Here is a 144,179-nt window from a genome sequence, read left to right as displayed (position 1 = left end):
ATCTACCCATTAATTCACCCATACACCTTGACATACACCTACTTACTCACCAATACAGCCACTCACACATCCAGTGTTACAGACATACAGACACTAACAAACCCATTCATATACCCATACAGCCACGCATGCACCCATACAGTTACTCACAAATCCACTCACCTACTCATATACATGCTAGAATGTGGACAGCCTCATCTATACAGTTAGTAAATTAAGCACATACACACATACAACTTACATTCTCATATTCATCCAAAGTCACTGACACATGTACTCACTCACCCAGACACCACATATATACTCACTCACCCATATACCACAGACATACCCACTAACTCACCCACACAGCCACACACAGTCACTCACTTACCCATACAGCCACTCATGCATCCACTAACACCCATATGCCATGCACCCACATACTAACCCACTCTTACAGTGACTCACACACTCCATCACTCACCCATATAGCCTGCTGTCACTTACTCATTCACTTACCCATACACCTTTGACACACCCATTCACACACCAATACAGAAACCCGCACAGACACTCACTCACCCATACAAAGTCTCACACACTATTGAGCCACACATATACCTACTCACACTTGAATCCACACAGTCATACATAAATTCACATAATATGAATTACTAATAGTATCACTCATCAGTAGAACACAAAGTATACTCAGGCACCTTTTGTACTGTCTTAGTATATATATTTAACACTCAGAGGATTTTAGACAACTCTCACAAACACTGAATTATGTTATCAGTGATGTCATTTGAAATGTCATCAGTGATTTTACTGACCATGTCATGAGCAACATTTGAGGTCATAAGAAGCTGCATTGCAGGGGGAGTAAGATATATTTAACTCAGGTAACTATAACTGCTGAATATTATATGGTTTATATTGAATGAAATCTGAGCCTAACAATAATGTCCCTGTAACCTTTGGTTTTTTCTGTGAATATATTAATATCTATGCTTATTTATTTCACTGAAAAAACAAATGTTATAGGGATGTTATAGTTAGGTGAAAAGTTCAGTGTCAACGTAACATTTTTTAGCTAATAAACAACTCTGAAATTCACCAGTTATAGGTATCTCTAGTAACTTTAACTCGTGCCCTAAGGCATCTGTAAGTAGCGCCCCCACCATGCACTGTCTTGGTATCAATAATGTAATCTCAAATGTTGCAGTGATGTTATCAATGATGTTATACAACATGCCATAAGAAATGTAATATGTGGGGTAAATAGTTGTGGATAGCATATCTAGCGTCATTCATGTCAAGCTGAAAAACGCAAAAGTCTTTTTACCACTCCAGGCAGAGTGTTTCAGCTTTGGATTGGTAAATACCAGCAGACTTTGCTGTAAAAATGGCATAATGCATTGTCACTTCCTGTCATGCCACTCACCTTGACAGAGACAATGCTGGGCCTCCTATCTCTCCTAGGGTGGCATCTGATCAGGGAACAGTAACTGTGAATCAACTACTGACTCAGAATGAAAGGGGGATGGGACAAAATATCAAACAGAGAGACTTGTGTACCTTCAAGTTTAGCCATCATCTTCTTGGAGTCATTTAAACGTCTCTTCTCTATCATGGAGAGCATCCTCATGATATGTGCATAATGGAGTGCACGGTGTGCTATACTGCAATTACAAGTAGACACATTACTGAACAAATAAGTAGTTATGAAATATTCCCTCCTGCCTTTCACATGTGTACTAATAGTGGCTTACATGTCAATAAATCTATTGCTGCATAGACTTCCAATAATCAACTGTTACCCTTGGAGTTGCGGCAATCCCGGCAGAAGCTACATTGTGTTTTCACATCACATGTAAGGCACATCTTGTTGGTCCAACATTAGACACAAGGCATGCAAGAGTGTGCTTTTGGATCCACAAACTACATCACAATAAAGGATGGCATATAAGCATGTCACTAGACACTAATACCAAGGCCTCGGTATGCGTGTTAAATAATACTCATAATGTCTCAATATTTAAGAGCTGTCCTGTTTTCTGATTTTAAGGATCATAAAAACAAATCCTTGGCTGCTACCCATTCTGTCAGTGCACTAACCTTGCGAATGGTGCTTAACCATGCTTTCCCCTTTCATTTTGTAGGTGCGGCGTTTCAGGGAAGGTGTTCACTTCATCACTGGTTTTGCAGGGGAGAAGATGTCTGCAGCATTACAGGTTCACAGGAGAGCCCTGTGGCATTGCAGAGATGGTGTTCACTGCATCTCTGGATTTGCAGGGGAGAAGATGTCCACAACGTTGGAGATTCACAGGAGAGCCGCAATACAGAAGATGCTTGGCCAGGTCGTGGAGACGTTCTGGTGAGGTGGATCGGTGAAGAGGATCTGTCCTCTTCAACCAGAGAGTAAACCAAGCACGGCCTTATGGTTTGGGTGCGGTATAAATTCTGTTCTCAAAGCAGGGATGGCAAGGCAATCTGAACATGAGCTCCCCTGGGGGACTATGCATCAGCCCAAATATCACCATAGTTCTGATGAGTCAGCCCAAATATCACAATTGTCATGTGCCTAAGAGTTAGCCCTATGAGTCAGCCCAAATATCACCATAGTCATGATGAGTGGGCCCAAAGGCCCTGGAGGATGTTACTGTTTGTGCTTTGGTGTTTCATGACTCGTTGGCCTAGGGCCCGGGTGATAATTACCATGCCTAGAACGATGTCAAGCCTATGGAGCAATGAGTCCCATGAACAGCTAGGGAAACATTGAGACATGTGTTCGATCCAGAATGCCCCTCACACACAAGGTACAGGAGGAATGAGAACACATGGAGGTCAGGGTCATGACAGTTCCTACCGGCAAGTCATCGGGTAATAGGAGGCATACGGGTTCAGTACTAATTATACTGTCCACAGGGAACAGACCCACATTTAAAGGTTATAACTTACATGGTCTTTGGAGCCATAGATGCTTTGTGGAGAGCCAAACCTCATCCCCTTTATTATAATTATGGGCTTGTATATGATGTTTATTGACCTGCTTTGTCATGTAGTTTTTTTCTTCCTGGAGATGGTTGAGTACTTCCTTTTGCTGTAAGGGTTAATGCGTTATTAATTCCTCTACAGTGGGTTGAAATGGCCTTAGATAACAGTAAAAGGTTGATAACCCCGGTAGCGGTGTGACTGGAATTATTGTAGGCAATTTCTGCCAATAATAGTAAGGTCTCCCAAACAGTGAGATTGGTTGCTAATAAACACCTAATAGATTTACTCATCTGCCCTGCCCATCAGTTTGTGGATGGTAGGCAGATGAGAGTCAAGTGCCAATGTCCAAATAAGTGCAAAGATTACACCAAAACCAGGAAACAAATTGTGGGCCTCCGTCTGCTACAATGAATGAGAGTCCATGTAAACACATTATGAGTTGAACGAACAAAAGGGAGAGGGTCTTGGCAGTCTGAATCTTTTTTAAGGCAACAAAATGCACAATTTTTTAAAACAGATCTATGATTGCCCATATGTTAGTGTAACCATTAAAAGCAAGTAAATCAGTTATGAAGTTCATGCTGATGGTATGCCATGGTTGTGGGGGAACTGGCAATGCATGCAATAAACCTGCAGTACCGGAGTGAAAAACTTTATTCTGGGTACATATGGGGCATGTTTGGACATGATTGTTCATGCCTTTGACAACATTACCCTCCAAAATCACCATTTTCGCTTTAATATATATTCCAGGGTGCCCTGCTAATGTAGTGCTGTGGCACCAGGTCAAGGCTTCCTTTTCTCTGATCATCAGTAGGGACATACAATATAGCGCCGTGATAAGCAACCCATCATGCATATAATTGCTCTCTTTCTCCACCTACTTGTCTATGGCTGATTGTGTAGTGCATTGGCAGACTTTGTCTTGAAACAGGTCTTGGTCCCACAGCCCAATGATGTGTTCCGGAGCTAGGATGTCTGGTGGACGTGCCTGACTCATGTCTTGGTAATCATGTCCCCATCTTGATAATGAATCAGCTTTAGTCTGTTGGGCTCCAGGTCTGTATGTGATCACAAAACTGAACTCACTAAAGAATAGGAGCCACCTGATTTGTTGTGGGTTAGAGGCCATCAAGGATCTGAAAAACTGAAGGTTTTTATGATCCTTGTGTATGATAACGGTGTGTTGTGCTCTGAGTAAGTACTGCCGCCATTCCTCAAAGCCGAGTTTAATGGCAAACAACTCACATTCAGCCACTGTGTAATATTATGGGCTGCAACTTAGTAGTCAATGGGGTGCATGTGTTCTTTAGAAATGTCACATTGTGATAAGATTCTCCTGACTGCCACCTGCAAGGCATCTGCCTCCATGAAGTACGGTTGTGTGGGATCAGGGTGTTTCAGTATCAGGGCTGACATGAATTTCTTTTTCAATGAACAGAAGGCTTGTTTCACCTCCTGAGACCAAATGAAGGGTACTTTCTTCTTCAATAAGTTTGTAATAGGGCTTATAATGTTGGAGAAGTGAGTGACAAACCTCCTATAAAAATGGGCAAAGCCCCTTTTTAGTGGAGGTTGGGGCTGGCTAAAGCAGAATTGCCTGGACCTTTTTTGTGTCCATGGTTATGCCTTCAGGTGACAGGATGTCATGATGAGCAGTCCAAATATCACTAAAGTAATGAGTCGACCTGAAAGCAATGGAGGATGTTACTGTTTTTGCTTTGGTGTTTTTATGACTCTGTGGCCTAGGGCCCAGGAGATAATTACCATAGCAAGAGCTTTGTCAAGCCTATGGGGTGATTCCCATGAACAGCCAGGGAGGCATTAAGATATGTGCTTGGTCCCACAAGCCCCCCCCACACATAAGATACAGGAGGAGTGATAGCACAAGGAGGTCAGGGTCATGACACTTTCTAGCTTGACATAGATGGCACTGTGTTAACCGTATTATTAAAAACTTTGCTAGAAAAACAAACATTTGAGTTGAGCAGATTCAAAGTGTCAGTGGTGTTGTAGGGGGTTCTATATCAGAGATGCCATTCACCAAAATTGGGGATCTACCCAGAGTTCCCTGCTTCCTTTTTACATATAAATACGGTTGGGTGCCACTCACATAAGTACATGCACTTTGTGCATCAGAGCAACTGTGTCCACCATCTTTGTTGCAAAATATATTTCATATTTATTTGCCTGCTCCTATACAACAAAAACAGTGGACACACAGGATCACTCTGATGCATGTTTTTATGTATCACATTTCCACTGCTGTTTCTGCCTAAGTGTCTGTCTTTCTCTCATGGATTCCAATACACTTCTCCATTGTTTATCCTCCAATAACCACATGACTACGCCTACTACATGTGTGAGCCAACCTGTTCACAGTCAAAAGTAAACCTGGCAGAAGCACTGACATTTTAGTCTACACATTACCCAACATTCACTTGCTCCATAGCACAGAAAAATATATTTGTTGTATATTTAACACATTTGTGGTGGAGGCCTGGTATAGTGTGCCTACACTCAGGGAAAAACTTTGAAGGGAGTAGGGTAAGAGCAGGGCCATTGGAATTAATTTATGCCATTAGTTGTCTAAAGAAACTCCACACAGCTCTGCCAGTTAAGGTTGAATGATATAGCCAAATGAATTGTGTAGCATAACTTTCATGCACCATACTTTTCAATGGCAATATGCAAGGTTTTGCAGCTTAGTAATTTATTTTAACTCTTTAAGTGTGTGGTGAAAGATGCATTGCCCCAGAAATTCAAATAAACTTTTCCATTTTAGCAACAAAAAAATATCATGGCAGTGGTCCTAGATTAATTCATACCACATACAGCATGATGTCAATTCTGTGTGGGGAAAGGCCTTGTGACAAAGAATCACAAAAAAAACACAGTGGCCCAAGGGGACCTTCAATATTGAGTGATTACATAAACAAGCATTTGTGGTGAGCACTACAATTAATTTCTTTTCTTCTTTCCTTAAATCATCCAGCTGCTCCTGCTGGAGGTTCTGACCCAGAGATCTGTCAGGAAACAGCAGCTCAGCTGCACCTCTAGAGGAGAAGGCCATTGCAGTGGAATATCTCCGCCTGGTGATCTTCGTGGAAGAGAAAGTTGCTGCTGGTGCCTTGGAGGCTTCCCCAGGTCAACAGCGGGTGGCGCCATGGCAAAAACATAATCACCGCACGCGGTTAAGGCCACAGCCAGCAGCCACTCCCCCACACTACAGAAGCCCTTCTCTAGTCCATGATGCAAGGCATGGAGAAAGTTATATACTAAGGTAAGCATAATGAAGGCCTAAGTCTTAGCACTCATGAGTTGTGGAACTAAGTGCCCATGCCAGAGAGTTGCACATGACCAATAGTTGTCCAGCCATGTAATTTATTATCTGCACTATGATGTCTCTTTCTTTACAGGCTAACATGGGAGGGGTGGCCAAATGTGCTATTTTTAATAACCTCTACCTGTAACAGTTGCAGTAGCTTTAACCACAAGTGTGAGATCTATTGATGGGGTAATTAACAACACAACAGATCTTACAACTTGGAGGAAGGGGATTGGCAATTTTGTGAGTAAATGGGTAGGATAAATTAGGGAAAATGAGAGATAGACAAACATAATATTTATCAAGGAAGATGAGAGTACAATTAACATATTCAAATAGTCCTTCTATTTAGCAGCCCAAGTTAGCTAATCTTTACCTAAGATGGAAAAAAGGCAAAATAGTGAGAGCCCACCCAGTTAAAAAATATTTATAATAAAAGAAAAATTATGCTGATACTCTATACAAATGGATAGCCCAACTGGATTCTTCTGGCATTGTCCTTCTTGGGTGCAGGGCTAAACCACAGAACAGATGTACCATGGAGATTCCTTGCAGTGGAGAAACCAGTGGTATGCAAAAATAATGTGACAATGTTGGAAAGTCAAGGTAGCCATGTTGCAATGAGGAGTCAGATGGCAAAACATATGCTGGGGCAGTGGTGTGCCCTTAAGTAAGTGCCAATCTCATACCAATCCCAGATAGCTTGCTTCACATACCTGGTTCATCACCCAATCATGAAAAAAATATTTAAATGTCCCCTTCATATATCATGTCCTGACCACAACTACCTAATTAGAGTTTGCAAATTGAGCCAATAGTCACCATTATCCTAATAGATACAACTCTTTCCACTCGACCAGTCAATATTGTAAAAGCCATCTGATGTGGTTTACAAAAAGATCTAAATTCTTGACTCTAGTTTAATCCACATAGTAGGACCATATTCAGAGATGGTATACAGTAAAGCTGTCATCTATGGTGTGGTCTACCTCCAAACATTTTGCCTTCTGGTTTTCTTAAGTTTGTTTTTGTTGGCATTAGGACTCTAGCACTGGTTAGCAGTGGTAAAGTGCACAAAGGGCTTGTGCTTCCTCCCTAAAAGATGGTACATTTGGCTAACATCTGATTGGTATATTTAATTTATGTATAAGCCCCTAATATATGGCACTACATGTATCCAGGACCTGTAATTTATATGCTAATAGTGGACCAGCAGCACTCATTGTGCCATCCACTCAAGTTGCCCATTGAATCCTTCCTCAGAACTGCCATTGAAGCCTGTAGTGTAGTTTGAAACTGACAATTTGACCTGGCAAAATAAATATTTTGCCTGGCCTTGACCTTTTGTCTTAATACATGCAGGTGCCACTTATGGTAGGCCCTAAAAAGACCATGGAGCAGAATTGCAGCGCATGTAAAAAGTAAGACATGTGTTTTTATGTTTTATATGTCCTAGTAGTGAAAATCTCATGAACTCATTTTTCACTGCTTTAAGGCCTATTTCCTGAAGTGGATAAGATTGGGTTAGCTTATTACATTTAATATGTGCTACCCTCTGATTGGGAACACATATGACAACCAAGTTTGGACTCAAATGAATTATAATGTAGAATCCTCTTTAATGATAAAGTCGGATATTGAAAATGGCACTTTTAGAAAGTTGGAATCTTCTTGTCATACCCATTTGGGGCCTACTGCCTGTGTCCTGGGTCCTGGGTCATATGATTGTAAATAGTGTGGCAGTTGGCCTTTGTGTATTCCTCCCAGACAATGATACAAAGGGGCACTGTATATTAGCAGGATTGTCAATCCTGTCATAATGGGTGGGACAGAATGGTTTCCTGACCAACTTACATTTCAAAGTGATGTCTCCAGCATACACACAAAGTGGCCAGCCCCAGTCTTTTGTTACCCCAGTCAACCTGGAGGCTTTGTGGGGAAGGGAAGAACCTTCTAGAACCAGATGTGGGGTAGCCAGGATGTCACCCTCACTTCAAAGGCTGGAACCACGTATCAATATTAGACTCCATGAACTACTTCTTCAGTACACTCCTGGACCTGTGACATTACAGAAGAAGGACTGCCTTGTTCCGCAGAGGACTGCTCTGCTGCTAGAGGCTTGCCTCATTCTCCAGAGTGCTGTCCTGCTACTTCAGGCCTGCCCTGATCTATGAGAAGGAAGACTGGGCTTGCTCCCTTCATCCCAAGCTACCTACATGACTCCAAAGCTCAGTCGGCTGACCTCTTGTTCTGAGCAACTGGGACACAAGCTCCAGATGCCTCTGCTCAGCTGGTCTGCTGACCTGGATTTGCCTGGACTTGTAACTGACCTACCTGAACCCTGCTGGTTTCTGCTGCAGTGAGTCCCTTATCCTCTAGAGGTGTGTTTCTAGGCCCTGTATCCTGGTCTGGTATCAGAGAGAACTCTTCTTTGACTAAGTGAAGGTCCCATCAAATTTAGCGCAAAGCGACTTGAAGCCCCACAAAACCTTGCTGCACAGCGGAAAGCTTCATTGTAACCAACATCAACCGACGCAAAGCCTCACTGCACAGCTGAATGTTTTATTGAAACTGAAGCTGTGCAGAGCAAAGCACCTGGAAGCCTCACCACACAGCTGCAAGCCTCATTAGAAGTGACACTAAGTGACCTAAAGCCTTGCAAAGCCTTTCCACACAGCGGAAAGCTTCATTGCAACCGACATTGAGCGACGCAAAGCTTTGCAAATCAACCAAGGATGTAAGGTATAACTCCAAGCAGACTAATCTTGGTTCTACACCCAGCCTGCTCTCCATTGTGGTTGGCCTGAACTTGTGACTTTGTTTCAGTCCAGTGTGTCCCAATACCCTCAGTGGATGATTTGTGGATTTCTCCAGTTCTACTGACAGAATTTTCTATTTATTAAAGTTTACTCTATTCTTGTTTAGTGGTATGAGATTTTGCTTGTAGTTTGTTTTTATTACTTTACTAGCAGCCCGTCCCGTCGTTGTCCGGATATGAAATAGAATGTGTGTAATGTGTGTATTTGGCAAGGGCAATTTATTTTAAAATCTCCTGTTAGACAACATTTTTTGTTTCATTGGAATAGGGACAGAGAAGGCCCAGCTGCAGCCCTGGTTGATGTTAGCAGGCTCGTGTAATTGGTGTAGTGATCCTCAGCCTGAGCCCGGCTACAGCCCTGGTTGATGTTAGCAGGCACGTGTAATGTCATTGAATGAGAGAGTTATCAGCCACGGGTAAATCCGTTTAATGAGAGAGTTGAGTGACAGCGAGTAGGACAGGCTGCAGTAATTGTCCCTGCAGACACGCTCATTTGCGTGTTCTCCCGTTTGAGGCCCAGATACAAGCCTGTTTGATGTTAGCAGGCTCGTGTTCCCCCACTTGAGGCCCAGCTGCAGCCCTGGTTGATGTTATCAGGCACGTGGAATTAGTGTACTGATCCGCCGCCTGAGCCCGGCTAGAGCCCTGGTTGATGGTAGCAGGCGTGTGTAATTTCGTTGAATGAGAGAGTTCAGTAACAGCGCGCAGGAGAGGCTGCAGTAACATTACTTACCAGGCCTCCAGGTGAACGCATTTGTCATGGCCACAGCACACGGCCACAGCAGACGATCTTCTGATTAATGTATGACCCACGTGGCATAAAAGGCGGAATGTAGCACACGCCCCCAGCGTTTCTCACGCCCCCAGTGTGCCCCTTGTTGCGGCGCAATTGCGTTCACATGGCATGAAGGCTGGACACATGCCCCAGCGTTTCTCACGCCCCCAGCGTGTCACGCCCCCAGCGTGCCCCTTGATGCTGCGCAGCAACGTAATTGGCGCTTGTATGTACGACTCACATGGCATGAAGGGCGGACACATGCCCCCAGCGCTTGTCACGCCCCCAGCACATGCCCACAGCCCATGATGTGATGGCCGTACCACACGCCCCCAGTGTTAGTCACGCCCCCTGTCCACGTCCACAGCACAATGCAGACACGCCCAAAAGGGACTACTTTGCTGGCACGGTTCTTTTACCTTTTGAATGTATAGAGGATTTGGCCTAACTGCTAAGGCCCTCGACCTCGGACCTGGGAATCTGAGTTTGAGTCTTGGTAACGACGCCAATTCTGGGCAAATCACTTAATCTCCCCGTGCCTAACAAATATGAATGTGTGTTCTCATGTAACGTAATTGGTGCTATGTAAGGCACTCTGATACCTGATTCAGTTCGGGTCAAGTTGGCGCTATATAAAACTCTGCAAAACAAATATATATATATGGTGGCCGTCTGCATAGCCTATGTCCTTCTGCTGCAACTGCCCTTTCCAACGCTGTATCGGGTGTTGTGATTGGAGCTGTGGTTACTGAGATTACCCGCCTCAAAGGTTTGGGCTCTCTCTTTATAATATTAGTATGGATTACTGTTTGTATGCTGCACAAATACATTACACAGTGTCTCTAAGTTAAGCCTGACTGCTTATGTGCCAAGCTACCAGAGGGTTAAGCACAGTTTAATTGGAGTGTTTAGATTGCACCCCCTCAACCAATAACCCCATTTCTTTCAGTATCCATCAAAATGCTTGGTTTAGTCATGTTCATCCTAGTCATACCCTTTTAGTGCAAATGTTGCTGCTTCTACTACATGGCGCCAGATCTTATTCAGTATATCATCATACAGGAAGAAATGTTTCACCAGGCTTGATTAGAAATTATATGTTTTAATATGAATATCCTTATCATGCTTTCTTGAATCATTATGGGTCTAACTACGTGTAATGGGTCACTAATTGTCTCTAATCGTGCCCTGAGATATCCTAAATTATTTGGATTATTGATCATGTATAAAAGTGGGTTATGAGTCAGGGTTGAGGAGAGTCATCAATATGTAAAATGTCCACAGACTCATCAGGTTAAACACACAGTTTTGATTTTCAAACCTAGGCTTGAGTTTTGGTACCTATCGTCCCGATCTGTAGGCTTCACTTAGTAAAATGTGTTCAGTAATTAGCACTACCAAAACAGATTAAAAGTCATAACAAAACTCAATAAAAATCCTACAACCATTTACTAAAAATTAGGAAAATGTTATAAGAAAAATTAAACAAAATCATTCAAATTCAATCAGGGTTTCTGGTAGTGTGATTTTTTCAAATGTTTTTAAGATAAAAAACATCAAGAAACAGCAATGTGTCTATGGGTGTGGTAGGGAGCTAGGTAGAGGCTGAGGTCATCCACAAAGCTGACTAAGCCTAGAACGAGGACTTGGTCAATAAAGTTATTATTCTGATTTTGTTTACTTTTTGTAAGTCAAAATCATCCAGCAGGACATATCTAAAGACTGTATCTGACAAAGTCCACTTGAAATCAGATTCACATTGGCCAAGATCCTGCAGAAGCCACTGTTTTTTTACAGGAAAAGCTCCAGCTGAAAATTCACATTTCATGCCCAGTGAAGTCTTCTTGTTAGTCAGATACTTATTGCACCTTCCCCTTGTCAAGATTTCTATGGTCAGACTGAGGGCCTGATAATGAGTTTGTGGGACAGGGTCACTTCATCACAAACTTGACGGATATCCCATCCACCAAATTACAATCCCATTATATCCTATGGAACTTGTAATTTGGCGGATGTACCCGTCACATTTGTGATGGATTATCCCTTCCACCAAACTCATAAGCAGGACCTTAGTCTCCTTTTTCGAGCTTAGAAACCTTCAGTTAGACACGCCTTGATGCTTTAGCCAATAACATTGCATAGAGCCCACAAATCCTAGCTACAATAGCCCAGTAAATTCTCAGTTCAAATGGCAAAAAGCTCCAAGCAGGACCAACCCGATTTTCTAGACTGCTGAGGTCACTCCTTGGTAGGATAGCCTTGGATGATTAGTCATGGTCCTCCGGAGGTCAAAAAACTTTACTGTCCCAACTTTTCCTTTTGGCTAATTCTAAAGCTTCCAGGACCTCAGGGATGGCACTTAGAAACCAGGACTTGATCCAGCAGCGGATACCAGAATAGTCCAATCAGGGTCCACGGGTCAATAGTCAGTCCAAGAAAATGACCTCTTGCAGCTTTTTGTGTCCCTACAGCTACACAGGGGGTCTCCCAACTGGCAGTGAAGTTCATTTATCAGTCCTGGGTACACAGGGGACCAGGTCTAGAGCTTTAAGTCTGCCTAGAGGTCACAGACACCAGGCTTCTTCTTTTTCTGTTCTTCCACAGGTCTAGATGTGATCTGTAGAGCTGGAGGTGTGGTGCTACTTTTATTTAATTTACTACCCATTGGTTAGCGCTGACTCCTGGACACTCCCTAAACAATGGATAAACATTCTCAAAGGTAACTCTTCTCTCTTTTCCACCTTTTTGCCTCACTGCAAAATAACACTTAGCACCCAATTCCCAGTGAAAGTCATCATGGTGGAACCCCTCTGTCCCTGAAGAAGATAATAACTCAATAGTTACAAACAGCCTAGTGGGTCACAATTTAATAACAACATGGGGAATATTTTATAATTGGCTCAAATAACTACAGCACACACAGGGATGCTTAACTGCATTTCAAAGGGAGGATCTCATTTAGCCCGGATATGCTTGCTGAGCTCTCATACAGAGCAGCTATTTGACAAACGAGTCCAAACACCATACAATGTTTTGAGAAAAACATGTAATACACCATCAAAATTCAGATGCAATCCATACTGGTGAAATGTATTCTGGTACAGAAGCTCCAAATGGCCAGCGAGACCATTTACTTCTCCAAGGCTTTTACATCTAGCAGCCTGCTCACAACTCAATGCGGAAGAGGGTTCATTTCACACCCGGCCATGGTAATTCTCTTGAAAGTCCTAGCTATTTAGAGAACCTCACCAAATAGAGTTCCTGAAAACCTGACTCCCAGATTGGGTTTCTTGTCATACTCATTTAGATTTTCTTTTCTTTTCTTATTTCTTTCTTTCTTTCTTTCTTTCTTTCTTTCTTTCTTTCTTTCTTTCTTTCTTTCTTTCTTTCTTTCTTTCTTTCTTTCCCAAAGCCACCCTGACAGTTATGTTGGCCTGAGCCATCATGGCAGTAGGACAAGAAAACTCAGAAAAGAAACACAAGAAGGAGACACAAAAGAAGATGATGAAATACTTTGGCAGAACAGAATAATATTAAGCATTCTAGAGGTCTGTTGCAGGTTTATCTGGAGGGCATTCCAGACGTTGTGGCCAAAGCCCCTACAAGAGCTTCCTTTGCAATGATTCTTGTGGTATTGTGGAGTTTTCAGCAAACACAGAGAACATTGTTTAAACGCTCTAACTGTAGCATTTAATACCAGAAAATGAGAAAACAACTTGGGGCCTATCAGACAGTAGTCTTGATGAACAAGACAAAGGAATTTAAAATGAACATTTTGTTTCAGTGAAAGCCAATTCAACAAGCAACGGGTGCCGGATACATGGTCACGTTACTGAATGTGCCTGGTCAATAAACACAGCAGCTAGGAAGAAACAGCTGCCCACATTCAAAGGTACACATTCCAGTCCTACATTCCACATTCCATCCAACATTTTATTTTCCACCCACAAGCAACAGCCAAACCCAACACATATTCCTCTCATACAATAACAACCTAAAATACTTTTTTATAGATCATTTTTTGTAGAAAAACGAAAATAATTTTCTTATACTCTAATATATGGAAACTTTAAAAGCTATTTTTGCTTCATAGAAACTGAAAATCATTTTCTTATACTCTAGTATATGGAAACTGAAAACAAAATGTATTCCTTCGATGTTATGTGGAAAATAATGAATCATCTTATCCTTTTGAACCATTAAAACAAGTAAGCACAATAAAATCTTCACCTTACATTGTCATGTAAACACACAGCTGTTTTCCTTTCCCTCTCTGTTCTTGTGCACACCCAGTTCCTGTTCTTAGAACCTTCCCTGGGTTGCTTCAATCATACATCAGGCTTTTTATGCCATGTGTGACCACTGGTCTTCTTTGTATGGTCAACTTCTCTTTATTCCACCATTAATCATCCTTTAGTCTGACCACACACTCCTTCCCACACACCAATTTCTTGGGATCTGTACATTTTGAATTCCCTTTGGTAATTATACCTGGTACACTGTTTCTTCTACATATGCCTATTTTCCACAGACACTTCCAAACTAGTCATCCATGGACACACCAATGTATTAGTTGCCTCCCTTCCCATGAGTAATGCAAAAGGTGAAATTCCTGTGACCACACATACGTAATGTACGTAATGCTCATATTAAATCTTACTATTCCGTGTTCCACTCTTGTCATGTTCCTTCTGATCTGCCCCAAAAAACAGTATATTGCCCTGGAAGTATTTCACTTTGTCAGCACCCTTGAACATAGCCACGATAACAGGTTGAAACACGGACGAGGCTGAAGCTAACCCAAAGGGCTTGTGCTTGAACCTAAACGCTCCATTGGGTGTGACAAAGGATATCAAATAACATGAGTCCTTGTGTAACACAATCTGATGGTATGCAGAGGACATATTGAGTGTGGTGAAAACTTTAGCCCCTTTGAGCATGGTCAGCATTTCGGTAATATTGGGTAGAGGATGTCTATTGAACCATATCCTTTTTTTAAGGTCTCTCAGGTTGATACATATCCTCAAGGTACCATTGTGCTTCCTGGCTAAAACTACTGGAGAACGTCACTCCAAGCTCTCTATGGGTTCTATTACATCATGTTTACAAAACTTCTCCAGTTCTTCACTCAACTACCCCCTCATGGCAATGGGGACATGCCTAGCCTTGTGAACCATGAGTTTCATCTGAATCAGTTTAACAGTCCTGACCAGGACAATTTCCCACATTGGTCACCTTTTACCTTCTTTGTCCCTGCACTTTCATAAAATGATACCTTTTTGCACTTGCCACACCATTTATTGATAGCCAAAGACATAGGGGAATTCCCAAAATGGTTTTTACTCCCACAGTGATAACATTCAGGTGGTTTTCTCCTTTCCTCAAAAGCGGATACGTTTTTCTTTTCTTTTTTCTTTGTTTTGAGACCACAACACTTGCACCAGCGCAATCATATTCATCTGCTACATAAATTTAGCAGTTGCTTCAATGCCTCTCACAATTGCTATAGCTTTGTCCAAAGTGAGGCTATTGACAATTAACAATTTTTCTTTTACTTTTTTGTTGCTGGATATTTCTACTACCTGGTCCTGAATCACCTCATCCTCAAACTCTTAGAAATCGCACGTTGAGGACATTCTAGGATCACTTACAACATTTTCTATAGATTCTTCTGTCAACTGCTGTCTTCGATCAAATTTGTCTTGTTCCATTATAAAATGTATTTACTTCTTGAAATGTAAATCCAATGCTTTCATAGCTAACGCTTACTCATCCACGTCATCATCCTCCCCCAAAACAGGTGATGGTGGTAAATGTTTCATACTTTCCTACCCCCTGTACCTAAAGCGTGCCGTAATACGGCACATTTCTTCCTCTGAATAAACTTATTACATTCAATGGCTTGTATGTATGCCTTAGAGCCTTCTTTCCAAAGTTCCCAATCCACAGGAGGAAAACCATATGATGCCAAAAATGGTACAGGGGACATACCTGACTGTTGCATGTTTGGCAAACTACTACACAATATATGTGCAAAACAAGATGTACTTATGCCTATCCCACAATAAGTACCAATGGGCAGTCACAATTTTCAGTATGAGAGTTAATGATCATTGCTCAAATCTTTATCTACATTTGTGATTCATGTTGCAAGGTGTGTGAATCACCTCAGTTTGAATTAAAACATGTTTTGTTATGTTATGTTATGTTAGAGGGTTTATAAAGTGCAACAGCTGCCTTGGCAAAGAGGTGTCCCGGCGCTGAGCAGCAGGTGACCAAGATCGAAGAGGGCTCAGGAGGACCTATGGTGAGGAGAAGAGGAAGGTTTTTATGGCTTTCCTGAATTTGAGGTAATTATTGTGGGCCAGCAACGAGTTTCAAAGGATGGCTGCTCTGTTCCGAAAAGAATGACCCCCTCCTGGCTCGGGGGACCACCACCAGGTGTAGTCCCATGGAGCAAAGCTGACGGGAGGGAACATAGGTTAGAAACAAATCGGTCAAGATGTTTGGAGATGCAAGTTTCAGGACTTTAAAGGATATACAGAGGGCCTTAAACTCGATTTGCCTAGCCACAGGCAGCCAGTGGAGATGGCGAATGGCACTAGACACTGAGCAGGCTCTACGCAGATTGAGGAGGGTTCTTGCGCCGCATTCTGTACTCTCTGTAGCCTCTGTATTTCTGACTTGTTCGCACCCAGTTACAGTGAGCTGGCATAGTCAAGTCTTGACATGATCAGGGCCTGAACACAGGATAGTGGTAAGAATTTTCCAAAATTGGTCGGTCTTCAGTGGATCGACTGGAGAGCCCGACTTGATTTTAGAACAAAGGGTGAGTAATAGATCAGGAGGAATAGGGGGAAAGGCCTCTAGTGTACCATTGGTGTGATTGCGAGATGCCTCAGGGGGGGCGAGTTGGACCATAGGGAAGCATTTATAAATGTCTTCTACCTTCCTGACCAAGTAGGCGGCAAGCTCTGTACACTGCTGATCAGAAGTGATCACAGGACCTATGGCGTCTTTCTGAGTTTTAAGGCCTGAGACTATCGAGAAGATACTCTTTGCCAGGTTGGTACTCTTGCTGATTTTCTCTGCATAGTTGTACTGAATATGAATGATCCTCCAGATAGGTTGTGCAGTGACACACACGGTTAGGTTGTGCACATCACTGGTTTAAATTAAGTACTGAAGCACTGGCATCAATAAGTCTACATTGCCATGATTACCACTGCTACGGTGTGCGAATCACCATTAAATGAACGGCACACTAATGCGCTGGCACAACAAGAATAAAGAGAGTTACCTTATGGTAGCTTGATAGTGTGGTTGTGTGTCTGCAGCTGTGAGGCATGGGACTCACAAAGTAGCCGCCGGCAACAGACACCATTGTAAAAGGAGCTTCTGATTCAAGACCAGTGCGCTCCCCTCGGCAAATGCACCGCTGAGGAATGCTCGACTTCCACATTGGCTCTTGGACTCTTCGCTCGTCCCGTGCCAGGCTACAGCGTGGAGGTCTGGTTCCTCTCATGCAGCCCCCACCCCTACAATCGCTACTCAGCGACTTTGCCACTGGATTGACTCCACTCTTTGCACTATCCTTCAAAGCAATCTTCATTGGCAGGGGCACGAACATCCCCCGATTTGCTTTCTAATTAGTGTAACCATGGTTGCCTGACGCCGTGCCTCCCTTGGTAACCCCTGATTCTTCAGACCTGGATGCTTGACCTACCCCGCGCCCCACTGACCACTACTTTAAAACTAATGACCATTGTCCTGAAAATGACCTGAAATCAATCAGGTTGAAATGCCGTCAACTACCCAGCTAAAAACATTGGGGCTGTTGTGGTCAATTTATTTATCTCGAATCCTAAATATCAACCCTGCATATAATCCTTATCTGTATCTCTGACCACAGTTTATTATTATTTTTTGTCACTGTTCGCGCTGTTATTCTCACCCCTGTATCACTGCACCGTTCACTAACACTAGCACGTTCAGTGCTCACTTCCGGTGGTATGGTCATTGTATTTTACATTGTACTGTAGTGCTGCTATAACTACTTACAAATAATAACCCTTACACTTTACCATCTTGGTTGTGGTCTCCCTTCCTTTGTCCCTTCCCGCTGTGATTTATATCACTGTTTTCTCTGTCCTGTTTTATGATTTCCAGTTCAGACATTGTCGTTGTTGCAAACTTTACCAGGTCTCACCTGGGTTAACAGGTTATACTCCTGTAATTATTTCTTCGACTTCCACGAGCGCTCCATCACTCGTCTTTCTGCATGTGCTTCAATTGCTATGGAAACAGGATCCAAGCTTCTTGCGCTCCACAGACGTCCCGACACGTAGACGCACCTACGCTGTGACAGTGAGTGCACTGATGACTGCACTGAAAAGCACATTGCCAAAACTGAAGCACACCAGTATTTCAGAGGCCCATCTCAAAGCGTAGATCATAGAAGCCGAAAATAATACACATTCCGTTACTTGACTTTACCTTCTAAAGTACCACTACCTTCGATGAAAACAAAACCAGTGCAGTGCTCCCACCTTGAAGATGGCACAAATGTTCACCGCAGTGCCGCAAAAATGTGATGCCTCTGGTTGTGAATGTGTGGCAGGTTCACCGAATCTTTGCCAATGAAAGGATGTGCCTTGTCAATAAACACATGATGCAGGGATCCAAGAAGTTAAGCTTTAATTGGAACTTAGTACAATACAACCAGCAGGGCAGTCAGGAAGAAACAACTGCCCGCATTCAAAGGTACACATTCCACCCCTAAATTCCAAGGTCCCTCCAACCTTCCATGTTCCAGCCACGAGCCACCAGCCAAACTTAACAGTTACGCAAACCTGTAACCAGAAGCTCTTCCATGTTCCGGATCCTTTGCAATTTCTTTTCATGGTCCTCTGGAAATTAAAGGTAGATTGCATTACTGTAGTCCAGTAGGGAGAGAATCGTGGACCCCACAATTGTGGCACAGATCACCATCGGAAGAAAAGGTAGAATCTTTTTCAAAGTATAAAGAAGCTGAAAGCAGGTGGACCACAGCTTTTAAACTTTGAAGAGATAGGTTTTCCATTCAGGCAATAACAGACTGTTATACCAAAATGAGTTATCACCACAGGTGAACAAATCTCATTTGTATTGCCACTCAGTTTTAGAAAATTGAAAGGCCTCCATCCTTAAATAGTGGAGATGCATTCCTTGATGGGAAATACAACTCTCAGGAGACTGTTTAAAGATCAGGAGCAAATACGTATCTTTTGCATAGCACAGAGCATGACAACTGGATTTGTTAATCAGCCCCCCAATGGTTGAATACAGATATAAAAAAAAAAAACAGGTGAAAGCAGAGCTTTGAGATACCCCAAATCCTACTAACATTTTTTGGAGCAAAAAGGTGGTAGCGAACCCACTTGACTGCATCCAGTCAGAAAGACCTGAAACAATTGAGGGCTTGGCCTAATAAATGTGGAACTTGCAGAATATTTGATAAAAATGGTGTGATGGAGTGTAAGATTATGACATTCTCCAACCTGCGCGAGGTTTACTACTGCAGATCTATCTACACACGCTGCAGAGAAATCTACAGTAGTAAAGATATTTACACCTTCCAGGAATCCTCATGTGAATTCTTGAGAGGTGTTATTCAGGCCCAAAGAGTGTATCCCATGTTGTGAGCAGTGACGCTTAGGGCATTTTAGCCTAAAATATACACAAAGGCAACTGGGTTATCCACAAGGGTTAGGAATAGGGCCAGGGCCCTGGTGGCGTGGACAAAGGATCGTTCCTTTATGCAGAAGGGGCGTCCCACACTTGCAACGACTAGATCAGACCGACTTTACAAGCCTTGCCCCATGTGTGTGCAGAGCTTGGCGGGTTTATTGCAAGGGCAGAAATTATCTGTAATTGCAGCAGACATCGGCCTCGGCTCACTGAAATAAACTCAAAGATATGTATATACATAAAAAACTGCCTCACCCTAGTTAATAAAAACATAATGATTTCATATCGGGTCAAGATTAGGGCACCATTGACATTCTGAAGCATTTCATATTATCAATTGTTTAAAAAATAGCTATTGATTAGATATATTTTGAAATCCAAAAAAGACAATAAACACAGTAAAACTTATTGAAATTCAGCAAACAACTCAGATGCTAAATTGGTATAAAAAAACGTAAGAGATGGAGTCAAGTGTTCGATACGACTGTCGGTCAAGTAGATTTTATTACTACACATTTTTTACACCATTGCAAAAATTGAGATGAAGTCCCCCTCGTATTTAGGCGTGGATTACATTCGAACGATGAATTGGGAGCCACAAGTTAACACAATATCTGCCAATATCCCCGTTCAGCTAATAACATCTGCATTGTGCTACTTTCCCGATGTACACGGAGCAGTGCTACAGACACCGAGAGTTGGCGCGCCTGCTTCCATGCAGCGCTATAGATGCAATATGTGTGAGGCTAGTCGGAAGGCTAATGCTTCCAGCTCTGATGCCGGGGAAAACAAAGCTATTGCTGCTGCCTCTGCTGTGAGGAAATGAGAGAACTGATTTACAAATAGGGTGCACTGCTGCGCGTACAGGCCTCACGCAGAGCAGGGTCTTGTCTGGGAAAGAGTTCCGCCATGATACCGAGTCTTTTAGATCACTGCGCAGGAGCGCTGAGTGATCGTGGCGAAGGCTGCTGAGAAACAAATGAAACAGAGAGAAGCTGTAAGTGCGCCATGAGAAATATCCAGGAAGTTTTCAAGAGCAGGGTGCCTAGGTATTACCATGATGCTCCTCGGAGTGAAAGCTGCGCTATATACATGACATCATTAATTCATTCATCATGTTGCTATCCACTAGGAATTAGTGTTTAATTTGTAAAAATAAAAAATAAAAAATAATAATAATTGATAATACATTCAGCCAGTATATCGAATGCCATAGTTGTCAAATATCAAGCAGCCCTGCTTCCGACTTATGCATCTTTCTTTAACAGATACTTCCCATTTGTATCTCTTTCTGGTAGGTTCTCTAATTCATCCTTCCTTTCTCTCAATGACACGATTTTGTCAACCGTTCTTACCCTCCTTTCTCAGTCCCTTTCTTCCTTTCTTGATTAGCTCAAAATCTCATAGTAGGAAATATGTGTCTTTGTCTACTGTTTGCAACCACTTGCACTAATTAAGCTCTGCAGTAGATTAATTATTCTTTTAGATAGCGCTCAGTTTAAATATAGCATCATGTTGATCGATGTTGTGTCTTAGTTCATCTTTAGAAACATAGGTGCTATAGATGAAGCTGGCAGAACAGCCACTCAACCAGCCAAGCAAGGGCCCAAGATCCGACCCTCAAAACCTACTGACTACTTTCAACTGAAGATCATGCTTACTGAGCTTAAATACCAATGGCATTGTAGCATCACCATCAGTGCTTAATTTATAAAACAAGCATTGGCATAGCTAATAGGTCTCACCTTTGGGACCTTTGAAGTGTTTAGCCATGCAGCACATTTTCCTGGGTGCTGGCTCACCACGGATTGGAGACCTATACAATTACTACACACTGGGTCCTGCAGTGTGATTCAGGAATACGTGTTTGCCTCAGGAAACATTTATGGACACATTCCAAGGCTTTTGTTATGCACAGACAGAAAGACAAGTGCCTTGATGCAAGTCAACAGTACTATATCATTCTGTGTGCGACTCCATCCCCAGAGTATTCAACAGCATATGACAAAAACAGTGAAGTACTTTCCAATGGCGGAAACGTCACATTCCTCCTCCCACAGGCCTCTATTCATAAGACACCCTTCTCCAGAGTTTTCCATTCAAAGTACTGCCCGTACCATTCGCTTACCAGCAAGCCCCCAGCCCTGCCCTCTGTTACAGCCCCCTGGGTATAGGAGCACTGGACATAGCAACAACAGCAAAAATGCTCCCATTTGTCAGGGATGGTGTTGGCATCACTTAATGTCTGCGCATCTAACAACAAGAAAATTAACCCGACCTTGTGTTATGTGTCTGGACCTTTGGTGAAGCACCCCAATACCTTCGGGTCAGTTGAGTTTGTGCTCTATAAAAATCCCCCCAAAAATGTATCCGACCATATGTAATGTAACTAGTGCTCATGTAAAGTGCCCCAAAACCTTTCAATCGCTTCAGTTCACATTATATAATAAAACATGTCTCACAGTCACAATCTGACCTTGTGTAATCTAACCAGCACTCATGTAAAGTGCTCCAACACCTTCGGTCGCTTGTGTTCACATTTTATAATAAAATATATCTCACAGTCACAGCTTTGAAATTAGAGCTCTGAGAGGAGGAGGATGACAGAAAGAGGCCGCGGGGCGGGTAAGCAGCAGCATGGGAGTAGTGGGGAGAGACAAATGCTGTTTGCATTTGTCAGGTAGAGGGGAAATAATGAATAAACAAGGGTGGTCTTGGCATCACTTAATCTCCAAACACTTAAAACCCAAAAAATGAATCTAACCTTGTGTAATGTAACATGTGCTTTTGCAAAGTGCGTCAATACTTTTGGGTTGGTCGACTTCGCACTCTATGAAGATGCCCTAAAAAAGTTAACTGACATTGTGTAATTTAACTAGTGATCATGTAAAGTGCTCCAACACCATTTGGTTGCTTCAGTTCACATTATCTAATAAAAAAATGTCTCACAGTACCTGGGGGCTGCTGTGAATGTGCTTTGAAATTAGATCTCTGAGAGGAGGAGGAAGACAGGAAGAGGCAGCGGAACAGGCATGCAGTGACATGGGAGGAGATGGGAGGGACAAATGCTGCTCCCATATACAGGGGAAATAATGAATAAATAGAGGTGGTGTCGACATCATTTAATCTTCGCGTACCTAAAAACAAAAAGCTAACCGGACCTTGTGTAATGTAACTGGCACTTTTGTAAAGAGCTTCAATACCTTTGGGTCAGTCGAGTTTGTACTCTATAAAAATGCCTTAAAACATGTATTTGATATTGTGCCATGTAACTAGCGCTCATCTCAAGCTCTCCAACATCTTCGGGTCGCTCGAGTTCACATTATATAACCAAGCATCAGAGAAAATGAGACAGGAGTTGCTCAAGCTTTGCCCTTTACTGTGCTGCAAGGATGGGCTGCTGAAGGTCCAATGACCACAGTTTGCTAAAGCAATAAGCAGGGAAGCGGGAGGGGCTTGGAGGAAATCCTCTCACTTGTAAGTCGGAGAAAAATAAAGAGGCAATTTCAAAAACAGCATATGAAGCGTCTGGCATTTCATCTTGGTATTTGAATGGGAGGGGGAGATTAAGTGATGGGTGCTGAAGCTGAACTGCCAAAGATGGGCACAAAGTGACTAAAGCAGGAATGAAAGAAACAATAGACCCCTAAATGAACACATAAACACAGAAGCATAACGTTACCAGTTATTGGGAGGTGCTCTGTAGGAGTAGACCTAACACGAAAAGGAGGGACAAAGAGGAAGGATTAACAATTAGCAACAAGCATTTTTAAACGACAATCAAGAGATGAATAAAAGTGTAGTGTGTTTATCTAGGGACCTGTATCGATACTCCAATTTCTGACCCTTGTCCGGTTATAAATCACTAATATCCATACAACGGCACAGAAACCAGTTTCACAAATTAGTCATAGCGCATGCTGTCACGTTAAGCAAGCACTATTCCTCCAGCCCCCTAGAAAGCACACCGAGTTCTCTAAACAAACCAAGCCTCCAGCAAACCTGGGAAATCCCCGCTGCTATTGTTTTGATTTAGTTCGAGAACTCCTGTAAAGAATGTAAGAACGACCAGTTCTTAATTGACGTCTTATGTCCATCCTTATGTCAAACCCGGCACCTCTCAGGTATAAATATACCGACACTGCCCTAAGTAAACATACAGTGGTGATGAGCTTGGAGCACCAACTACTTGCCGGAGAGCCCAGCTGATGCGAGAGCCCACGGACGCTGCCCCTCCCTTTTTGACGCTCTGAGGAAAAACGCTGCCTTTCCTCTTGCAGAGGAATCCAGCCTCCAGCGTTTCCAGCTTGCCCTCGTGGGTAACTGGGATACTGAGTCCTGAGAAAGAGATACCAGCCCTCCTGCCTTCTAAATCCCAGGTACTGAACTGACTAACCCCTTACAGAGAATTCTTGAGTCAGACTCTTGGCAAAACAAACTTAACTTAAACTGCTACTTACTTACTCCCTCCAATGTATTAGGCTTAGGTCAGGTACACCGGGGTAGGCGTAGTTAGAAGCACCAGTTGAGTACGATTAGTCAATGTATATATGTATGTATATCTTTTATCCATTTTAAAGTAACATATGGCTAAGAAACCATATCAATGCTTTTACAGTAATATTTTATAATCCTGCTTTTACTGTATGCATATTACTTAACCATCAGTATTACAATTGTAGCGATTCATTTCTCTTGTATGAGAAAAGAGACTGATCAATAAATAACACCCTTTATTGAAAACGCCGTCTCTTCTTTTCTCTACAATCTGGTGAAACTAAGTATGCACGTATTGACTGAGTAAAATAGCTGTCTTTTGTTTTCACACGACTCTAGAGATATACTCTTGATCAGGGAGAGCAAAGTTGTCATGTTCTATGGTTGTCAGAAACTAAATCCCTTCTTGTCTATCCAGGGAGGTTAAACTCCTCCTCGCCTATTCAAGAAAGTTTCTAGTGAACTCTGAGCTAGCTGGCACACACACAACTTAAGTCTAATATCATCAGTGGAGACCTAGTTAACCTCAGTCCTACGTCTACACTACTGAAGATATTATTCCAATGCGCAGAGCCTATTGGGAATATAGGAACTACACTACATGGCGCCCAACGTTTGGTAAGGCGATAAATCTAACGCAAGGCATTAGAGTAACTCAGTCGTGCTTTTTCACACAGACCCTTTCTCCCGTAAATACTCCAAAGACGTCTGGAGTGGGTCAAAGGTTAAAATCCGCCAGAACTTAGTAGAAAGAGATTTCTATGTATAGTTTTTGGTTTATTCAACGTTGAAGGAAACAGTGTTCCAAAATATTGTGCACCTAATCTTTGTTTCCTTGGAAACCTGATCTGCAACAAAAAACCTTTCTGTCAGTAAAAATGTCAGAAACTGAAGAAGAGAGGGAGACAGCTAGAATAGCAGCTCAACTCCTAGCGGAAGACACAAGTCTCCTACAGCAAGACCCGGATGCAATACTCATCCCGGTCAGCATAAGAAAAACTATAACACTTAAACTTATAGAAAATGGACTAACACCAAGAGGTGGTACAGTCATATTCGTAATTGAGGCACACGAATATCGGCAGACAGAGGTATTCTATTCATGGATAAACTTTCCAGCAGCAAACGCTGTCACAAAAGAGTTCCACTATTATAAAATAGAGGAACCTCCGATGACTACACTCCTTTCGAGGAGGTGGAAATCCCATTAAAATACCAAGAGCACCTGCTCTGGTTTAAAGGCGCCCTAAAACATAATAATCACATCACCAGACTCGGTCCACTAGGTAGACCAGGAGCAACGTGGCCGGTTCTAGCCAGCTACACACCACATGCAGACATTGAAAAAATGTCAATAGCAGAACTTTTAGCACAGCTAAAACAACTGATTAAAATACATAGACAATTAGTCCAATATGTAATGCGGACTTCAACAGTCCAACCAACTATTAACATTCCACAGCTGACCCCTCATCAGGGGAACACAAATAAAATTACACCACAGAACATACAATCATGTCTGGGTAAAGTACCCATAAAACGGGAACAAATTCCATTCTGGTTAGCACAGAAAATCACTCAAATAGAGGCAGTATTTCCGGATACTACCCCTACTGAGAAACACAGAATTCTGACTATCTGCCTTCCAATGGGGATCACACCACATGTGGAGGACTGTGACACTTGGGGCACAGTCTTTGCTTCCATTTACACAAAAACACATGGTGTTCCGTCCATGGCGGTAATACCTGATGTGCTAAAACAGATTCAAAATGAATACGGTCCAGAGCCTGCTTTAACTCTGGGTATGAAATTACTGAAAGACTTCAAGCAGGTCTCAGCTTTATTGTTATCCAACATAAAAGGAGAAGCAGCATCTGTGGCGATCTGCCAGAAGTTGAAAGAAACAGATATAGCAGAACAACCATTTGAACTTGCCAGAATCATAGAAAAATCCTATGAAGAACTAGGAAGAGATAGTTTGGGTGGGAAACCAGTGAAACCCCAACTAGCTGAAAATCCTGAAAAGGTATTTATTAAAAATAATCTAACAGCTCCAAAAAAGAACTGGGATGGAAATAAACAATCCACTCCCAAAGAAAAAAGATTCCAGTCCAGAGGAAGGTCTCCTCGGTGGAGAGAGAGATCTCCGGACCAAGGACACAAGTCTCCCCAGAGGGAGCCCTCTGAGAAAAAATATAACCTTAGAAATAGGGATAATTTGAAGAAACCTGATAGATATCAAGATATTGATACACGTCCCTCTCGATCTTTTCAGACTTCCTCGCAGAAATCGGAAAGAAGAGGACGGTCAGAACAAAGGGAAGAGCACTTCAAGTCCAAAGACAAGGAACCTGCTCATCAAAGTAAAAAATTACAATTTCCAAAAAAGAAGGTAGCCAGTATTAAAGTAATCAAACATGCCGAGGATCCTGAGGACACAGCTGAAAAACGGAGAGTGGGCTCAGACAATGCTAGACAGCGCAGCAGAAGTGGGCATAGCTCGCAAGATCCTGATGAATCATCTGGAGACAGTGGACACGAATGAATACATTCAGGTGGAAACTGCAGATACCAGAGTTAGCAAACCTCATAAAATATACGAAATAACAATACGTATAGAGGGAGATAAGACTAGGAAAATAAGGGGTCTATTTTGGGATAATCTCTCCAAAGGCTATGACATCCTTTTAGCTGAAAAAGACTGGCCACCGGAGTTTGTCAGGGAGTGCCCTCATGGCGAATAAATGATTATGCCTGCCTTCTCAAATCACATTCCAATTCATAAAAAATATACACTTGCAAGAAAGTGGGCAGTAGCCCAAGCTCCTGCATTATATAAAAACCATGTGGGATGGGATGAGGACTCTTTTCCTCACAAAATCCAGTTAAAATCACAACCAACTGCACAGAGGCAGTACCCAATTAAGCAAGAAGCTAAAAAACAGGTCAGGGAGATCTTAGATCAACTTGAATACCAGGGGGTGATTGAAACATGCACCTCACAAATGAACAATCCTTTGTTTCCTGTCTCCAAACCAGATTATTCATATCGTCTAGTTTTGGACTACAGACACCTAAACTCATGTTGCAAAACTTTTGCAGTACAAAACTCACATGGTGCAGCACTAATGAATGGCATAGTGAGCAAAAAATACAAAACAACATTAGACATCTCTAATGGATTCTTTTGTCAAAATATAGCACCTGAAAGCAGATATTTGACCGCTTTCTCAATAAATGGCTCGCAGAAAAAATTTCTGTCGTTTGCCACAGGGGTTCAAGAACAGCCCAGGATTATTCTCAGCGAGAGTAACGGAGTTACTACAAATGTATGATGATGAGGCATTATCTTATGTCGATGACATCTATCTAACAGATGATGACTTGGATACTCACTTGAAAAGAGTGAACACCATAATACTTGGGTTCGCAGCAGAGGGTTACAAATTCAACTTCAAGAAGTCAAGAATTGCCCATCTGACTGTCCTGTTTTTAGGATATGAATTATCAAGTGAAGGCAAAAGCCTGGCAGACAATTTCCTAGAGAAATGTGCCGTAATCCAAGCACCAAGAACGCTGAAAAACTTACAATCAATTCTAGGTTTCCTGAATTTCGGTAGAACGTACATTATAAATTATGCAGAGAGGGTTAAACCTCTCTATGACCTAATAAAACCAGATTTTAAAACAATCAATTGGACTCAAAAACACACAGAAATTTTGAGATCATTGCAAACAGATATGTTAGCTAAAACAAAATTGCAAACACGCGATAACACACGCAACCTTGTGATTCGGGTCATCCCAGGAAGATGCGGATTCACATACCTAACCTCTAATGAGGGAGAAACGGTACCAATAGCTTACAAATCACATTTGTACACAGAAGCTGAAAAAACATTCAGCATTAAGGAAAACATTGTTCATGCGGTTCAAACGGCTGTAGCAAGAGAAAGAGACCAAGCTGACGGCAGACGGATTACAGTCAGAACAGCAGAATCAGCTTTTGAGGCATTAACAAGCCCATGTAATTTACCTACTGTGGCACTAAATCCAAAATGGATACAATGGGAAAATTCTCTTGCTACAGACAAAGTGAAATACTATTTTGACCCGGAAATGAAAAAATTTAAAAATATAGAATATGAAAGAGAATATCCTCTGCCAATCGACATTCTGCCCATACGACAGTACGCCTGTGTAATATATACAGACGGACATGCACAACCTTCGGTTTGGGGAAAACAAGCCTATAACGCCACATGAGAGATTGTTAAATACGTGTGGCACGGAGGTAAATTAGGACCTCTGGTAACAAAATCACACTCTGTAGAAAATAATTCAGAACAACAAACTGAAATAATAGCGTTAATAATGGCGCTAGATAATGCCGATCGCGAATTTCCGACACTAATAGTGTGCGATTCGTATTACTGCGTAACATCATACAATAACAATTTACAGAAATGGATTCAAAACGGTTACAAAGATGACACAGGTGCCACAATCAAGCAAAAATCGCTTTGGGAACAAGTAGTTCTTTTACGGAAAGAACTACCAAAGACTCATGTGATACACTCACTGAGTCATCAACGTGATGGCGTTCACGCTGCAGGGAATTCATTGGCTGAGACAGCCAAAGCGGAAGCAACTAAATAGGCTCCCGTAGCTACAAAAAAGCGTTCAGGAAAATACGTTGATTGGGAAACCATGCTGGCGGTGAAAACGTCATCAAAAGGCGACTGCTCAGCGCTACCCATCACCTATCCACTCAATTATACATACATAATCGATGCAAACTCTGTTCCTTTTGCTCAAATCCCTGGAGTGGGGGATAGAGTGATTCCAAACACGAACAGGAGAATATTGTTAATAGCAGACGCACATATGGGTGAGGGTCTTAGACACCTTAAACTAAAGGATTCTCTGGAAGAATTGCAATCCACATACTGGTGGCCAGGAATGAGCCTGCAACATCACATATTTGCGAAAAACTGTCCAAACTGCAACAGAGATCGCAGTGGCGACCGAGACGGTGTTTTGCCATGGCGTTTCACTCAAGATGGGATTAAACAATAAATATATAAAACCCAGTATGATCAATGCGTCAAATTAACATATAGAGACTATCATCACTTAAAATGTAGACCCCAGCTCTCGGCTGACGTCTGAACTGTTATAAAAAGATTTGCGAGTCTATAATGGCATATACGCAATTGGCATGCAACATTCTGACCATTGCCCTGCTTTTAGCTCTCGAGCTTATGGGGGGGGGGGCATGGCCAGCATGGGCATTGCATTGACTCTTATCACTTCCTTCCTGAGGGAAACGGGATGGTGTAAAGAAAAAACCAAGGCATAGAGCAATCTATAACGGCAAAGGTATTAGGTTCGGTAGCTGGGTGGGTCAAACATTTAATAAGTGTCCAACGTAGTCTTAACAATCTGCCAAGAAATTCTCTGAGAGGTCTCAGTCCGTACGAACTATTGTTTGGGACTAGAATGTTAATCCAGGACCTCGATAGTCAAACTTCAGTGGTTAAAGAAAAATGCTTTGATATCAAAGATCGTTTGGCTATTTTACAGGACTTAAACGAAAAAAGAAAAGACCTGAGCAACATAAAATTGAAACAACAGCCAACAACCACTGAAGAGAAACCACCTGTCCCAGCAAGGCCTGTCTGGATTCCAAAAATCCGGGATCTGGTCAGAGAGAATATAATGGTGAAGAAGGAATTTGGGCCTTCTTACAGAAAGGCAGTACCTGTCTTAGCTATCAACGGACCAAGATCAGTTGTACTACCGCCCCTTGCTGGTAAAAAGGAGAACCGAGTTGTATCCATCGACCTGGTTAAACCACAATCATGTGGCCGATAATAAGTAGTAGGCCAAGTGGACTCCCAAGAAATAGCAGAACACCAAAATTTGCTACAAACGCAGAGGTTCAAACTGAGAGACTAATCACATTTGATAAACCTACAGTGAATCAACAAGGACTATGCAACAAAGCCATGGAACTTAAACCTCTTGAAACCCAAATCACAATAATGCATCAAGAAACACCAGGCTACAATGATGTAACCACAGACTATGCTAATGAAACAAAGCAAATTCCAAAAACAAAAAGGAATCCAGAAGCAATTGAAACAATTGACAGAACTGCATCAGGCTATTTCATCAACTTCGATGATTTTTCTGAGGATCCGAGCGAACCTGAGTAACTGCCGACACCATCAAAGACTTTTAAAGACAAAGCAAAAAAACTCTTTCATCAACTACAAGAAACCTATCTGATTTCTCCATGGATTGAATTTTGGGTGGCACAAGGGGTATTTGATCTCATACTTTGGCTCATCCTGGTACTATACTTGGGTCATTTCATTGAGGGAAAATATGTTACAATGGACACAGCAAGTCAGAATATCAACTTGGTCCTAAAACCACACAAGTATTCACACATCGAGAAAAGAGAACTTTCTTCAGTAAACTTCACAGCCAATCCTATACCCGGTGGGGTAGCATGGGACAAAACTGATACGAAATCTATGGCCCTGTCGAGCTCCTGAAGTATCCTCATCAATTCAAGATTTCATTAAGTGACTTTGTAAAATCAAGCACATTCGGTGATGATTGAGACTTTGAAAGTATTAATGATATGATGTCAGATCTAGTGATGTCAGCTAAATTTACAGAACATGATTATTTACAGGGTTCATCTAATTATGACCAGATGTACTGTTACCTTTTTAACAACAAGGGACCCCAATTCAGTCAAGCAGGGACCTCGGGGAACAACTTTATGGAAACAACAGTGGTCCCATGCATATGTAATAAAACACAACCAATAAATATAGACGAAATCGCTTCTATATTTTCAGAAGGACATGTCCAGCCGGACAGAGGTCTTTCAGGTTTACTTAATAAACAAAATTCTTCAGACAATAGAAGTGAGGAATACCCTCCACAGTGCCCCTATGTGGTACACAAGCCTGTGCCCAACACTCACGGGGTGATTACAGTTGAAGAAAATAGGAAAGGTTCAAGGCAAAACAAACGTTTTTCTGTTTACATACAAATTGCACAGAAAATATCAAGCTGCACCATTACATAAAATCAATCAATCAGATTTGTATCGGGTGCATAAGCAAGTCGACGGCGTTTCGGTTCCATTAAGGAATCATAGGAACCATCATCAGGACAATTAAATACTTTGCCTTTACACTAAACCTCAATTTTGCCTATAAGAAGAGATAAAAAGTATACTTTAGGTACAAAATACATAAGAGAATACGTAAAGTGACTCTTTGTGCACAGTGCACATGCTCATTCGTCAGGAAGTGAGATACTAGTCATAACAATGTTGTCGCGGCAGTGACCTTAATCTCAGCTATAAAGCATGCGTCCAGAGTTGCTATAATGTGCCTAAGGGACATTAGTGGTTGCGTAAGAATTTTGAGCGCAGTGTCCGTGAACTAAAATTGTGGTAATGTGTACTTAACACTCGCCGATAAGTGGGACTATTTCAGAATAAGTGGGAGGCCCGCACTGCTTACCGAGGCAGAGCGCGTTAGGGCACAGATAGAAAAATACTTCTTGATGCCCGGACCAGTCGCCCTGAAAAATGAATAACGCATGTTAAAACAGGGGTCTAAGACAAACCGGCGGTCGGTAGGGAAGACCAAGCAAACAATCTTACCACAATGTGGCGTCAGGTTAGCCAGTTTACGCGATCGTAACCGGACGACGCCAGGGCAAGCCTAGGTGAAAATAAGGTCCATTTTAGAAACGGAACAGTGGGCTAAAAACAGAGTTACTCCTCAGTCGCGATGATAAACTTACCGAATGCTTCGGTCATGGAGTGTATCCCTGGCGTGCTCGTGTACTGAGACCAGGAAGTGAAAAGGGGTTGGGTGCGCTGTGATTGGGCAGTGCACGGGAATTGGGGGCATAAGAATAAAGGAAGGACTAAGCTCCAGGGGCCATCTTGAGGTGAAACCTTACGTGAATAACATGCAGAGTGACTTTAAAATAAAGATTCATTTCAAAGAAACATTAACAGTTAATCGCTCGTTTTTGAACAGCGTCAAGAAAAGATTAGGTCAATTCAGATTAATGATGTCCAGTCCTCTTGCAGGTTCAAGCCGGAATTCAGGCTATCCGTCTTCAGTATCCACTTTAATTCCTCTTTGTTGAGCAACCAACTCAGGTCACCACCTCTAGGTGGTACAATGATCTGTGTGATGACAGTCCAGCGGATCTCATTCTCAGTGTGTCCCTTGTCCAAAAAATGTTCAACCAAGGGAGCGTTGGGGGTTTTGCACCTAATGCGACTGCGGTGCTGGGATATCCGTAATTTAATTTTTTGTTTTGTCTGTCCAACATAGATGCAATCGCAAGGGCATAAAATCGCATACACAAGATTACAACTGTTACAGTTAGTAAAGGTGCATAAATCATTTTTTACATCCCTGTACAAAAATTCTTTTCCCTCTATTGTAAAATCACAAACTACACATGAGCCACATTTAAAATGACCCCTTACGGGTGGTAATGACCAATGGTCATGCAGTGTAACATTCTTCCCCGGTGTAGCTGGTAATGCTGCCCTCACTAGTTGATCCTTCAAACTTTTGTTTTTCTTGAAGGCAAAGAGAGGAACTTCCCAGTTAAGGGGGCCTGAATTCAGAATATGCCAGTTTTTCCTTATGCACTGTGTTACCCGATGAGAAATGGCAGAGAAAGTGGTTACACATACCGTTTTCACATCAATAATTTTTGGTTTAGGTTCTAGCAAAGTGTCACGAGGACAGTACCAGGCCCTTTTCATAGAGTTCTTGACCAGGCGTTTGGGGTAACCTCTGAACCTGAGTTTCTCTGACAGGGTGTTCGCCTCTAGGAAATAGTCCTCTTTCTTATAACAGTTCCTTCTAAGCCTTAGGAACTGTGAGTAGGGAAGGCTATCCCTTAGAGCTCTTGGATGACAGCTCCTATAACTAAGCAGGGTATTCCTCTCTGTGGGTTTACGAAATAGGGATGTGTATAAAGCCCCCTCCTGATGTTGAATATTCAAATCCAGGAAAGGGATACAATTTTTATCAGAGGTTAAGGTAAATGTCAGCCCATTGCAATTGTTGTTAAGCCAGTGCGTCAGTCCTGAAAGATCTTCAATAGACCCACCCCAAATTAAAAAGATGTCGTCTATATAACGTTTCCAGAGTAGTAACCCTTGATGGAATGGGTTACTGCTAGGAAGAATAATGTGAGTTTCCAACCAATCCATATAAAGAATTGCCAGAGTCGGTGCAAAAATGGCTCCCATGGAGCAGCCCCGTACCTGCTGGTAAAATTCTGAGTCATAGAGAAAGAAGTTTTGAGTCAAACAAATTTCCAGAAGCTGTATAATGAATAGGGTGGGGACCCTGTGGGGACGTGCCCTGGTATCCAGAATGCTTTTCATTACAAATAATGAGTCTTTTTGGGGGATATTCGTATACAGAGACTCCACGTCTAATGTACATAGAGTCTCGTGTATAGGATCAAAGGGGTAGTTCTCAATCAAGCCGATCACATGCATGCTGTCCCTAACATAGCAAACAGTGGTCGGCACAAAATCCCTCAAAAAATAGTTTACATAGTGGCCCAGTGGTTCCAGAACCGACCCGCATCCAGAAAGTATTGGCCTCCCTGGAGGGTTATCAACCCTCTTGTGGATTTTGGGTAGTGTGTACAGGACAGGGGTTCTGGGATTAGAGATGTTGAGGAAATTGTACTCATGCTTGCTTATAATACCATTCTCCAACCCCTCCATGGTAATGGTTTTAATAAGCTTTTAAATATCCTTAGTGGGGTTGCAAGGCAGTCTAGTGTAATGATCAGTGTTGGATATCTGCCTGTGAAGTTCATTCCTATAGTTACCAATATCCTGGAGGACTATTCCACCCCCTTTATCTGCCGATTTGATAATCAGTTTGTCATTATTCCTGAGGGAATTGATCGCACATCTCTCCTCAAGGGAAATATTGTATGGTATAAAGACATGGGATTTCTCTATCTTAGATATTTCCTTCAAAATGACCTTTTCAAAAGTTACAATCTCTTTCGGGATCATGTTTGCAGTAGGGGAGAAAGTAGAAGGAGGTCGAAATGGTGTAGTGACACTCTTAGTTTCAGATGGGTTAAGCTCAAAATATGAGCGTAGTCTCAACTTTCTGAAAAAGCCAAATAATTCAGACTGAAGGTTCAAGAAGTTTGGATAGGTAGTAGGAACAAAGGAAAGCCCCTTACTAAGAATAGATAGTTCAGGGGTGGTTAGAGTATGGTTGGAAATGTTGAAGATGGGAACAGTATTAAAATTGGCATTATCTGTTACCACTGGTAAAACTTTTGTCTGGTCTGGCGTTCTCCTGGTGGATTGTGCCATCGTTTCTGCTGTTTGACTCTCCCTCTCTTCTGGGGTTCTGGATTGCCCCGGGATAAAAAAGGAATCTGATTGCGTGTTGGTCCACTGCCCCCCTCACCTGGATCCGAGCTATCGGATGAGTCAGCTGAGGAGTCAGGTAAGCCAACTACAGTATTTCTGTTATTGAAACGTCCCCAGGGTCTGGGTGTTGGTTGATGGTGCTGAAAATGACCCTGGGGACGTTTCAATAACAGAAATACTGTAGTTGGCTTTACTGACTCCTCAGCTGACTCATCCGATAGCTCGGATCCAGGTGAGGGGGGCAGTGGACCAACACGCAATCAGATTCCTTTTTTATCCCGGGGCAATCCAGAACCCCAGAAGAGAGGGAGAGTCAAACAGCAGAAACGATGGCACAATCCACCAGGAGAACGCCAGACCAGACAAAAGTTTTACCAGTGGTAACAGATAATGCCAATTTTAATACTGTTCCCATCTTCAACATTTCCAACCATACTCTAACCACCCCTGAACTATGTATTCTTAGTAAGGGGCTTTCCTTTGTTCCTACTACCTATCCAAACTTCTTGAACCTTCAGTCTGAATTATTTGGCTTTTTCAGAAAGTTGAGACTACGCTCATATTTTGAGCTTAACCCATCTGAAACTAAGAGTGTCACTACACCATTTCGACCTCCTTCTACTTTCTCCCCTACTGCAAACATGATCCCGAAAGAGATTGTAACTTTTGAAAAGGTCATTTTGAAGGAAATATCTAAGATAGAGAAATCCCATGTCTTTATACCATACAATATTTCCCTTGAGGAGAGATGTGCGATCAATTCCCTCAGGAATAATGACAAACTGATTATCAAATCGGCAGATAAAGGGGGTGGAATAGTCCTCCAGGATATTGGTAACTATAGGAATGAACTTCACAGGCAGATATCCAACACTGATCATTACACTAGACTGCCTTGCAACCCCACTAAGGATATTCAAAAGCTTATTAAAACCATTACCATGGAGGGGTTGGAGAATGGTATTATAAGCAAGCATGAGTACAATTTCCTCAACATCTCTAATCCCAGAACCCCTGTCCTGTACACACTACCCAAAATCCACAAGAGGGTTGATAACCCTCCAGGGAGGCCAATACTTTCTGGATGCGGGTCGGTTCTGGAACCACTGGGCCACTATGTAAACTACTTTTTGAGGGATTTTGTGCCGACCACTGTTTGCTATGTTAGGGACAGCATGCATGTGATCGGCTTGATTGAGAACTACCCCTTTGATCCTATACACGAGACTCTATGTACATTAGACGTGGAGTCTCTGTATACGAATATCCCCCAAAAAGACTCATTATTTGTAATGAAAAGCATTCTGGATACCAGGGCACGTCCCCACAGGGTCCCCACCCTATTCATTATACAGCTTCTGGAAATTTGTTTGACTCAAAACTTCTTTCTCTATGACTCAGAATTTTACCAGCAGGTACGGGGCTGCTCCATGGGAGCCATTTTTGCACCGACTCTGGCAATTCTTTATATGGATTGGTTGGAAACTCACATTATTCTTCCTAGCAGTAACCCATTCCATCAAGGGTTACTACTCTGGAAACGTTATATAGACGACATCTTTTTAATTTGGGGTGGGTCTATTGAAGATCTTTCAGGACTGACGCACTGGCTTAACAACAATTGCAATGGGCTGACATTTACCTTAACCTCTGATAAAAATTGTATCCCTTTCCTGGATTTGAATATTCAACATCAGGAGGGGGCTTTATACACATCCCTATTTCGTAAACCCACAGAGAGGAATACCCTGCTTAGTTATAGGAGCTGTCATCCAAGAGCTCTAAGGGATAGCCTTCCCTACTCACAGTTCCTAAGGCTTAGAAGGAACTGTTATAAGAAAGAGGACTATTTCCTAGAGGCGAACACCCTGTCAGAGAAACTCAGGTTCAGAGGTTACCCCAAACGCCTGGTCAAGAACTCTATGAAAAGGGCCTGGTACTGTCCTCGTGACACTTTGCTAGAACCTAAACCAAAAATTATTGATGTGAAAACGGTATGTGTAACCACTTTCTCTGCCATTTCTCATCGGGTAACACAGTGCATAAGGAAAAACTGGCATATTCTGAATTCAGGCCCCCTTAACTGGGAAGTTCCTCTCTTTGCCTTCAAGAAAAACAAAAGTTTGAAGGATCAACTAGTGAGGGCAGCATTACCAGCTACACCGGGGAAGAATGTTACACTGCATGACCATTGGTCATTACCACCCGTAAGGGGTCATTTTAAATGTGGCTCATGTGTAGTTTGTGATTTTACAATAGAGGGAAAAGAATTTTTGTACAGGGATGTAAAAAATGATTTATGCACCTTTACTAACTGTAACAGTTGTAATCTTGTGTATGCGATTTTATGCCCTTGCGATTGCATCTATGTTGGACAGACAAAACAAAAAATTAAATTACGGATATCCCAGCACCGCAGTCGCATTAGGTGCAAAACCCCCAACGCTCCCTTGGTTGAACATTTTTTGGACAAGGGACACACTGAGAATGAGATCCGCTGGACTGTCATCACACAGATCATTGTACCACCTAGAGGTGGTGACCTGAGTCGGTTGCTCAACAAAGAGGAATTAAAGTGGATACTGAAGACGGATAGCCTGAATTCCGGCTTGAACCTGCAAGAGGACTGGACATCATTAATCTGAATTGACCTAATCTTTTCTTGACGCTGTTCAAAAACGAGCGATTAACTGTTAATGTTTCTTTGAAATGAATCTTTATTTTAAAGTCACTCTGCATGTTATTCACGTAAGGTTTCACCTCAAGATGGCCCCTGGAGCTTAGTCCTTCCTTTATTCTTATGCCCCCAATTCCCGTGCACTGCCCAATCACAGCGCACCCAACCCCTTTTCACTTCCTGGTCTCAGTACACGAGCACGCCAGGGATACACTCCATGACCGAAGCATTCGGTAAGTTTATCATCGCGACTGAGGAGTAACTCTGTTTTTAGCTCACTGTTCCGTTTCTAAAATGGACCTTATTTTCACCTAGGCTTGCCCTGGCGTCGTCCGGTTACGATCGCGTAAACTGGCTAACCTGACGCCACATTGTGGTAAGATTGTTTGCTTGGTCTTCCCTACCGACCGCCGGTTTGTCTTAGACCCCTGTTTTAACATGCGTTATTCATTTTTCAGGGCGACTGGTCCGGGCATCAAGAAGTATTTTTCTATCTGTGCCCTAACGCGCTCTGCCTCGGTAAGCAGTGCGGGCCTCCCACTTATTCTGAAATAGTCCCACTTATCGGCGAGTGTTAAGTACACATTACCACAATTTTAGTTCACGGACACTGCGCTCAAAATTCTTACGCAACCACTAATGTCCCTTAGGCACATTATAGCAACTCTGGACGCATGCTTTATAGCTGAGATTAAGGTCACTGCCGCGACAACATTGTTATGACTAGTATCTCACTTCCTGACGAATGAGCATGTGCACTGTGCACAAAGAGTCACTTTACGTATTCTCTTATGTATTTTGTACCTAAAGTATACTTTTTATCTCTTCTTATAGGCAAAATTGAGGTTTAGTGTAAAGGCAAAGTATTTAATTGTCCTGATGATGGTTCCTATGATTCCTTAATGGAACCGAAACGCCGTCGACTTGCTTATGCACCCGATACAAATCTGATTGATTGATTTTATGTAATGGTGCAGCTTGATATTTTCTGTGCAATTTGTATGTAAACAGAAAAACGTTTGTTTTGCCTTGAACCTTTCCTATTTTCTTCAACTGTAATCACCCCGTGAGTGTTGGGCACAGGCTTGTGTACCACATAGGGGCACTGTGGAAGGTATTCCTCACTTCTATTGTCTGAAGAATTTTGTTTATTAAGTAAACCTGAAAGACCTCTGTCCGGCTGGACATGTCCTTCTGAAAATATAGAAGCGATTTCGTCTATATTTATTGGTTGTGTTTTATTACATATGCATGGGACCACTGTTGTTTCCATACAGATGTACTGTTACAACCACTATGGTAACCATTATCTGCATAAATCTGCTCAACCTAGAAATGTTTTTAATTATAACCAATGGGAACATTGTGCAACTCCACCAAAAGGCAGTTCGAAAACATTTTATGAAAAATTTCCATATTTCTCAGGGTTTAACACAAGTAATGCAGAAACATTTTATTTCAAACAGTTAAATAAGACAGGAATGAAAACCATGCTTACAAATACAAAATTAATCTATTCAGAGACATTTTTTGACAAAATGAATACATTCGGTTTTGATTTCTGGAACAATAACATTGAAACGAAAACAATCTGGGGTACAAGAGATTGGCAGGTCAAAGGTATAGAATCATTGTTTAGAGCCTGCATGATCCCGGAACAAATTAAATTTTTTAATGACACAATTCAACAGACAACCTGTTTTGGCCTAGCCAAAATTAAAGACTTAAACAAACCGTCTATTCCAAAACCAACACCTGACAGTAATAACACTACAGATGATGAGATAGACGTATCCCATATTTTAAACCAAAACAGAACACATCCTGATTGGAAAAAATGGTTGATCTGGCCCACAGACACAAATAACTGTCAAGATAGATTCCTGAACAAAAAACAGGGGTTCACATTGACCAGGCCAGACCCTAGATACTCCCAGCGACAACATCCAGGGATTGTAACTACATACAGTGTAGGAAAACTCTGCCTCGAATGGCTACGAACATCCACACTGGCAGAAATTAAGCAACACTTGACTTTACTTAAAGAAGGTGCTGACTTGCGTGATTTAATTATGGGACCACGCAAACAGCGTCAAAAAGTTTCATAGCGGCCTCTATATATGCAGCTTACAACGAAGCTTGGAAAGTAACTCAAATTGAAACAGCAGAGAAAATACGGGAAATTGACCGTGTTAATTTGGAAAAATCACTTTCTGTTGTGGACAATGGGTTAATGACTCTGTCTTCCAGAATATATTCACTGGACAGTATTGTATCATCTGCAATCGATATAATAGAGCAAGACTTACTGATGTTACAACACGGTCAGTCCCAATTGCGTTCTATTGTACAGCTTGGCTGGACGTTACAAAATCTGCGTTCAGGCTACGTGCCTTGGCGTTTAATCAACACAACGTCATTATTCGGTATCTTTAACCTTACTGATACACAAATCAGCTTGGCACAAAAGGGTGCAGAGTATACAATTCTGAGCATTGAAAAACTTGAGAGATTACCATTGACAATGTCAGAACGACCTGTCATTGAATGGATAATACATGGAATCATAACTATTCTGATAACGACTTTCCAATTACGATACTGCCAGAAATATATACAGGCAGGCCAGTATGAAAGGTTGGGTAAAGGATACATTAAGTCAACATGGAACCTACCTTATACACACACATGTTATAGTGAAAAAGGACAGAGTGTATTTCTTAGTGGTAACAATTGTGAAAAATCACTAAGTGGTATACTTCTGTGTCAGGGTATAAGTTTACATGGGGCCTGTGAGGGGACTTCAAATAACCTTTCATGTCACCAGCTCGGCACACCTGCAACAAAAATAGAACCATTCTTTAGACGGCTTTCTAACGGGAGTTACATTCTAATTGTAGATCACAGATGTTGTGGCTTGCTGCCAGGAAAACCTTATCTGGTAAGCGTGAGTTCCATGGTCACTTGCTGTGAGCGAGTATTGTTTCCGAATGACACTCCAGACAGGGAGGGAAAAATTTGGCCCAGTTTGAAAATCTCTTCTATTCGAATTGATACTTTAAGCAGAATGAAGACTGTGCTCCTACAGACGCCAGTTCACTTGACGTCATCAAAAGAAACGTATGATCTCCAAGTTGCAAGGACAACGGAAGAGTTACATGCATTGTTATCGACAAATTGCCCCCTACACTTCGCAGAAATGCTAAACGAAATATTAAACATTTCTGATACAAATGGTATCGCGAGTGTATTTAAGACCGTTTTTTCGGGACTGTTAACCTCATTCAAAGCAGTCCTGGGTATATTTCCCAATTTTGTCCATTCTGTCTTTGGCAGACTTCCACTCCTGTTGGAACTTGTAGCAGGCATCTTATTTTTGCTACTCCTGCTTCGTTATGGCAAGCCATGTCACAGACAAGACTCCAGCAACAATGGAAGAAACGATCCTAGCTATACGCTATCGGGACCGCGTAACTAAAGTCCTTGGATTAGCCCGGCTAAGAGATCTGAATATGACCTGGTTTCTTTCGTTCAGACCCATATGGCAGAATTGTGTCTTATCTGTATTGAGATGCATGCTATGCGGCGAGGAATGCGTGTTGGACACATGTCTTACACTACAATCAGAAGTACCATTGGATGCAGATACTTTGTTGGGTCCAGTAAAGGCTCATGCATTGTGCTGTCCCCAGCGGTTACCTATCCTGATGACGGCATTCGTGGAGACTTCACCACTACGATTGAAGGGTAGTGAAGTACAGGATATAAGCAGCATCAACCAGGTACGGCCTTCTGTAAGCAATGCTGATCAAAACATCACTGAAAGCGAACATGCACACGACTGCATGATAGCGACATTTTCCAACTTGGTCGAACTTTCACCTGAGGCAGTAAACTGTTTTTTTGAAAATCTGTCTGAAATGATGTTTTCACCAGAACAGAGAGAGTGACTATAAGCAAATGTGCACACAGCTTTCCCTGAACTCTGAATTTGGCCTTCGGTTTTAAAAACAAAGCTACTGACAATTTTTTCCATCTTCCCCTGAAAACGAAAACTTTTTTCCCAAATCCAAAATATTTACTTTTTGGCACTTATCTTCTGCTTAAGGTAGAACTATTCTTTGAGAACAGAGCTTCTATTTTTAGGAACTCTAGAGACAATACATTACCTCAGCCTCTAGCGTATTTACAAGTAATTGTGTTTATATGTGATGGAGTGGTCTCACACTTTTTTCTTCTGTATTAAGAGCCATTTCATGTGTTATTTTCGCAAATCATTCATGCTGAGATAAATTGTGCATCCTTTTTTTGAATGATTATACTGCTTGAATGCATACAGTACCTATACTCATTTTCGTGTATTTTGAATATGCCTATTTTCAAATGCAAAAAATGTATTTTGGGGTGGTTCGGTATACACATGCACTATTAGTTATGTTTACTATTGATTAGGTTAGTAAATATGGACATGAATTCGTGGAGTGGGTGTAGTGTGTTTATCTAGGGACCTGTATCGATACTCCAATTTCTGACCCATGTCCGGTTATAAATCACTAATATCCATACAACGGCACAGAAACCAGTTTCACAAATTAGTCATAGCGCATGCTGTCACATTAAGCAAGCACTATTCCTCCAGCCCCCTAGAAAGCACACCGAGTTCTCTAAACAAACCAAGCCTCCAGCAAACCTGGGAAATCCCCGCTGCTATTGTTTTGATTTCGTTCGAGAACTCCTGTAAAGAATGTAAGAACGACCAGTTCCTAATTGACGTCTTATGTCCATCCTTACGTCAAACCCGGCACCTCTCAGGTATAAATATACCGACACTGCCCTAAGTAAACACACGGTGGTGATGAGCTTGGAGCAGCGACTACTTGCCGGAGAGCCCAGCTGATGCGAGAGCCCACGGACGCTGCCCCTCCCTTTTTGACGCGCTGAGGAAAAACGCTGCCTTTCCTCTTGCAGAGGAATACAGCCTCCAGTGTTTCCAGCTTGCCCTCGCGGGTAACTGGGATACCGAGTCCTGAGAAAGAGATACCAGCCCTCCTGCCTTCTAAATCCCAGGTACTGAACTGACTAACCCCTTACAGAGAATTCTTGAGTCAGACTCTTGGCAAAACAAACTTAACTTAAACTGCTACTTACTTACTCCCTCCCATGTATTAGGCTTAGGTCAGGTACACCGGGGTAGGCGTAGTTAGAAGCACCAGTTGAGTACGATTAGTCAATGTATATATGTATGTATATCTTTTATCCATTTTAAAGTAACATATGGCTAAGAAACCATATCAATGCTTTTACAGTATTATTTTATAATCCTGCTTTTACTGTATGCATATTACTTAACCATCAGTATTACAATTGTAGCGATTCATTTCTCTTGTATGAGAAAAGAGACTGATCAATAAATAACACCCTTTATTGAAAACGCCTGTCTCTTCTTTTCTCTACAATCTGGTGAAACTAAGTATGCACGTATTGACTGAGTAAAATAGCTGTCTTTTGTTTTCACACGACTCTAGAGATATACTCTTGATCAGGGAGAGCAAAGTAGTCATGTTCTATGGTTGTCAGAAACTAAATCCCTTCTTGTCTATCCAGGGAGGTTAAACTCCTCCTCGCCTATTCGAGAAAGTTTCTAGTGAACTCTGAGCTAGCTGGCACACACAAAACTTAAGTCTAATATCGTCAGTGGAGACCTAGTTAACCTCAGTCCTACGTCTACACTACTGAAGATATTATTCCAATGCGCAGAGCCTATTGGGAATATAGGAACTACACTACAAAAGGGCAATGGGCGTGCTGTAAAGCCACAGAGTGAATACAGCATAACTCTAAGAGACGGTGCATGTGCTGCCCAGGTTCGGCCTAAAAAATAATGGCCAGGGACCTTGTCAGTAGTCCAGTGCAGCTTGCACCACCCATTACCCCTGCCTTCACTGCTAATGACAGTACCAACACAAGTACTAACCAGCACACTCCAATAAGTGTGACAATTGAGACTTCTACAGGCCACCCAGTGCTAGAAGAATGGATTGGCGGCAGATACTAGTAATTTATAATGCATATTAAATAAATGAACAGCTGTCGCTGTGCCAGTGTCACCATGTGGCAGATTATCATATGTGCTGGTGCTGACAATTAGGTGTGGGTGTCAAGCACTGGAAACGACCACCTACAGAAGTGGCTCCCAAACTTTTTCAACCCATAGCTCCTTTGGCTTATTGGCTGTTGGCCGTGGCTCCCTATTATGCTATTTTTATTTGCGGGTGGATGGCCTCGGGAGTACTACAGTAAAGCCCTGATCACCACATTGATAAATGCTGGGATACCAGGTCCAAGTTGTGCAACACTCATGTAAAAGAATGCTCACTAAAATGCAACCTGTCTTGTACATTGTACAACACACTGAAATACTCAATTGTAGATTGGCTTGTAATCCCATTTTTGGCTGAAAATTTAAGATTTTGCATAAAAAAAAATATATATATATATATATATTATTTGTTTCAAACTAGAAAAAATATGAATAATTTGAGTCCAGCTTTTGTGACCAGCTTGCCTGAAATATATGAAGGCTGACAGCCCATCACCACTGTACCGATAGCAAGGACTCATTTGTGTTGGATAAATTGCATGTTTTGTTGTACAATTCAAGGCACAGCAAAGCGTTGAGAAAATGATGCCAACACCAGTAATTTTCTTGACAGGTGAAATCATATTATTTTCCTTTCATTCATTTTCTAGATCTCATTAAGAAAAATAAATATATCCGTGAGCAACATTGTTTGACAGCAACAGCAAGTTCAGAAATCCACTCAGCAGTTTATAACAAAAACCCCATGGTTGCGCAGTAAACAGAAGACATATAAACATTTCGAAAAACAAATCTATAGAAGAATATGCTTGCCTTTAGAGATTAGGCAAAAGAAATGTAAACTCTCTCCAACTTCCTTATCCAAATTCGTTATCAGAGCTATGGTAGTGATGCTGGTGGTTTTGAAGTAGCCCATCAGTATGCATAACGTTTGTTTGGAAAGAGAATTGCGATTCTCCTATTACCATGACCAGAGAATCTGGATTTCATTAAAGACACGGAGGCTAACATTATGCATTAATCCTTTTAATGCAGCTCTCACACAGCCGCTTACGTCACAAAGAAAGAACAAGAACTAGGTGACATCACAGTGTCCATAAAGGCCAGGTGCCAAGGGAGATCAGCCTCTTATAAATGCCTCGAGAGACAGGAGAAGTTGAAACGGAGGAACGAAGCTTGAACTTGGAAGGGGAACTGGAGACCATCTTGAATTCCAAGTAGATTCATCAGTTAGAATTGTCTGAAATGGAAAGACGAGGTAAATCAAGGAGAAGGAAGGAAGGTGACTTCATGAGAAGCATGAGCAAAACATCACAATAAGAAAGCATTGCAAGACTTAAATGACTGTAAACCAGATTAAATAACATTCCCAATTGCCCTCAGGGAGGGACGGGAGGGATAATGTTAGCCTCCGTGTCTTTAATGAAATCCAGATTCTCTGGTCATGGTAATAGGAGAATCGCAATTTCATTACAAGACAGGAGGCTACATTATGCATGTTGGTAGCCTTGAATAACTGCATCAGAAACGTGTTCAATTGGTTTGCAGTAGTGATGTGCGAAGGTATAGGCGTTAGACCAATCAGCGGATTTAAGGATAGCATCCAACTTACCACCAGACCAGAAAGATTTGCTGGCCATAGCGCTCCTAAGAGAGTGAGCCTGGAACGTAGACAGGTCAATACCAGCAAGGTTCATAGCAATTTTAACCCACCTAGCGATAGAGCAGGATGAGATGGGTTTAAAGGGGCTAACGTAAGAGACTAAAAGTTGATTTGCACCAGGAGGACGAAGGTCGGACATTCTGGAATCGTATTCCTTCATGCAATCAACAACACATAGTTTTGGGTGAGAATCAAAACGAGGGTAGAAGATAAAGTCAGACATGGTTTTAGTCCTTCTAGATATTTCGAATTTAACACCAAACATGTCGTAACATCTATTAGAGATGTCGAGAGCCTTTACATCAGAAACTCTGCGACAAGAGACTAGGCATAAGAGGGAGGCAAGCTTAATAGAGAGACATTTCCTGTTAAGGAGAGAATTATTAGGCCATGAACAAAAAAGATCAAGCAGTAATTTAACATCCCAAACTGATTGATATCTAGGACGGGGGGGTCTCTTGAGACGAATGCTTTTAAGGACTCTGCAGATAATAACGTTTTTACCTACCGTTTTACCATTGACAAGGGCATGGCCGGCTGAAATTGCAGATCTAAAGCAATTAATTGATCTATAGGAGAGGCCGTTATCATAGGCTTCAACGAGGAAATTAACAACAGAGACTATAGGAGCCTCCACGGGATCCAGGTTCCTTTCCAGGCACCAACTAGACCATTTCTTCCAGATGTTATTGTATCTGTAATGGGTTCCTGGTGCCCATGACTCTCCGAGGAGAGTGAGAGCAGACGACGAAAGTCCAGACAGTTGGTGAGATTGCCTGACACTTTCCAGGCAAGAAGGTTCAAACTCCCCGCAGCGACCAGGTGATGGTCCTCTCCGTCTGCGTTTAGGAGGAGGCCCCGAGTCGCGGGAATCAAGAAGGGAACGTCGCAAGAAAGTTCCAGAGCAGTGGGGAACCAGGCTTGAGACGGCCAGAAGGGGGTTATCAGGACAAGGGAGCATTGTTCTTGTCTCACCTTCTGAAGAACCCTCTGAATCATCGCAAAGGGGGGAAAGGCGTAAGGGCAAAGGGGAGCCCAAGGCTGGAGGAAGGCGTTCACGGCTAGAGCACCCGGGTCTGGCATCCAGCTGAAGTACTGGGGAAGTTGGAAGGTCAACCTGCTCGCGAAGAGATCCACGTCGAAGGGACCCCAGAGAGTGTTCAGGGAATTGAAGATTGCCACATCGAGTTTCCAGTCGCTGAAATCTAGGAGGAACCTCGAGTTCCAATCCGCCGAGACATTGGATTTCCCCGGGAGGTATTCTGCTCTCAGAGAAATCTTGTGTTCTAGGCAGAACATCCATAGTTTCTTGGCCAGGTCCGATAGGTCTGCGGACCTCGTGCCACCGAGACGGTTGATGTAAGAGACCGCAGACACGTTGTCCATTTTCAGAAGGACAGACCTGCCCTGAAGTGAGTGTCTGAAACTCATCAAGGCATAAAGTCCAGCGGTCAGTTCTAAAAAATTTATGTGGTGGGAGGACTCGGAAGGGGTCCAAACTCCGCCGGTGTCCTGGTCGAGGAGGCGAGCGCCCCAGCCGTGGAGACTGGCATCTGATTCCAAGACAAAGTCTGGGGTGGAGCCAAAGATAGCCCTTCCATTCCACGCATCCAAATTGTCCAGCCACCAGGCGAGTTCCAGTCTCGCTGGCTGATCAAGAGAGACCTTGTCTCCATACCAGAGACCAGACCGGAGGGCTTGGGCTTTCACCCTCTGGAGGGCACGGTAGTTTAGAGGGCCCGGGAAGATGGCTTGGATCGAAGAGGAAAGAAGACCCAAGAGTCTGGCTAACTCTCGTAGGGAGAGGGATTGGTGTTTTAGGACAAACCTGATTTCCTTTCTGATTTTCGCGATCTTCTTCTTCGGGAGTGAGAGAAGACAGCTTGAGGTGTTCACGGTGAAGCCTAGGAACTCCAGACATTTTGAGGGAGTCAGGATCGACTTCTCTCTGTTTATAATGAAGCCGAGATCCTCTATCAACTCCATGGAGACCCTGAGGTCTTCTAGGATTTGTTCCTGGGTTTGAGACATGATAAGGATGTCGTCCAGGTAGATAATTAGGCGAACCCCTCTTGCTCTGAGGATCGAGACGATGGCCCTCATGACCTTGGTGAAGCACCAAGGGGCGGAGGAGAGGCCGAAGGGGAGGGCTCGAAATTGGTAGAGGTGTCCGTCCCAAATAAATTGGAGGAAGGATTGGTGTTCCTTGGCCATAGGGATGGTAAAGTAGGCGTCCTTGAGATCTAGCTTGACTAGCCAATCTCCTTGGAGAAGAAGGTCCCTGAGGAGGTGGATGCCCTCCATCTTGAAGTGGCGATAGACCAGGTATTTGTTCACTTCTCGTAGGTTTATGACAGGCCTCCAGCCTTTGTCCTTTTTCTCTACCAAGAAGAGGGTACTTACAAAGTTCTTTTGTGACCAAGGAACCTCGATAATGGCTCCCTTTTTGAGCATAGAGGAGACCTCCTCCCTGGCGATAGCTAGGTGATCCGGGGGGAGGTCCAGGGGTCTCGGAGTCGTGGATTGGTAAGGAATGTCCACGAAATCTATCATGAACCCGCGGACAGTTTGTAGGACCCACGGGTCCTGGGTATAGCTTTCCCAGACATGGTAAAACAATTTGAGCCTTCCCCCGACCTTTGGAGGGGAGGGGGAAGGGAGGGCACTTACTTGAGGTGTTGGTATTAGGTGCTCCACGGGAAGGGAAGCCTCTGCCTCGGGAACCACGAGCTCCTCGTTGGGGGTAGAACTGCTTGTTCGAGGGGTAGTATCCTCTTCCTGCACCACCTCTTCCTCTGCCGGGGTTATAGGGCCGGAAGTTGGCACGGCCGGAAGAACGGCCCCTTCTTCCGGCCTGGTCAAAAACATTAGATGGGAATACTTTCTTCAGGTTGCTCTGGGCCCTGTCGAGCGCCGTAAAGGTCGCGACGTATCTGCCAATTGACTTGATCATATCTTGCCCAAAGAGTAGGCCGTGGGGTTCGGAAGAGGGTTCTTTATCGGCCATATCCCCGAGTTTGGGGTTAATTCTGTTTAAGACAGTTTTCCTCCTTTCCATGTTGAGGCTTGAATTGGCGTTCCCTAGGAGAACGATGGCCCTCTGGCTCCATCCCCTGATGAGCGCAGTATCGAGGGGAGTATCTGAGATGTAGGACTCCTCAGCGAGATCAAGGATTTTGGTGAGGGGGCCTAGGATGTCTAGTAGACGGTCCTGGCAGGACTTGAATGCTCTTTCGAGCCCTTTCCTAGGGTCCTTACCCAGTTTGAAGAGAAATTTGATGAGGTCGGGGTCAAGGTTGGGGGTCTGGCAGACCTTATCCCCAATCCATGGTCTCGGGCATTCAGCGCGCATAATGTTCCTAGTATCAAACTCCAAGGAGTTTCTCAGCCATTTGGTTATAAATTTGCCAACATGATCCTGGGGGGACCACTTAGAGCTATTGGGGCGTGAGATGTTGACTGGGGAAAACATTTCTCCCCCTAGGGGGTCGAGGATGGCATCCTTGGAGGAGGGAGGAGGGTCTAAATCTGGGAAGGAGTTGGGGTCCGAGTCAGAGAGGTGATCACTAGGGTCGAAAATGAACTCATCGTAGGGTTCCTCAAAGGCCTCCTCCAGGTTAGAATAGGTATCGGAAGGAGCACTAGCACCGTGACCAGACGTGCCGCTTAGGGCACCTTCCAGAGTTGTACCGCCAGGGGTACCCAACCTAGATGTGCCGCGAGGGGCACCAATGCCTCTTGGAGCGCTAAGGCTTCCCAAATCCAGAGAGGTGCTTGGACCTCCAAAGTTCCCCGCACGACTATCTATAGTGTGCTTTGTTTTCCTAGGTGCTTTGAGGCTTGGAGGGTCATTGGGGTGTTGTCCGAGGTCGCTGAGGGTCCTTTTACGCGACAATACCTCACTGAAGGTATCGAGCATGCATGCTCTCATTTCCTTCTTCAGAAAGTTTTTAAAGGAGTCGCTATTGTGAGAGGGGGAGGAGGTAGTGGCATCCTCGCTCTCCATATCGGACATCTGAATGGTAAGGGGCAACAGAGGGCTTAACCTGCCTGTTACCTTGCTCCTTTTATCTTTTTTTTTTTTTTTTTTTTATAATGGGTAAATGTCACGTTTATTTTTTATAATGGGTAAATGGCACGTTTATCTGCCTGCGCGAGTTTGTTTATCTGCCTGAGGGTCGTTGTGGGATATTGCCGGAGCAGCAGCGGCAGCAGTTGGTCAGACGCGGGAGCCCCAGAGCAACTGACGTGCTCGAGGTAGAGGAGAGGAGAGGAATGGCCCTTGAGAGGCAGGGGGCGTCACGCCGCCGCTGCCGAGGGTCATTCCTCTAACGCGGAAGGCGCGAGGCAGTGGGAGACACCGGGATGGTGTCGGGAGGCAGCGCGAGAAAGAAACGGCAGCTAGGGCGGTTCTGAAAGGTAACCCATGTTAGGGTTGAGGCATGCCTGAGGGCCGACTCCGTCGTGAGTAGAGGACGGGGGCCGAGTTTGAGCGAGGCGGGTGTGAGCGTATGTACTGGGGAAGGTACAGGGAGGACACACAGCGCGGGGGAGACGACCGAAAATTGGAAGTCTCGTCTAGGGTACACAATGAAAGGGGGGTAGCAACAAGAGATGGGAACAGGCGGGTCCCTATGGGGTCAGCGCGAGCATGTAGGCAGAAGCGCAAGCAATATACAGTGTACAGTAAGCATATGGTACATAAGCATACATGTGTATGGGTAATAAACCGCTATAAAAGTTAACAAACAGCATCAAGAATTATCAATAAAAGTATAAAGTGCTAGCATTAAGAAAGCAAGGAGTGGTAAAGGCAACTTATCTGTCTGAGAGCCGCATTTAAAAGAGGCTGATCTCCCTTGGCACCTGGCCTTTATGGACACTGTGATGTCACCTAGTTCTTGTTCTTTCTTTGTGACGTAAGCGGCTGTGTGAGAGCTGCATTAAAAGGATTAATGCATAATGTAGCCTCCTGTCTTGTAATGAAATTGAAACAAAAAACAATCTATTTTACATCAATTGCAGTGCATCAAGGGACTCTGGTGACACCACTGGTTACCCACTGTGGATTTAACAGTTTTGGACTTCTTTTGGTGTCATGAATTATGTTGTGCTGATTTATGATGATGCAAATAGAACAACGCTCATGTGGAGAAAGCCATCCCCCCAGAAACACAAAACCAACATACATATCTCGGGATTACTTACTGCCTACATGTCAACATTTCAAACAGGAAAAAAGGAGACAGTGAAAAAAAATAGGTAGGATTTATTTTTCTGTTGACTGACTTTGAAACAAACATCATTTTTGGCCTTACAAATCGGGAGTCTTCAGCCTGAATCTGCTCTGTTGTCATGTATGTTACGGGCAATCCTCATTAATCCGAATTCTGGGGCACATTATCAACAACTAGCGATATTATAAATAAGCTTAGCGACATTTTTCTATCGCCGTACATCGCCGGATTTTATCGCAGAGATAACGTGCTATTAGCAAAGTTTATCTCAAATGCGATAACATTTCTGGCGATAGCGGCGAAATGCGTGAATATTGCTGGAAATCCAGCGATATTCAGGCATTATCGCCAATGGGGACTTAGCCAGAATATCCACCTCCCATTGGATATAATGGCTAAGTACTGGTCTGAGCAGGCGTTTGTTTTCAGCGATATTCACGCTTAGCGTGAATTTTATAATCGCTACGCCTGCGTTGATAATAGGTGATAGCGATGTTAGCGACTGCTTTCATTCGCTAACAGGTTAGGTACGCCCACTTTGCATGTCATTAGCGATAAATATCGCTGACATGCAAAGTGTGCCCCAAACCACTCGCTATCGCCTACAAACGGTCGCTAACTGCTGTTAGCGACAGCTTGCTAAAAGGGCAATGAAATTATTGCCGGTTTGTGACCGAAAACGGCCGCTAAAGCGGTGATAACTTCATATTGCCCGCCTTGATAATATGCCCTTCTATTCTTTATCATCAAGGTCCTTATACATGAGATTAAACCCTTGCCTACAGGCTTTAGAAAGTTTGATTTTTACCTTCTGACTCCTCCCCTTCAGGGATTAACCTATAAAAGACTCCCATTCAATTCACACTTACTGTAAATATCAAGCAAACTGTAGCTTGACACCCCAAGGGCGTGACCTAATAAAACCTAAGGACACCTGTCCACCCAAGGGAAGGCAGAAGAGGAGGAATCTGTGATTTGGACTGGTAGGACTTGCAGTAATGAAAGTTATTGGTTATTAATTTGATCATTACTTCCTTGTGGTATCCTTAGACATGAGGATATAAGGAAAACAGCGGGTGACCTCGAGAAAATTACACAGAGTTAATGAGAGCAGTGTACACCAGCTACTAGTTGCATGCGGGACAAACAACAACTGAAAAGTATTCCTCTAAAAGGTAGCAATTAAGGAGGAACCAATGCCAGAGAAGACGAAGCTGAGGAGTCAGAAAAAGTGCAGCAACAGCTACAGAGGAGGCAGTGGAAACAGTCAGTCAATAGTAGTGTTGGAAAATTAACGTGGAACACTAGGTGGCAGTTATATAAATGCCAGGGATAACACATTCTGCCCATCATTTAGCCCTTTCCCTCGTGTTCTCTAAAAGAAAGGGGCACCCCAGAGGACTCATAAACTAAGGAAAAGCATGATGCATCCACCTGTTTGTAGTGGAAACAGAAGGGCTGTCACCGAGATGCCCATAGCGGTCCCCCTCAAACCAAGCAATGGTTTTTCCACGTGTTGCAGGGAAATCTTAAATGTCTATCCCACATCGAGGGAGTTACAATCAATCAATCAATTAATCAATCAATCAATCAATCATTACATTTGTAAAGCGCGCTACATACCAGTGAGGGTCTCAAGGCGCTGATGGGGGGGGGGGGCTGCTACTGATCGAAAAGCCAAGTCTTGAGAAGTCTTCTGAAGGCCAGCAGGTCCTGGGTCTGTCGTAGGCCAGTAGGGAGAGTGTTCCAGGTCTTGGCGGCGAGGTAGGAGAAGGATCTGCCACCGGCGGTGGTTTTCCGGAAGCATGGACCTGTGGCGAAGGTGAGGTTGGCAGAGCGGAGGCTGCAGGTGGGGGTGTAGAAGCTGAGTCGGTCATTGAGGTATGCTGGTCCGGCGTTGTGTAGGGCTTTGTGTGCATGGATGAGAAGTTTGAAGGTGATCCTGTTGTTGACGGGGAGCCAATGCAGGCCTCTCAGGTGGGGTGTGATGTGGCTGCGTCGGGGGACGTCGAGGATCAGTCATGCCGATGCGTTCTGGATGCATTGCAGCCGTCTCAGGAGCTTGGTTGTTGTTCCTGCGTAGTGGGCGTTCCTGTAGTCCAGTCTGCTGGTGACGAGGGACTGGGTGACGGTTTTTCTCATGTCGGAGGGGATCCATTTGAAGATCCTGCGGAGCATGCGGATGGTGTGGAAGCAGGAAGTGAAGACGGCATTGACCTGCTTGGTCATGGAGAGGGTGGAGTCGAGGATGACCCCCCAAGTTGCGTGCATGGTCAGTGGGTTCAGAGGCTGTCCCTAGTGATGATGGCCACCAGGAGTCGTCCCAGGCTGAGGTGGTGGGGCAGAGAATGAGGACCTCCGTCTTGTCTGAGTTCAGCTTCAACCTGCTGTCTTTCATCCATTCGGCGACGGCCTTCATTCCTCTGTTTCCTCTGTGGAGGTTAGCTTTGGCTGTGTGGGGGTCTTCGGTGAGGGATGTGATCAGCTGGGTGTCGTCGGCGTAGGAGATGATGTTGAGGTTGTGTTGTCGTGCGATGTGGGTGAGTGGTGCCATGTAGATATTGAACAGCGTCGGGCCGCAGATGATCTTGGTGGTCTTGGAGCGGAAGGGTGGGAGGCGGACGCTCTGGGTTCTGTCGGAGAGGAAGGATGTGGTACAGGCCAGGGCCTTCTCTTGGATTCCGGCGTCATGGAGGCGTGCTGTTAGGGTGCGGTGGCAGACCGCGTCGAAGGCTGCCAATAGGTCCAGGAGGATGAGGTCAGCTGTTTCTCCTTTGTCCATGAGGATCCTGATGTCGTCGGTGGCGGCGATGAGGGTGGTCTCGTTGCTGTCGTTGCTGCGAAAGCCGGACTAGGATGGGGCCAGGATGTTGTTGTCTACGAGGTAGCGGGTCAGCTGTCTGTTGATGATCTTCTCCTTTACTTTCGCCAGGAAAGGGAGCAGGGAAATGGGGCCGGAAGTTCTTGAGGTTGTTGGGGTCCACACTTGGGTTTCTTCAGTAGGGCGTGGATCTCGGCGTGCTTCCAGCTCTCTGGGAAGGTTGCTGTCTCGAAGGAGATGTTGATTTTTTTCCGGAAATGGGGTTGCGATGGCGGTGCTGGCTTTGTTGAAAATGTGGTGAGGGCATGGGTCGGATGGGGACCCGGAGTGGATGGAGTTCATGGGCTTGATGGTGTCTTCATCGCTGATGTTGGACCAGGTGGTCAGGCGACTGGTGCGGGTGGTGGTCGCAGGGGTGGTGGTCTCGGCAGTGGATGTGGGGGTGGCGGTGTTGAAGCTGTCGTGGATGTCGGTGATCTTGCGGTGAAAGGAGGTGGCCAATGAGTTGCACAGGTCTTATGATGGTGGGATGTCGTTGGTCTTGGTGCTGGGGTTGGAGAGTTCTTTCACGATGTTGAAGAGTTCTTTTCTGTTGTGTGCGTTGCTGTCTAGGCGGTCCTTGAAGGCGGTCCTCTTGGCGGTCCTGATGAGTTGGTGGTGTCTGCACATGGCGTTCTTGTGGGCTGTGTAGCTGTCTGGTATTCGGTCACGGAGCCAGCTCTTTTCCAGCTTCCGACAGGTGCGCTTAGAGGTCGGAGGTCTTCGGTGGACCATGAGGCTTTCTTGTTGGTCTGATTGGTGGCGGAGGTCTTGAGTGGGGCAAGGGTGTTGGCGCAGTCGTTGATGAACTTTTTGAGGTTGATGGCGGCGGTGTCGGGGTCGGTGGGGTCGGCGGGTTGTCTCAGGGAGAGGGTGGTGGTCAGTTGGTCCTCGGTGACCTTTCCCCAGCAGCGGCATGGCATCTGTTGGGTGCGGTGGTGTGTGGTGTGTTTCCTGAAGGTGAAGTGGACGCATCTGTGGTCTGTCCAGTGGGGTTCGGTGGTGTGGTTGAAGGAGCCGTGGGGACTTGCGTAGAAGATAGGGTCCATCAGACTGAGATAGCTCTAATACAGCAGGAACAAAGGTAGGGAGCATCACATTCTGAGACATGAAACCTAAGAAGGGGCTTTGGCTGAAAGAATGGCTAGAGATGAAAAATGCCTCCTCAGGTAAAAAAAAACCAGAAAAACCCCCGAAGTCAAGGCTTGATACAAAAGAGAGCGCTCAACTCTCCCAAAATGTGACCATGCAATGGAACTGCAAGCCAGGAATCTACTTTACATGTCTGAACATTCAGAGCCACATGTTACAAGAGTTCAAACTTACCGGCTATCAGAGTCCTAAGTGAATATGCCACCTTCCTACGCATTCTTCTCCCCGCAGACAATTACAACGCAGTCGTTACAACGACCGCTTTGTAACAACGCATACTATTACTCTGCAAGTCGTAGCAATGACTTGTTCTGGGAGGGCGCTGGATGTTGGAATAGTATAATTTACTATTCCAACTCTAGTCTCTGCAACAGAAGGGTAGGTGTTGGATTTCAAATCCAACAAAACAACTTGCAGAATAATGATATGTGTTGTTACAACGCGGTTGTTGTAACGACCGCATTGTCTGCGGGGAAAAAGATTCATGCTAAACAATGTTTACTGGAAGGGACAAAAGCCAGTGAGAGAGGAACTGTCACCAAAACTGGTTTAAAGTAACCACTGGAGAGGGGTTACTCATTTCTCTGGCCACACTTCTGGGTGGGCACAGAGGCTCTGTGCGAGGGGAGAAGGGGTTCACCATCTTTTATTTAGGCAGAGAGGGTCAGTGTGGAATTTATGCAGTAGGGTACACAGGAAGCACTGCACAAGTGGGCTGGGCAGACCCTTGGAACTTATACCTTAGAGGTTATGGACGGGCCAGGAGTGACCCCTGCTTACAGGCTTGTGTCAAACACAAATGTGGAACCCACAGTGACTCCTTCAGAACAGTTTGTGGACCTGTGGAAGACAGAAGAAGACTGGACCTGTTGTTTGTGACGAGAGAGAAGTCATGAAGACTGGATCTGCTCACTCTCTTGTACTCAGAACAAAGAAGTGGACTCCAAGGGCCAGAATGCTGCCCTCCTATTCAAGCAACAAAGTCAAAACAATCTAAGAGATGTCTTTCTTTGGTACAGTGAAGCACACTAATTGCATCTGGACCTGACCTGGAGCCTGCTGCTTGCCTTTGCTTGAGTAAGTCCTTACTCCCAGGTATTGTCTTGGACACTTAGTTGGTGTCAAAGAGTGCTTCTAACTTGTCCTGAAGACACTTTGAAACTTTTTGGCTGCAAATATGTCCGGAGGACTGGGACCAACCTGCCAAGCCAATCCGACAAAAGTGCATTGCAATTCAAATCTAGCCAGGCCTTGTGGAGAAGGCATCTGGCCTTGGGATGCACTCTTTGGTTACAGCCTGCTGCATTGCTTCACTGGAATAATCAGAGATCAAATAAAAGTGACCACGTCCGAAGGTAGAAAGCTTCCATAGGTGAAGATGCCAAAAGTATCAAGCCAGCGAGGCACATTCTCTGGGTGAGAAAATCAGATTTCTCCTGCTTGAAGCTTTCCCGTCAGAAGTCAATGACTTCCCCAGGACGATGTCCAGGGGCTCTCCTTCATTGTGAAGCCCTTTTCACCACTGCCTGCTTCCTTGCCCCACTAAGGACTTTTGATTTTACATTTCATTGACTAAGTTTGAAGGTGAAACTTCCAAGTAATTTGAATCTGGTCTGCATCTGACCCGTATTCCAATGCAGTTTGCCTTAACTTTTGCTCAGGTACCAGTCAAGCAAAACCAGATGAACACAGTTAGCATCTAATACTTTTTAGTGGTATTTTTATATTTAAACTTTAAAACATCACAGCTACAGTTTGCCTTATTGTTTTTATTAAAATGCACTCTATTTTTCTAATTTGGTTTGGGATTTTTCTTGTGTGGTGTTCTGACTTTATTACTATTTTAGTACTGCATAAATACTTTACACTATGCCTTTAAGTTAAATCTGTCTGCTCCTGACCTTAGCTACCAGGAGGTTGAGCTCAGGTTAATACTGTGGCTTTGAGGGTTCACCCTGAAAAGGGTTGTGGTTATTACTTGATATGGGTCCTCACCCCGGTCAACGAATATCCCAATTTCTTACAATATCCAAGCACAAATTCTGTAACAAATAAATGCCCTATGGCTTTAATAAGGCCATTTGATAAATAGGCAGACTTGTATGGATGCACTTACCAGTATTTTAAAAGTAATATATATAGTCATAAGTATTGTAAGATGCTTTTAAACTACTGACCAATATTTAGCCTTCACAACCTTAGAAGATCATGGAAAGTGAGGTATGGCAACAACTCCAAGAGCTTGTTGACATAAACCAACTTCTCCAAGACCTTCATTCTGGATCCAGACCAGGAATCAACCTAAGCCAAAGTAAAACTCCTAACCACTTAAGAAGGCCTGTTGTTTAGTACAGTTATTTTCCCCAGCAGTTACCTGCATAGTACCAAGTGAACCTCCAAACACATTCTGATGGCCAAAAGATTCAATTCTAATTAGACAACAGATTACATAGGCCCACATGTTTGTACGTTAGAAATTGCGAGTTCCTAATTGCGATTCCATGTGAATCTCAATAAGGAAATCGGATTTTCAAATGTCGGAAACTCTATTGAGTTTCATTTGCGATTCCCAGTGTGTCGCAAATAGATCTACCTCAATAATATTCGTGAGGCAGTTTGCAATTTGCAACTCATTGGGAATTGCTAAAAACACAGGGATGTCTGTGTTTGTTTTTAAATAAAGCAATGTTTTTTTTTAAAATTCAGTTTCTTTTCCTTAAACGAAAACGCAATGCATTTCAAAACGAAATATGAAATGTTTCAGTTTCATTTTACAAGAGCAGACAGTGGTCCGTGGGACCACTGCCTGGTCGCAATTTTTTTTTGTTGTTGCTTGCATTCACAAAATGGGAAGAGTCTCCCGGGTACCCCATCTCATTTGCAAATGGGTTACCACCAAATTGAATTTGAAAGTAAAAGGTAACAGTTTTGTGACTGCATTTCATTCTCAAAACATTTGTACATGGCACAGTGAGTCGCTATTAGGATGGGACACCCCTTCCTAATACCGTATCACAAAAACTAAATTGCGATTCGATAACAAGTTATCAAATCGCTATTTGGGATATGTACATGCCAAAAAACTATTTTGTGTTAGCAAACTGGCCAATTCTGTGAGCTGGCCCATGTGCGACCAGCAAAAAAGTTTGTGCATGTGGCCCATAGCCCCCAAACATTACCTTGTGATTGGATTATGTGCTTCAGTAAATGGAGAGAGCAACTTAAGCATAAATAAAACCAAATGGATATGTAGGTAGTGGATAAAGCTCTCTACTGGCTTCCAGTAGAATAAAGGGTCATATTCAAAGTCCTCCTCACTAACCATAAAGCTTACTGGAGTAAAGAACTAGATTAACCAAATAATTTAACTCTTTTCAACAATCCAGTAAGAAATCACCAACCATTGTCCACTTACCTGATCTAGCAACAATATTCAAGTGGCTAAAACATGGTGGCAGGCCCAAGGGAACACAAAACCCTCTATTGGAATGCCCTCAAACCCTTCTTGAGGTCTGAACCTGGTCACTTATGATATCGGAAACTCTTAAAAACTGAATTTAGGGCCCACATGCATCATTGTGTCTTTTTGCATTTCTTAATTTGCGAAAAATAAGGAATCGCAAATTAAGAAATGCAAAATGATATGCATCAATATTTTCGGTATTCTTGTGGGATTCGGTAAAAATCGCATTTTTTACCGAATCCCAAAGAAATACCGATTTCTTAACTTAATTTTCGCAATTCCCATTGATTCCTATGGGCCAAAAGGCCCATAGGAGTCAATGGAAATTGCGAGTGGCACTTAGAAAATTTCATGGGTGCAGGGGGGGGTCCAAAGGACCCCCCCATGCACCCCTGAAATGTACTTTTCAGCATAAGTTACATACACACATGTCCTAAGGACATGTGTGTGTGTAACTTTACAGTTTAAAAAATGCATTTTGGTGCATTTTGAATCAATTTCGCAATTTACCACGAAGTTGAACTTCGTGGTAAATTGCACTTCCAATTTAAAAAAACGCATATTTTTCTATAATGATGCATAGCATTTAAGACATCGCACAATTGCGATTTCTTAAATGCTAACGCAATTTTAGAAATCGTAAAAAGGATGCGACTTCTAAAATGGCATGATGCATCCCAAGAAGCACTTTTGCATTCGCAAACGGCCGATTTTAAGGAATCGCACCGTCTGCGACTGCAAAAATGCTTGATGCATGTGGGCCTATGTGACTTGGGGCCATATGTAGGTAAATTGCATTTACCGAATCGTAAATACCGAATTTTACCGATTCGGTATTTAAATTCGGTAAATGCAATGTAGGTAATTATTCCTTAACAATTACCGAATCGGTAAGAATCGGTAATTACCGAATCGGTAATTACCGATTCGGTATTTGCCATTGATTCCTATGGGCCTTGAAGCCCATAGGATTCAATAGCAAATACCGAATCGGTAATTACCGATTCGGTAAAATTTCCGATTTTACAAGGGGGACAGGGTGTCACTTTGACACCCTGTTGCACCCCTGTTTCTGGCTTTTATGCCATGTGACACACATACATGCCCTTAAGGCATGTCTGTGTGCCACATGGCACAGGTGTACATGCACAGATGTGCATGTACACAGGAATTCGTTATTTACCATGCCATAATATTTCATGGTAAATAACGAATTCCTAAGGGCCTGTGGCACTGTTTCCAGTGCCACCTACATCCCATATTACCGATTCTGTACATTTACCGATTCGGTAATTTACAGATTCGGTAAATTTACCGATTCGGTAAATATACAGAATCGGTAATATTTTGGCCACCTACATCAGAAAATCAAAATACCGGTCGGTAACGGCCGAAATCGGCCGTTACCGACCCGTATTTGGCCACCTACATATGGCCCTAGGTTTCTAATTGATCTCTTTCCAGACCCTGACTTGTGATTGATGAATAGAAGACAAAGACGCTAAACCCCACTGGAACTTCACCTCCGCTTTCTCTTCATCAAATTTTATATTAGTTGCTTTTGCAATGTTCTGAAGTAACTGAAATATAACATACAACACTTAACAAAATGCATGAACAAATACATTAATACATACAATCTACAGTTGTTGAGATGGACTCTTAGACTTTCAGAAACTGTTGATCCTACCTAGCATGATAATCTCAATAATCCAGACTTTCTTCCGGACACACTGACTTTTGAGTTAACTACAAGAAACTGGGTGTTGTTATTAACCAGTATTTGCTTTTGGAATGTTTAATCACCAAAACAGCATTGGCAGCAAGTTATCAAATTCTAAGTAAACACAAATGTAACCTGGTATCCCTTCAAGGTATCCAGAGCACAGAATAACTCACTGGTTATCAGCAAACAAGACCATTGCAAGAATCTTTTGTGAGCCTTCATCATCATGCTTCTGCTTCCATTGATAAAAGTCTTACATTTTTTCCATTGGATGGTATAGATTCTCCTCAGAAAAAAATACAAATTTTGCATTCTCACTTTTAAGCTACCTGGCTTTCCACAAAGGTCATGGCCTTTCACAAATTTCTGTTGCTAATATTCAAATCTGTTCACAGGGTACCCCCAAGCTTCCTTTCAGATATTGTATCCAGGTACATCCTCTATTCCCTTCATGCAATGCATTCAAAGATTAGCCAATCAATAGTTCCTATCTTACTCCCCTGCACTTTCTCTGACCAGGGAATGCTCCCCTGCTGATGTTTAGACCCATCCTAGTAATACAGGGATTTCCATCATTATGAAAACCCACCTCTTGAAACCCAAAGGCAGTGGAAGCTCACTATTTTCACAGACTGACCAATCATTGTAAATATACACATTTGAATAGAGACATCATGCTAGTAGGATTTGGTCTTCATGGTAAGCCATTGTATATAATTTGACTTGTACTATGTTCAGATGTCTCTTTGTTTTTGCTGTCATACAGTTTCTAACTCATACTATTTAGAACCACTCTGTTTTTTGTAAATTCACTCCATAAATCATATCTATCTATCTATCTATCTATCTATCTATCTATCTATCTATCTATCTATCTATCTATCTATCTATCTATCTATCTATCTATCTATCTATCTATCTATCTATCTATCTATCTATCTATCTATCTATCTCCATGTATCTATATATATATCTATATATCTCTAACATATATCGATATATTAACACTCTCACTCTGTTTCTTTCTCTCTCTCTCTCTCTCTCTCTCTCTCTCTCTCTCTCTCCCTCTCTCTCTCTATATATATATATATTAACTGAAAAACCATAGGTTTCAAGCCCGTTATAGTTAGGAATTAGCATTTAAAAATCATTTATAATTCACTGAAAAAACCATAGGTTTCATACATGTTATAGTTAGGAATTAGCATTTAAAAAAACTTAGAAATTCACTGAAAAAACCATAGTGTTATACTTAGCTGGACATTTCACTCGTACAAGACCATTGAAATTCCTCTGTTATAGTTATGTTATGTTACGATGTTATGTTACGATAAACTTATCAAGCGCACTTACACCATAGGTTTCTTGGCGCTAAACATACACCAGTGACTGCAGAGAACCATTTTAGCGGGATTGCACAAAAAGCCAGTGTTGGAACTGGCCCTTCTTGCAGGGTCATCCTCAAACTTTTTGCTTCTTCCTCCCTTATTTTTCCTGACCCGTGGCTGTTGGCAATAGGACTCTGCGCACTTTACCACTGCTGATCAGTGCTAAAGTGCATATGCTCTCTGTGTAAATTGTTATTCTGATTGAATATACATGTTTGGCATATTTGTATCACCATGAAGTCCCTAGTAAAGTGCACTGGGTGTGCCAGGGCTGGTGATGACAAATGCTACTGGTGGGCCTGCAGCACTGATTGTGCCACCCACAGGAGTAGCTCTAAAATGGTGTCTCAGGCCTGCCACTGCAGTGCCTATGGGCAGTTTAGAACTGCCATGTCCTCCTGGTCAGTGTCCCCACTGACCAGGCCTAACCCTTCCCTTTTTGTGCACATCCGTCACCCCTTTGGAAGGCCCAAGGTACCCCCCTGGGCAGGGTGCAGTGTATGTGAAAGGTAGAGCATGTACTGGTGCAGGTAACATGTTCTGGTACTGAATTACAGCCATTTTCGTTTTTCACTACTGTAAGGCTATCTTGCTCCATAGGTTAACATGGGGGATGCTGGCTACAGTGGTTAACAGCATTTCTTCCCATAGGAACCAGATAGGACATAAGTATCTAGTATCCCTGAACTCAGAATTTAATAACACATCTTTTAGGAAAGGTTGTTTTTAAATCCTGTGTTTGAGAACAGCACTTTTAGAAAGCTGCTGTTCTCTTGTCTGACCCTTCTGTGTGCATGGGCCTGTTTGTGTATTGACTGTCTGGTTTGTGAGTGACAGGGGCTGGGGAATTCCCCAGCAGGATGGATGAGTCAGCACTAGGCTGAATGACTGCAGTTGCAACTGGAGTGGTGGGAGGAGTTAGCACCTGGGCTGAATAGGGCTGTGCCTGCCTTCCACAATGCTGGCTCCACCCCCCTGCGGGGCGGCTGAGGACCCTGCCCCTCACTCTGAAAGGAAAGATGCAGCCAGCAAAACAAAGTGCTCAGGATCCACCTAGAACTGGTTCAGACCGGGCTCAGGGCCCACATGCACCAAGAGAACAAAGACTTTAGGGGTATAAGTACAGGACCCCTGACAACAGAAAATTAGATCATCCTGGAAATCAAGAAGGAACCTCTGCCAAGGAGAAAGCTGAAACTGAAGAAGGAAGATTGTCCTGCTGTTGCTCTGCTGGACTGACCTGTTGCTTTGCTGCCAAGGAGAGGGGAAGGACTTTGCTGCTGAGCTGTGTCCCCTGTCTTGAAGGAATCTCCAAGGGCCTGAGAAGAGCTGGCTCCCTGTTTTGAAGTCCCAGGAACAAAAGGACTTCACCCCCAGCTTCCCTGAACTCTGCTGAGAGAGTTCTGTCCTTCCTAGAGTGCTTGATCCAGTTGTGGGGCCTCTGGAAGTTGTACCTGAGCTGGGAAGCTTGAAACTGAGCTTGAGTGACTTTTGAACTTGAAAAGTGTCGCATCGCTAGCTTGCGGAGCGCATCCCCGACAGTGCGAGAAGTTTCCCGCCGCTACGGAGGTCGAGATCGTCGCAGCGCCTGACGCCGCTGCCAGAGCCGTCGCATCCTTCGTTTGCGGGACGCACCAGACCGGTGCGGGAGAATTGAACATCGCTGCGAGTATCGTCGCAGAGCCTGTCGTCGCTGGGTGAGATCGCCGCACCGCTTGCTTGCGGGTCGCATCACGTCGCTGCGAGTGTCGTTGCAGAATCAACGCATCGAGGAGCTGCGAGAGAGAGGATCCCCGCTGGACCGCGCATCGTCGCCCCGGAGATCGTCGCAGCCCCTACGAGATCGTCGCATCGTGCCTTTGCGAGAACAGACTTCCTACGGAACCTACGCACCGGAATCCATACAAGTGGCCTTCCTCCCCATACAGACCGGATTCGTCGCAACACGCCCGCTGCTGCAGCGGGGCTGTCGCATCGCCTCCCCAGGGTCTCAGGAGCAACGCATCGCTTGTTTTCCACCACACCAGCTTCTGCTTTTGGAACTTTGTTGCAACTAAAGGTACTGTGAGTAAACGTGACGCAACTGTGAACTTTTCACGCATCTGTGGTTTATTTTACCGCAACTTGAAGAACTTTAACGCAACCTTAAGAACTCTTTTTGAAACCATAATCTTGAACTGTGTATGTTGGATTTTTGTCGTTTTGGTCTTGTGTAGTTTAGATTAAAAATACCTTTATTTTTCTAAACTGTTGAGGAGTCAGTTTGTGGTGTTTTCACTGTGTTACTGTGAGTGTTGGTACAAATACTTTACGCATTGCCTCTGGTTAGCCTAGACTGCTCGTGCCAAGCTACCTAGAGGGTGAGCAGGGGTTATCTCAGAGGGTTATCTCCTTGCCCTGACTAGAAGCAAGGGTCCCTATTTGGACAGTGGTACCTACCTCTGCCAACTAGAGACCCCCAGATCTAACATTGGTGGTCAGGCGGTGGGATTTGAACTTGTATTTGTACTAGACCCACAGTAATTGGTGTACATCACTAGTGAGTGCAGACCACTACGCCACCGCATACCACGGTTAAGTTTTTTATTTTTGGTTCTATTTTTGATCATAACCCTGAAAGAATCCAAGCATCATGTCTCAGAATGGTAAACCAGCAAGTGATGTTGCAGAACTGGAGTTTGATATTGAAATGTTAAGTGATTACAAAGTAGGTCAACTCAGGCAGTTCTGCAGGAACTTTGGATGCCCCATGAAGCGCTGCTCCAAGAAGGAGGAGCTACAGGAGGCCTTAAGGGCCTGGTGGGAGACCAAAGAGGCTTGGGAGACAGATGATGCAGAAGTGGATGAGGATGCACAAAGGAATGGTTTCAGGCCACAGGATCTGCCTGTGTCCAGAGCAGCCTCAAGGGCTGGCAGCAACCATTCAGCTGAAAGTTTTTCCCTAGAGGAGTTGGAAGAAAACCAAAGGGCTAGAGATCATAAGTTAGAAATGTTGAGGCTTGAAATGGAGCTGAAGCAATTGGAAATGGATAAAGAGAGAGAAAGGGCGGCGGAGGAGAGCAAAAATGCCCGTGCCCTGGAAGAATTGAAATTGACCTTGGCCCATGAATTAAGAATGAGGAAGCTTGAGTTGGAGCTCAAGAAGCGTGAGGCCATGAGGGTCTCAGCTGAAGAAGTAACATGGGTAGCTCAAGAGGTGAGCTTTGCTGAGTTGGAGGTGGAGTCCAGCTCAGATGGTGGCAGCATGATTATGATATCTAGTGTGGAAAGAAAGGTACAAACACCCAGAGATGAGGCGCCTGACTTGAGGGAGGGGGTCGACATACACCGGGGGGTTCAGGTTTATGATGTAGTTCCAGTGGAGTGCAGTGTCCCTGAAGTAGATTTGGGGACTGGCACAGGGGACCATATTCCTAGTGGTGGGAGGGATACTCTACTGGCTCTAGATGAGAGGTACAGGGAGAGGGGTTCCTCCATGGTAGAAACCTTGGTGTGTGTGTGTGAAGACCAGCCAGAAGAGTGTGGGCTGTGTGACAGAGACAGTCAGATACTGTCTTGCCAGTCTCAGGAGAGTGGTGTGGGGTACTTGTGTGAGGCACTGGAGGGTGAGGCAAAGGGTAGCTTGGTTAACAACTGTGGGGGGCTGTGTGATTCATTTGTTGGAGAGCATATTTTAAGTCCCTGTTTTCCAGAGCTATGCCAACACCCGGTGGAGTGTGAGTTCTCTGATCCCAGAGAGCTTGCGTTGGAGGCAGACCTCTTGGTGGATTCCAGGGAGTCTGAGGAGGCATTGGGGAGTGATCCCAAAAGGAGTGGCTTAGATATCTTCCAGACCTGTGAGGTGGAAGAGGTTCAGTGTAGCCCAGTTAGGTCCCAGTGTAGTGGGAGGGGTGTAGGGGCTCATGTCCGGTCTCAGTGGAGAAGGAATGAGTGTGGGACGGTGTGTCTCATGGTGCCCGAAACCCAGTCTCAGGGCCTGGAGGGTTCCTTAGGGGAACACCAGGTTGGGGACCTAGACTGTACTTGTAGGCCATTTGAGGAGGATCTCCTAGTGTCTGGGGAACGGGGAGTGCCTGTAACCAGGCCTCCATCAGTTCTGGTGTCTGGCAGTGCCGCTCCACTTGGGAGGGTACAGAAGTCCAGACTGAGGGGTGAGAGGGGGAAGGAGTCCCCAGTGGGAGAACCAGTGGGTCAGGGACCAGTCGGGAGGGCTGAGTCCCCAGTGAGTGACCATGGTGACCTCACTTCTGTCCTGGGGGATCTTCCCGCACTGTCAGGTGGACAGGGGTCGGGAGATCTGCGCCAGGCAGACTGTCACAGGACACATGAGTTGTGCGACACCCTCAAGGGGGTACTATGTGAGTCTCCAGAAGTCCTGACATGCCAGGCAAATGCACAACTGCAGGTTTTGGTCCCTGGGTTGGGAGACCAGGTTCAGGATTTGCCTGACCTGGAAGGAAGGACATCTGTAACCAGTGTCCTGACCAATATGGTTACCAGGGGTACCCCTCCAGTAGGGAGAGTGCAGCGCTCTGGAAGGGGGTGCAGAGGGAGGGAGTCCTCGCCCCTGACCCCGGTACAACCTGAGGGGTTAAACCCTAGGTTGGGAGACCAGTTGCTGGAGGGAGGTCCTGAACTGGTAGGAAAGTTGTGTTCTTGGTTGTCTTGGTGGACAGGGTTGCCCCTGGAAGGAAGGCAGGAGTCTCACCCTGGGGGTGGACTGGGCCACACCGTTGTGTTGGCCAGGTGGGTACTGTCTACCAGTAGAGGCACCTCAGTGAGTGAAGTCCTGGTGCGCCAGGCAAGTATTCCACTGCAGGGGTTAGTCCCTGGGTGGGAAAGCCAGGTTCAGGTGCTGTCTGACCTGGAGGCTTTGGAGCCTAGGTTTGAGGGCCAGGTCTGGGGTGTCCCCCCTGACCTGGAATACCAGTTGCAGGATAGCACCCCTGACCTGGTGGGTGAATGGTGCAGGATACCTGCCACAGGTGTCCTGACTATTCTAGAAGGGGGTACCGCTCCAGGTTGGAGGGTACAGAGCCCCAAGGAAGAGGAGGGCCGGGTGCAGGGAAGCCCACCCCAGCCTCCTGTCCAGCCACCAGATACTGGTCCGGGACTGGTGGGTCAGTGCCACGATGTCAGACCTGACCTGACAAGAGAGGGAGTGGACAAAGGGTGCCAAGCACCTGGGGTTACTGCCCCTCACCGTCTGATGCCACAGGGGTTTGAGAGCCATGAGAGGCATGAGGCCTGGGTCTCATCCCTGATCACTGTTGGTGGTCACTGTGGCTTGCTGTCGGTCTGTTGGGACACACCTGTGAGTAAATTAAGGTTAGGTGCTGCGCAGGTGGTGTCCACAGGTGAAGAGAAGGTTTCCACATGGATTGGCATGGTGGACTCTGAGAGTATGGATAGAGTGATCCAACTGGGTTTAGGACGGCGTAGAACAGGACTGCCCTGCTGTGTGGGCCAGTTTCCGTGTTCTATCGCCTTAAGCAGGGAATCCCATCGAGGAATCGTTTGGTCTACCCTGGCTTTAGGCTGGAAGGGGGTTGTGTTGGAACTGTCCCTTCTTGCAGGGTCATCCTCAAACTTTTTGCTTCTTCCTCCCTTATTTTTCCTGACCCGTGGCTGTTGGCAATAGGACTCTGCGCACTTTACCACTGCTGATCAGTGCTAAAGTGCATATGCTCTCTGTGTAAATTGTTATTCTGATTGAATATACATGTTTGGCATATTTGTATCACCATGAAGTCCCTAGTAAAGTGCACTGGGTGTGCCAGGGCTGGTGATGACAAATGCTACTGGTGGGCCTGCAGCACTGATTGTGCCACCCACAGGAGTAGCTCTAAAATGGTGTCTCAGGCCTGCCACTGCAGTGCCTATGGGCAGTTTAGAACTGCCATGTCCTCCTGGTCAGTGTCCCCACTGACCAGGCCTAACCCTTCCCTTTTTGTGCACATCAGTCACCCCTATGGAAGGCCCAAGGTACCCCCCTGGGCAGGGTGCAGTGTATGTGAAAGGTAGAGCATGTACTGGTGCAGGTAACATGTTCTGGTAGTGAATTACAGCCATTTTCGTTTTTCACTACTGTAAGGCTATCTTGCTCCATAAGTTAACATGGGGGATGCTGGCTAGAGTGGTTAACAGCATTTCTTCCCATAGGAACAAGATAGGACATAAGTATCTAGTATCCCTGAACTCAGAATTTAATAACACATCTTTTAGGAAAGGTTGTTTTTAAATCCTGTGTTTGAGAACACCACTTTTAGAAAGCTGCTGTTCTCTTGTCTGACCCTTCTGTGTGCATGGGCCTGTTTGTGTATTGACTGTCTGGTTTGTGAGTGACAGGGGCTGGGGAATTCCCCAGCAGGATGGATGAGTCAGCACTAGGCTGAATGACTGCAGTTGCAACTGGAGTGGTGGGAGGAGTTAGCACCTGGGCTGAATAGGGCTGTGCCTGCCTTCCACAATGCTGGCTCCACCCCCCTGCTGGGCAGCTGAGGACCCTGCCCCTCACTCTGAAAGGAAAGATGCAGCCAGCAAAACAAAGTGCTCAGGATCCACCCAGAACTGGTTCAGACCGGGCTCAGGGCCCACATGCACCAAGAGAACAAAGACTTTAGGGGTATAAGTACAGGACCCCTGACAACAGAAAATTAGATCATCCTGGAAATCAAGAAGGAACCTCTGCCAAGGAGAAAGCTGAAACTGAAGAAGGAAGATTGTCCTGCTGTTTCTCTGCTGGACTGACCTGTTGCTTTGCTGCCAAGGAGAGGGGAAGGACTTTGCTGCTGAGCTGTGTCCCCTGTCTTGAAGGAATCTCCAAGGGCCTGAGAAGAGCTGGCACCCTGTTTTGAAGTCCCAGGAACAAAAGGACTTCACCCCCAGCTTCCCTGAACTCTGCTGAGAGAGTTCTGTCCTTCCTAGAGTGCTTGATCCAGTTGTGGGGCCTCTGGAAGTTGTACCTGAGCTGGGAAGCTTGAAACTGAGCTTGAGTGACTTTTGAACTTGAAAAGTGTCGCATCGCTAGCTTGCGGAGCGCATCCCCGACAGTGCGAGAAGTTTCCCGCCGCTACGGAGGTCGAGATCGTCGCAGCGCCTGACGCCGCTGCCAGAGCCGTCGCATCCTTCGTTTGCGGGACGCACCAGACCGGTGCGGGAGAATTGAACATCGCTGCGAGTATCGTCGCAGAGCCTGTCGTCGCTGGGTGAGATCGCCGCACCGCTTGCTTGCGGGTCGCATCACGTCGCTGCGAGTGTCGTCGCAGAATCAACGCATCGAGGAGCTGCGAGAGAGAGGATCCCCGCTGGACCGCGCATCGTCGCCCCGGAGATCGTCGCAGCCCCTACGAGATCGTCGCATCGTGCCTTTGCGAGAACAGACTTCCTACGGAACCTACGCACCGGAATCCATACAAGTGGCCTTCCTCCCCATACAGACCGGATTCGTCGCAACACGCCCGCTGCTGCAGCGGGGCTGTCGCATCGCCTCCCCAGGGTCTCAGGAGCAACGCATCGCTTGTTTTCCACCGCACCAGCTTCTGCTTTTGGAACTTTGTTGCAACTAAAGGTACTGTGAGTAAACGTGACGCAACTGTGAACTTTTCACGCATCTGTGGTTTATTTTACCGCAACTTGAAGAACTTTAACGCAACCTTAAGAACTCTTTTTGAAACCATAATCTTGAACTGTGTATGTTGGATTTTTGTCGTTTTGGTCTTGTGTAGTTTAGATTAAAAATACCTTTATTTTTCTAAACTGTTGAGGAGTCAGTTTGTGGTGTTTTCACTGTGTTACTGTGAGTGTTGGTACAAATACTTTACGCATTGCCTCTGGTTAGCCTAGACTGCTCGTGCCAAGCTACCTAGAGGGTGAGCAGGGGTTATCTCAGAGGTTTATCTCCTTGCCCTGACTAGAAGCAAGGGTCCCTATTTGGACAGTGGTACCTACCTCTGCCAACTAGAGACCCCCAGATCTAACATTGGTGGTCAGGCGGTGGGATTTGAACTTGTATTTGTACTAGACCCACAGTAATTGGTGTACATCACTAGTGAGTGCAGACCACTACGCCACCGCATACCACGGTTACGTTTTTTATTTTTGGTTCTATTTTTGATCATAACCCTGAAAGAATCCAAGCATCATGTCTCAGAATGGTAAACCAGCAAGTGATGTTGCAGAACTGGAGTTTGATATTGAAATGTTAAGTGATTACAAAGTAGGTCAACTCAGGCAGTTCTGCAGGAACTTCGGATGCCCCATGAAGCGCTGCTCCAAGAAGGAGGAGCTACAGGAGGCCTTAAGGGCCTGGTGGGAGACCAAAGAGGCTTGGGAGACAGATGATGCAGAAGTGGATGAGGATGCACAAAGGAATGGTTTCAGGCCACAGGATCTGCCTGTGTCCAGAGCAGCCTCAAGGGCTGGCAGCAACCATTCAGCTGAAAGTTTTTCCCTAGAGGAGTTGGAAGAAAACCAAAGGGCTAGAGATCATAAGTTAGAAATGTTGAGGCTTGAAATGGAGCTGAAGCAATTGGAAATGGATAAAGAGAGAGAAAGGGCGGCGGAGGAGAGCAAAAATGCCCGTGCCCTGGAAGAATTGAAATTGACCTTGGCCCATGAATTAAGAATGAGGAAGCTTGAGTTGGAGCTCAAGAAGCGTGAGGCCATGAGGGTCTCAGCTGAAGAAGTAACATGGGTAGCTCAAGAGGTGAGCTTTGCTGAGTTGGAGGTGGAGTCCAGCTCAGATGGTGGCAGCATGATTATGATATCTAGTGTGGAAAGAAAGGTACAAACACCCAGAGATGAGGCGCCTGACTTGAGGGAGGGGGTCGACATACACCGGGGGGTTCAGGTTTATGATGTAGTTCCAGTGGAGTGCAGTGTCCCTGAAGTAGATTTGGGGACTGGCACAGGGGACCATATTCCTAGTGGTGGGAGGGATACTCTACTGGCTCTAGATGAGAGGTACAGGGAGAGGGGTTCCCCCATGGTAGAAACCTTGGTGTGTGTGTGTAAAGACCAGCCAGAAGAGTGTGGGCTGTGTGACAGAGACAGTCAGATACTGTCTTGCCAGTCTCAGGAGAGTGGTGTGGGGTACTTGTGTGAGGCACTGGAGGGTGAGGCAAAGGGTAGCTTGGTTAACAACTGTGGGGGGCTGTGTGATTCATTTGTTGGAGAGCATATTTTAAGTCCCTGTTTTCCAGAGCTATGCCAACACCCGGTGGAGTGTGAGTTCTCTGATCCCAGAGAGCTTGCGTTGGAGGCAGACCTCTTGGTGGATTCCAGGGAGTCTGAGGAGGCATTGGGGAGTGATCCCAAAAGGAGTGGCTTAGATATCTTCCAGACCTGTGAGGTGGAAGAGGTTCAGTGTAGCCCAGTTAGGTCCCAGTGTAGTGGGAGGGGTGTAGGGGCTCATGTCCGGTCTCAGTGGAGAAGGAATGAGTGTGGGACGGTGTGTCTCATGGTGCCCGAAACCCAGTCTCAGGGCCTGGAGGGTTCCTTAGGGGAACACCAGGTTGGGGACCTAGACTGTACTTGTAGGCCATTTGAGGAGGATCTCCTAGTGTCTGGGGAACGGGGAGTGCCTGTAACCAGGCCTCCATCAGTTCTGGTGTCTGGCAGTGCCGCTCCACTTGGGAGGGTACAGAAGTCCAGACTGAGGGGTGAGAGGGGGAAGGAGTCCCCAGTGGGAGAACCAGTGGGTCAGGGACCAGTCGGGAGGGCTGAGTCCCCAGTGAGTGACCATGGTGACCTCACTTCTGTCCTGGGGGATCTTCCCGCACTGTCAGGTGGACAGGGGTCGGGAGATCTGCGCCAGGCAGACTGTCACAGGACACATGAGTTGTGCGACACCCTCAAGGGGGTACTATGTGAGTCCCCAGAAGTCCTGACGTGCCAGGCAAATGCACAACTGCAGGTTTTGGTCCCTGGGTTGGGAGACCAGGTTCAGGATTTGCCTGACCTGGAAGGAAGGACATCTGTAACCAGTGTCCTGACCAATATGGTTACCAGGGGTACCCCTCCAGTAGGGAGAGTGCAGCGCTGTGGAAGGGGGTGCAGAGGGAGGGAGTCCTCGCCCCTGACCCCGGTACAACCTGAGGGGTTAAACCCTAGGTTGGGAGACCAGTTGCTGGAGGGAGGTCCTGAACTGGTAGGAAAGTTGTGTTCTTGGTTGTCTTGGTGGACAGGGTTGCCCCTGGAAGGAGGGCAGGAGTCTCACCCTGGGGGTGGACTGGGCCACACCGTTGTGTTGGCCAGGTGGGTACTGTCTACCAGTAGAGGCACCTCAGTGAGTGAAGTCCTGGTGCGCCAGGCAAGTATTCCACTGCAGGGGTTAGTCCCTGGGTGGGAAAGCCAGGTTCAGGTGCTGTCTGACCTGGAGGCTTTGGAGCCTAGGTTTGAGGGCCAGGTCTGGGGTGTCCCCCCTGACCTGGAATACCAGTTGCAGGATAGCACCCCTGACCTGGTGGGTGAATGGTGCAGGATACCTGCCACAGGTGTCCTGACTATTCTAGAAGGGGGTACCGCTCCAGGTTGGAGGGTACAGAGCCCCAAGGAAGAGGAGGGCCGGGTGCAGGGAAGCCCATCCCAGCCTCCTGTCCAGCCACCAGATACTGGTCCGGGACTGGTGGGTCAGTGCCAGGATGTCAGACCTGACCTGACAAGAGAGGGAGTGGACAAAGGGTGCCAAGCACCTGGGGTTACTGCCCCTCACCGTCTGATGCCACAGGGGTTTGAGAGCCATGAGAGGCATGAGGCCTGGGTCTCATCCCTGATCACTGTTGGTGGTCACTGTGGCTTGCTGTCGGTCTGTTGGGACACACCTGTGAGTAAATTAAGGTTAGGTGCTGCGCAGGTGGTGTCCACAGGTGAAGAGAAGGTTTCCACATGGATTGGCATGGTGGACTCTGAGAGTATGGATAGAGTGATCCAACTGGGTTTAGGACGGCGTAGAACAGGACTGCCCTGCTGTGTGGGCCAGTTTCCGTGTTCTATCGCCTTAAGCAGGGAATCCCATCGAGGAATCGTTTGGTCTACCCTGGCTTTAGGCTGGAAGGGGGTTGTGTCGGAACTGTCCCTTCTTGCAGGGTCATCCTCAAACTTTTTGCTTCTTCCTCCCTTATTTTTCCTGACCCGTGGCTGTTGGCAATAGGACTCTGCGCACTTTACCACTGCTGATCAGTGCTAAAGTGCATATGCTCTCTGTGTAAATTGTTATTCTGATTGAATATACATGTTTGGCATATTTGTATCACCATGAAGTCCCTAGTAAAGTGCACTGGGTGTGCCAGGGCTGGTGATGACAAATGCTACTGGTGGGCCTGCAGCACTGATTGTGCCACCCACAGGAGTAGCTCTAAAATGGTGTCTCAGGCCTGCCACTGCAGTGCCTATGGGCAGTTTAGAACTGCCATGTCCTCCTGGTCAGTGTCCCCACTGACCAGGCCTAACCCTTCCCTTTTTGTGCACATCAGTCACCCCTATGGAAGGCCCAAGGTACCCCCCTGGGCAGGGTGCAGTGTATGTGAAAGGTAGAGCATGTACTGGTGCAGGTAACATGTTCTGGTAGTGAATTACAGCCATTTTCGTTTTTCACTACTGTAAGGCTATCTTGCTCCATAGGTTAACATGGGGGATGCTGGCTAGAGTGGTTAACAGCATTTCTTCCCATAGGAACAAGATAGGACATAAGTATCTAGTATCCCTGAACTCAGAATTTAATAACACATCTTTTAGGAAAGGTTGTTTTTAAATCCTGTGTTTGAGAACACCACTTTTAGAAAGCTGCTGTTCTCTTGTCTGACCCTTCTGTGTGCATGGGCCTGTTTGTGTATTGACTGTCTGGTTTGTGAGTGACAGGGGCTGGGGAATTCCCCAGCAGGATGGATGAGTCAGCACTAGGCTGAATGACTGCAGTTGCAACTGGAGTGGTGGGAGGAGTTAGCACCTGGGCTGAATAGGGCTGTGCCTGCCTTCCACAATGCTGGCTCCACCCCCCTGCTGGGCAGCTGAGGACCCTGCCCCTCACTCTGAAAGGAAAGATGCAGCCAGCAAAACAAAGTGCTCAGGATCCACCCAGAACTGGTTCAGACCGGGCTCAGGGCCCACATGCACCAAGAGAACAAAGACTTTAGGGGTATAAGTACAGGACCCCTGACAACAGAAAATTAGATCATCCTGGAAATCAAGAAGGAACCTCTGCCAAGGAGAAAGCTGAAACTGAAGAAGGAAGATTGTCCTGCTGTTGCTCTGCTGGACTGACCTGTTGCTTTGCTGCCAAGGAGAGGGGAAGGACTTTGCTGCTGAGCTGTGTCCCCTGTCTTGAAGGAATCTCCAAGGGCCTGAGAAGAGCTGGCTCCCTGTTTTGAAGTCCCAGGAACAAAAGGACTTCACCCCCAGCTTCCCTGAACTCTGCTGAGAGAGTTCTGTCCTTCCTAGAGTGCTTGATCCAGTTGTGGGGCCTCTGGAAGTTGTACCTGAGCTGGGAAGCTTGAAACTGAGCTTGAGTGACTTTTGAACTTGAAAAGTGTCGCATCGCTAGCTTGCGGAGCGCATCCCCGACAGTGCGAGAAGTTTCCCGCCGCTACGGAGGTCGAGATCATCGCAGCGCCTGACGCCGCTGCCAGAGCCGTCGCATCCTTCGTTTGCGGGACGCACCAGACCGGTGCGGGAGAATTGAACATCGCTGCGAGTATCGTCGCAGAGCCTGTCGTCGCTGGGTGAGATCGCCGCACCGCTTGCTTGCGGGTCGCATCACGTCGCTGCGAGTGTCGTCGCAGAATCAACGCATCGAGGAGCTGCGAGAGAGAGGATCCCCGCTGGACCGCGCATCGTCGCCCCGGAGATCGTCGCAGCCCCTACGAGATCGTCGCATCGTGCCTTTGCGAGAACAGACTTCCTACGGAACCTACGCACCGGAATCCATACAAGTGGCCTTCCTCCCCATACAGACCGGATTCGTCGCAACACGCCCGCTGCTGCAGCGGGGCTGTCGCATCGCCTCCCCAGGGTCTCAGGAGCAACGCATCGCTTGTTTTCCACCGCACCAGCTTCTGCTTTTGGAACTTTGTTGCAACTAAAGGTACTGTGAGTAAACGTGACGCAACTGTGAACTTTTCACGCATCTGTGGTTTATTTTACCGCAACTTTAAGAACTTTAACGCAACCTTAAGAACTCTTTTTGAAACCATAATCTTGAACTGTGTATGTTGGATTTTTGTCGTTTTGGTCTTGTGTAGTTTAGATTAAAAATACCTTTATTTTTCTAAACTGTTGAGGAGTCAGTTTGTGGTGTTTTCACTGTGTTACTGTGAGTGTTGGTACAAATACTTTACGCATTGCCTCTGGTTAGCCTAGACTGCTCGTGCCAAGCTACCTAGAGGGTGAGCAGGGGTTATCTCAGAGGGTTATCTCCTTGCCCTGACTAGAAGCAAGGGTCCCTATTTGGACAGTGGTACCTACCTCTGCCAACTTGAGACCCCCAGATCTAACAGCCAGGTTTTCACAGTTCCTTACTGAGAGTGGAAGTGAATTCCAGAGCTTAGGGGCCAGATAAAAAAAACCTACGACCACCTTGTCGTTTTAATTTGATTGATGGCGTGGAAAGAAGGTGAAGATGGGCGGAGCGGAGATTGCGTGTAGGGACATGTCTAGTGATTAGGGTGTTGATAAATTTAGGACTCGTGCAACGTAGTGCCTTAAAGACTATGCATCCCGTCTTGAAAGCAGTGCGCTGCGCTATAGGCAGCCAATGGAGGTCACACAATAACTGCCTAGCTGACTGCCATCTCGCCTGTTTGTAAATCAGTCTCGCCGCCTGATTTTGAATTATTTGAAGGCGATTAAGCAGCCCTAAGGGAAGGCCAGTGTAAAGGGAGTTGGAAAAATCAAGACGAGAAAGCACCAACGCTATCACCACCTGGATCAAAGCTTGGTGCGACAGCAGGTACGCAATTTTCCTTATTTTACGTAGTTGGAAAAGATAAGAGGGAACCACCATACCCACATGTCCCTTCAAAGAGAGATCAGAGTCTATAGTCACCCCGAGACTTTTCACTGATGAAGACGGGACAGGGGGGGACCTAATTCGCACGGCCAGTTGTTCTAACTAAAACTCTCGCACCCGCAATCCACTGCTGATGTCACATATTACATCATTCATGACATGGTCAGTTACATCACTGATGACATCTCAAATGACATCACTGATGACATCACTGAGCTATATTTGTATGATGGTGTGTGAAAGTTTACATGAATGTATGTGTAGTGCATAATTGACTGAAATAATGCATTTGTGGTGTATGGTGAATGTATAAGTGCAGAACCATAAGGAAGTGCTGCAGCATGACACTGTAAGCTCTTTAGCTCCAGTGTGCTGTGGTACTTCCGAAGCACAGGGATGCAACATATGTACATAAATATGTTGCAAGTCTATGCTTCTCTCTGCACTGCCGCTTAAACTGCAGCCATGTGGTGACACAGGCACCCTTGCACCATGGTGCAAGGATATCTGTGTCATGTGGAGTTTGTTTTTGTGCAGGAAGACACAGCGTCCTGCACAAAAACAATCAGTGAAGGCATTTTTGTCCTTCAATGTATGCTGTGCATTGTAGCATATATTGAAAGAGAAAAAAATGAGGAGAAATGAAAACAATTCTCCTTGTTGTGCCTTGCTACACCAATTGGAGGATGGTGCAGCATTCACACAAATGTCCAGATTTATGATTTATGATAAATCAGGAGATGGGTCTTGTTCTATGAGTGTTCTGTGCAAACACAAATAGAAACACCTATAGAACGTCCTTTCAATGCAGACTGGTGTGTATGATGAGGTCGTATTTACATGGAGAAGAATAGGTACACAGAGTACTTTTTCCTGTCTTTGTAAAAATGAAAGAGTGTCTCGAGCATGCACTATGTTACAAAAAGTGACATATTGTTAGCACAGGATGCTTCTACATTTGCCACATTAGTGCTTAGGTAATGGCAGACTGTTACAATAACAACATATTGCTAGTTAATTATTTGAAAAATTGCATGAGAGTGATAGGAGGTAAGCACAGAGTTATGTCTCCAAAAATGCTCAAAGAAGAATGATTGAAATGATTGATGTCTTTCAATAGGTACAATAGGAAATATTATGAACCAATCAAATCTTTTTTTTCAGGTCACACAATATCCTATGGCAGGGAGATTCCAAAACTACATATGTATAAACTGGGTGTTTTCAAGACTGTATTACTACTTTGTAGCTTCTTGCAGATCTGCTGGCATAGTATATAAAGAAATTAACTTGTACTAGGGTTAATGGCTAGGCCAATCCTTAACTATATGAGTACTAAGTAGAGTAATTTCAGTACTGCAAAGAGAGAACAAGGTACATTTATAAGTACTTAGGTTTCAGCAAAGTGATAGAACATGTTTATAGAATTCTAAAGGGAAGGGATGCAGCCTCATGATACATGTGCAAACACACTCTGTGACATGTTTTAACTTAAAGCATTTAGTCTCTTTTAATCTTTAAACTCCTTGGACCATAGTAGCCCACTATGTCTCTCTAATGAACACCATATAGCTGCGTTGCAGAGAGGTGTTTGAAGCCATATCTCTTTTTATATCTCTCTGCAATTCAACTCCCTGGCACTTTCTGCACATATCTGGTGGGTTAGTTGGCCCCCAGTGACACTCAGTATTCATGTTAACTTTATCCTGTAACTTAAAACGCCCACAGAGCATCTTTCCACACATATCTACCCCGTCCATCTCCCCTTTCTTCACCTGTGTGCAAACACAGGCCATTGTGCATTTTAATACTTAGTTAAACTTATCTTCACAGTAATAGAAATAAAAAACGCTAGACATTGTTTGTCAGTTGTTTTTTATAATCAAAATTTCTAAAAATTTTATATTTTAGAATTAGGATCTGTGAAAGAGAAGAAGAAATACAGTTATAATATATAATATTATATTTTTTACAATACAGCATAATTTTAACATTTTACAAATTATTTTCTTTGCCTTTTTTGCTGTTCACAGAATATTTTGAATTTCACTAGAAACAGTGATTTCAATCGTACTCATCACATAACAGCGGGCAAAATAAAAACAATCAATAAGACTGTTTAAAAAAAAACAAGACTAGATCCTCAATAACATACCATATAATGCAAATCCCACATATATAAAATGCGTACTCGTAAGAAAATGTTCTAACTTAAATTTATATACACTGTAAATGTTATTGTTTAAAAATATATGCTGAGAGAATGTGCAAGAAAAAGTCCATAATTCAAACATACACCTTTCCTCTTGGCCAAATGGTATTCTTGAAATCCTTTATATTGAAATTGTCCATAGTAATCGTATTAATACATATTATTAAATTCCTCAGAGGCCGAATTATGTTCCTAAAACTTTGGCATTAAAAATATTAGGTAGGAATTTGGTAATTCGCTTGGCAAACGTTGTTTAAAAACCAACTGAGCATCATTACAACATGTCCAGCCTTTATCACGTTTTAGATAGGCAGTGTAATGTCCAGCTGTTGTGGAAGGACCATCATGGAAAATTATTGCTACTGCTACAAAAGTCCTGCCTGATATTGATAGTTGACTTGCTACAAAATGTTTTATTAAAGTGTCCAATTTTCTTTCATCAGCTGTACAACGTTGCGTCATTAAAATTATATATTGTCGATATCTTTGTATAAATAATGTTGTTAACATTTCTGATTTGCATTGGCTACACTCCATGTTTTGATTTGCTGCTTTAACTAGTTTATTGAAGGATACTGATTTACAGTCTGGTAATGTCAAATATATAAATCTTTCAGTGTCTATATTAGTGCTACATGTATACATACAATTTTCACAATGATGTTCCCATTTATAACAAAGGCCAAAACGATTTTCAATTTCTATTCCTTCATTTTCCAATAGGGTAAGCATATACATTAGAAATTCCCGAGCATCTAGTTGGATATTCTGCGTAAATTGTGTCAAACCAGAACATACATGCAAAAGATTACGAATATCACAAACGCTTTGTATTTTACTTTTATCAGTTCTTAATTTTTCAAAAATACAATGCAACAAAGAACATTATCTTTTTTGCCGATTCTCCATAATTTGCTTTTGCAAACTTTCAATAAAAAAAACAACATTGACCACTACATCAGCATAGCACTTGACACATGAACTATTTTCAAACTGATAACCAACAATCTTTTTAAGACTATCTTTTTCTTTTTGCTTGCAATCACATTATCTTGTTTATTTTTCCTTCCATATACCTTCATTACAGATATTCTCATACCTTCTTTTTCGACCTACCACATGCTTTTCAAATACAGGATATTGACCTAAATTGGGAGCATACGCTCTTCTTAACCTATTATACTCTTTTACACAGTTTGCATCTGCAGTAACCTTTGTGTCATCAAAATCAATCAAAAACAAACCAGATAAAGTTCTGACTCTGGACAAAGAAACATATGCCATACCCTCTGTAAACACGGTACTTTTTCAATGTTCACCAAAGCACTGTCTACACTTAAACCTTGAGATTTATGAATAGTCACTGCATATGCCAGAGAAAGTAGAAACTGTTTTCTACGGACATATAAATCTTTAACAAGCAAAAAACGAACTGAACAACGACCAATTTGTTTTACTTCTTCAACCGGATCAAATTAAATGTTTAAAAATTCAATTCCATCTTTATTCTGATAATTAACAAAATCCACAACTTTGCCCATTGCTCCATTAACTAAACCTTTTTCTACATCCAACTTTTGCCTTAAAATTACCCGACAGTTTATACATGCATATAGATTCTTTTCTTAAACAGCAGTTTTAGATATCCATTTTTCTAAAGAATGCAATTTTGTTTTCAGTTTTTCTGTCAAAATAATAGTGATTCCTTCATTGCTGTATTTTATCAATGGCTTCCATTTTTATTATTTCTTCATTTTTCAGCTTCAAAAGTTGTTCATTGAATATAGAACACCCCTCAGTGGTTGGAATTAAGCAGATTATAGATTTGTTTTCTGCAATTTTCATATATATTTTTTCAGGAACTATATTTTCATTTGGCAACAAATTGGAAAGTAATCGACTCTGCAAAGCTTGTTTGCCATGTTCTGTCAGTACTCCAATTCTTATATCTTGAAGAATCGTTCCATAATCAGGATAATTTGCCTGTCGCATATTTGTAATGAGTTCCTTGTTCTCAAAACATGACCCAATGTTAACGTTTCCAACGCTACCCTAAGACTTTCTGGTGTCTTCATGCGCAAGTGTTTTAAATACTGGTTATCCTTTTAAGGGAGTAAGTTGCAGAGGATCTCCAAAAACTATGACATGTTTTCCTCCAAATAACACGTCATACTCTGTTTTAAGAATTTGCTGCATTCTCAAATGCACAAAAGCAAGCTTTAAGTTTGAGACCAAGCTTACCTCATCAATAATCAGAAGTTTAATTTTCTTTAGCACTCTTGAAACTTCACAAGTTTCTCCAGATAGCTTGTGATATTCCAATTTGTTTTCATGCTCCACAGGTAACATAAGTAAACAATGTAATGTAATTCCTTTAATGTTGTGTGCTGCCAACCCAGTAGCAGCAGTTACAGCACAAGACAAATGTGACTCAGTTGTTTTCTGTAGATAACTGGTGATTACTTTAATCAAGAAACTTTTTCCTGTTCCAGCTTGTCCACTCACATACATTAGGATAGGTTGAAATGTTGTGCATGTGCATTCTTTCTTTTTATGAAGAAATCCATGGTCAATCTGGTGTCTCACTTGCTGATATATTTATTTCTGTTCAACATTTAGTTGTCTTCCAAGTTTGCCAAGTCCATTTTATCTTCCTGAGCTTGATGCATTGCGGTTTCCACCTCATTCATGGCGATTGCTGCTTCATTTTCAACAGTTGGTTGTCCTAGTGGATCTTGACTCAGCGGAGCAGAACTTTGACTGTCTTGAGAACTGTCTCTAGCATACTCAGCTGCAATAGTAGCTTCTTGATCAATTTCATCATTCAACATTTTCACATAATTTCCAAAAAGAGTGCATTCTATGGTATGTTCACAAGCGTTGAAAGAATCTTCATAGCTCTGAAAATCTCCAAGTAATTCCAATTCTGAACGCCACGATTTGAACAGTTGCAAAAGGGCTAAATAGGAAAATTCCCTTTTATCAGCAGTGCCACAACTCAATTTCCTTTAGTTTGTTTCAACAAACATCCTTCGGGACCAATCACTCCATATTTTCCATCATTGATGTTCTCTGTAGTATTCCGTTTAAAAGTGTAGTTTTGCCGCACTTCATAGAGCAGAGTTCTTCACATTTTTGGATGCCGAGACCCCCCTGTCAACATTTTCAAACGTAAGGACCCCCTCCTGACAAAAATTTCTAAACCTCTAGGTTATGAGGAAGGTGAGGACCAAATTATGCGACAGGCTTGACTAAATTGTGTGAATAGAAAATGTAAATAGTGTTCTGTGATGCTGCGTATTTTGGGGTAGCATTGCTTTATTATTTAGAATTTATTTTAAATACAGTAATACTGAGGAAAGATTTCACCCCATCAGTACCAGTTTATAACCACAATACAGCAATTAACATCAGAAAAATGTCTAGTCAACCTCTGTGAAGGGCCTCCCAATCCACAGAAATATGCGCTGCCACATTAGAAGCTCACTTGGCCATGGGGGCGGGAGCAGCAAGGGTGCATTCAAACTGTGGCGGTCTTGTGCAGAGTTAAGCAGTTTACCCATGCCCCTTTCCTCTCACCCCTTCCTTCCATCCCTCTCTTCTCTCCTCTCCCAACCCTGAATGCCTCTCTCACATTGCAGGCAGATGGTTATTAGCCCCAGGACACCTTTTGGTAACAGTAGCGCACTACAAATGTAAATAATAGGCAGAAGCAGGGGATCCACTAGACCCGAACTTCGGGGGGGGGGGGGTTAACCCTCCCAGCCAGGGCTTGTCAAGCACTGGTCGCACACGGTGCAACAGTCTTTTCACCTTCTCCATGAATTCCCTCCCTACCACTCACCAACAATACACCTCATCTCTCTATAGTACCTGTCTGACAAACATTTCATTTTTTTATAGCGCTACTCATAGTTTACTCACACTCAGTTCTGTGATGTGCATGGTACATCTTCTTTGTACCAGGAACTTTAACCTTCTGCACTGTGTGGGTGACAGGAGTGCCCATGTGACTGCACGGTGAGCAATGCAACAGTGTGAGAGTAGGGTAAAAGGAGTGACTGCAGGGTGAGTGAGGTGACCATATGAATTTGGGTTCGGCTGTAAGTGCGGAGTGGGACGAATTAGTGCATGGTTAGTGATGGCCTTGTTTGAGTGAGCTACAGATTGAGCAGTAAGGGGGGACACAGGTGAGTGGAGTGTCACATGAGTGCAGGGTGAGAAGTGTGCTTGTGTGACTGCAGGGTGAGGTACAGAGTGAACAATGCAAGCAAATTTTTAGTGCAGAGTGATCACTGTGAGAGCAGGGTGAGCGGGTGAATGTTGTGAGTGCATGGTGATCAGTGTGAGTGCATTGTGATCACTGTGACTACATTATGATCACTGTGAGTGCAGGGTGAGTGGGTGAATGTTGTGAGTGCATGGTGATCAGTGTGAGTGCATTGTGATCAGTGTGAGTGCATTGTGATCAGTGTGAGTGCATTGTGATCAGTGTGAGTGCATTATGATCACTGTGAGTGCAGGGTGAGCGGGTGAATGGTGTGAGTGCATGGTGATCAGTGTGAGTGCATTGTGATCACTGTGACTACATTATGATCACTGTGAGTGCAGGGTGAGTGGGTGAATGTTGTGAGTGCATGGTGATCAGTGTGAGTGCATTGTGATCAGTGTGAGTGCATTGTGATCAGTGTGAGTGCATTGTGATCAGTGTGAGTGCATTATGATCACTATGAGTGCAGGGTGAGCGGGTGAATGGTGTGAGTGCATGGTGATCAGTGTGAATGCAGGGTGAGCGGGTGAATGATGTGAGTGAATTGTGATCAGTGTGAGTGCATTGTGATCACTGTAGGTGCAGGGTGAGTGGGTGAATGTTGTGAGTGCATGGTGATCAGTGTGAGTGCACTGTGATCAGTGTGAGTGCATTGTGATCACTGTGAGTGCAGGGTGAGCAGGTGAATGGTGTGAGTGCATGGTGATTGGTGTGAGTGCATTGTGATTGCTGTGAGTGCATGGTGATTGCTATGAGTGCATGGTGATCAGTGTGAGTGCATTGTGATCGCTGTGAGTGCAGGGTGAGCGGGTGAATGGTGTGAGTGCATGGTGATTGGTGTGAGTGCATTGTGATTGCTGTGAGTGCATGAGGATCAGTGTGAGTGCATTGTGATCAGTGTGAGTGCATTGTGATCAGTTTGAGTGCATTGTGATTGCTATGAGTGCATGGTGATTGCTATGAGTGCATGGTGATCAGTGTGAGTGCATGGCGATCGCTGTGAGTGCATGGTGAGCAGTGTGAGTGCATGGCGATCACTGTGAGTGCATGGCGATCGCTGTGAGTGCATGGTGATTGCTATGAGTGCATGGTGATCAGTGTGAGTGCATTGTGATCACTGGGAGTGCAGGGTGAACGTGAAAGTGAAGGCGAGAATGAGAAGTGAGTAGTCTGAAAGCAGGGTGCATTCCCAGAAACCTGAAGCGTAGGGTTTCAGATATAAGTTAAACTATTGCTATAATGGCATTAATCAGGGTTGGAGGGTGGAGGAAATAAATATTGTGCTGATCCTGCAACAAACTTCCAGTCTAATGATTAGGGTTACCAGCTCATTATTTTGATGGCCCAGAAATAAGCAGTCACCTACAGCTGTATTGTTTGCACTTATCTGTGAATACTTGGAACAGCAAATATAAATAGAAAGCACTTTTAATTGTGTTCTAGGGATGCCTCAATGATCCATGACTAATCATTAAAGAGAATAAAGACAGAAAAGTCACATAACTAATGAATACATACTTTTTTATTTATAACTCAATTTAGTGTCAAGAGCAGGTCTCTGCAGGATCTTTAAACAACACAAAGCAGGCATGTTTCTTTTGGCAACCCAACTTTATATTTCTTTTCATTAAATGCATTCTCACTCTACAGCAGTAAGTGTAAAAATACAAATGTAAGGAATAGGCCGAGTGGGGGCCCAGGGGGTACTGGAAACATAAAAAAACTAAGCTTTGGTAATCAGTTAACAAAGGCATGTAAATATGCTAATGGTCTTTAAAGACCTGTGAAAAACTCGGGCCGGAGATAAGACGCCAGACACTGCCCAGCCGAGGCCCCAGGAGCGTGAGCTGCACTGCAGCAGCCCGGGCCGAGACACAGGATGGGGGATGAGGGGGGCTGAAGCCCTGGAGGCCAGGGCAGAAGTGACACTGTGAAGGCACGACCCCCTTTGCATCGCTCCACGGCCCCCCTGGGGTTCGTGCCCCACAGTTTGAAGACCCCTGTCATAGAGACACATGTTCTCAAGATGATGACTTCTGTTTGGGTAATATGTGTCCAACATATTCGTTTTCAAAATATCTGTACTTTCTGGGTCTTTTTCTACTAAATATTCAATTTCTTGTACAGATTTAAGTACTCGATTTCGCATTGTAGCAAAACCTAGACTCACCCAAATGATTCTTCTAGATTTGGAGTATAGACTTGCAGATGATAACCGATCTGAGCATTCCTATGCTCCGATTTCTCGATGGAATAACGTCTTCAAACAGAAACTGTATAATTTCTTACTTAGACTCTTCTTGTGAGAAATCTCTTGCCACATTTCTTTCAATTCCATCTTTTTTGATTTTGTAATTTAGGATGTTACGTATTGAGCAACAGCAATGGAATTGTTCTCAACATACTGAATATCCATGTTAGCATTCCACATGGACAGAATAACTGAATTGTAATCATTTATGTATTTTGATTCTTTGCTTTTTCTCAAATTGTAGGTATTTTTGGAGACTTTCTTGTGATGATATGTCGCATAGCTGACATAAAACTGTTCACTCTTTCTTTGGCTATTTCAGGACGTGGAAAATGCAAAACAACATTTGGTATAGAACTTATCCTTAGACTTGTACTTTCTTCGACAGTATTTTCCACATGGATGGCTTTGGAATCGTAGGACTTGTTGCCTTAAATTGTTTTCTTCTGTGCTTTTGGGTATAGCACATGAAGCATATTCTTCAATAAAAGACAAAACAGTATCATCCAAATCTGTTCCGAATTTGGGGGCATCCTTGATCAATAACAGCATATGTATATGAGGAGGACCTCTTGCTTGATACTCCTTTCTCCAAAAGAAATCCACCACTTCTCCTAGAGGAGGATTTTTTTTATTGAAGATAAAAGACATCATAGCTTTAAATCTATGATTGAAATACCTGCATACATTAACTGGATCCAAAGAGCACAATTCTCCTGGTGTCTTGTATTCAATATTTTTTAGATTGGAATTTGCTTGTCGAAGAAATTTAAGTAAATCATCCCAAGCCAACTAGGCACAGCTTAGGGTAAGGAACCATTTAGGAGTTCCTAAGTTCCTTAGCATACATTTAAGTTCTCCATGACGGTGGTAATAATATATATTAGTCCCACTCTGACATGCCATCAGATTAATCAGCTGAGATTCTAAATTATCATCTCTCTGGTGCACTTGACCCATAAAATCCTTTGTAGAAACATTTTGCAGATGTACTCCTGTTTTCAATATGTGATTGACTGCATATGAAAGTCCAGACAAGTCACCCTCAAACAAAAGATGAAATATATATGGCATACATTGTCGAATTCTTGGATCTTCTGCATACAATCTTGGTGTCCAACATTCAGATGCAGGAATCTGCACAGGTCGTTCATCATATTGTCCTCTTTTTCCTTTTGGGAACAACTGTGGAAAACAACGAGCTTACAAGCTTTCTTCCCATACACTCATGGGACTTCTCTTGACTTTTTTCATTTGGAATAATTCAATAGTATTACCCATCACTTCTTTTGAATGAAATGGATGTACACTGTAATGTTCTTCACTTCTGGACATGTCCACTTTCTCAATTTGTCCACTTGACGTTTCAGTATCTTGATCTTCTGCTGAAAGTATTTCTTCTCCCATATACACATTTTTATAGTAGTCATTGTTTTTTTATGAGATACAAACTCGCCTTCTGCACTTTCCTAACATCCACTAATTCCTGCCAGATTTTCTTGATCTTAGTATGCACGCCATTAACTAGAACAACTAATGGCTAATTTTCTACATACTCGACACCAATAGTTTCAATATTTTTCTTTAAATCTAGAGGTAAATATACAAATCTTCTTTTTAATCCTCTCAGTAAATCTGAAGGAGGCAATTTACCTGTTTTAGGCTCCATACGAACAATAGCCTGAAACGGGTGCACACATTGAATGAGAATAGATTCATACGTATTTAAATCTAACAGTTCTGGAGGAATAGTTACCAACTCAAGATTATTATGGACAGCTCTAGCAGGCATTTTATTCTCATCTAATTTATTGTAACAATATTTACAAATACACTGATCAGAACCCAAATCAAAACAATTCTCTACCAACAAATAAGTTGCAAATTCCTTCCACTTATCATTATTTTCTCTTTCACTTTTTAAATACAGATCTACAGTCCTAGTCTGATTTTTATAGTGAGTTCTGCGAAAACAAATACAAGGATAATTTGGTCTTTCACCTGAAATCATCTTAAACTTTGTAATTTGTTCCGCAAGTTTTTTTGTAGTAGTATGTTTCACATTCTCTTCAACATTTTCTTCTATTAATGTCTCAGTTTCTACAGTCTCTTGTTCAGGGCCAAAGTAACAAAACTCAATTTCATCACAAACCTTCTTCACATCTGAAACTGACACACGCAAAAGAGCAATGTTCAACTCATTTAATTTTAGTGCTGGACTTTTTGCACAATACAATCTTCTGACTAACTTCCGCATTTGAGAATGAAGTACTGCTAACATCCTGAAATGATGAAAAACACTTTGACATACCTTTCTAGAAAGACAAGCCAGAGAATGACCTTGCAAACCAGTATTTTTCCTCACTCTACAAGGGTCTAGTCCTTGCAACATCTTAATCATTTGTTTAACACTTTTTTTACTGTATTCGTGTAAGAAATTGCGTAAAATATCAATAGATTCTTGTTGTACACTACAAATACTACTACGAACCCAAGTGTACACTGGGGCTTTAGGACGTCTCCCTAGAACTTCATCAGCTAACACTTCTTCTGCATTTCTGGGAACCATCTTCTCTTTCTGAATTGGACAACCATTTCTAACCTCATAAACTCGACCACTGGTATCAACTGCATGCAATAAATCATTGGTCTGAAAAAAAATTCTCTTCATTAAAGAAAGGCTCTGAACTTGAACTGTGTTTCCATTCACACAAAAAAAATTGAAAAATTAGTTCTGTTAATTACTCTTTTCCTCTTACTTTTGACCTTCATTAAATGGATTGGTTTATCTAGTGATCAAATTCTATTTAAAACTAAAATGAAAAGTTTTCTTTTTACTTCAAAAGCCTTTTCAACAATGGATTCAATATGCTTCTTCTTTTTATAAAATAGTGCTCTTCGTCTATATTTTTTTACCTCTTTCAGCAAGTTATGTACCACTCCATTATAAAAAACTTTTTAACGTATTTCTTTAGACTGATTTTGTTTTCTTTTATCATTCATTGTACCTTTAGACTGTAAATGTACTTTTTTTTCTTGTTATTTTTATTATTTTTTCTGCTTGAATTATTCTCACTTGTTTCCACATTCTGCACACTGTTTGTGGGCTTCGAAAGTTTTTAAATAAATTCCTTAGTTGTCTTACCAGTAGATATTTTCCTTTTACCCATGTGATGTTGGTCATCCAATACCTGTTGTTGAATTTTCTTCAAATAATTGTCCTTTTCCCGTCCTTTACTCTTTCTTGATTTTTCAGGCATGATAACTTTATTTTAATGATGATAAACAATATCTGTAAAAAATAAACATAAATAAAAGTATTTTAATAAATATATAAATTACACTTTTCCATTAATATACAAACACATTCTATATAAAAAATCATTTAACCATTTTCTTTTCTCATTACTAATTGAAATTGTAATTTATGGTGTATACATAACTGTATAGGAATGCAAAGGGAGTAACAGGGTGTTTGCAGCAGTCTATGGATACTGACTGGGCAATTGTAGGCCTGAAACACAATTGTGTACTTGGTTAGAGCACTACATGCATAGTGCATAGGAGTTTGAAGCAGTCCATGTACTAAAGCCTGACTCGCTGCATCACTACATGGATACTGACTGAATGATTACAGTTCTATAAGGAGAGACACTGACAGAATTTATAATTGGTTAAGTTTTCCTTCAGTGAAATGGTGCGGAAAGGGTCACTATAGGCTTGCAAGAGCAGTGACAGGGTGTTTGCTGGACTGTATGGATACTGACTAAAAAATTGTAGGCCTGAAAAACAAGTGTAAAGGTGGTTAGAGCACTACATGCATAGTGTATACAAGTTTAAGGCAGTTCATGCCCTAAAGCCTGCCTCACTGCATGAGTACATGAATACTAACTGAATAATTAGACTACTACAAGCATAGACACTGGGTGAATTTATAATTGGTTGAGTTTTCCTTCAGTGAATAGATTAGTACATGGTGCTGAAAAGGTCACTAGAGGAGCACACGGGGAGTAACAGGGTATTTGCAGCTGTGAATGGATACTGACTGGGGAATTCTAGGCGTGAAACACAATTGTGTACTTGGTTAGAGCACTACATGCATAGTACATAAGAGTTTGAAGCAGTCCATGTCCTGAAGCCTGACTCGCTGCATGAGTACATGGATACTGACTGAATGATTAGAGAAGGAGAGACACTCAGTGAATTTATAATTGCTTAAGTTTTCCTTCAATGAATGGATTAATACATGGTGCTGAAAGAGTCAGTGGGGAAGTGCAAAGGGAGTAACTGGGTGTTTGGTGGACTGTATGGATATTGACTGGGGAAATGTACGCCTGAAACACAAGTGAGAAAGTGGCTAGAACACTACATGCATAGTGCATAGGAGTTTAAAGCCGTACATGTGCTAAGACCCTGAATCGCAGCATGAGTACTTGAATAATGACTGAATCATTACAGCAGTACAAGGACACATGAAGTTACCAAATGCTTCCCTCACTATGCTTCACAAATGCACATACACTCACAGTGTGATAGCAACACTATTCACTAGTCTAGAAGAGTTAAGTTGATTGCACACATTCCACATATTTGATTACTGCACTTTATAGTAGAAGCCTGACACATTTTCAAATACATAAACAATGACTGCTTTCAAACTCTACCAACACTTGTCAACAGGATAGGTTTTTAACCAGTTATATATCTGCAAACACATGAAGTACCTAAAGGCTTCTCTCACAACGGTTCCCAAATGTACACAGACTCTCAGTGTGATACTAGACAAGCAAGACTATCCCTTGGACTTTATCAAAACACATTTACTGATCTAGAAAAAGTAAAGTGACTACACACATTCCACATATTTCAGTACTGCATTTTAGTGTCAAAGCCTAACTCATTTTGCAAATACATAAGCAATGACTATTTTCTAATTGACAACAGGATAGGTTTTTAAGCAGTTCTGTGTCTGCAAACACATGAACCACCCAAATGCTTCTCTTACAATTTTCCCAAATGCACACAGACTCACAGTGTGATTCTAGACAAATAACAGTGTTCCTTGGACTTTACCAAAAACATTTACTAGTCTGGAAAAGGTGAGATGACTGCACACATTCCACATATTTTAGAACTGCACTTTACTGTGGAAGCCTAGCTCATTTTGCAAATACTTAAGCAATGTCAAATCAAATCAAATCAAATCAAAAAGTCCTTTATTCCGTTTTCATCAAGTAGAAAAACCATAAAAGTACATTAAAATCCATCATTTAAAAAATGTCAGTATAAAAAACGTTAATAAGCAAGCTGGCGATTAAAGTGCTAAGGTGCATGATGTAATATAAAGCAGTCTGAGGCAATATAAAATGTATCCATAATTGTCTATACATTATTTCCACTACTCTAAATTAGGCCTGTGCCTTACACAAAGCTTCAAAAATTGTGCTGTACTTTTCGCTACGCATGGTTCTTCTAAAAACTGAAGAGCGAGGTAGGCTGCTCTGCATCTACGCAGGCCCATAATTTGTAGAATCGGAATCAACCATCGTCTCCTCAGTTCTTTATAGAATTTACAAAATAGGACCAAATGGATCGTTGTTTGCGTGGAAACTTCATCACATGGGCATGATAGTAAATGTTCTGACCAATCATTTACTTTTGGAAAGGTCAATAAGCGATGGAATATATCTAGCCTAAATCGTGTTAGAAGGAACCTTTCATAGCTGCTTAGATTAAAAGTAAGATAAGGCTGGATAGTCATTGTGGTTTGTATGGCTAATGTGTGTTGGCCTGTAGATTTGGATGCTTCGGTGGCTAACCGTAGTTGATCTAATGCGATAGACAAATCTTTTTGAGACCTTTCCTGGATAACTCCGAAATTGTTGTGGGGGAATGATAGTATCTAACAAGTCCCAGGTCAGTCACATTTTTTTAAATATAATTAAGCCATCCAATCCTATGGCTATTTTCTACAGTCCTGAATAAGTTCTCGATTAAGTGTAGTTTTAGTGGACGTCCAAATACGATGCCATAAGAGAATCGGTTGTAGCTTAACTATATCAGTAACATACGGCACCCTGAGTTCCAAGTGGCAGCTATAGGTGGAAGAACTACGTGGAACAGTGAGTAGAAATCTCAAAAAACTGTTCTCTACTTTTTGGAGTGCGTCCAGTTTACCGTATCCCCACACCCCTGCAACGTAGATAGCAACACCTATACATTTTGCCTGAAAGTGGGAGGTATTTACACTAACATTTGAGAAAAATTTGCTAACGCTGTTTTTGCCTTCATAATAAGCAGTTTCCTCGCCTCAATTGCTTGCTTCCACGAGCATTTATCATCCATTAGAATGTCTAAGTAAGGGTATGTTTTTGTAAGCTCAAGTTCCTTATTTTCAATGAAGATGTCCATTGTTCTCTTCTGTCTAAGGCCAGTGGACATTACAAAGGTCTTTTTGATGTTAATTCTAAGGTTTAGGTTACCCACAAACCTACTGTAGCTCCTAAGCACGCTGAAGTCCTATGGGGACAAATTTAGAGCTTGCTCAGTGGTGCCTAGTCCTTCTCTAAACCCGAATTGGAGGTCTGAGAGCTCCTTATTGTCTTCTGCCCACTGCTGAAGACGACCAAGAATGGTGGACCTGCTACTTTACCCAGTGAATCTAGCAGGGAAATTGGCCGATAGCAAGATGGGTATTGACGGTCCCCCTTTTTAAAAATCGGGACTAAGATTGATTCTGACCAAGATTCTATTAGGCCCATGGCACAAGAGGCTTCAAGGACTCTGGTCAGTATTGGGGTCCACAGTTCCAGATTGTGTTTAAATAGGTCAACTGGGACCGTGTCGGGACCAGGCGCCTTTCCGCCTTTGCTCGCTACAGAGCATGCTCGACTTCTAAGTGGGTAATTTCGAGTGCTAATGGGAATACAGTATTACTAGGATTTAAACATGTGTTTTCCTTGTCATTAGGAGCAACTCAATCCTGTGGTAGCGAGCCAAATATCTTTGCAAAGTTTTGCACCCATGCATCTTCATCAATGGCTATGTCTATCTTAGAGTTATCCCTAGCTTCTGTGAGAAAGGGGGACTTGATGGTTTTCCAGAAAGCAATGTTATCTCTTGTGGTACAACTTTTACGTAGTTGATCCCCTAACTCACTTTTTAGTTCAGTTTTCCTTGTTTTAATGGCCTGATTGTACTCCCTTCTGAGATAGGCAATTTCTTGCTTATCTCGTTCTACCTTACGAAGGGCAGCTTTTAAATTTGAGTAAGCTTTAGTGCAGGTTTTATTAAACCATCCTTTATTTTTGCCTCTTCTATCCTTAATGTTCCTGTGCAGTGCTGTTTTCACTGTTCAACATATGGCTAAGAAACTATCTAGGATCTCAGCATGCGGGGTTGCAAAGTCTAAAAACGTATTGGTTGATTTTATAGAGTTAATAATAACCTCCTTTGTAATCACTACGGGATCTATTTTTTCCCACTTGAGGGAGTATCCATTAAGGCTATTCAAGGTTAATGTACTTTGCCCGTATAATCTCTCCAGATTTTGCTTGTCTGGTTTATGCGGTAAAGATACTATTATACTAATTGGATAATGGTCGCCAGTGGCATTTTGGTGAGTTCTAAAATCCTGAATGCGAGATACAGCATTTCTGGAAGTAAAAATAAAATCTATGGTACTGTTTGTTCCCCTACCGTTAAAGGTAGCAGTAAGTGGAGCTGGAGGGGTAACTACTTCATTAGCCAAACCCAATTCTAAAACAAATAAGATTTCATTTAAGCAGTCCCCTGTGTGAGTATGAGGAAAGTGTGTTAAGTTGTTCCCATTCTCATCCTGGAGGCCGCAATTTATATTGTTGTTATGCTTACATAGAGTGAGGTTAAAATCGCCCCCCCATATTATTAGGACGTTTTTGGTGTATTTATTTTTTAATTGCTGTAGTAAACTTGAAATATCCTTTAAAGTTGATATTAATTCTGCCTGGCTAAGATTATTGTAAAAGTTCACTAATACATAAGTGTCACGTTTGTTAAGATCTAGGATCACAATTTGATAATTTGGTTCCAACTTATGTGGAATAATTTGCCTAAATTCTAGGAGATTTGAGATAAATATTGTCAGGCCCCCCTAGCTCTCCCAGAATTTGAAGAGATTGCTTGGGAAAAATAGGTTTTGTAGCCCTAAATATGTATGGGTAATTTTGTCCATGTCTCCTGGAAACAGAGAACATTAAAGTTTCCAACAAATCCTAGCCAAATCTCATTCGTCATTTTGGAATGCAGGCACGCAACATTCCAAAAGACTATCTTCAATGTGGATTGCCCTAGATCGTTTGGACTCGCTGAGCTCCGAGTAATGGCCCCTGCCCTTGGGAAAGTTTTGTTAGCCCCCTGCTCAATTGGGGGATCAAGCCCCTGTGTTAAGGAACCTGTGTTGACTCATGTTGGATAAACAATCTTTATTATGTGGACCAGGTCCAATTAATGCTGGCCATGCCCCAAAGAACTAAAGTTAGAGCTAGACAGTCAGTCTATGCCTTCTAGGCCCATGAGCGGGTTAAATCTATTGGTAGTAGGAAAATCACAGAATGGTGCTTGAGTTGGAAAGGAAGTTAAGAGTCTACACGATGGAGGATAAAAAAAAAACAGCGGTAGTATGTTAATCCCACCAGATGTCAAAAGGTTACTTCCACATCCCCAGAGAATCTTTCTAACCAGAAAGGGAGATCTAAAAGTTAACACTATACAGTCTCCTTGCAATGATTTCATAGAATTTCCCACCCATTGAACTCTTCTCGCCATCTTAAACTCATAAAAGAACTCGTTGGTTAAACCAGTCTTTTGACTAAGCCAATGAAGTGATTTGTTTCTGAGCGATGGCCAGGTTTCAACTTCCGAGAGTCCCTTTTTTGGGGCGTTGGCCAATACAATGACATAATGTGTTGCGTCTGGTGGAAGATGTAGGAGTGGATCTGTTCCAAGATTATCCCAATTTCGAATAGTGGGAGATGGTGTTAGATGGTGAATATTCTGGGAAAAGGGTAGGCAAAGCAAGTGGTCTATCCCCCTGTCTCTTACTTCACACATACCACCTGACATACAGTTATCTTGTGGATAGGGATTCTTGGACTGGGGATGAGAGGCCCTTACTGGATGTTTGGAATAACTTTTGTAACTTTTGTAGGTGGGGCAGACTTGTCCGATTCGTTTCTTATCCCCCATGTTCCCGCCCATTTGCTCATTTGAGGAAGGCATAGAGTCAGCAACCTGTATTTTATTATTCATTATAAAATCTTCAATTATGGTCAATCTAGTCTTTATTTGATCTAAGTTGACTCTCAAGTAAAGGTCTAACCTTTCCACTGATGTGGTTAAACTCTTAATATCCCCACTAAGTGGATCAGGTTTGCTATAGGTCTCAGTTATGTTTTGGGAATGACCCCTCCGCAACCCGGTCTTTTTCTTTGCCTGTTTACGATGCTTCGGGATTATTTGGGCAGTATGTTCAACAATGTTTTTGCCACTGATGAAGAAAATTTTGGCTGCATCTACACGCTCCGGTGATACTGGATTATTTTGTTTTTTCTGGGGAGGTTGCGTGAGCGAATCCGAATCACTTAATGTAATCTCTGCTGAAATGTGTTGAATACAGCCATTAGTAACATCTTTTGAGGCTATATGTGATTTCAGAAGAGGAATATTATCTGCTTGATGAATCTCAGTAGTGGACTTTGAGGAGGCTGCCTCAAGGGACTCTTCTACTGTTAAAATCTCTTTGTTTAAAGCCCCCATGGTGCCAGTAAGGATTGCTGTGCATTTGTTTGGGTTTTACTCCCTCCACTTTGTTCTTGACTATTCATTTTCCTTTTGCCCATTTCACAGGAGCAGGCTAGCTTAGAGAAGGGCAGCAAACAGTCGATGAGCTCGGGATTCCACCCCCGAGGTCCCACAGTCCCTGGATAGCCCAGCAGCAAGATGGTGAGAAGGGCAGCAGAGATGGCAACAGTTTCAAAATCAGAGTACGCGTACTTAAGCAATGACTGGTTTCTAATTCTACCAAAACTTGACAACAGGATAAGTTTTTAAGCAGTTATATGTCTTCAAAATCATGAAGTACCCAAATCCTTCTGTCTCAATAGTTCCCAAATGCACACAGACTCACAGTGTGATTCTAGACAAGCAACAGTATCCCTTGGACTTTACCAAAAACATTTACTAGTCTGTAAGAGGAAAGATGACTATACACATTCCACGTATTTTAAAACTGCACTTTACTGTGAAAGCCTAACTTATCTTGCAAATACATAAGCAATGACTGGTTTCAAATTCTACCAAAACTTATCAACAGGATAGGTTTTTAAACAGTTATGCGTCTGCTGACACATGAAGTACCCACATGGTTATCTCACAATGGTTCCCAAATGCACACAGACTCACTGTGTGATTCTAGACAAACAAAGCTATCACTTGGACTTTATCAAAACAAATTTACTAGTTTGGAAGAGATAAAGCAGCTATACACATTCCACATATTTTAGAACTGCAGTTTACTGTGGAAGCCTTACTCATTTTCTCAAATCACATTGCTTCCCACATTAATTCAAAAGCTAACACACATTTCTATTGGTTATTAACTTCAACCCTTTCCAATTGACATAAGTTTGAACCCTAACCCCAATCTGCTTACTGCCTGTTACCATGGTAATAGTTTATGGACCACTCAACTGAGCACACAGGTCGCAAGTTCAGCACACACTGTTGCTAATCCAAACAGCAAATGTGCTTGACTTTTCAAAAAATCACCTCATCCTATGGAATGTTCCTTTCAAACAGTTCTTCTTAACCAATAAGAAACATGCTTTTAAAACACAGAAACATGCAGCCTATTTTTCACTCTAGAACGTTGTTAAACAGCCAATCATGTCTTTTCTTTTTTCAAAACTGCATTTTATCCACCATTTTAGAAAAATGTCACATCTCAAACTGCCATTTCACATGCAGACACCTTCTGAGTGCATTCAGACCTCCCTTCAAGATGCTTAGAGTGTGGATTGCGGGACACAGCTATATTTTCTGGAGCTAAAGGTATGCGGAAAATAGAGGCATTGACAAAGACCTAGCTTTGCTAAATGTAGACATTAAATGAATTGGACAGAGAGGGTTAAAGTGCCACCAATTGATGCCATTGGTTGAATCCTTTTTGCATCTCCAACACCCTGACCTCATAATTGTGCACTGTGATGGCAATGACCTAGGCACTTTGACTGGGGTAGATCTGGAAATGCTTATGAAGGACACCTTCAGAGAATTAATGTCACTTTTACCCCAAACTACCTTTGTCTATTCTAACATATGTCAAGGACAGAAATGGAACTGGTCCAATCAATTTTGTCCACAGATTGAGAAAGGTAGAAAACATGTTAATAAATCTGTTTCTGCTTTTCTCCGAGATTATAGGATGGGGTTCATTTACCACAACAATCTGCGTTTCAATATGGATGGCATCTATAGGAGAGATGGTGTACATTTTACAGATGAGGGTAAAAGAGTCTTCCTCATCAACTTTAGACTCTGCATAGGTACTTACTTGTAGGTACCAACATCTCTCAATAAACACAACGGCTCTTTTTAGAACCACCCCAGATCTAAACACATAAGCTTGATGTATATCTGAAAAATATTACTTTTGTTTTGCTTGGAGTCGCGCACCCAACGCAAAAGGAGTCGTGCACCCAACATGTAGATGTCGTGCACCCAACGCACTGAAGTCGCGCACCCTACACGTTAGGAGTCATACATCCAACACGTGCACACTAGGGGGCCGTGCTGAGCACCTGTGACTAATTTATATTCTCCCCAGGGACCCTATCCCCCGGGGCTTATATACAACACTGGGGACCGTGGGGGGAGCCCCAATGCTCCCACAGTACCAGCCGGCTCCCCACGTCCTTCGGGAGCCGGCTCCCCACGTCCTTCGGGAGCCGGCATTGCTTTTTATCATGGGGAGCTGCGCATTAACCTAACTTATACAATTCAACAGAATACAATTATTTTGCAGACTTGAAACCTTTTCAGTAATTGCTCTCATAACGCAATTATCAAGCTCATTTTTACGAGCAATTTCCTTAAAGTTATAGCGTTGCTAATAATAGGCCTTTAATCCCCCCACCACTTTTTACAAAGCCCCGGGGGACAGTGCCCAGGGCTAGGGTGCCCCGCAAGGCCCCCCCTCAATTTTAATATTTTTCACCCACCGAACCACACATACATTCACTCTCCCATACAAATACTCAGTTAACTAATCAATAACTACAATAGACTTTCACGTAGCTTGTAACCAACTGGTGCTGCAGTTTACACAACAACTGACAAAGTAATACAGATATTTACACAGTTTAGTCACTATCCTAGATATTTAGGGAGACACTATAAATTACTCAAGTAAGCAATCAATTACACTGCTAGTAAATCCTCTATCCGGATTTTTATATATCCACTCATTCTTCAATGCTGATTGCCATATATATAATACATATTTAAATAACAAACCAAACCACATTCACTGGATGATGTCATCAGTGATGTCATCAGTGATGTCATTTGAGATGTCATCAGTGATGTCACTGACCATCTCATGAATGATGTAATATATGCCATTATCACTAGTGGATTGTGGGCGCAAGAGTTACAGTTAGTACTAACTATAACAAAAGAATTTCAATGGTTTTGTATACGTGAAATGTCCAGCTAACTATAACACTCCTGAAACCTATTTTCTTTTCAGTGAATTTCTATGGTTTTTTAAATGCTAATCCCTAACTATAACAAGCCTCAAACCTATGGTTTTGTCAGTGAATTTCAAAGGTTAAATGATAATCTTTAAATATATTTCTTGTTCTATTTTTTTTAATATTATTTAAGTAATTTTTTTATCTACTTATTTTTAGATATATTTTTTTTCATTTCTCTACATATATTTTTTTAAATATTTTTTTGTGTTGAAATTTTTTATTAAAAGTTCAATGAAATACAAAGAGAATAACAAAGCAATAAAATGTCATAGTAATAAATGGAAAATTCAAGCAATAGGAAATCATATGCAAAGTAAAACAAATATGAGGAAATAAAAATGAAATAGTTATTAGCATATATTTCATAATCCATTACGGGGAAACATTAGAAAAGGTAATGGACATGTCTTGGCGTATAAGGCAAAGTGAATAAAAAGAAAAGAGAAATAAAAGGAAAATTAATAAAATAGAAAAGCAAAAAAGAGGAAGAAAAAAAAAAGAAGGGAGATAGATAACAAAAAGAAAAGGAAGAAAGAAGTAATAAACAAAGTAAAAAAATACCAGAGTAACAATGTAGGAAAGGATAGGGGTGTGGATAGAGGGGAGGGAAAGGATAGATAAAGTAAAATAATAAAGAAGGAGGCATTGAAGGAAAAAAGTTAAGATGGTGTATTAAGAGTAGAAGAAGAAGTAGTAGATGTAGAGTCATCATCTACCGTAGTTTCCAGAAATGGGGACCAAGTTTGAAGAAAAATGGAAGCTTGGTCCTGAAGATTGTACATTGTGCGTTTGTGCAAAGCCGTTTGCATCATTGCCATCAACCATTATTCCTGAGAGGGAGCTGAGGGAGATTTCAAGTGACGCAAAATACAAATCTTTGCTGTGGCCAAAGCAGTATGAAGAAGGCGAATTTGCGGCTTAGAAAGTTTCGGGAAACCTCGAAAATCATGTAGAATAATGGTGGTGGGTGTAAGAGGTAATGTTAATGGCATTGTAGAATCAGTGTTTTCCCCACGAATAGCCTAAAGGGTTTGGTACATGAACATTCGCAAATGATGTGTGTTATGTCACAACCAGGAGCAGAACATTTCCAGCAAGAAGTATGCGATAATAGCTTAGCTTGGTGTAACTTAACAGGAGACCAATGCCATTCATGAAGAATTTTGAAGATGCAGAATTTAAGACGAGCTTCACGAACACCTTTATGTAGTCCCTCTAAGATTTGGTCCCATTGAGTATTAGAGTACATAGTCGATAAACGGGATTGCTATTTCATCTGAAGAGTATGTGAGAGAGGCTGTGAGAAGAGAGGATGTAGAAATATTTTATAAAGACCAGAAGTCACTCCTTTAAAATTCCCCCACAACTGTAAATAAGACAATATGGGAGATACTTGAAGCATGTCAAGTGGAGGACCTAGGTGTTTTGTAATACATTGTTGGAGTTGGATATATTTAGAGGATTGTAAAGGTGGTAGGTGAAATTCCTCAAAAATTTGGGGAAAAGATTTGAAATGTCCATCATGCAAAAGTTGATCAATGGAATGGATGCCAGCCTCTTTCCCTAAAGGCCAGTACAAGGTACATCCACCAATACGAATAGCTGAATTATGCCATAGGGGAGCTTTAATGTGAATGCGCAAGTTAGATTTTAGTATGCGATGACCACTCAGCCAAGATTTATGCATTGCAGATAAAATAGAGTTTTTAGGATCAGAAGAACTAGTCCCTGTACAGTACAAAAGGGATAATCCCAATTCTTGAGCCAAAAGGTGTTGTTCAAGTGGTACCCATTGAGGAACATCTTTAGATTTGGGTAAAAAAAAGGAAGAGATGAGAAATATGAAGGGCAAGTGAATAATGCTCAATAGAGGGAAGACCCATACCCCCATATAACTGATGGGCTTTCAATTTGCCAATTGCAAGACGTGGTTTAGCCGTACCCCAAATAAAGAGTTTTATTTTGGAGTCAATGGATCGAACAGTAGCTAGAGGAATTTGAAGAGGAAGCATACCTAAAACATAAAGGAATCTCGGCAAAGTGACCATTTTAACCGCTTGAACCCTCCCCCAATGAGATAACCCCAAAGCGCTCCATTTATCAAAATCCCTTTGCATTTGTGTAAATAAAGGTGTCAGATTATCCGTAACCATATTATCCAAACCTCTATTGATCAATATTCCTAGGTACTTAAGGCGGGATTGTTGCCAATGGAAAGGAAATCCAGAAATTGCTGTCTTTGTAGTAACAATTGACATGGGTAATGTTTCCAATTTTCAATTTAACAAAAACATATCGACCCTCTGAGTCAGACCAAGTCTTGTAGACCGTGAAGGGAAGTGACTTCTGAATAGGAATGGCTACACCACATTTACGAACAGGATTAGGATTGGTGGGATCAGTCTTGGAAATACTACTATGAATAATCTTTCCAACCCAGTCTCTACTGAGTTTTTTAGATTCAATGTCGTTCAAATGCGTTTCTTGTAGTAAAGCTATGTCCGCATGTTTAGAGTGCAATTATGAAAGAACTTTCTTTCTTTTAATATAGTGGGTGAGACCATGAACATTCCAGGAAACCACTGATAAAGGATGAGTATGAGACATATTAGAAGTGTTTAAGAACAGAATAGAGAAAAAGTGGGAAAATAAAGCTGCAGGGAAAAATGGAGAAGGGTGTTACTCTGGATAGTGAAGGACCAAAGTTGTAAAAGTCTTAGAAACTGATGGAAGAGAAACAAGGTAAGAAAGAAAAGAAAGTAGAAAAGGATGTGAGGAAATTTAGAAAAGCAAAGTGAATGTTCTGAATAGAAAAATTTAAATAAAATAAAAGAAATAAATAGGGTAGAGAAGGAAGAAGAAGAGAATAGAGAATAAGATGAAAGGATAATTAGGGAACCTAGACTGTAAACCGCGGTCCTGGGCGCACTAAAGCTACGCCGTGGGACAGGACCCCATCTGGGAAAGAAAAAAGACAGAGCAAAGAAATGAAGGATGGTAAGAGATATACAAGAAAAGCAGACATGTGAAGTATTCAATGCAGTATTATCATAATTGTACTAAACCAAAACATAACACATTATAATGCAAAGCAGTGAAATGTGAGCATTTAAAGCAATACCATGACCTGTCTAATTTAAAGGGATTAAGAGAACATCGCAATAACTAAAGATAAAAGGAACATTTTTGAAAAAGGAGGGAAACAAAAGCACATAACAGAAGAAATATGAGAAAGAAAATGAACATCCATGAATTAACGAAGACAAAAGAGTGAGATATATGAGCAATTAAGAAACAAATGGAGGAAAGAGAGGTATAAAGACAAGAATACAAGAAGATAGAACAGGTTGCAAAATCGAATATATGAAGAAAAAAGAAGAATGGAAATTAAGAGAAGAGAACATGTAAAATTAAAAATTAAAGGAGAATATAAAGCTCTCCTGGAGACACAGAACGCAAATAAAGGTCAATACGAACTACAACCCAGAAGACAATTGAAGAATGAAAAAGATGCAATACCAAATAAAAACAATGCTAATATCTTCAGAAGGGGGGGAATCAATAATGAAGAAAAGGCATACGAAATGTTAAGTACTATGTCTGAACATGCAAGAACATTATAATATTAGAGAAACATGCGTCTTAAAGCCATAAAGAAACGTGCTAGTTAGAGAGTATGTCATAACTTTAGAGTAGATATTGCAATATGACAAAGGAAACAGAAGTGACTGCAGTACATGCTTAAAATACAGCCAAACATTAAAAGAAAGAATTGAACCATAAAAGGTTAATCAAACAGCATTTGAAGGTGTCTTAAGAGGCGATCTAGATTTGTTCCTCTGCAGCTCCTTTGTGTGAGTAGAAACAGAATGTAAAACCGAAGCTATATCATCTTGGAAACGATTGAGTCTACTGAAATCTCTGCCGCTCTGTCTAGAGTTACTAGAAGCACGTGTATGTTGCATCAGTACATTTGAGGAGGAGGAAGGGGGTGATTGGGACTGTTCACAATGAGAAGAATGAGTTTCCATGTCGTGAGATTTGAGGTCATCCAAAAATTGTTGCAGAAGTGTAGGGTCATAGAACTCCTTGGATTCTCCATTTCTGGTAATACGAAAAAGTGCAGGCTCAAACAATCCATACTTAATGTCTGACGTAATTCAGGCCGCATGGATAAAAATGCCTTCTGTCGTTCATTCGTTTCTTTAGAAAAGTCTGCCTCTATGTGAATAGTGTTACCTTGGAAAAGAAAAGATCCACGTGAACGGGCCACAGACAAAATTTGCCGAATTTGTTTATGTCTGAGAAAACATGCAATAATTGGCCTTGGACGCGCATTGGAATCAGAACGTGGGGGGCCTATTCTGTGAGCCCGTTGGAGTTCAAGAGGTGGAGTGATAGAGATACCAGTTAGTAGTGGAAGATTATTACAGAGGAATAGTTTCATATCATGTCCTTCAATATTTTCTGGAAATCCGAAAAAACTGACATTATCTCTGCGACTGCGATCTTACAAGTCAATGATTTTACTGTGAAGAAAAAGAATGTCTTGGTCTGAACTTTGAACCGAATCCAGACAACTCTCCATAGCCAATATTTTAGAATCAATAGTTTCAATTTTTGTATGAAAAGTGGTAAGGTCTGTTCTGATCGATTTAGTTTCTTCAGCCAAGGATGTGATTGTGAGGTCCATCCCTTCTAATCGTCGATTGACCCCAGAAAGCTCCTGTAATATTCTTTGCATAGTATCTGTTAGTGTCTGATCATTGCGAGGAGACAGAGTTTGGGGGATGTTCGATGATGAGGATAAGCCCCCCTTCATTGGCACAGTAGTATTTTGTTTCACAACTTCAGTAAAGAGTGGTTGTTTAGGACCTTTATTACTATTCCTATTGGTAGACATTGTTGCTGTCCGCTTCATAGACACCCTACACAAGCGAATTGTGGTGGTGGCGTGTTACGAAGCACTGATGAGGGCACCTTTCACAGTAAATGACAAAAAATAAGAGCAGTATAGAATAGCATGCAGTAGCGTAAATATAGCTAAGTATGTATCACATAGGAACAGCTTAATAAGAGACTTCACAGGATATATGTGTTGGAGAGGTGATACACTGTCAAGAGAGGTAACCAACAAACACCCTGTTCATTAATAAAAAAGCTCATAAAACTGCATCAATTCAGTGAGGAAAAGACCTATTGTAAGAAGAGTATCATTATCTGTGACAAATAATGCAAAACAACAGGTCTAAAAATGGTGAAGATAATGAATTCACGGCATGTGTATAAGCAATGAAGATAAATAACAAATGTCAACAAACTTCATGCAATGAACTACTACATGCAAGATAGTTAGTGAACGTGCAAAGGCATCAGGCACATAGTTGGCAGATAAAGGTTGTGAAAAGCGTATTAACAGTATTGCTGGCCCTCTCAGAAATATAGAAGCTTATTTCAGTAGTATATAGGACATTATGCTTCATAAAACATCATAAGGAGAGGTAAAAGGCACAATAATTAATTATTTCACAGGAAGAACTGGCCCATATGAGGAGAAAAGGGCACACTCCCAGTGACACATCTCATGTCACACCATAATGAGGAGACTCATTAAAAATAAAAAGGTATTAGGAGAATACAACCTACACAATACAGGTAGTCTCTGTAAATGACTGTATAGAATGTGAATGTGATATCAATTACATTGGAGGATATAACGTATGTCCACCAAAAAGCATGCTATCAAAGCAGCACAAGCGCATGTATGAGAAGTTCAATAGAGCTATATAACTCGTGGGTGGAGAAAGAAACGCTATGTGGAATATGTATAATGTATATAATATTTCATGAAGATAGTAGAAACAGTACCGGCAATTTAATAGGCGATAAATTTCCACAGCATTAGTATAATGCACAGTGCAGAGCAGGATACGCACAAAGTCTGAGGATGTGCGGCCTTAAAAGTTGAGGAGGCGCCGCCTCATGAAGCAGGGAGGCGCGATATGGAATGACGTACAAAAACTTCTCACAAAGGAAACATTGCCGGCAATAGTAATGATGAGGCGCCTCTGTATTGACAGTAGGAGGCGCGGTGTAGGCCTGGGCGTGTACAACGCCGAAGGAGGTGCCAAATAAAGCGAGGAGGCACGGCTGCGAGTGGCATGCAAGAGCTGACGTGCGTCTCTGAGCAGAGCTACGCAGTCACCTCACCGGAATCCAAAAACGAAGAACCACCGCCCTGCGTTGTCTCGGAATGCCACCAAGTTCTTCCGCATGCCTTCAGACAACAGCAGGACAAGAAGCGAGGACTCCGGTAGGAGAGGTAGGTGAGGAAAACCCATCAGAGGTCCGTCCCACAGCGGAGCTTCTCCGTCAGGTGGCCATCTTCCTGCGTGGCCAGACCACGCCCCATTTAAATATTTAAAAAAAATAATATATATATATATATTTTTTTTATTATTTTCTATTCTTTTAAATATACTGATATTTTTCCTTTTTTTGTTTGACAGTCGAGCACCCAAAGCGCACCTTTGTCGTTTACTGCGCAGAACATATCTGCCATTTTAGGATTGATGTGTACAGTCCGTGTACGGTGTGCGACGAGTACGACTTTCCGGACGTGGATGCTATGCGACTGGTACCCGACTTGTGGCCATATGCGAGATGTACGTATTACGCGACGTGACGGTCGCGCGGTTGCGCGTGACGTCATATGCAGGGGACGCTGTTGGTGCGGGACCCCCGCAGAATTTTTTAATGTTCAAAAACCTATATATATTTATTTAATATAAATATTAAGACAAGACATTATCTGAGATAATTATAAAAAGTAATATTCTCTAACTGTCAATAAAGTTACATATTTTTTAAATGCAATTTCGTGATGTCGCTCTCTGTGCAAGTTGGGGCGAGCCGCGTGTGCGTACCGTGCGCGTACACCATATGACCAGAAAAAAAGAGATTTGATTGGTTCATTACACTTCCTATTGAAAGTATTGAAGGACCCCACCCATTTCAATCATTCTTGTTAGACCTTCCTTATGAGAAGACCTCTCCTTGCAAGAACTGTTGTTTTTCGTTATTATACACCTGTTTCAGCTCAAACTTGGAAAAAATGGCAGCTAATGCACTATCATCATCATCAGAACATTCTGATTCTGAAGAATTTGTGCCTGAACCTCTCAGTCTAGAGAAGTACACTTCCATTGTATGGAAGTTTTTTACTTTTCCTCCGGGGCAGAAGAAGGTTAATGCCACCAAAGTCACTTGCAAAATCTGCAAGACGGTGCTGTCCGGGGGTGACCCTACAAAAAAATACTCTTGTGGAACAGCAAGTATGAGGAGACATCTTCAGAAAAAACATCTGGCAAACTTCGCAAGTAAGGAAATGAGGAGACAATGCTCTTGCACCACCGGCTGTTGCCAGTACATCTGGGACAACAGCTTCTACTTCAACATCTCCACCTGATATTCGTCCCCAATTTGGAAGACTCAGGATGCATTGTGTGAAATGCAACAGACTGATTTCAAATGGAGAGCAATCAGTCGACCTAGTTTGCCATGCTGTAGACAACCGGCGTTGTTAATTTCCTTTTTTTCTCCTCCTATTGTTCACTTTTGTTTGTTCTGTTGACATTTGTTCCCTCTTTTAAAAAAAAATAATCGTGTATGAAACAACAAAAAGAAAAACAAGTTATTTTCAGAACTAACTACTCTGGTCAAAGAAAGAGCTAAACTTGTATGCTAGTATGTGAAAGTTTAGATGAATGTATGTGTAGTGCATAATTCACTGAAAGAATGCATTTGTGATATGTAGTGAATGCATAAGTGCAGAACTATAAGGAAGTGCTGCAGCATGACACTGTAAAGTATTTACCTACATCATGCTGAGGTACTTCCAAAGCACAGGTATGTAACATATGTACATAAAGATGTTGCAAGTCTGTGCTTTCCTCTGCACTACTGCTTAAACTGCAGCAATGTGGTGACACAGGCACCCTTGCGCCATGGTGCAAGGATGTCTGTGTCATGCGGAGATTGTTTTTGTGCAGGAAGGGACACCTTTCTGCACAAAAACAATCAGTAAAGGCATTTTCTCCTTCAATATATGCTGTGCATTGTAGCATATATTGAAAGAGAAAAAACGAGGAGAAGTGAAAACAATTCTCCTTGTTGTGCTTTGCTACACTAATTGAGGAATGTTGCAGCATTCACAAACATGACCAGATTTATGATCTTTGATAAAACTGGTCATATGTCTTGTTCTATAACTGTTCTGTGCAAATATGCTCAGCAAAACCTATAGAACGCCTTTTCAACGCAAAGTCGTGTGTATGATATTATATTTACATGGAAAACAAAAGGTATACAGAATGCCTTTTCCTCACCTTGTAAATAAGAAAGAGAGTTAATGGCTAGGGCAATTCTTATTATAGGAGTACATTTCTGTACTGCTAACAGAAAACAAGATACATTTATAAGTACTTATGTTTTAGGAAACTTGTAGCACATATTTATATATGACTGAAGAGAAGGGATGGGGCCTACTGTGACATGTGCAAAAACAGTTAGTGATGTGCTTTAAGTTAAATAGTTGTATTTCTTATAATTCTAAAATTACCTGGACCTACAAGACCACCATATGAATCTATTGTGCACTATACCATGTATCTTGCAGAAAGGTGCTCTGAAGCTGCCTCCTATTTAATACCTATCTGCAATGGAATTCTCTGGCACAAATCTAGTCCATCCATCTTCCTTTTTTTTCAACTGTGTGGAAACACAGTCCATTGTGCATTTTAAGTCTTACGTAAATTTACCTTAGCAGTAATACATCTAAAAAACGCTACACATTTTATTCAGTTGTTTTTTATAATGTACAATATAGCAAATTCCATATTTTAAAATTAGGATCTGTAAAAGAAAAGAAAAAATAGTTATACCGTGTAATAATACATTTTTAACAGCACAGCATAAATTTAACATTTTAGTAATTTCTTTGCTTTTTTGCTGTATATATTGAGTTTCACTAGAAACAGTGATTTCAGTCGTACTCATCACATAACAGCGGGGAAAAAAACCCAATCAATTTGATTGTTTCAAAAACCAACAATCCATCCCCAGTAAAATACTGGATAATACAAATCACACATATATAAAATGGTTACTGCTAAGAAAATGTCATAACTTAAATTTATAAACACTGTTAATGTTGTCGGTTAAAAATATACACCAAGACAATGTGCAAGAAAAAGTTCATAATTCAAACATATACCTTTCCTTGAGGCCAAATAGTATTTTTGCACTCCTTTTTATGTAAATTGTCCAATGCTAATCCTATTAAATCATAATAATAATTTCCTCAGAGGCTGAATTATCTTCCTAAAACTTTGACTTTAAAAATATTAGGTAGGAATTTGGTAATTCGAAAGGCAAATGATGTTTGAAAACCAACTGAGCATCATTACAAAGTGTCCAGCCTTTGTCACATTTTAGATAGGCAGTGTAATGTCCAGATGTTGTGGAAGGACCATCATGGAAAATTATTGCTACTGCTACAAAAGTCCTTCCTGATATTGATAGTTGACTTGCTACAAAATGTTTTATTAACGTTTCTAATTTTTTCCATCAGCTGTACAACGTTGTATCATTAAAATTATATATTGGCCATATCTTTGTATAAATAATGTTGACAACATTTCTGATTTGTATTGGCGGCACTCCATGTTCTGATTTGCTGCTTTAACTAGTTTATTGAAAGACACTGACTTACAGTCTGGCAATGTCAAATATATAAATCTTTCAGTGTCTATGTTAGTGCTACATGTATACATACAATTTTCACAATGATGTTCCTATTTATAACAAAGGACAAAAATGTTTTCAATTTGTATACCTTCATTTTCCAATATGGTTAGCATATACATTAGAAATTCCTGAGCATCTTGTTGGATATTTTGTGTGAATTGTGTAGAACCAGAACAAACATCCAAAAGATTACGAATATCACAAACACTTTGTATTTTACTTTTATCAGTTCTCAATTTTTCATAAACGCAATACAACAACGAACAAAATCTTTCTTTCCTATTCTCTATAATTTGCTGTTGCAAACCTTCAAGAAAAAAAACAACATTGACCACTACATTAGCATAGCAGATGACACCTGAACTATTTTCAACTGATAACCAACAATCTCTTCAACAGTGTCTGTTTCTTTTTGCTTGCAATCACATCATTATCTTGTTTTTTCCCTTCTCTATACCTTCAGTACAGATATTCTCATACTTCCTTTTTCGACCAACCACACACTTTTCAAATACAGGATATTGACCTAAATTGGGAGCATATGTTTTTCTTAACCTATTATACTCTTTGACACAGTTTGCATCTGCAGTAACCTTTGTGTCATCAAAATCAATCAAAAACAAACTAGATAATGTTCTGACTCGTGACAAAGCAACGTATGCCATACCCTCTTTAAACACAGTATTTCCAATGTTCACCAAAGCACTGTCAACACTTAAACCTTGAGATTTATGAATAGTCACTGCATATGCCAGAAAAACTGGAAACTGTTTTCTACAGACATATAAATTTTTAACAAGCAAAAAACGAACTGAACAACCACCAATTTGTTTAACTTCATCAATCTGATCAAATTAAATTTTTAAGAATTCAATACCATCTTTAATATGATAATTAACACAATGCACAACTTTGCCCATTGCTCCATTAACGAAACCTTTTTCTACGTCCAAATTACGCCTTAAAATAACCCAACAGTTTCTACATTCATATAGATTCTTTTCTAAACCAGCAGTTTTAGATTTTGCTTTTTCTAAAGAATACAATATTGTCTTCAATTTTTCTGTCAAAATAAAAGTGATTCCTTCATGCTCTATTTTATCGATGGCTTCCATTTTTAATATTTCTTCATTTTCCAGTTTCAAAAGTTGTTAATTGAATATAGAACCCTCACGCAGTGTTGGCATTAAACAGATTACACATTTGTTTTCTTCGATTTTCATGTATATTTTCCCAGGAACTACATTTTCATTTGGAAACAAATTGGAAAGTAATCGACTCTGCAAAGCTTGTTTGCCATGTTCAGTCAGTAGTCCAATTCTTATATCTTGGAGAATAGTTCCATAATAAACATCATTTGCCTGTTGCATATTTGTAATGAGTTCTTTGTATTCAAAATATGACCAAATGTTCACATTTCCAACACTACCCAGAGACTTTCTAGAGTCTTCATGCGCAAGTGTTTTAAATACTGGTTGTCCTTTTACAGGAGTCAGTTGCAGTAGATCTCCCAAAACTATGACATGTTTTCCTCCAAATAACACATCATACTCGGTTTTAAGAATTTGATGCATTCTTAAATGCACAAAGGCAAGCATTAAGTTTGATACCATGCTTATCTCATAAATAATGAGAAGTTTAATTTTCTTCAAGACTCTTGAAACTTCACAACAAGCTTCTCCAGATAGCTTGTGGTATTCCAATCTGTTTTCATGCTCTACTGGTAGCATTAGTAAACGATGTAAAGTAATTCCTTTAATGTTGTGTGCTGCCAACCCAGTTGGAACATTGACAACACAAAACAAATGCGACTCAGTTGTTTTCTGGAGATAACTTGCAACTACTTTAATTAAAAAACTTTTTCCTGTTCCAGCTTGTCCACTCAAGTACATTCGGATAAGTTGAAATAACGTGCATGAGCACTCTTTCTTTTCATGAAGTAATCCATGGTCAATCTGTTGTCTCACTTGCTGATATATTTGTTTCTCGTTCAACATTTAGTTGTTCTTTCAAGTTTGCTAAGTTTGTTACATCTTCTTGAGCTTGATGCATTGCTGTTTCCACCTCATTCATGGCGATTGCTGCTTCATTTTCAACAATTGGTTGTCCTAGTGGATCTTGACTCAGCGCAGCAGAACTTTGACTGTCTTGAGAACTGTCTTCAGCAATCTCATCTGCAATTGTAGCTTCTTGATCAATTTCATCATTCAACATTTTCACATAATTTACAAAAGCAGTGCATTGTATGCTACTTTTACAAGCATTAAAGGAATCTTCATAGCTCTGGAAATCTGCAAGTAATTCCAGTTCTGAACACCATGGTTTGAACAGTAGTAAAAGGGCTAAATAATGAACTTCCTTTTATCAGCAGTGTCACAACTCAGCTTTCTGTGATTAATCAAATTTCCTTTCATTTTTTTCACCAAACATCCTTCGGAACCAATGACTCAATATTTTCCATCATTGATGTTCTCTGTAGTATTCCGTTTTAAAGTGTAGTTTTGCAGCACTTCATAGAGACACATGTTCTCAAGATGATAACTTCTGGGTAATATGTGTCCAACATATTCGTTTTCAAAATATCTGTACTTTCTGGATCTTTTTCTGCTAAATATTCAATTTCTTGTACAGATTTCAGTACTCGATTTCGCATTGCTGCAAGACCTAGACTCACCCAAATGATTCTTCTAGATTTGGAGTATAGACTTGCAGATGATAACCGATCTGAGTATTCATATGCTCTGATTTCTCGATGGGATAACATCTTCAAGCTGAAACTGTATAATTTCTTAATTAGAGTCTTCTCGTGAGAAATCTCTTCCCACATTTCTTTTAATTCCGTCTTTTCTGATTTTGTAATATAGGACATTACATATCGAGCAACAGCAATGGAATTGTTCGCAAAATATTGAATATCCATGTTAGCATTCCACATGGACAAAATAACTGGGTTGTAGTCATTTATGTATTTTGACTCTTCATTTCTTCACAAATTGTAGGTATTTTTGGAGACTTTCTTGTGATGGTATGTCGCAAAGATGACATAAAACTGTTGACTCTTCCTTTAGATATTACAGGAAGTGGAAATGCAAAATGACATTTGGTGTAGAACTTATCCTTAGATTTGTACTTTCGTCGACAGTGTTTTCCACATCGGTGGCTTTGGAAACGTAAAACTTGTGCTCTTAAGTTGTTTTCTTCTCTGCTTTTGGGTACAGCACATGTGGCATTTTCTTCAATAAAGGACAAAACAGTATCATCCACATCTGTTCCAAATTTGGGGGCGTCCTTAATCCATAACAGCATATGTATATGAGGAGCACATCTTGCTTGATACTCCTTTCTCCAAAAGAAATCCACAACTTCTCCAAGAGGAGTATTTTTTTACTGCAGATAAAAGACATCATAGCTTCAAATCTTTGATTGAAATACCTGCTTACATTAACAGGATCCAAAGAGCACAATCCCCAGGTGTCTTGTATTCAATATTTTTTATATTGCAATTTGCCTCTATAAGAAATTCAAGTAAATCATCCCAAGCATACTCAGCACAGCATAGGGTAAGAAACCATGTAGGAGTTGCTAAGTTCAGTAGCATACATTTCAGTTCTCCATGACGACGGTACCAATATTCATTAGTCCCACGCTGACATGCCATCAGATTAATGAGCTGAGATTCTAAATGATCATCTCTCTGGTGTATTTTATCAATAAAATCTTTTGCAGATACATTTTGCAGATGTATTCCAGTTTTTAAAATGTGATTGACTGCATATGAAAGTCTAGACAAGTCACTTTGAAACAAAAGATTAAATATATAGGGGGTACATTGTCAAAATCTTGGATCTTCTGCTTATAATCGTGTTGTCCGATATTCAGATGCAGGAATCTGCACAGGACGTTCATCATATCATCCTCCTTTTCCAGTTGGGAACAAATGCGGAAACAACAAGCTTCCAAGCTCTCTTCCCATACACTTGTGGGACTTCTTTTTGCTTTTTTAATTTGGAACAACTCAATAGCGTTCCCCATCACTTCTTTTGAATGAAGTGGATGCACACTGTAATGTTCATAGATTTCTTCACATCTTAACATGTCCACTTTTTCAATTTGTCCACTTGACGTTTCAATATCATCTGTTAAAAGTATTTCTTCTTCTCCTAAATAAACATTCTTATAGTATGTATTGTTTTTTATCAACTACAATGTTGCCTTTTGTACTTTCCGAACATCCACTAACTCCTGCCAGATTTTCTTATTCTTAGTCGGCACACCATTAACAAGAATAACTAGCGGTTTACTTTCTACACTCTGTACACCAATAGTTTCAATATTTTTCTTTAAATCTAACAGTAAATACACAACTCTTCCTTTTAATCCTCTTTGTAAACGTGAAAGGAGGCAATTTACCTGTTTTAGGCTCCAGACGAACATTAGCCTGAAACGGGTGACACATTGAATAAGGATAGACTCATTGGTGTTTAAATCTATCAATTCTGGAGGAATAGCAACTAACTTTAAATTAGTATACACAGCTCTAGCGGGCATTTTATTCTCATCTAATTTGTTAGAACAATATTTACAAATACGATGATCAGAACCCAAATCAAAACAATTCTCTACCAACAAATAAGTTGCAAATTCCTTCCACTTACCTATTTTTTCTTTTTCACTTTTTAAATACAGATCAACACTCCTAGTCTGATTTTTATAGTGAGTTCGCCGACAACAAATACAAGAAAAATTTGACCCTTCACCTGAAATCACCTTAAATTTTGTAATTTTACCTTCAAAATTTTTTGTACAACTATGTTCAACATTTTCTCCAACATTTTCTTCTAATAATGTCTGAGTTTCTGCACTCTCTTGTTCAGGACCAAAGTAACAAAACTCAATGTCATCACAAACCTTCTTCACATCTGATACTGACCCACGCAAAAGAGCACTGTTCAACTCATTTAACTTTAGTGCTTTCCGAACATCTACTAACTCCTGCCAGATTTTCTTATTCTTAGTCGGCACACCATTAACAAGGATAACTAGCGGTTTACTTTCTACACTCTGTACACCAATAGTTTTAATATTTTTCTTTAAATCTAACAGTAAATACACAACTCTTCCTTTTAATCCTCTTTGTAAATGTGAAAGGAGGCAATTTACCTGTTTTAGGCTCCATACGAACATTAGCCTGAAACGGGTGACACATTGAATAAGGATAGACTCATTGGTGTTTAAATCTATCAATTCTGGAGGAATAGCAACTAACTCTAAATTAGTATACACAGCTCTAGCGGGCATTTTATTCTCATCTAATTTGTTAGAACAATATTTACAAATACGATGATCAGAACCCAAATCAAAACAATTCTCTACCAACAAATAAGTTGCAAATTCCTTACACTTACCAATTTTTTCTTTTTCACTTTTTAAATACAGATCAACACTCCTAGTCTGATTTTTATATTGAGTTCTCCGACAACAAATACAAGAAAAATTTGACCCTTCACCTGAAATTACCTTAACTTTTGTAATTTCACCTTCAAAATTTTTTGTACAACTATGTTCAACATTTTCTCCAACATTTTCTTCTAATAATGTCTGAGTTTCTGCACTCTCTTGTTCAGGACCAAAGTAACAAAACTCAATGTCATCACAAACCTTCTTCACATCTGATACTGACCCACGCAAAAGAGCACTGTTCAACTCATTTAACTTTAGTGCTGGACTTTTTGCATAATACAATCTTCTCACTAACTTCCGCATTTGACTATGATGTACTGCCAACATCCTGAAATGGTGAAAAACACTTTGACATACTTTCCTAGAAAGACAAGCCAGAGAATGACCTTGCAAACCAGTATGTTTTCTCACTCTGCAAGGGGCAAGTCCTTGCAACACCTTAATCTTTTGTTTAACACTTCTTTTACTATATGCTTCCAAGAAACTGCGCCATTTATCAATAGATTCTTGTCGTACACTGCAAATACTACTGCAATACCAAGTGTACACTGGGGCTTTATGATGTCTGCCTAGATCTTCATCAGCTATCACTTCTTCTGCATTTCTGGGAACCATTTTCTCTTTCTCAATTGGACAACCATTTTTAACCTCATAAGCTCGACTACTGGTGTCAACTGCATTCAATAAAACATTGGTCTAATATAACTATCTTAACAAAAAAAGGCTCAGAACTTAAACTGTGTTTCCATTCACCCAAAAAACATCACAAAAATTAGTTCTATTAATTACTCTTTTCCTCTTACTTTTGGTCTTCATTAAATGGATTGATTTATCTAGTGATCGAATTCTGTTTAAAACTAAAATGAATAATTTCCTTTTTACTTTAAAAGCCTTTTCGACAATGGGTTCAATATGCTTCTTCTTTTTTATAAAATAGTGTTCTCTTTTTTATATTTCGTTGTACCTTTCATCAAATATGTACTACTCTGTTATAAAATATTTTTTTACGAATTTCTTTATATTGATTTTCTCTTCTTTTGCAACAAGTTGGATCCTTTGTATGTATATTGCCTTTTTTTTCCTTTCCTATTCTTTGCACTTTTTTATGCTTGGAACATTTTCAGTGCTTTTAACATTTTCAGTTTTTTTTCTGAGTCTAGTAATATTTTTAATAAAGTTCTTTGTGGTCTTACCAGAAATCTTTCTCTTTTTAGCCACATTATGTTGGTCATCCAATATTTGTGGTTGAGTTTTTTTCAAGTAAATATCCTTTTTCAGACCTTTTCTTTTTCTTTCTTTCTCCTGATAACTTTATTTTAATGATGATAAACAGTATCTGTAAAAAATTATCATAAATAAATGTTTATTAATAACTTTATAAATTATACTTTTCTATTACTATACAAACACATTTCATATAAATTCTGACTAAGAAATTGTAGGCCTGAAGCACAAGTGCAAAGGTGGTTAGACCACTACGTGGATAGTGCATAGCAGTTTGAAGCACTCCATAACCCTTAAAACTTGGCCCACTGCATGAGTACATGCATATTAACTAATTGATTACAATACTATAAGGGGAGATACTGAGTGAATTCATAATTGGTTCACTTTTACTTTAGTGAATAGATTAGTACATGGTACATAAACAGTCACTATGGTTTTGCAACAGTACAGATTTAGAGTTTAGGGTAGTGCAGTGGTGTTTATGTAGTGTAGGGGGTCATACTGAGGTAGTGTTCTAGGGTAGTGCAGTGCTGTTTGAGTAGTGTAGGAGGTCATGCAGGGGTACATTTAAGGTTTAGGGAAGTGCAATGGTGTTTGGGTAGTGTAGGGGGTCATGTTGGGGTAGTGTGTTAGGGTTAAGGGTAGTGCAGTGGTTTTTGGGTAGTGTAGGGGGTCATGCTGCGGGTAGTGTTTTAGGGTTTAGGGAAGTGCAGTGGTGTTTGTGTAATGTAGAGGTCATGCTGAGGGTTGTGTTTTAGGAATTAGGGTTGTGCAATGGTGTTTGTGTAGTGTAGGGGGTTGTGCTGGTGGTAGATTTAGGGTTTAGGGTAGTGCAGTGTTTTTTTATAGTGTAGCGGGTCATGCTGGGGTAGATTTAGTGTTTAAGGTAGTGCAGTGGTGTTTATGTAGTGTAGGGGGTCGTGCTGGGGTAGATTTCGAGTTTTGGGTAGTGCAGTGGTGTTTGTGTAGTGTAGGGGGTCGTACTGATGGAGCAAGGATTCGCATATTACGCGACTTGCTTGGATTCATGAACCTCGAATAACTTAAAACAATATAATTCAACCTGTTTGTCTTACTAATTTTCCTCTATTCTGACATTTGGGGTGTCCTAGTGACGCTTGCGTATGTGTTTACTAACTCAATAACGTTTGTATCTAAAATGGCCCCTGCTTGGCGGGTTTTCTTTCTGCGCATGCGTTAGTCACACTCACGTGACGTGACGTACTTGCAGTTCTGGTGGGAACCTTTGCGCTTGCACACTGGCTTTTAAGATGGCTGTCTGTGTTCTCACATGGTGAAGCTTGCGCTAATGTTTTATGTTATTGTCCGTTTGCATAATAGTATATTTTAAATAAAGGGGTATAGAGTAGCTATTCATGGTATAGAGTGTATTCAATTATTTCGGTGTTTTAATTTGTTTTCGCTTACCTTTCATGTACCGCGATATTGAGGGTCTGATGGGATGCTCGAGAATCCATATTGACATGCTGTTCTGCGCATGACAGTCTTCTGCCGGTGGCATTGACAGTGTGCCAACTGAAGGTCCCTGCCAAGATGTGCCTGGGAAGATGCACCTTCACCCAGCCGGAGAAGCTGAAATGTACTATATTAGCAACAAATGTATTTCTTTCTATTGTATTCTGTAGAATAGATCATGGGAACCCCAAATTCAATAGGCGGTCCCAGAATATGTAAAACCCGGCTAGTAAAAGTCAAATGTGATTGGTGTGTTGACCTATCCTACTTGGGGACCAATCGAAATTGGGGATTCTGACACTTGCAACATTTGGGGGGTGGTACACTGACCCGAAAACAGTATAACTAGCCTAGGTTTAGCTAGAGAAATTGTCCGACTTGTCCGAATAGCTGACCTGTCACTGACCCAACGCACTCAATAGGTGACTGATACAGAGGGCTGCGGAGCACTCTGTCCGAAATATCCATAGACTCAAGAGGTTTTATTAAACCTTAAGTGTTGGCGGAGCACTTTGCTGGGGAGTTCGATAACCCAATCGGGGTTCTGGCCGATAGCTGCAGAGAGGGTGGAGCGCAGGCGTTGCTTCCAAACTGCGGGTGCTGGTCGTGCCTTGGTGGTCCTGTCCTGATCCTAATCTGGGTTTCCTGTCCTGTCCTGGGGTGTTCATTTTGCACCTGCTGTTCCATTGATGACTGTCCTTCCTTGGGGATTTTCCTGTCCTTGACTGATCCGTGGCCAGGGTTGGTCTTCACACCATTCTAGGTAAATATATAGTGCTGAAACTCTATACTGCACCTTTCTATTTTTCTGTCTTTTGCTTAAATAAAGACATTCCTTTGCATATGTTGATTTTCCATGCTTTTCGCAAGGCTACTGAATTGAAAAGCTCATACATTATTGTTGTTTCCTAGCATGTTCCTATGTTACCCTTCCTATAAGCACATTTCTCCAGATGTGGTTTATACTTTTCTCCTTTTTCCTAACTGAATTGATGTTTATAGCATTATAGAGTGTTCCATTCTTACCTTCCCTATAGTTGTATAGTGTTCCAGAGTCTCACAATAGAGACTAAAGCTCTTCTCCCTATCCGTATATCAGGGTAATTTTTCCATAGCAACTTTTAGAGTGTCCTTAAATATTTCCCGTAATTTAGTCACTTTCCTTAAGTCTAAAACTCTGAAACTTACTGACTAGCATGTTTCTTGTCCATATTTTCCCGTAAACCTTATAAATGATCAGCTTAATTTACTTCTTGTGTAGATATGTGCTTTTCGTTATCTTGATTATTGATTGCCTTTTGGTTGTAAACTTGATGATTTCCGATTCTGAAATTTAGATAAAATCTTTAAAATTTCCCAGTAGTCTGTGGTCATTCAATGAAAGTATAAAGAGTATATGTTGGTATTTTGTTTTGCATCTTTCTCCACAGCTAGCTCCCTGATCCATTGTGGTCATTAGGTACCCATAACGGTGGAATGGTAAGTCGGGTACAGTAGAGATAATAGGAAGGAACCAGGGTTACTGGTAGTAGAGTGTAAGGTCACCTGATTAACGTATATTAAGAAATTGTTGGTTATGGGCCTGATACGTTTATGGTGAATTTGTTGGCCGGGTGACCTGCGCGCTCTATCAGTAATTTTCCGGTATCAGAGGATGGTTAGGGACTAGTTAAAGTAAGATAGGACTAGTTAAGGTAGCTAGGTAGGTAGGATGCTGCTAAATAGAGATTTTTGCTGCAAAAAAAAATTGTGAATATATTGTTGATAATAAATTGATCGATCACGTGAAATATTTTTTCCTTGCTTTGAAAAATTATGAAATGTTTTAAATTGTTTTTCTTATTGTTATATTGATTTATGTATTAACCCACACGTTAGTAATTGTTTAGTGTTTGTCTGGAATCCCCGGGGAATTGAATAGCGGGTGGTAAGAAGAATCCACGCCGTGGTGAGGTCACTTACTAGAGGAAAATTAGTGCTGGTTAGGCAGAACTGGAAGCGCTAATTAGGGTTTTTCTGAATATGTGTTTGAATAAATGATAGCAACGAGTTCGCTGGCAAAACTTCTATCGTGATGTAACCTAGTAAGGGTCACGCCGGAAGGAGTAGCAGGTTCATCGAAGCTTGAGTGATAGCAAAGGGGTTCGCTAGTGAAACTTTAGACTTAGTATATATCCCGGAAAGAAGTGGATGAGTCAAAGAAGTAGCAGGTTCCCTAATGCTTGAGTGAAGGGTAGGCGGAAGAGAAGAGGTTTACTTGCAGTAAAACATAATCTTTTCTTTTTTGAGATTCTAGTACAGTGGCGAATGTGTTAAATAACTAAAGCACTTGCACTTTAAAAGAGAAATCAAGTTTCCGTTACCTTGTAAAGGAGGGAGTCAGTTGCGGAGTTGCTCTGACGTCACTCTGTGCCGCTCTGGTATTGGTCAAAACAGCGGGTGTGTAGCGGAGCTGAAATTGTAAAGGAGGGGTGAGTGCCAAAGCGTGAGAACCTGTCTTGCGAAAGGCCGCGCACCCATTGGTCGAAATTATTTGAAATCGTGCATTCTATTGGTTGCACGAAAATAAAAGGCGCATTTGGATTGGGAGTGACTTGTAAACAAAGTCACTCGCAGAAATCGTATGTGGCACACGTATAGGCCAGTGACTAGACCTGATCCAAGACATTTAGGGTTTGAAAACGATCAGTGGAAATCTCATAAAACAGACATTATGTACGGAAATAAGAGAAAATTGTCCCTTGTAAATAAGGTGAAGAATTACTTCAAAAAGGACAAACCTATCAAAACTAGAGAAGGTGTTGTCATACCGCCACCTAATACCCCCGCATCGTTCATGATGTTTGATAAAGGGTATCATTCGTGTGTATGGTTGGAAAATTGGGCGGAATACACAAAAGATGACGGAATTTTGGCTTTCCCGTTAGAAGGAACATTTAATGGCAGGATTCTATTTAATTTGAGAACCCGAATGAATGACTTACATCCCAGACCTAGATTAATGCAGTACTAAGCATTAGAGGAATGGGAGATCGAGGCTTTTGAGAGAGACAAGCCCCGAATGGACAAAGGGTTAACAAAATTTTATCCAAAATTAAAGCAAGAAACCCGAGATAAAAAAATGAAACAGTGGAGACAGAATACGATTGTGGAAGGACTGTTTCCAATGATGCCAATGAGTGGTCCTGCGGGAGAGAAGAAGACAGAAAAGTGCAAACATTAGGTGACCCCTGGGGATTCAGATGATGAGTTATTAGATGACATGTTTATGAAAAGTCCGCCTCCTTATAATGAAGGTCCCAGATTGTCTAGTGTAGAGGATACGTCCCAACGACCCCCGTGCCAGGAAGGGAATAGATCTGTAAACCCAAGAGATAGCTGTCAAATACCTTCCTATAGCAAGGGCCTAGGATTCATAGGTGCCGGCGACACCTGTCTAAGACCACCATTTAGTGGAGAATCAAGATATTCAGGTGAAAGAGATTTTGGTTCAAGACCTCCTTATGAGGGAGGACCGAGAGCCTTAAACACAGGAAGCTGTTTCCCAAAACCTAATTATGGTGAAGGACCAAGTATGACGCATACAACTGCCCCAACATTAAGCCCGCAAATAGTACCTGAAATAAGCCTGGAAAGAATGCTGCAGGAAAAGGAGCGAGAGGCTCTAGCCAAACAAAGAACCGAAATAATTCAGAAACTCTCCCAGTTAAATACCAGCCCTGAAGCCTTGACTATCCCCGTAACTATTGGACCAGTTGTTCCTTTGTATGGGGAGAGACAAGGGAGTCCAAGAGCTCCAATTATTACCCTAACTGTAGTGCAGCCAAGAAAGGAGCCCTTAATTGTAGATGATCAGACGAGTGAGTGTGAATCTGAAGCTTCTTTAATGGATTTGCCGATTAGGAACTCAGGAAGGAGTTTGCAGAAGAGACATAATCCTTTCAATACGAGAGAGATTCAAATGGAATCGACTTCAGGTACCAAGAGTGTCACCTTAGTGACTCCTGAAGAGATTGAGAGATGGAGTCGAGAATTAGAGAGACAAACTCCTCAGACAAAGCCATTAGATATTTACAAATTGAGAATTGAAATGGAAGAACTGACAGCCGGAAATGTGGGGATAGATAGATTAAATACCTATTCCGAGGAAGAGCTACTGTTTATCTGCAAGAGTCTTACCCGTAATACCAAAGTGCTCCATGAGAAATTAACAGACACTGCAGCCAGTATGGGAATAGATATTTCAAAATCAAAGCCATTACAAAAACCCTACAGAGCAGATTTCTCAGACAAAGATCTAGAGAATATGAATGTGTCAGAAAGGAAGGTTCAGATCAAAGAATTGTTGACCGTGTTGCAAAAATGGGGAGATGTAGACAAGTGGAAAGCCAGGTGGGCAAAGAAAAAGGAAGAGGTTAGGTCCAGACAGACGACTTCTGAGTTTGCTTTAAGGGAAGCAGATAAGCCAGAACAGTTATACCCCATGCGAGAAGTGCCAGGTGGGAAGTATGTGCACGTTCCATGGTCCAGACAGGATATTGTGTCTTTTACTAATGACTTTCCAAAACTACGAGAGAAACCAGTGGAATGGTACAGGCAGGTGGAAAGGTTCGTGAAAGTACAAAAATGCCTGTGGAAAGACCTGGATGGGTTTTTTGACATAGTCGTTCCCGTTGATTGTAAAATTGCCATTGGTTGGCCTAGTGAGGAATACCCGAGGGATCCTGTTTCAGGAGCCCCTTCTGATGAGGTAATGAAAAAATACCAGCAAGTGATGTTACACTTGAAGGGAAAGGTGCCTGCAAAGGAAACTGATTGGACCAGAATAGATAGAACTACACAGGAAAGAGATGAGACTGTGCATTCCTTTTATGAAAGACTGTTACAGGTGTTTAAAACGTACAGTGGTATAGATAACATCGAGATGAAGGATATGACCCACTTCATTTACAGGTTTGTAAACGGTTTAAGACCTGAAATTTGTCAGTGGATCAATGACAATAAAATCTGTTGGCAGTCTAAGAAAATAGATGAAGTCTTGCGATACGCAAAGTATTGCGAAGATGAGATGGCAGATAAGCGCAAGGCTCTGAAAGAAAAGGTTATGTGGGCACAAGTAAAATTAGCGGAACAGCAGAAAAAGCAATTGGGTAAAATGAATAGGAACTCCCAAAATCAAGGTTCTGGGGGTGGGGGAAAGCCCAAGATGAAAATGAGTCGGGAGGAAGCCAAAAAGAAGTTCCCCTGTCACCAGTGTGGAGAAATAGGGCACTGGAGAGACAAGTGTCCATACGCACAGCATAATAACCCTCAAACCCCTGATTTAAATCCACAGACGCAGAATGAAAGACCAAGAAAGACCCAGCAACAGGTAAAAGCAAGTCAGTTGCCTCGTGCACCTAAACCAAATTATAAAGGAAAGGCACCGCAGGGTGAAGACATAGAAATCTGGGGAGGACAGGAAGATAGAAATGCAGCAACTTCGCAATTTCTGTTGAATGACACTTTTTTCTGTGACGACCAATACTGACGGGGCCTGAGGGGGGAGGACGAGGAGTGCATACTTGGCGCCTCCTTGCCGGTAGACCAGTCAGGTCCATACATCGAAGGAAAGGTTGAAGGCAATGATGTCACCTTTCTGTTGGACACTGGTGCTACCCGTTCTACTGGGAGAACAGCAGACGTTCCAAACCTACCCCTCTCGGGAGAAGCAATCCAAGAAGTGGGTGTATCTAATGAATTGATTAGTACCCCAGTCACTGAGCCCATGGAGATTACAATAGGGAATTTCAAAGAAATGCATAGATTTGTAGTTTGTGATACCAGTCCAGTAAACTTACTGGGACGTGATTTGCTGTGCAAAATGAATTGCACCATCTTTTGCACACCAAAGGGCGTCGAAATTCAGGCCCCAGACGAAGATGGAATATACAAGTTAATGTTAATAAGACCTGACTCAGAAATTAAAAAACTGACTATACAAGACTTACCTGAAGAACTCCAACAGACAGTGAAACCAGAAGTATGGGACTTTACTGGAAAGGATGTAGGCTTGATGGCAAATGTTGACCCAATCAAAATAGCCATGAAAGAAAATGCAGTTTACCCCAATACCAAGCCTTACAAAATGAGTGCAGAAGTAAGAGCAGGAGTTGCCATTGAAATAAAAAGATTATTAGAAGCAAACATTATACAAGAAGTGATGAGTAGCCCGTGTAACTCACCCATAATTGGAATCAAGAAACCTAGCGGCAAGTACAGAGTAGTACAGGACCTGAGAAAGGTGAACAAAATTGCTGTTCCCTGCTGCCCTATTGTTCCGAACCCAGCAGTGATTCTGTATCAGATTCCCTGGGATGCTGAATAGTTCACCGTGATTGACCTATGTCATGCATTCTTTTCGATCCCATTGCATCCAGACAGCAAATTTCTTTTCTCATTTGCTTTCGACAGTCACGTGTTCGTTTGGAATCGTGTCCCTCAGGGGTACACAGAAAGCCCCTCAATCTTTAATCAGATTTTGAAAAAATGTCTTGAATCTTTAACCTTACCTGGAAATTCAGTTTTGGTGCAATATATAGACGACCTCTTGGTGGCGTCTAAGAGTCAGAAAGACTGTGTTGTTGACACGATTGCCCTACTGAACCATCTAGGTGAAGGAGGACATAAAGTATCACCTGACAAACTGCAGTTCTGTACCAAATCAGTAAAATATCTGGGGCACCAGATAGAGAAAGGCATCAGAAAAGTTACTTCAGAAAGAATCAGAATAATTCGAAACATGCAGTTACCTAATACTCAGAAAGAAGTCAGAATGTTCCTTGGAGTTGTAGGTTACTGTAGGCAGTGGATTGTGGGATTTGCAGTCCTAGCCAAACCCTTGATCAAAATGACAAAGAAAGGAGCAAAGGACCCAGTGGAGTGGGATGAGGAGAGCCTGACAGCATTTACTAAATTACGAGAATGTCTGTGTACAGCCCCTGCTTTAGGCATGCCTGATTATTCTAAGGAATTTTCACTGTTTTGTGATACACGAGACAATTGCGCACTGTCAGTCCTAACCCAAGCCCACGGGTTGACTAGACGTCCAGTGGCATATTTTTCTGCCACTTTAGATCCAGTGGCTGCTGGATTACCCGGATGTTTGAAAGCTGTAGCTGCAACTTGCACGAGTCTTGAACAAGGCGAGTCCATTGTTATGGGACATCCTGTAACTGTGTATGTTCCACATGCAGTTGTAATCTTACTGACCAGAACAAAGACCCAGTATCTCACACCTAGTCGGATGACTAAGTACGAGAGGATTCTTGTAGGTGCTGCAAATGTAGTCATTACTCGGTGTAACATATTAGACCCAGCAACCTTGTTGCCTGAGTCACTGATTGCAGAAGCAAAGGGAGAGGTCGAGCATGACTGCATTGACCTAACTGAGTTCAGTACTAAACCACGCCCAGATATCAAAGAAATGCCCCTGCCTGTAGAAGATTATGAGTTGTTTGTAGATGGCTCGTGTCTGAGACACGAACTTGTAGGCCTAAGTGCTGCTTATGCTGTAGTTACGGTAAAACGCACTATAGAAGCATCCTGTCTATTTGGAGTGAAGTCTGCACAAGTAGCCGAATTGGTTGCATTGACAAGAGCCTGTAAAATTGGTAAAAATAAAAGAATAACAGTATATACTGACAGTCAATACTGTTTTGGGGTTGTGCATGACTTCGGCCAATTGTGGCTGCAGAGGGAGTTTCTGACTTCTTCAGGTACTCCTATCAGAAATGGGAAAGTTGTACAAGAATTACTGGACGCAATCCAGTTACCAAAAGAATTGGCAGTGGTCAAATGTGCTGCTCACAAATCTGGCACTGATCATGTGACAGTAGGAAATCGATATGCTGACGAAGTGGCCCAACATTGTGCCAGACATCGAATGTCGGTAAATATCAAATTGGGGGGATATGGAAACAGCTGCCAACTTATGGTGTTTGAGGATGTGCCTACATGGGAGGAATTGAGAGATTGGCAGAATACTGCACCACCAAAGGAAAAGAAAAAATGGAGAAAGATTGGTTGCCGACAGAGAAGCGAGGATGGTATCATTGTGGGCCCTGATGGTATGCCTGTGTTGCCTAGATGCCTGCTTGCTTCTATGGCCAGACGTATACATGGAGACCCACATGTTGGTAGGGATGCCATGATCCGTGTCTTTCAGCAGACATGGTACAACCCGAAGTTCAGGAAGGTAGCAGAGTCACTCTGCCAGAGGTGTTTGACATGTCAGCAGTTCAACACTGGGAAGAGAACAGTAGTTGAAATGGGAAAAATTGGGAAGTCAGGAGGTCCCTTTGTAAGATTGCAGATTGACTTCATTCAGTTGTCCCTTTGTAAAGGAATGAAATATGTCCTCGTTATTGTCTGCCTGTTTTCAAAATGGGTGGAAGCTTACCCAGCCAAAAAGAATGACGCCATCACTGTAGCTAAATTGTTACTACAAGAACTAATACCTAGGTACGGGGTCCCGGTCACAATTGAGTAAGACAGAGGGGGGCATTTCCAGAATGAAGTAATTGATCAGCTCTGTAAAGCTTTCAAGATTACCCAAAAGCTGCACTGTGCATACCGTCCAGAGGCTTCTGGAGTGGTGGAACAAGTAAATGGCACTATCAAGTCAAGATTAGGGAAGATGTGTGAATCTACTGGCATGAACTGGATAGAGGCTTTACCTCTTGTTCTGATGGGAATCCGAAGTATTCCAGACCGAAATACAGGCCTGAGTCCCCATGAAATCCTGATGGGAAGAGTGATGTGACAGGCATGGGTACCAGGACACAAACTGATAAGCAATTCTGATGATTTGGTACTTGAATACTGCAAACAACTGGGTGACCAAGTGCGTTCTATCTCTCGCCGGATTGGGGAAGACGCCGTCGCCAGTCCAACAACTCCAGTCCATAAATTGGTTCCAGGCGACTGGGTTGTACTCAAGAAGCATACTCGTTCAAATTGCCTTGCACCGAAGTGGGGAAAACAACACCAAGTGATACTGGTGACCACGACAGCGGTGAAGTGTGCCGGCGTTCCAAAGTGGATCCATGCCAGCCATACCAAGAAGGTGATCAGAGATGAGAAAACAGATGCTGACGGTTGTCCAGCTGAGGGGTCTCCAGACGTTGGTCCTGAAGTAGCTGATGACGAACAACCGAGCACCAGTCAAGATGAGTGGATACCCATAATCGACCTGACTGATGACCCAATCAGAACAAGAAGTCAAACCTACTCAGACAGAGAGTGGAATAGTGAGGACGAGACAGGAATAGGAGAAGACTATCAGATTATCGAAATCCCTGTCAAATCTGAAGGAGAAGAAGATCCGATAGGGACACAACAGGGGATCGACACACCTCCAAGAACACCTGATATCGAAAAGGGACAGACAGATATTAGGCGAAAGTTCAAGCGGAAGAAAATCAAAGGTTTGAAGTGCTTGAACAGGATCAGATAGAAATAGACGAAAGTGTTCAGGATACTGAAAGTGAAACACCCAACAGTCAAACTCAGTTTTCACCTGAACAAGGCCAGCTTAGTGACCAAGCAGAAGAAAAAGAAGTAAGACCTGGGACTAGTCAGACAGGAAGGGAAGAAGCAGAAGCAGAAGTGCCGCAACTAAACGAAAATAAAAGAGCATTAGACAAAAGCCCAATCACAGTGCCAGTTAAAAGACTCAAGAAAAAGAAAAATACTGAACCAAGGTTCATTACAAGACTGAGACTGAGACCTAAAACAGTAGAAGAAAAACTTGAGCAAAGGAGACAAAGTTCCCGTATAGCAAAGCAAACTGGAGAGAGCTCCAAACGAAGGAGTGATTGAATAAAAAGACTGAACGAAAAAAATCAAGATCCTGAATGGACTTATTTAGTGTTGGAGGAATTTGAAGATCTTAATATAACTGACGAAAGTGACGAAAAACAGACAGCTGATCAGTCTGCTGGAGAAGACGAACCAACCTGAAGATTGCTCAGTGTAAGCTACCTGTGCAAAGTTACAAAGAGGGGTTGAAAAAAAACTTCTGTTAAGCAGAAATGTCTGATTCAAATGTGAGCGGAAGACCTAGACGTAGTTGTTGTAAAACATGCTGCCAAGTATGTTTATGTAGCGTAGCAATAGTACTGATCCTTTGGATAGGACTGACTGTAACCCTTCCTTCTCTGATAAGTAAAAATCCAAGCCTATACCCGAATAATAACTTACCTGACGACACTGTAGAATCTCACACTAGGAGTACACCACACAGAGTAGACACATTGGACAAACCACTGAGCCTGAAACGGAGACAGTTAAATTTAGAAGCACCAGATGAGGAAGCATTACACTTTAACAAGATTAAGAACAAGACTCATTTGAACGTTTTCGCAAACCTGTTATTGCATTATGTAGAAACTATGGAAATAGACGACTGCTATGTCTCCATGAAGCTACCTACTTCTGTAGCTGAAGGCGTGACTTATCATCACTTGCCCTTAACCTATGGAATTTCCTGTAGTGTACTTACTAGCTTATTTTACAAAAGAGGACCTTTACAGTATTACTATTCAAACTATGACGTGACATTTTCTGAACTTCCTGTTCGAAGAAACTTAAACCCTGTACAGACGACTAGAGATGTAGCTAAATACATGAGTGATTATTTTCTAACTGTAGGAAAAATTAATATAGATGATGCACATAAAAATAACCTGACCTGTTCTTTACATGAAAAGGAAAAAGAATTTCTGGACATGGTAGATAAAAGAAGAGAGAGTTTCCAAAAGAAAGCTAAAGATAGGAACCATAAAGTTCCTAAATGGGCAGAAAGTATGGGAAGCACCTCAAATGGTGGAGCTACTGCTGCTATGCTCCTTGATTTCGAAAAGAAAGGGAAGCTCTGTCTTAAAAGAGAAATGACTAGTTAATATAACAATGTTTTCATCGGTTCCAGTGAATGTGAGCATAATTACAAGGTAATTGGAGGTTGGGGTTTCAAAGATGGGACAGAGCCTGTGTTTCCTGGGATTTATTTTATTTGTGGGAACAAGGCTTACTTCAAATTGCCCGACCATTGGTACGGGAGTTGCTACTTTGGTATTGTCTTCCCAAAGATATACCATGTGGGAAAAATCACTGGAAGCAATGAAGAAACTAACCCATTAGTACGCAATAGAAGAGAAACTGCTGGAGAGATTGTAGGAGATATTTTTAGCGCAATAATACCTGCAGAGGGAGTGGTTCTGAACTCAAACAAAATTTGCAAATTGTCAACAGTAGTAGATCGGTTATCTACCGACACTGCTGGAGGGTTCCTGATGGTCAATACCAAAATGGTTGCGATCAGATCAATGGTTTTACAGAACCGACTTGCCCTTGATACTCTATTAGCGAAAGAGGGCGGAGTCTGCAGAATGTTGAAAGCGCAACATTGTTGCACTTACATACCTGACAAAAGTGTAGGGATCCAAAGGTATGTAAGGAACATTACACATTTGGGAAAAGAACTTAAACCACTGGAGGTTGACAGTGCCTGGAAAAGACTTACTGATGGTCTCTCTGCTGTAGGTCATTGGTTTGCACAGTTAGGTAGAGGGTTGTTTGTTTAAGGTACTGATGCCAATTGCCATAATAGCGTTTATTATATTCCTTATATTTGTCTGTTGCAAATGCCGCAAACACAAAAAGAAATATACTGTGAATAAAAGAGGTGTGAAACGGAGTGTGGATGAACTTGAATTAGAAGAACTGAATAATCAGATTTACAAAAGGGTGAAGAATTCACACCCTAACAAAGAAACGAAGGAGAAATTAAATCGAATGTTGGAAGAGATTGAAATTAACAAAGTGTGAAAAGTTGGCATCTGATTCCATTAGTTTGTGATGATAGTAAATATCATCAAAGAGGGGATTGATGGAGCAAGGATTCGCATATTACGCGACTTGCTTGGATTCATGAACCTCGAATAACTTATAACAATATCAACCTGTTTGTCTTACTAATTTTCCTCTATTCTGACATTTGGGGTGTCCTAGTGACGCTTGCGTATGTGTTTACTAACTCAATAACGTTTGTATCTAAAATGGCCGCTGCTTGGCGGGTTTTCTTTCTGCGCATGCGTTAGTCACACTCACGTGACGTGACGTACTTGCAGTTCTGGTGGGAACCTTTGCGCTTGCGCACTGGCTTTTAAGATGGCTGTCTGTGTTCTCACATGGTGAAGCTTGCGCTAATGTTTTATGTTATTGTCCGTTTGCATTAAAAACTCTCACGCAATAGTATATTTTAAATAAAAGGGTTTAGAGTAGCTATTCATGGTATACAGTGTATTCACTTATTTCTGTGTTTTAATTTGTTTTCGCTTACCTTTCATGTACCGCGATACTGAGGGTCTGATGGGATGCTCGAGAATCCATATTGACATGCTGTTCTGCGCATGACAGTCTTCTGCCGGTGGCATTGACAGTGTGCCAACTGAAGGTCCCTGCCGGTTCACGGCGTTTTTCAACCTTTTTCAAATACAGAGTTCGATATGACACACACATCGACCAGAAAGAAATAAGGGCATTGTTATTCCCTGATGAAGGGCTCAAAACATAGCCCGAAATGCATTGGATTTTCTATATAATAACGATGCCTCCATTATGAACTTTCAAGTATATGAATTTGAATATACAACAAATATGATGAACATTTACGAATAAAAGAAAATTTAAAAATGATTTACTAGTGTGGAATCCTCTATAGGGTAGAGGAGACAAGAGTGTTCCCGAGGGGATGGTCCCAGTGACCCACTGGCATCACATATATACCCTTCCTATAAGCACATTTCTCCAGATGTGGTTTATACTTTTCTCCTTTTTCCTAACTGAATTGATGTTTATAGCATTATAGAGTGTTCCATTCTTACCTTCCCTATATTTGTATAGTGTTCCAGAGTCTCACAATAGAGACTAAAGCTCTTCTCCCTATCCGTATATCAGGGTAATTTTTCCATAGCAACTTTTAGAGTGTCCTTAAATATTTACCGTAATTTAGTCACTTTCCTTAAGTCTAAAACTCTGAAACTTACTGACTAGCATGTTTCTTGTCCATATTTTCCCGTAAACCTTATAAATGATCAGCTTAATTTACTTCTTGTGTGGATATGTGCTTTTCGTTATCTTGATTATTGATTGCCTTTTGGTTGTAAACTTGATGATTTCCGAATCTGAACTTTAGATAAAATCTTTAAAACTTCCCAGTAGTCTGTGGTCATTCAATGAAAGTATAAAGAGTATATGTTGGTATTTTGTTTTGCATCTTTCTCCACAGCTAGCTCCCTGATCCATTGTGGTCATTAGGTACCCATAACGGTGGACTGGTAAGTCGGGTACAGTAGAGATAATAGGAAGGAACCAGGGTTACTGGTAGTAGAGTGTAAGGTCACCTGATTAACGTATATTAAGAAATTGTTGGTTATGGGCCCGATACGTTTATGGTGAATTTGTTGGCCGGGTGACCTGCGCGCTCTATCAGTACTGGGGTAGTGTTTTAGAGTTTAGGGTAGTGTAGTGGTGTTTGGGTAGTGTAGGGGGTCATACTGGGGGTAGTGTTTTAGGGTTTAGGGTAGTATAGTGATGTTTGTGTAGTGTCGGGGTCATGCTGGGGTAGTGTTTTAGGGTTTAGGGTAGTGTAGTGGTGTTTGTGTAGAGTAGGGGGTCGTGCTGGCGTAGATTTAGTGTTTAGGGTAGTGCGGTGTTTTTTATATAGTGTAGGGGGTCGTGCTGCGGGTAGATTTAGTGTTTAGGGTAGTGCAGTGGTGTTTATGTAGTGGAGGGGGTCATGCTGGGGTAGATTTAGAGTTTAGGGTAGTGCAGTGGTGTTTGTGTAGTGTTGGGGGTCGTGCTGGGATAGTGTTTTAGGGTAGTACAGTGGTGAATGGGTAGTGTAGGGGGTTGTGCTGGGGTAGATTTTAGGTTTAGGGTAGTACAATGATGTTTGGGTTGTGTAGGGGGTCGTGTAGGGTAGTGTTTTAGTGTTTAGGGTAGTGCAGTGGTGAATGGTAGTGTAGGGGGTCGTGCTGGGGATAGCTTTAGGGTTTAGGGTAGTGCAGTGTTGTTTGTGTAGTGTAGGGGGTCGTGCTGGGGGTAGTGTTTTAGAGTTTAGGGTAGGGTAGTGGTGTTTGTGTAGTGTAGGGGGTCATGCTGGGGTAGTGTTTTAGGGTAGTGCAGTGGTGTTTGGATACTGTAGGAAGTTGTGCGGGTTTAGATTTAAGGTTTAGGAGAAGTGCAATGGTGTTTGGATAGTGTAGGGGTTTGTGCTGGGGTAGTGTATTAGGGTAGTACAGTGGTGTTTGAGTAGTGTAGGGGGTTTTGCTGGGGTATATTTAAGGTTTAAGGTAGTGCAATGATGTTCGGGTTGTGTAGGGGTCGTGCTGGGGTAGTGTTTTAGTGTTTAGGGTAGAGAAGTGGTGAATGGGTAGTGTAGAGGATTGTGCTGTGGATATATTTAGGGCTTAGGGTAGTGCAGTGTTGTTTGTGTAGTGTAGGGGTTCCTGCTGGGGGTAGTGTTTTAGAGTTTAAGGTAGTGCAGTGGTGTTTTTGTAGTGTAGGGGTCATGCTGGGGTAGTGATCTAGGGTAGTGCAGTGGTGTTTGGGTAGTGTAGGAGGTTGTTCTGGGGTAGATTTAAGGTTTAGGGTAGTGCAATGGTGTTTGGGTAGTGTAGGGCGTTGTGCTGGGGTAGTGTTCTAGGGTAGTGCAGTGGTGTTTGGGTGGTATAGGAGATTCTACTGGGGTAGATTTAAGGTTTAAGGTAGTGCAATGGTGTTTGGGTAGATTAGGGGGCCGTGCTGGGGTTGTGTTTTAGGGTTTAGGGTAGTGCAGTGGTGAATGGGTAGTGTAGGTGGTCGTGCTGGGGGCAGATTTAGGGTTTAGGGTAGTGCACTGGTGTTTCTGTTGTGTAGGAGGTCGCACTGGGGTAGTGTTCTAAGGTAGTGTAGTGGTGTTTGGATAGTATAGGAGGTCGTGCTGGGATAGATTTAAGGTTTAGGGTAGTGCAATGGTGTTTAGGTAGTGTAGGGGGTCATGCTGGGGTAGTGTTTTAAGGTTTAGGGTAGTGCCGTGGTGAATGGGTAGTGTGGGTGGTCGTGCTGGGGTAGATTTAGGGTAGTACAGTGGTGTATGTGCAGTGTCGGGGGTCATGCTGGGGTAGTGTTTTAGGGTTTAGGGCAGTGCAGTGGTGCGTGTGTAGTGTAGGGGGTAGTATTTTAGGGTTTAGAGTAGTGCAGTGGTGTGTGTGTAGTGTAGGGGTCATGCTGGAGGTAGTGTTTTAGGGTTTAGAGTAGTGCAGTGGTGTTTGGGTAGTATAGGGGGTCATGCAGAGAGTAGTGTTTTACGGTTTAGGGTAGTACAGTGGTGAGTAGGTAGTGTAGGTGGTCGTGCTGGGGTAGATTTAGGGTTTAGGGTAGTGCAGTGGTGTTTGTGTAGTGTAGGGGTTCGTGCTGGGGTAGTGTTTTAGGGTTTAGGGTAGTGCAGTGGTGTTTGGGTACTGTAGGGGGTCGTGCTGGGGGTAGTATTTTAAAGTTTAGGGTAGTACAGTGGTGAATGGGTAGTGTAGGTGGTTGTGATGGGGTAGATTTAAGGTTTAGGGTAGTGCAATGGTGTTTGGGTAGTATAGGGAGTCGTGCTGGAGAAGTGTTTTAGGGTTTAGGGTAGTGCAGTGGTGAATGGGTAGTGTAGGTGGCCGTGCTTGGGATGGATTTAGAGTTTAGGGTAGTGCAGTGATGTTTGTGAACTGTAAGGAGTTGTGCTGGGATAGTGTTCTAGGGTAATGCAGTGGTGTTTGGGCAGTGTAGGAGAACGTGCGGGGGTAGATTTAAGGTTTAGGGTAGTGCAATGGTCTTTGGGTAGTGTAGGGGGCCATGCTGGGGTAGTATTTTAGGGTTTAGGGTAGTGCAGTGGTGAATGGGTAGTATAGGTGGTCGTGCTGGGGGTAGTTTTAGGGTTCAGGGTAGTGCAGTGGTGTTTGTGTAGTGTAGGGGGTCGTGCTGGGAGTACTGTCACTGCAAGAGTACATGTACTTATATGTCTGCAAACACATTAACCAACCAAATCATTCTCTCTCAATTTTCCCAACTGGACACTGACTCACAGTGTGATTCTAGACAAATAACAGTATTTCTTATAAATGGAGTGTATAGATACTGTCTGGAAAAATGTAGACCTGAAGCACCAGTGTGAAGGGGGTTACACTACAACTAGCATAGTGCATAGGAGTTTTAAGCACTGCATGCCCTAAAGCCTGGCTCACTGCAACAGTACATGTACTTATATGTCTGCAAACACATCAACCAACTAAATCATTCTCACTCAATTTTCTCAAAAAGACACTGACTCAGAGTGTGATTCTAGATAGGGGTGGGCGTAGTACGCGTAGTCGCGCTACGCGAAGACGTTCTCGCACTACACGAGCTTTGCGAGGTGTTTTTCTTGCTCGAGAGCACATTTTGCGTGTTCGGGGGCGCTGTCTGCGTGCTCGGGGGATCGTAGCTCGCGAACTTACCCATGCGGTGGGCTATGGAAGCGGCCATCTTGATTTTTCACTTGTCCCGCCCGCTCGCGTTGCCTTATTTCCTGTTCCGGGTCCCGTATATTGTGTTCGCGTTGTGCAAGTCATGTTCGGGAATGCTATCTACTTGTTCGCAACGACTAGTGCGTGTTAGCGAGAAATATCGTGCAAACTTACCCACGTGTTTGCGACGGGCGCGGCCATTTTGTTTTTCACTCAATGCTATGGTTCTGGGACTGGTTTTCTATCCAGCTTTAATATTTGCAATATTTACTTATTTTCACTGTTTTTCTCACTTTTTTTATTTATCATCTCTGTCTCTCTGTCCCTAAGTTTATATTTTGTGATTTAGTTCTACTTTCACTGTGTTTTTTTAACTTTTCTACTGTTTTATTTTACTTCTTTATTCAAACTCCTACTTCTTCCCCCTAACTTTATTTTTTCCCTCTTTTCTTTTCTGCCTCCACCTCAGAGCCATGGCCAAGGGCAGCAGTACCAGCGCCAAGGGCAAGGCGCCTGCGCCCAAGAGCCGGCTGCCTTGCGGCACAATGCGCCCTGCACGGGTGCAGGCCCGACAACTGTTCAGAGAGGTGGAGGTGGCCGCCCTGGTTTTCTTCATCCAGCTCCACCTCCCCTTGACCTTGGCAGCAAGTGGCAGGCCAGGCTCCGGGTACCTTACCCAGGAGCGTCACCACCCGTTGGCGAAGGCTCGCTGGGAAGTCTTTCCCTGCTCGTGGATCCGGTGCACCCACCAGCAGCTGGCCCACCGGTGGTCCGACATCCTGGACCGGGAGCAGGACCTGTTGGACCTGCTAGGTGTCGAGGTCATGAGGCTTGGTGAGTAGCTAGTAATATATAGCAGTATAAGTATTGTGTATAATTCTTGGACGAATAACACGATTACTGGTGCGCTTAGTTACATTGCAGATCAATTCCGTTTCAAAATCTTCTGTGTTTGTATGACACAGGTGCTGCTCGGCACTTGTCTTACTTGTTTGTAACTTTGCGCTAGCTTGGGCTGATTATTGGTGTTAGAGTTTACTTTAGAGAACTGAAGTTAGTTAATGCTATTGCTAGATAGAGTCTAGTCCATCCATTGTCCTTCAGTGAAATAGTGGTGGATGGATAATAGGTTTACTTAGTATTAGTTCATATTTTTTCTACGGTCTGCGTGACGCCTCCTCTGTCACTGAATGCTTCTTAACCGAGTCCTCCTCAGAACCTTTTTGTAGTTTTAGTGAGTGGTAGGCTTAGCAATAGCATTGTCAGTCAGTAGCAGAACAACATATGATGCAACCAACCAACAGTTTGCTGTATGCACAAATTTATGCATGTGTTTTCCATCTCATCTATGCATTTTTGCTGGCAAAAATAAAATGGAAATGCAGACTTACTGAACAATTGGCCCGTCTGGAATATGTGGTGTAGGTCAGGTTGTACTGGCTTCGTTAGTATTCTGCAATCAGAATGGTTATGGAAGATTTGATTAGTGTTCATATAAGTAGACGGTCGTGAATCCTGCAAGCTAGTAGTCGTTTAGATAGGTCAATTTTATTGCAATTGTTGTTTCCTAAAATGTTTGAGTGTTTTTTTAATGATTTGTTTCACAGCACTCAATGTTTCTCTATTTCTTTATTATTTCTTACATGATCAGCACCCAGGGGCAAGAAGACGGGGTCCGAGTCGGCGGGACAACCACCAGAGGAGCGCTCCTCTACCGAGGATCCTGCTGCTGGCCCCAGTAAGTCCTACAGTGCTTATATTATTAACAATTATATTTCCCTAACTTTTAACACACCTTATTTTGTCCAAACTATTAAGTATGCTTCCTCCTAATTCAATTTTTAACAAAAGCTTCTTTGATCTTCATTATCTCTTTTCCAAATTTTGAGTTCCTTCAAAGTGCCTCTGCTATGCCTCTCTGTACTACTATTAGACTGTCTGTAGCTAAGCTTGCCCTGTTGGCCACTCTTTAGTTAAGGTTTTCTTTTGAATAAAGCTGTGATAGAACAATAGCTGTAGCCACTGGGTCCACTCCTGTCCTTTGCGTTGTCCTCTTTAATCTCTAGGCTTTGACAATTCCCACCAACAAAATGCGCAACCAGATGTTTGTCTAGTATTTTTTGTTAGGGTAGTAGTACATACTACTACTACTGTTGTGGGTATTCTGCACAGCCACATACAGAACTATGCACAAGAAAATAGGATGTTGGTGATGGGAGGTTGGGCCTTACTTACACCTCAGTCAGAGAACTCAGAACCCACAATTCACTGACCGACTAGCTATAGTGTCTCAGTGATTAGTCATTATTATGTCCCGTCCCCCACACAAAGATACCAAATGATTTTATTACACAACCCAGAACATAACACCCTTTTGCTCACTCACTCGTGTAAGTCCACTACACCACAGACACTCCAAATATACCACAGAGTCTATTTGCAAGTTCAAAAGCTTTATTTTTTCAAATAATAACACGCTTTGTAAGTTGTTCCATGAAATTACATCCAGCTCCAACATGCAAAATAGAGACGATTAAAAGTAATCATTTGTACAACTAGTGCATGATAGACTTCTGTGTGAATTGTGGGAGACCCCTCAACGTTGAACGTATATTGGTAATATGCATCTTTCGTAAGCTCAGCAAATCTCTGGTTCATAGAAGGCAATCTTCTCATCTGCATATTATGAGAAAAAAAGGGGCACGTTAGACAGTATAAAATATTACAATTATGCAAGCTTTTTTGCAGTCATGCCAAAAAGTGTAACATTATGGCTAAGCAATAGGGTCTAATCGAACTCCATAAAAAAAGTGGCTTGTTTTTCAACCTCTTCACTTGTATGCAACACTCATGTGGCATCAAAGGCGTCTTACTGCGCAACAAGCTGCGAGGTAACATGCGCAAAAGCGTAGACATGAATCTAAAATGGTTACATGGCTCAGGCTAACTTTCCAAAGACTACAGTAGGAGTAGAGATGAGATGACCATAGGGACCATATATAATACTACTAATGTCTGTCTACTGACTCTACTGTAGTATGCAATTTGGACTAGTGATGATTTATGTTGTACTTTAATTGTTTTTCCAATCTTCCTCCTGGTGAAAACGAGTAAAATAGGGGGAGGTGTACAGGCATCTAAAAAGGTGTACTTGTTTTTATAGGTGCACTACCAGTAGCAACCACCAGTGCCGACAGGGCCAGCGGCGATGCCAATGCTGCCAGCCAGGAGGGATGTATGACGTTACAACGCAGGCTATTACAACGCCTGCCTTTACAATGCGGTTTTTACAACGCATACCATTAAAACGCATAGCGCTTTTGGGTGTTGGATAGTGAATAGTTTAATTTACTATTCCAACTCCAGTCCTCGTGGACACTAGGGAAGGTTATTGGATAGTAAATTAACCTATTCCCTATCCTAGAGCGCCCCCCAGCGCAATGCGCCGTAATAGTTTGCGTTGTAATGACCGCGTTGTAATGGTAGTGCGTTGTAAAAGTTTCGTTGTAAGTGATGTTTCCCTCTAGGAGGGGGCAGAAGATGTGGCACCTGCAGGGGCACCAGTGGGGGAGGAAACAGCAGCGGTGATAAGTTATATTCATTCCTTATTGGCATTATTAGTTGGAAGGGGAACACTTCACTCACTGTACTGTGAGACTTATTAAGTGTGTATGAACTTGAAGTTGTACTGAACAATATACAACGGTTGAAGAAGAGAAGACACCCTTTACTTAGCATTACCAATGAATTAGCAATAGCATTACCAGTGTGAGTTGAGTAAACAAAGGCCTCTTCTATCAGACTCCAACTCAGCTGTGAAAGTTATGGAGAAGACTAAAAGTCAGATCAGATGACCTTGATGGATGTGTTGAACAAAAAGGGAAAGAACTAGGGTGGAAGGAGGAAAGACGAAAGAGATGTAATACTACTAGCAGAGAAGGATACTTTGGAAGCAGCATGTAGGTGGCTGATAGGAATCAGATGCATGGGTTGTTGAAGGATGGGTGGAAGGTGAAAGAAGATGCCTGCCTGGGTGGGCAACACAATATGGGTGGATAGTGGATAGCAAGAATCATCAGCGGTGTTTATGTCAAACCCAAAGCAAAGGCAAGGAAGGAAGGAGTCGACGCATGGGTGGTTGTTGGTGATAGTGAAACCAGCTAAGGTTTGTTAAGCGATACCTATAAACAAAAGAATGATAGACATTTACTTTTAATGGATGGATGCCCCCTGGATGGATTGTATTCATCGTAGGTGGAGACTGTCACTGGATGCAGATGAGTCTTACATTGAAGATAATGTAATCGAAAGTGCGCCAGGGTAGCAAAGCAGAGGGTCATCATATATTATATAAAAGTAGGATTTCATTTCAGAATAGGTTAATGAGTAGTACTTAACTACTACTACACAATTCGACAGTACAAGGAAGTAGTATTATATGAAATTTGCCATGTCTGCATGCCCTCAGAGAAACCCTAATTACCTGCTGTACCGGGCTGAAAGCTAGCAAAGAAAATTAAAAAATAGTTGTAGGGAGCAACTAGCAAACAAAGTCACACAGTCATAAAATGAATGAAGAGACAAAAGGAATCAAATTATTAAAAATCCGAAAATGATACTAAAGTGTATTATCCAGCTCCAAATGTGTAGTTGTATCTCGTCATTCATCTTGGTCCTCCCTTCCATGGACACTCTGAACATCATTCTTGGGTGCCACTGGCTGGATGATGAGGATTGGTAAGGTAAGTATGAGTTGTTGCTCCAAGTACATATAGCACTGGGTAAAAGGCTGGCCTGTAAGTGTTGATGGAAAAACAAAAGGGGTATTGAAAAATAAATGAATGAAAAAAAAACATAAATTACGGTGTAGTGCAAAAAGACAAGACTCTTGAGCGAGAAGACTTTCAGACTGAGGCGGCTTGGATACATTGTGTCTACTCTACTAGTTACACAGCATTAATCTACAAGAACAACAAGATAGGAGCCAGCACAGAACAGGCCCACGGCACCGGGCCGTGACCCAAACTTCATTTACGTTAATTTTTGACAGAGCCAGACAAAAGGCTTATACAGCAACCTAGCATTTTCCAAATCAAGTGACTAAATCAATGCGCCACTGTCAGTCATCATCATACCACTATTCGACTCCACCACTTCACAGACATGTAGCCTAGGTCTGCTGTGGGTCTTGTTGATTGGTTGTGTTGACCGTTTATTCCACTTCCTGAAACGTGTTCCATTAATCATCTCAGATCCAACTGACTGACTGCGTGCAAAGATAGTATGGTCATCATCATCATCATCATCAGGTGTGGTATGTGTACGTGTTGTCCAAGAGACCAACAGCAACTCTGCTATTATTTAAACTCCTAGTATAGTTTTACTTCATGCACATTTGGTCAGAGTCAGCAAGCATCCAATGCAATGCATGGCATCATTCATTAATCATATACCTGTCTTGCTCTTGAGATGACAAGTTTACTTTAGTTTTGGATGCCTGCTCAAGTTCTGACAGTGAAGAGTTGTGTATGCCAGAGGTGGTAGCCTTAAGTCAGTGATGAGTTTCGGATTGGAAACAAAACAGAAGATGGCTATAGTCACGTACCTTGCACTTGTTATAGAGGGACTGTTAGAGGCTACATTATTGTACTATTCTCCATCTCCATCCAATGCCTGGCAAGATGGAAATGTATTTAGGGTGAGTCAGGAAGATGGAGCAGGACTCTGAGGAGTGGAGTGGACAGTTAAATGCACAGACGTGCAACTCCAATAGGTAAATAAAAATAAGAGACGGTGGTAATGGATTTTCTGTGGTTTGATTTGAACCAGAAAGACAGATATACACACAAATAAAGGAAGGGAGAGAGTAACAATTTGAAAGTCTAGTTGTCAGGGAAGAGGAGCTTGTCCTCAAACCCTGGTGGTTCGGACAGAAGTAGGTCATGTAACCCACTACTTATGTCTTCGGAGTCGCTCTCCTCTTCCTGCTGTGTTTCTGGTATTTTGTAGTCCGGTGGTATGAAGTGCTGATTCATTTTGATCATGGTTAACCTCTCTATGCTTTTGGGCGAGAGACTGGTCCTTTTCACAGTTACAATGGCACCAGCAGCACTGACAACATCCTCAGAAGAGACACTTGCGACAGGGCAAGCCAGATATCTTATTGCCAGCCTGCTGAGCACTGGCCATTGGCTTCTTTTCCCATACCAATACACCAATGGGCTTTGCTCCATGAGCACCTCTGTTGTGTCATCCAGATAGGCCTGGACCATTCGCTCAATGTTCAGTGGTGCTCCCATTTGCTTGGCCTCTTTTGACTTTGCACCAGCAACGGACTTACCCATCCCTTTCTGTAGAAACCAAGCAGCTATTTTTTTTGCTGTGTCTGATGAATCAGATCCTGTTGGTGCTGTTGTTGATGTTATTGGTAGTGTCGGTGACTGCTGGGAAGCAAACGCACTGCTCTCTTGCTCTGAAGAAGAACTTGACTTTGGAATCTGCCCTGTAGTACTTGCACTGTCCTGGGCTGGCACTGGCAGGCCTCTAATTGAGAGTCGCTCGTTTTCTAAATCAGTGGCTTCCTCAGCTGTTAAAGTTTTGTACTTGGCAACATCCCCTTCGGAAAAAGGAATTACTGCATTACTGTTCAGAAATAATTTGTACAGTGGATCCAAAATTGTGGCAGTAATGTAATGTCGATGTGACACAATCTTATTTTGAATCCTTGTATTGTCAGATACATGCATCTACTTTGTCTTCCACACCTTCGTATGTTTTAGACACCTCCTTCAGCTCTTGCTCTAGCATGTACAACAATGGGATAGCTTGGCCAATAGTACAGTCCTCCCTGCTGACTGCACGTGTGAAGACCTCAAAAGAAAGTAGCATCTCTGTTAGGCATTTAATGAGGTCCCATTGCCACATCTCAACGGTCATGGCTTTCACAGTAGGATCCCCTAATCTTCTTGTCATGGCATAAGCATTAAGTGGTATGTACTGCTCAAACAGACGATCAAGCATGTAATAAGAACGGTGATGGATCAAACCCAGATCTTTTGACTGGGTGTGAGTGTTTGATTGGTTCAGATGCTCCGTCCATCACCACCCACTTTTGTACCGCTTTGGCCGCCATAAGTGTGGCAGGGTATGCTCAGACGTGAGTCCCTTGCTCACTTTGCCACTGGATTCAAGCAAGCCGGGCTGAAGACGGCTGTAATGCCAGAAACCGGTCCTCGGAAGCTTTTTTCCGGTCCAGGGAAGGCATGGTTTGCCAGTTCGGGCTGGTCTGTACCCATGAGGCACAGGGTCAGACTGATTTGCATATAGCCATGTCTGAACTGGGGTGGCAGAGTGGGATAAAGAACGGTGATGGATCAAACCCAGATCTTTTGACTGGGTGTGAGCGTTTGATTGGCTCAGATGCTCCGTCCATCACCACTCCCTTTTGTACCGCTTTGGCCGCCATAAGTGTGGCAGGGTATGCTCAGACGTGAGTCCCTTTCTCACTTTGCCACTGGATTCAAGCAAGCCGGGCTGAAGACGGCTGTAATACCAGAAACCGGTCCTCGGAAGCTTGTTTCCGGTCGAGGGAAGGCATGGCTTGGCAGTTCGGGCTGGACTGTTCCCATGAGGCACAGGGTCAGACTGATTTGCATATAGCCATGTCTGAACTGGGGTGGCAGAGTGGGCTAAAGAGCGGTGATGGATCAAATCCAGATCTTTTGACTGGGTGTGAGTGTTTGATTGGCTCAGAATGGCTCCGTCCATCACCACCCTCTTTTGTACAGACAAAGGAGGATGCCTGTTACACATCACAACTTAATACAAAAAAGAAAATCCCCATGGCTAAAAAGGTTGGAAAGTTACACAACAACAACACATACAACAAAGGCATTTATTAACACACAACCAAAAAGTTAACTACACCCCAAACACCACATTTGGTAATTCAATCCAAGGCCATCCATGCCCTAAATGATGTTAAATTCAACAGACAACATAGAAACAGCTACATCAAGCACCCCCGATGACTACCTCTGGAACTCTAGGCCTACTGGCAGAATGGGCCACAAGTTTGGAGGCCTATGGCAAAAGCACAGTGGAAGGTCACACAAAATGGCCGCCACCACATGGTCAGCCCACCCTCAAACAACAAAGTACATACAAAGGACAGTAACAGGAAGTCGAGGTCTCTGGGGAACTTCCTTCCTCTTAAAAAAAAACAAAATGAACAGAAAAATGACTCCATGCTCCAAAACTAGAACCAAATGACAACCTGAGGAGTTTTTTTTAAGCAAAATGAACAACATCATCATTTTCAAGAAGGTTTTATGCCACTCAAGACATATTGCTCGCGAAATTGCAAATTCGGCGTGTTCGGCAGCGCGAACTGTAAAAAAAATCGTTATTGCGTGCCCGAGCACGCACATTGAGCGTGCGAAGAAGAGAAAAACTGTAAGGTCGCGTGGTCGCACTATGCAAAGTTACCAAAACTACGCGAGCTGAATTCCTAGGGTTACCTACTGGCAGAAAAAGCCATATTATTTACACACACCCAAAACCTGAAATTCTACACCTAAAACCACATTTTGCAAATCAATCCAAAGCCATCCATGTCATACATGATGTTAAAACTTAAACAAGCACCACAAAAACAGTTGATTAACTTTCATGCACCCATGATGACTCGAGTAGTACCCTTGGGCCTACTGGCAGAGTAGGCCACAAGCTTGGAGGCCTATGGCAAAAACACAGTGGCTAGTCCCACAAAATGGCTGCCACCACATGGCTAGGCGCTCACAAAAAATAAGAAAAGGAATAAAAAACAGACAATGCAGGCCTATGGGAAAAGCACAATGCCTGGCTTCACCAAATTGCCACCACCCACATGGTCAGCCCACCAACAAGAAAGTACATGAAATAAACTCAAGCAGACCTATATCCCTATATGGCCAGACAAAGGAGGATGCCTGTTATTTACAGATCACAGCTTAATGCAAAAAAGAAAATCCGCATGGCTAAAAAGGTTGGAAAGTTACACAACAACAACACATACAACAAAGTCATTTACACATGCAAAAAGTTAACTACACCACAAACACCACATTTAGGAATTCAATCCAGTGCCATCCATGCCATAAATGATGTTTAAAATTCAACAGACAACTGTCAGGGACTATGTGGGGAACACAGTCAGGGACTTGGGCAAGGACTGGGAACTGGGTAGAAAACTTACACAGGAAGAGGAGTACAGCACTGCCCAGGATCATACAGGGAGTCAGAGGAGAAAAAGGGATCCAAAGGGGAAGCCTGTACAAGTGAACAAGATGAGTAAGACTCAGAAAGGAAGGGCACTCACAAGGCAATTTAGCATTCAGACTAACTACACCCAGGACGGACGTGCAAGACATATATAATACAACATTAACAATGAAGGGGGGTGTGGGGTAAAGCACTCAGGAGCTCCACATGGTAAGACCGAAGCTCAGTAAGTTTCTTACCCACAATTGCTGTTACAGATACTGACTGCAAATATCCACATGTAGGATATGCATGCAAAGGCAGGGTCTGTGGAGCTTATACCTATAGTGATGTTATAAATGTAACTCAAAGACAAAACTCACAGTGAACAAGAAACACCACCTAGGTAGTCAGCTGAGCCCACGGATCCTGGCGATCAAACAGGAACGGCCAAGGCAGTAACAACAACATAGAAACAGCTACAGCAAGCACCCCGATGACTACCTCTGGAACTCTAGGCCTACTGGCAGAATAGGCCACAAGTTTGGATGCCTATGGCAAAAGCAGAGTGGAAGGTCACACAAAATGGCTGCCACCACATGGCCAGGCCACCCACAACAACATGAAAAGAAAGAGAAGACAGATAATACATGCCTATTGGCAAAAGGACAATACTTAGCTTCACAAAATGGCCACCACCCAAATAGTCAGCCCACCCTCAAACAACAAAGTTCATACAAAGGACAGGAACAGGAAAATGAGGTCTCTGGGGAACTTCCTTCCTTTTTTAAAAAAAATGAATAAACAGAAAAATTACTCCATGCTCCAAAAACTACAACCAAATCACAACCTGAGGAGTTTTTTTAGCAAAATGAACAAAATCAACTCGAGACATATTGCCTGCAATATTGCAAATTCGGCGTGTTCGGCAGCGCGAACTGTACAAAAAGTCGCTATCGCGTGCCCGAACATGCAGATTGAGCGCGTGAAGAAGACAAAAACTGTAAGGTCGCGTTGTTGCGCTGTGCAAAATGACCAAAAGTATGCAAGCTGAATTTCTAGGGCTACCTACTAGCAGAAAAAGCCATATTATTTACACACACCCAAAACCTGAAATTCCACACCAAAAGCCACATTCTTCAAATCAATCCAAAGCCATCCATGCCATACATGATGTTACAAATTAAACAAATACCACAAAAACAGTTGATTAACTTTCATGCACCCATGATGACTCGAGAAGTACCTCTGGGCCTACTGCCAGAGTAGGCCACAAGCTTGGAGGCCTATGGCAAAAGCACAGAGGCTGGTCACACAAAATGTCCGCCACCACATGGCCAGGCCTCCCACAGAAAGTACATACAATGAACTCAAGCAGGCCTACACTAACTATATGAATTCCTAGGGTTACCTATTGGCTGAAAAGCCAATATTTAATTAACACACAAACAAAAACTAAAAATTCCACTCCAAAAAACACAGTTTGCAATTGAATCCAATGCCATCCATGATGTTTAAAAACTTGAAATTCAACAGACACCACAGAAACATGGTTAGACCCATGGGAACCTCTAGGCCTACTGGATGAAATTTAAAAAAAAATACAACTTGGCCCCTCATGAAAGTACAGACCTCCCTCAACAATAATTTTTAACAAGGATTGAAAAGCCCAGAAAACTGTAAGTAAAAAAAAAGCCCAAATCAAACAAACATGTACACAATTTCTCCAACTTACTTGTAAAAGAAAATTTCAAATCCAAAAGTCCTCAATAAATCCAATAAAATGATATGATGCAGCAGACATACACACAAAGTGATCCTTCCAGCTCCAAAATCCAAATGAAAGTGAACAGCACATGGACAAAGCACTGGGAGGAGCCTGCTGGACAGGAACAGGAAGTTGGAGACTCAGGGGCACCTCCTTACTCTTGAAAAAAAGAGTAGAAAAAAGAGGACTCCTTGCACAAAAGACTACAGCCAAATCTGAGGGGTTTTTCGGAGCAAAATGACCTTTTTCGAGAACGTTTTATCATGCTCGAGAGATATTCTGTGCCAGATTGTAGTTTCTACGTGTTCGGAAAACGCGATCTTACCAACACTGCGCTGGAAGGAAGATCGCGCCTCCTAATGACGTGATCGCATGTCCCAATAACTTGGTCGCGTTCGCACAGTCTCGCGGGATTGTGCGGCCGGATTCCAAACCTTGTGGCGCACGCGACCGGGAGAGAAAATCGAGAAGGCGAATGCAGACCCACGGTAAGTCGTTACCGCTCATGTGAGAACGCTATTGAGCGCGCGAGGAAGAAAACAACTACGCTACGCTGTAGATTGCAAAGTATTCAACAACTTCGCGTTCACTGCGAAGCACGAAGTTGCCGCTACTTCGCAAACTCCACGAGCAGAGCGTAGTTCATTGCCCAGGGTTAATTCTAGACAAATAACAGTATTTCTTATAAATGGAGTGTACAGATACTGACTGAGAAAATGTAGGCCTGAAACACAAGTGTGAAGGTGGCTACACTGCTACATGCATAGTGCATAGGAGTTTCAAGCACTGCGTGTCCTAAAGCCTGGCTCACTGCAACAGTACATTTACTTATGAGTCTGCAAACACATCAACCATCCATTCCACATATTTCATGACTGCATTTTACTATTAAAGCTAAATTCATTGTGGAAACACATAACCAATGACTATTTTCTAATTCTACCAAAATGTCAAAACACAATACATTTTTAATCAATTACATGTCAGCAAACACATGAAGTACCAAAATGCTTCTCTCAGAGTGATTGCTAAATGCACACAGACTCACTCTGTGATTCTAGGCAAACAACACTATCCCTTGCATTTTACCAAAACACATTTCATAGTCTAGAAGGAGGACTGCATTTTAACGTAGAAACTTGACTCATTTTGCAAATAAATGAAAAATAACTGGTTTCTAATTCTACCAAAACATGAGAACAGCACAGTTATCTGTCTGCAAACACATGAAATACACAAATGCTTATCTCAGAATGGTTTCTAAATGCACACACACTCACAATAAGATTCTAGAGAAAAAAAAATATTCCCTTCACTATAGCAGGAGAAACACATTAGTCTGATTAAAATCAAAATGCACCACATACATCCCCTTACAAATTAATAACTCACCTTTCAAATTGTTTTTTAGATTAAAAATTATGTCAGTCACACAGCAGATTTTCTTATACAGAATCTCTGTTCTGTACACCTCTCACCAAAACCAAAGAATGGCAAAGTTTCCCTCTCATTAGGCACACATATACACCTAAAAATCAAATCACATTCCTTCCCACATTAATTCAAAAGCAAACACACATTTCTATCGGTTACACATTTCAACCCTTTCCAATTAACATCAATGTAAACCCTACCCCCAATCTGCCTTCTGCCTGTTACCATAAAAACACTTCATGGAACACTTAACTGAGCACACAGGTCAAAAGTTCACCACACAATGTTGCTAATCAAAACAGCAAGTGTGCTTGAGTTTGTAACATATCAGCTTATCTTATGTAACATTCCTTTCAATCAGTTTTTGTTAACCAATAAGAATCATGCTTTTAAAAAACAGAAACATGCACCCTAGTTTTCAGTGTAGAATGTTGTCAAACAACCAAACATTTCTTTTCTTTTTTCAAAACTGCATCTTATCCACCATTTTAGAAACATCTTAGTTTTCAAACTGCCATTTTATTTACAGAGACCATCTGAGTGCATCCAGACCTCCCTTCAAGATGCTTAAAGTGTGGATTGTGGGACACAGCTATATTTTCTGGAGCCAAAGGTATGCAGAAAACAGAGGAATTCACAAACACCTAGGTTTACCAAATGTAGACATTAAATGGATTGGTCAAAGAGGGTTAAAGTGGCACCAATTGATGCCATTGGTTAAATCCTTTTTGCATCTCCAACACCGTGACCTCATAATTGTACACTGTGGTGGCAATGACCTAGGCACTT

The sequence above is a fragment of the Lissotriton helveticus genome, chromosome 12 (genome assembly GCF_964261635.1).
Source record: "Lissotriton helveticus chromosome 12, aLisHel1.1, whole genome shotgun sequence".
Lineage (NCBI taxonomy): Eukaryota > Metazoa > Chordata > Amphibia > Caudata > Salamandridae > Lissotriton > Lissotriton helveticus.
The sequence above is the reverse complement of the archived record's forward strand: the minus strand, read 5'-3'. Positions refer to the sequence as shown.